The sequence below is a fragment of the Artemia sp. Qi Xiang Cuo genome, chromosome 6 (assembly GCF_049724085.1).
Source record: "Artemia sp. Qi Xiang Cuo chromosome 6, ASM4972408v1, whole genome shotgun sequence".
NCBI classification, from domain to species: Eukaryota; Metazoa; Arthropoda; class Branchiopoda; order Anostraca; family Artemiidae; genus Artemia; species Artemia sp. Qi Xiang Cuo.
In genome coordinates, this window is record NC_142799.1 from 11,440,357 (window position 1) to 11,584,468 (window position 144,112).

Here is a 144,112-nt window from a genome sequence, read left to right on the forward strand (position 1 = left end):
ACATACTAAATATTTCGGTCACACATGCAGTGACCGTCATCAGTAGTAAAATTAAACACAAACAATTAAAAACAATATGTTATATACGAAAGAAAATAAAACTGTATATTGTTTAATACTCTAATTCTTTTCAAAGCAAAAGCGGAAGCCAGCCTCTTTGACCTTCTTGGATCTGGTTCATTAGCGTTCAATGAAATAACATTTGGACACAGGTTAACTACATTGGGTGGATTGAATTTTACTCTATCAGATTTTAATAAAATATCCATTGGCGTAGGCAGCATATTGTCTAGGGGGGGGGCAGTCGATAGTGTGATGGAGGGCCTTTTATCATCTGCTTTGCCAACCATCTGCTTTTTCAGCCATATCTAATGTAAATTTGAAGGTCTAGGGGGGACAGCTGCCCCCCCCCTGCCACCCCCTCCCTACGCCCATGAAATTATCGTAGATAATTTATTATCTACACCAGTTCATGTACCTAGTAATTTCTGTTCGTTTGGGTTTGAGTTTAATAAACGTTTTATTTTTGGTTGATTATAAGTTGATTATTGGTTTAATTTTTATTAAGTCTAATATAAAAACAAAAAAATTTTTAAACAAGAAAAGTCTAATATATTTTTAAGTCTAATAAATTATTTAAGTCTAATATATGTTTATTTTTTTTTTTTTAGTCCATTGTTCATTATAATTTCTGTTAGTTTTATTTACTCTGTTAAAGAGAATGCTTAGCTCTTTACTTTTGTTAAAAAAAACTTGTTTTTTTATTTATTAATTTCACATGAAGGATATTTTTCATTAATAATTTTTAGACACATAGGCTATGATTGTGTAAGTGTCCGCTTAACCAAATGAAACAATCAGATTTCAGTCTCTTGTGGTACTTTAAAAAAGGAAAAAAAAAGGTTTCCCAATGTATGTTGAGTATCTTAAGCTGAGGATTGCCCTGAATTCTAAAATTTTTTTTTAGTATGTTGTGGTTATGAGTGCTTGGTTTGTAGTGAAAATGGTTCAAAACTTTTAAAGGTTTTTCATGAATCTTGAGAACTAAAATTGCATTCAATAATTAACGGAATTATTTTTCAAAGGATGTAATATTTTTCATTCCAATGCTTTTCTTTTAATAATTAAAATGCAATGGAAATATATAGCAGGGTAAAACTTTCAGTCAAGACAGTGAAAAAAATTATTGAAAAAACATCCATAAAAGCTCGAATAATTTGGCTTTTTAGTAAAAAAAAAGTGTTTTGAAAATTCACCGAATCTGTTTTGAAAGCTATTGGATTTGCTACCCTTCTATTGAAGCTCAAATTTTATGAATTGCAAGGTTTTATGTGCAGACAGTTAAACGAGGAAGACGAACATAAAAATTAGAGTTTCTGACTTCACAATTTTATCAGTTTTCACCAGTAACATCTAAGACAACATAATGGCATTGAAAAGGCTGTTGGTAGGAAAACATTGTTTTGCATAACATTTCGGATCAATATACATGTAAGTTTATGTGCGTGTCTTTCATTGACAACATAACTATCTATTAAGTACAGCTTCAGCCTCTTAAATTAAGACAACTGAATTGGGCGTCACCTCCAAAACCAAAATGCAAAGTAAGACTGTTGAACAATAAATATTACACCAGTTTTATGCCATCTTAAATCATCAACGGGAACCAGGTGTGGATACCAAAGCTGAATAAACTGAAAAGGACTGCTCAATTACAGACAATCGGATTATCCAAATTGAATCTTTTCATTTATAGAATCAATCCGTAAATGTCTAGTATATATATCAGAGTAAACAAGAGGATAGGCCTTGGGTCACCTCAGTGATCAGTAAATGAACAAAAGAAGTGGAGAACGTCGCAGTAGGGGTTCCTTATGGTGACGGACATAAACAAACCGAAAACGACACTTTGGAGTGAAGGCAATTTACATTAACTGCTTTAGTTATTTATTAACCTGTAGGTGGAAACTGACCTTTACGGCCACAATGGGCGCTAAATACGTGTTTCCCTCTGTTCAGAATGTGTTTTAGCTCGTAGTATGTCGTAAAACGTGGCTATAATTCCGTGCGGATTTTTATTGCTTCAAAGCAAAAAAGAAAAAAAAAGAAAAGACAGACAAAACCCTTAACCATGATGAGGTCAATAATAAGTTACGAGCTTTAACGAGCCTCATAAAACCTTAAGTGCGTGAAGTGTTAGATTAAATTTTACCCCGAAAATGTCAATTATTAAATGTTCTGTCTCGAAGGCACCAATCCATACAAACATAGGGGGAGGAGTGCAAAGATGTTTTTTGAGTTTTTTAAGGAAGATATAAAAAAAAATTTAATGGAGGAGAGGGAGCAATTTTTCAATAAAAATACCAAAAAAAGTATTTTCAAAATAAATAGGAGGCAAAAATCTTAGTGAGACGATTTCTCCCTCCAAATCTGCCTTTCCCCCGACAATTAGCATCCTTCTTTGTCTTGTCTCAAGCCAAAGCTATAGCTACAAAAGGTTATGGACATTATCTAATTTGGAGGGGGGGGGGTTTGAGTCCAAGAGATTACATAGTTTTTCTTTCTGTGTTTGGGAAAAATTTAGTTTTTTAGCCCTTTTTGGACATCATTTTCGGGTAAAGAAGAATAGAAAAAAAGGCAAACGAAAGCCTTAACCATGAGGAATTCCTTAAGCCTTAGCTTCATTAAGCCTTAAGTCGGTAAAGTGTTAGATTAAACTTTATTTTGAAATTATCAATCATTGAATACTTAGTCTTATCTAAAATCTAGAATTAGAGTCATAATAAAAAACAACTATTTTCATTCAAATGAAAGTAGAGAGGGGAGTCAAAGCATCAAACGAAGAGAAGTATTCCATGGGGGAGCTTCCTCTCCTCCGTCTTCCACTCTTCGCTCCAAAGTTCAAAAACTTCAGAGTAAAGAATAAGGGGTTGAGGAGGAGGAGTCCCATCATTCATGGAATAGTTTCTGTTCATTTTAAGTTGATATAACTCTTTACCTCCCTCCCCCAAGTCCCACTCTCTACTTCAGAGCTTAAGTTTTGCAAAGCAATGGTGCTATAGAAGGAGTTCACTTTGTGCATTACTTTCTCGAAGCAAACTATAATACTAGAAATAAACTATCGCCTCCACAATAGCAGCAAAATTCTTACCCCCTCAGTGCAGATAGTGTAAATTTCAGCCTACATTCATCCACAAGGCCGTACCCAGGACTTTTTTTACGGAGGGGGTTTTACTCAAAAAAATATTTCGGGGGGGGGGTACATAACAAAACTCAAAAAACAGATACAAAATTTGTTTATATCATTTTTTGTTACGTTTTTACGAGTCAGACAACTATTTTGGGACGGGGGTTAAAACCTCCCTAACCCCCCCCCCCCTCTGGGTACGGCTTGTTCATCCTTACATGTATATCTGCTAATGAAGGAAGTTCGGGGGTCGAATCACTAATCTTCTGAATATTCATCCGATCTTCTGAAGATTTATCTAAAGCAACATTGACAGAGACTTCAAAAATATGGGCCCAGAACGCTTTTTTCGGGGCTTATTTACCCGGCCATTTCTCTCAAAAGAACAAGAAGGCCAACTGCCTGTTAGATGGCGTGCAACAACACTATAGATAACCATTAAATGTGTCGTGTAAACGATCCATAATAACGTTTTATTGTCCATGAAAGTAGAGAAGGAGGTACCATTTCTACGACTTTATGTTCCTTCCGGTTTTTCTGGTAGGTAATTCTATTCTACAGGGGCATTACACCCTTTCAAAGAGAGTGAGTATCCTCTCACATAGCCTTATACTTCTATGGCCCCCCCGTACCAAACAGGTTTTTCTGGTAGTCCTATTCTACAGGTCATTACACTCTTTGCCAAGAGATTTACGCAATTAATTAAACCTGTATTATAAAACCAGCGCGTCTTGTTTCGAGTTTTAACGGACAAGTTTTTGAAAAGCAGACAGTTTTTTTTTCTTGTTTAGCATTTGCAAAAAAGGGGTAATTAGTGAGTCGAAAATTTTTTAATGCTTTTACAATAGGAGATGTTTGATTAACCTTTGCAAAAAAAAGGGGTAATGGGATTTGTGAATTGGAGGAGATGACATGATTATGTACTGTATAATACACAAGTGATGTTTTGGAGCGTATTGTCAATTTAACGAGAAATGACTGAAAAGTGTTTTGAGGGAGCTGGGTTGCATGGAGGGTTGATTTGCATGAGAGTGCAGTTAATGGGGTTACTGTGCCACGGTGGTTGCGGTTATACCGGGGTGCAGTTACACGGGGGTTCAGTTGCACGGGGGTTGAGTTAAATGGCGATTGATTTCCACGAGAGTAGTGCTTTGTCGTGGTTTAGCTTGTCTCAGTTTTAAAAGAGCTTTACGGGGATTGAGAGACTCAGTTGCCTAATTCCGTGTGGTTTTTCTTCACTTGGTGGTCATTAAAAAATAAATTTTTTTGTTAAAGTAGTAATTTTTGTATCTTTTAATAGAGCTTTAAGGGGTTTGAGAGACTCAGTTGCCTGTTTCCGTGTGGTTTTTCTTTACTTGGTGGTCATTAAAAACGAAATTTTTGTGTTAAATAAGTAGTTTTTGTATCTTTTAAAAGAGCTTTACGGGGATTGAGAGACTCAGTTGCCGGATTCCGTGTGGTTTTTCTTTACTTGGTGGTCATTACAAATGAACTTTTTGTGTTAAATAAGTAGTTTTTTTATCTTTTAAAAGAGCTTTCAGGGGTTTGAGAGACTCAGTTGCCTGATTCCGTGTTGTTATTCTTTACTTGGTGGTCATTTGTGGTATCTTTTAAATGAGCTTTAAAGGGATTGTGTTACTCAGTAGACTCATTCAATATGGTTTTGCTTTACCTGATTGACATTAAAAAAGAAATTTTTTTTTTAAATTATTATTTTTTTTATATTTTAAAAGAGCTTTATTGGGTTTGAGAGACTCAGTTGCCTGATTCCTTGTAGATTTCCTTGACTTGGTTTTAGTGAGCAATGAAATTTTTGTTTTAAATAAGTAGTTCTTTTATCTTTTTAAATAGCAGTTCGACGATGGATAGAATCAGTTGCCTGATTACTATTGGTGGGTGTTTTCTTTGTTGTACTTAATAATAAAATTTTTGTAGTAGATAATTAGATTTTGTATCTTTCAAAAGAGCTTTATGGGGATTGAGAGACTCTGTTGCCGGATTCCGTTTGGATTTTCTTTACTTGGTTTTAATTAAAAAAGAAATTTTGTGGTTTTATAAGTATTTTTTTTATATTATAAAATATCTTTAATGTGATTGAGAGACTCAGTTGCCTAATTCCGTGTGGTTTTTCTTTAATTGGTGGTCATTAAAAACGGAATTTTTGTGTTAAATAAGTAGTTTTTGTATCTTTTAAAAGAGCTTTAAGGGGATTGAGAGAATCAGTTGCCGGATTCCGTGTGGTTTTTCTTTACTTGGTGGTCATTAAAATAGAAATTTTTGTTTTAAATAAGTAGTTTTTTTATCTTTTAAAAGAGATTTACGGGGAATGAGAGACTCAGTTGCCGGATTCCGTGTGGTTTTTCATTACTTGGTGGTCATTAAAAACGAAATTTTTGTGTTAAATAAGTAGTTTTTCAATCTTTTAAAAGAGCTTTACGGGGATTGAAAGACTCAGTTGCCTGATTCCGCGTGGTTTGTGTTTACTTGGTGTTCATTAAAAACGAAATTTTTTTTTTAAATAAGTAGTTCTTGTATCTTTTAAAACAGCTTTACGGGGATTGAGAGACTCAGTTGCATAATTTCGTGTGGATTTTCTTTACTTGGTAGTCATTAAAAACGAAATTTTTGTGTTAAATAAGTAGTTTTTGTATCTTTTAAAAGAGCTTTACGGGGATTGAGAGACTCAGTTGCCGGATTCCATGTGGTTTTTCTTTAGATGGTGGTAATTAAAAAAGAAATATTTTTGTTAAATAAGTAGTTTTTTTATCTTTTAAAAGAGCTTTAAGGTGTTTGAGAGACTCAGTTGCCTTATTCCGTGTGGTTTTTCTTTACTTGGTGGTCATTAAAAACGAAATTTTTATGTTAAATAAGTAGTTTTTGTATCTTTTAAAAGAGCTTTACGGGGATTGAGAGACTCAGTTGCCGGATTCCGTGTGGTTTTTCTTTACTTGGTGGTCATTAAAAACGAAATTTTTGTTTTAAATAAGTAGTTTTTGTATCTTTTAAAAGAGCTTTAATAAAAATTAAATTGCATTTACTACTTTTCATTTAAACTAATGCAGTTTCTATAAAAAATTTGAAATTATTTCGTTTAAACTTCTATAAAGTTAAGTTAACTTGTTTATCTCCAATCCCCACTCAAGAATTTTGATCTGTAAGATCTGAGAAAAACCGGTTTGTAATTGCATTCAACATATGCGATAGAATTGACTATGGTACGAAAAGAGCTCGTAAAACTGCAGTTTCTATAAAAAAGGCTGAATTACAAAATCAAAATTAAATTGCATTTACTACTTTTCATTTAAATTAATGCAGTTTCTATAAAAAATTTGAAATTATTTCGTTTAAACTTCTATAAAGTTAAGTTAACATGCTACCAAATTCCACATTATTGCACAGAAATATCAAAATCGTAGGTTAGAAAAGCAAAAGCTATTTTGTTATTACATTCAGAATATGCAATAGAATTGATTTTCGACGTATCTAAAAAAACAAACAATTCAAATTGAATAATCTGGTAGATGGATAGAACTAGATCCTAACTAACAATTGTTAGTGGTATTGTTACAATTGTTACCATTTAAAACTACAGAATGATTTAAAACTGTATTAAAAGTTCAGAAACACATCTATACTATTTGCTAACAATAGCAGAAACACATTTACCTTCTTTCAAATTATTTTAATTTAGGTACTTGTTCAATATCTCTAACCCCACTCAAGAATTTTGATCTGTAAGATCTGAGAAAAACAGGTTTGTAATTGCATTCAGCATATGCGATAGAATTGACTATGGTACGAAAAGAGCTCATAAAACTGCAGTTTCTATAAAAAAGGCTGAATTACAAAATCAAAATTAAATTGCATTTACTACTTTTCATTTAAACTAATGCAATTTCTATAAAAAATTTGAAATTATTTCTTTTAAACTTCTATAAAGTTAAGTTAAAATGTTACCAAATTCCAAATTATTGCACAGAAATATCAAAATTGTTAGTGGTATTGTTACAATTGTTACCATGTAGAACTACAGAATGATTTAAAACTGTATTAAAAGTTCAGAAACACATCTATACTATTTGCTAACAATAGCAGAAACACATTTAACTTCTTTCGAATTATTTTAATTTAGATACTTGTTCAATATCTCCAACCCCACTCAAGAATTTTGATCTGTCAGATCTGAGAAAAACCGGTTTTTAATTGCATTCAGCATATGCGATAGAATTGACTATGGTACGAAAAGAGCTCGTAAAACTACAGTTTCTATAAAAAAGGCTGAATTACAAAATCAAAATTAAATTGCATTTACTACTTTTCATTTAAAATAATGCAATTTCTATAAAAAATTTGAAATTATTTCGTTTAAACTTCTATAAAGTTAATTTAAAATGTTAACAAATTCCACATTATTGAACAGAAATATCAAAATTGTTAGTGGTATTGTTACAATTGTTACCATGTAGAACTACAGAATGATTTAAAACTGTATTAAAAGTTCAGAAACACATCTATACTATTTGCTAACAATAGCAGAAACACATTTACCTTCATTCGAATTATTTTAATTTAGATACTTGTTCAATATCTCCAACCCCACTCAAGAATTTTGATCTGTAAGATCTGAGAAAAACCGGTTTGTAATTGCATTCAGCATATGCGATAGAATTGACTATGGTACGAAAAGAGCTCGTAAAACGGCAGTTTCTATAAAAAAGGCTGAATTACAAAATCAAAATTAAATTGCATTTACTACTTTTCATTTAAACTAATGCAGTTTCTATAAAAAATTTGAAATTATTTCGTTTAAACTTCTATAAAGTTAAGTTAACATGTTACCAAATTCCAAATTATTGCACAGAAATATCAAAATTGTTAGTGGTATTGTTACAATTGTTACCATGTAGAACTACAGAATGATTTAAAACTGTATTAAAAGTTCAGAAACATATCTATACTATTTGCTAACAATAGCAGAAACACATTTACCTTCTTTCGAATTATTTTAATGTAGGTACTTGTTCAATATATCCAATCCCCACTCAAGAATTTTGATTTGTAAGATCTGAGAAAAACCGGTTTGTAATTGCATTCAGCATATGCGATAGAATTGACTATGGTACGAAAAGAGCTCGTAAAACTGCAGTTTCTATAAAAAAGGCTGAATTACAAAATCAAAATTAAATTGCATTTAATACTTTTCATTTAAACTAATGCAGTTTCTATAAAAAATTTGAAATTATTTCGTTTAAACTTCTATAAAGTTAAGTTAACATGCTACCAAATTCCTCATTATTGCACAGAAATACCAAAATCGTAGGTTAGAAAAGCACAGGCTATTTTTTTTATTGCATTCAGCATATGCAATAGAATTGATTTTCGACGTATTAAATAAAAACAATTCAAATTGAATAATCTGGTAGATGGATAGAACTAGATCTTAACTAACAATTGTTAGTGGTATTGTTACAATTGTTACCATGTAGAACTACAGAATGATTTAAAACTGTATTAAAAGTTCAGAAACACATCTATACTATTTGCTAACAATAGCAGAAAAACATTTACCTTCTTTCGAATTATTTTTATTTAGGTACTTGTTCAATATCTCCAACCCCACTCAAGAATTTTGATCTGTAAGATCTGAGAAAAACCGGTTTGTAATTGCATTCAGCATATGCGATAGAGTTGACTATGGTACGAAAAGAGCTCGTAAAACTGCAGTTTCTATAAAAAGGCTGAATTACAAAATCAAAATTAAATTGCATTTACTACTTTTCATTTAAACTAATGCAGTTTCTATAAAAAATTTGAAATTATTTCGTTTAAACTTCTATAAAGTTAAGTTAACATGTTACCAAATACCACATTATTGCACCGAAATATCAAAATCGTAGGTTAGAAAAGCACAGGCTATTTTTTTTATTACGTTCAGCATATGCGATAGAATTGACTATGGTATGAAAAGAGCGGAAACTAATTTCTTAAAAAAAAAAAAATTTGCTCACCAAGTTTGGCGAAGTAAATTCTTCTATTCATGTTCCACTTCATGCTTCAAATTGTAAGAAGGAACTGAATATACATCATACTGTTTTTAAGGGGTTTTATACGTATCTTGGATTAAGTCTCTTCTTAACAGTATTCTGCAATAACGCTACATCTTGGGGATTAAAAGAGTCAAATTTCACCTTAAAACGCTAACATATCTGATCAAGTAATTTAAGTCTTAGGATCAGTTTCGTAGGAAACACTCGATACCCTTAAGATGTCTGATTCAAATTATTAAACCTATGGAAATTCTTGATTATGTAATTAAGTCACTTTTACAGAAACTGTACATTTTTTGTTACCAAATTCGGGTCTAGATTTCATTTTTACAGAAACTATACATTTTTCTTACCAAATTCTGGTCTAGATTTACCTTTGATTCGAACTGTAAGTAAGGAGCGACACGGCTCAATAGTAACCGAAACTCTAAAAGCCAATTAATAGCTTACACGCATGCTTTTAAAAAACCCCTGTTTAAAAAAAAAATCACGAAGAAAAAAAGCTGTATTGGATTAAAAAAAAAAAATAACCACGGGTGGGACCCCCACCACCAAGGTTAGGTTACCTAACATTTCTAGGTGGCCCCTGCCCCACCCCCGGGGGCCACGGGGACTGAAAGCCTACCACGGGTGGGACGCCCACCACCAAGGTTAGGTTACCTAACAATTCAAGGTGACCCCCCCCAACCCCGGGGCCACGGGACCGAAAGCCTGACACGGGTAGGACCCTCACCACCAAGGTCAGGTTAGGTTAGATTAGGTTAAGTTACCTAACATTTCTAGGTTAACTTACATCAGGTTAAGTGGCGCGCCACTTAACCTGATGTAAGTTAACCTAGAAATGTTAGGTAACTTAACCTAATCTAACCTAACCTAACCTTGGTGGTGGGGGTCCCACCCGTGGTATGCTTTCGGTTCCCCGTGGCCCCCCGGGGGGGGGGGGGCGCACCTAGAAATGTTAGGTAACCAAACCTGGGTGGTGGGGGTCCCACCCGTGGTAGGGTTTCGGTCTCCATGGCCCCCGGGGGTGGGGGGGGGCCACCTAGAAATGTTAGGTAACCTAACCTTGGTGGTGGGGGTCCCACCCGTGGTTATTTTTTTTATTTAATCCACTACAGCGTTTAGTCTTCGTGATTTTTGTATTAACCAGGAGTTTTGTAACAGCATGCGAGTAAGCTATTAATTGGCTTTTAGAGATTCGGTTACTATTGAGCCGTGTCGCTCCTTACTTACAGTTCGAATCAAAGGTAAATCTAGACAAGAATTTGGTAAGAAAAATGTACAGTTTCTGTAAAAATGAAATCTAGACCCGAATTTGGTAACAAAAAATGTACTGTTTCTGTAAAAGTGACTGAATTACATAATCAAGAATTTCCATAGGTTTAATAATTTGAATCAGACATCTTAAGGGTATCGAGTGTTTCCTACGAAATTGATCCTAAGACTTAAATTACTTGATCAGATATGTTAGCGTTTTAAGGTGAAATTTGACTCTTTTAATCCCCAAGATGTAGCGTTATTGCAGAATAATGTTAAGAAGAGACTTAATCCAAGATACGTAAAAAACCCCTTAAAACAAGTATGATGTATATTCAGTTCCTTCTTACAATTTGAAGCATGAAGTGGAACACGAATAGAAGAATTTACTTCGCCAAACTTGGTGAGCAAATTTTTTTTTTTAAGAGATAGTTTCCGCTCTTTTCGTACCATAGTCAATTCTATCGCATATGCTGAATGCAATAAAAAAATAGCCTGTGCTTTTCTAACCTACGATTTTGATATTTCGGTGCAATAATGTGGAATTTGGTAACATGTTAACTTAACTTTATAGAAGTTTAAACGAAATAATTTCAAATTTCTTATAGAAACTGCATTAGTTTAAATGAAAAGTAGTAAATGCAATTTAATTTTGATTTTTTAATTCAGCCTTTTTTATAGAAACTGCAGTTTTACGAGCTCTTTTCGTACCATAGTCAATTCTATCGCATATGCTGAATGCAATTACAAACCGGTTTTTCTCAGATCTTACAGATCAAAATTCTTGAGTGGGGTTGGAGATATTGAACAAGTATCAAAATAAAAATAATTCGAAAGAAGGTAAATGTGTTTCTGCTATTGTTAGCAAATAGTATAGATGTGTTTCTGAACTTTTAATACAGTTTTAAATCATTCTGTAGTTCTACATGGTAACAATTGTAACAATACCACTAACAATTTTGATATTTCTGTGCAATAATGTGGAATTTGGTAATATGTTAACATAACTTTATAGAATTTTAAACGAAATAATTTCAAATTTTTTATAGAAATTGCATTACTTTAAATGAAAAGCAGTAAAATCAATTTAATTTTGATTTTATAATTCAACCTTTTTTTATAGAAACTGCAGTTTCACGAGCTCTTTTCGTACCATGGTCAATTTTATCGCATATGCTGAATGGAATTACAAACCGGTTTTTCTCAGATCTTACAGATCAAAACTCTTGAGTGGGGTTGGAGATATTGAACAAGTACCTAAATTAAAATAATTTGAAAGAAGGTAAATGTGTTTCTGCTATTGTTAGCAAATAGTATAGATGTGTTTCTGAACTTTTAATAAAGTTTTAAATCATTCTGTAGTTCTACATGGTAACAATTGTAACAATACCACTAACAATGGTTAGTTAAGATCTAGTTCTATCCATCTACCAGATTATTCAATTTGAATTGTTTTTTTTTTTTAAATACGTCGAAAATCAATTCTATTGCATATGCTGAATGCAATAAAAAAATAGCCTGTGCTTTTCTAACCTACAATTTTGATATTTCTGTGCAATAATGTGGAATTTGGTAACATGTTAACTTAACTTTATAGAAGTTTAAAAGAAATAATTTCAAATTTTTTATAGAAACTGAATTATTTTAAATTAAAAGTAGTAAATGCTATTTAATTTTGATTTTGTAATTCAGCCTTTTTTATAGAAACTGCAGTTTTACGAGCCCTTTTCGTACCATAGTCAATTCTATCGCATATGCTGAATGCAATTACAAACCGGTTTTTCTCAGATTTTACAGATCAAAATTCTTGAGTGGGGATTGGAGATAAACATGTTAACTTAACTTTATAGAAGTTTAAACGAAATAATTTCAAATTTTTTATAGAAACTGCATTAGTTTAAATGAAAAGTAGTAAATACAATTTAATTTTGATTAAAGCTCTTTTAAAAGATACAAAAACTACTTATTTAACACAAAAATTTCGTTTTTAATGACCACCAAGTAAAGAAAAACCACACGGAATCCGGCAACTGAGTCTATCAATCCCCGTAAAGCTCTTTTAAGAGATACAAAAACTACTTATTTAAAATAAAAATTTCGTTTTTAATGACCACCAAGTAAAGAAAAACCACACAGAATCAGGCAACTGAGTCTCTCAAACCCCTTAAAGCTCTTTTAAAATATACAAAAACTACTTATTTAACACAAAAATTTTTTTTTTAATGACCATCAATTAAATAAAAACCACACGGAATCCGGCAACTGAGTCTCTCAAACCCCGTAAAGCCATTTAAAAGATACAAGAACTAATTATTTACAACAAAAATTTCTTTTTTAATGAACACCAACTAAAGACAAACCACACGGAATAAGGCAACAGAGTCTCTCAAATCCCGTAAGGCTCTTTTAAAAGATACAAAAACAACTTATTGAACACGAAATTTTCGTATTTAATTTACACTAATTACAGAAAATCCACTCGGAATCAGGTAACTGAGTCTCTCGAACCCCGTAAAGCTCTTTTAAAAGATACAAAAACTACTTATTTAACACAAAAATTTCGTTTTTAATGACCATCAAGTAAAGAAAAACCACATGGAATCCGGCAACTGAGTATCTCAATCCCCTTAAATCTATTTTAAAAGATACAAAAACTACTTATTTAAGACACAAATTTCGTTTTTAATGACCACCAAGTAAAGAAAAACCACACGGAATCAGGCAACTGAGTCTCTCAATCCCCTTCACGATCTTTTAAAAGATAAAAAAACTACTGATTTAACAAAAAAAAGTAATTTTTAATGACCAACAAGTAAAGAAAAAACACACATAGTCAGTCAACTGAGTCTCTCAAACCCTGTAAAGCTCTTTTAAAAGATACAAAAACTCCTAATTTAACACACAAATTTCGTTTTTATTGACCACCAAGTAAAGAAAAACCACATGGAATCAGGCAACTGAGTCTCTCAAACCCCTTAAAGCTCTTTTAAAAGATACAAAAACTAATTATTTAACACAAAAATTTCGTTTTTAATGACCACCAATTAAAGAAAAACCACACGGAATTAGGCAACTGAGTCTCTGAAACCCAGTAAAGCTCTTTTAAAAGATACAACAAATGACCACCAAGTAAAGAAAAACTACACGGAATCAGGCAACTGAGTCTCTCAAACCCCTTAAAGCTCTTTTAAAAGATACAAAAACTACATATTTAACACAAAAATTTCATTTTTAATGACCACCAAGTAAAGAAAAACCACACGGAATCCGGCAACTGAGTCTCTCAATCCCCGTAAAGCTCTTTTAAAAGATACAAAAACTACTTATTTAACACCAAAAATTTCGTTTTAATGACTACCAAGTAAAGAAAAACCACACGGAATCAGGCAACTGAGTCTCTCAAACCCCTTAAAGCTATTTTAAAAGATACAAAAACTACTTATTTAACACAAAAATTTCTTTTTTAATGACCACATAGTAAAGAAAAACAACACGGAATCAGGCAACTGAGTCTCTCAATCCCCGTAAAGCTCTTTTAAAACTGTGACAAGCTAAACAACGACAAAGCACTACTCTCGTGGAACTCAATCCCCATTTAACTCAACCCCCGTGCAACTGAACCCCCTTGTAACTGAACCCCTGTATAAACGAAACCCCCGTGTAACTGTACCCCCTTTAACTGAACTCTCATGCAAATCAACCCACCCTGCACACCATCTCCCTCAAAAAACATTTCAGTAAATTCTCGTTAAATTGACAATACGCTCCAAAACATCACTTGTGTATTATACAGTACATAATCTTGGCATCTCCTACAATTCACAAATCCCATTACCCCTTTTTTTTTCAAAGGTTAATCAAACATCTCCGATTGTAAAAGCATGAAAAAATTTTCCACTCACTAATTACCCCTTTTTTTGCAAATGCTAAACAAGAAAAAAAAAACTGTCTGCTTTTCAAAAACTTGTCCGTTAAAACTCGAAACAAGACGCGCTGGTTTTATAATACAGGTTTAATTAATTGCGTAAATCTCTTGGCAAAGGTGTAATGACCTGTAGAATAGGACTACCAGAAAAACCTGTTTGATACGGAGGGGCCATAGAAGTATAAGGCTATGTGAGAGGATACTCACTCTCTTTGAAAGGGTGTAATGCCCCTGTAGAATAGAATTACCTACCAGAAAAACCGGAAGGAACATAAAGTCGTAGAAATGGTACCTCCTTCTCTACTCATGAACCGCGTGCATATTTAGGAATGAATTATGCACCACACGCCAGTACGGCCTCTTTGACTTGACGGCTGTATTAACGCTCTTTCAATAGTTTTTGCTCGATAACATTTGGTGTTTTGGTCTAAATCGCTGCTGCACTGCCCGAAATACTAGAATTTTCCTGTGGTGTGATCTCTTTTGTCACTTAAAAAGATTATTAAATCTGTAAAGTTTTGACCGGAGGAGCCCTCTTTCAATAATCTATAGAATTCGGTTCGACACGATCACACCTGGGAAAAAAAACACGCATTTGTGACTTTTCTCTGAGAAAACAAAAAAATTCATATTTTGTTAATACTGGCTTTAGAGTTCTAATGTATGTTAAATTTCATATTATATGTTCTATGAAGATCGCACCCGTTTTCAGGGAGTCCTCCGTTTTTTATTTTTATTTTTTATATACAAATAGGGGTTCATGAGGAGTCAAATTTGGAATATTTAATATCAGCATAAATAATATAATTTTGTTGTTGCATGTATTGTATCATTAACTTGGTTTTTAGAGTTTTAGTTTCTATTGATAAGAGTTGCTCTTAATTTACAGTTTTAGCCTACGAACTGTTTGGTCCAATGCTCTCTTAAATGCCAAGGTAGATATTACGCCCTCTTTTAACCTCCAATTATTACGTTTAAGTTTACCACTCGTATAACATTGCATCAAAAATGAAAGCAATCCCTGTTGAAGTGTTCCTTTTCAAATATCTCTTAGAATGGACGGGAAGGATGATAATTCCCGTAGAAGTGCATCTCTTCAAATCATAGTATAAATATTAAACAGTAGGGAAAATTTGGTTCAGAAATGGGACACATCAAAGCGCGCGGAAAGGGAAGATGCCCTTTGCGTCACACCAATAGCTTCAGTTGCTTTCATAGTAGGCTATAAATATTAAAGAAGGCGGAGTCTCGAAGAAAGGTGTGCGACTGATGTGTCCCAAAATCTTTAACGCAGAGTATAGGAATGAAAAAGGTTGGGGGTGACAGCGATTTTGAACCAAGTGCTACCGGCTACGAGACAAATCTGAAATGCAGTTTAATTTGAACTAAGGTTAAAACTGTGGTCTCTTTGAACTTAAAATTTCAAATAGAGACAGCACAACTTGTCTTTCGCAGCCATTCATTTTTTTGCAGAGAGAGATTATCCCTCTCCTACAAGAGGATGAGCTGGACGAGTCATTAATTGTTAAAAGGGGGCAAGATGTTTCAAGTACGATTTTCATTTTCAAAAATATTCTATTAATTTGAAGCTATGAAATGATTCCACTCAGAGAATATATTACAAAGACAAATAATGAAAAATTAAAGAAAGGCAATTTTACAAAAATGTAGCCTACATACATTATATAATGAATATGTTTCGTTGGTTACAAGATAACTAAATTAGCTTTGTTCATTCACGTTCGCCTCATTATCCTGAGATATGATTTTATCATGCCAAAAGTCGTAGAAAATTGAGGTTGAGCTGATCCAAAGGGATATTTTGGAATTTAACTTCCTTTCAGCAGTAACTGAAATCATACTAAAGTAGAGAGCAGTTTTTCGGCACTTTGTGCCGCAAATTGGGAATTCTGGCCTTGAAAAGGCCTGCACTGACATTGAACGAATCTTAGGGTACACTTGGTCAAAGTTAAACATCTAAAAGTTTAAAATATGTATTTTTTTTCCATATGTACTTATATTTCCTACAATATACAATAAGAAAAGAATTCGCAAGTAAAGAAAAATGTAGCACAACCTTAAGGCGACCCAATTCAGTTTATTGAAAAGGAAAAAAGAATTCATATCAATTCAGAGGGAATATATTTCTAGCAAAATATAAAATAAAATAATTCTCCTAAAAAATGTAATACCTTCTCGTTACATAAATAATTTTGCGCTTTTTTAACTAGGGGCTCACATTTTTCTTCCCAACATTACAACGGGGGTCTTTAATTTTTTTAAACAAATACAAACCATTACATATATAAATCACTGGGCTTGGGAAAAAGCTTCATCTCTGCTTGCGCATAGCGATTACCTTAGCATTGCTAGAAACACTCTAAACTAATAAATCAATTAACAAAAAAAAATCACCTTCTCCCATATAGCTCCAGGGCGAGAACCACCATCAAAATACAACTCCAGCCACCCCCATCCCGTCCAACCATTCCTCCCCCCTCAAAAAAGGAACCGAATAATTCCCCATAAAACACCCTTTTAATTTATTTTTAAACTGTGGGAGGTATTCAAGTAAAAGTTTAAGATATCTAAAAATATAATTTTAATTTGGGAAGAAGTAGAAGACTGATGTTTTTTAGTTACTGGCAGAAAAATAATTAAAGGGATGACAATCGACCAATAACGTTCAGCTTATACACCTTCTCTGATGCTACTACGTTGGTGAACAGAAGAACCGAACGTTATTCAAATTGTTCTCTATAAAATGGATTATTAGGTGGAGTGAACTACGTTTTACAAAATTATGCGAAACACCAACATAAATCAGTGAATCTGAAGCATAGAAGAGCCAACCATTGTCACTGTCAGGGGGGAGGGGGGCATTTATAGCCAAATATTGACATTTTACAATACTAGCTTCCATACTTCTTTCCTTAGCTGATTTATTAAAGTCTTAAGATTTTCAATTTTAGTAATTTACCTGCTGTAATTTGTATGCTATCAATGTACTATGATGCAGCCATGTAGTCCCCGCTTCACTTATAAAAAAGAAACAATGCAAAGGACCACTGTGGCGAGACCTGAAAGATTCAGGATCAAATATAAGCTTTTTCGAAATCTGATGGCCTCCCCCTTGAAAATTCTTTCAATTCCAACCCTCCCCTTCATGAAGGTCTAACTAATGTTTAGCAATTTATAATATGTGTTTTTAAAAGAAGGCTTGAATGAAGTTGTAAGATTATAAGATTAGATCAGGCAACTATGCAGTCATTTATTTGGGGGAGGGGATATTACTGATAAAATATCCAAAGTTGAATTATACACAAAATATAGAAAATCACAAAGAAAATTATAGGATTCTGACATTTCACGAAGAATTTAACACCCTTCCCCCAATATGTAGGTGTCTATCTATTTAAGTTGATTGCTATGTATGAGACACGAATCTATATCCAAAATGCATGGCTTCCTTACTTATTCAGAAAAAACTATATTAACTTAGCAAAAAAGTTAAAGAGTAATTAAAACTTAATTAAAGCAAAAATTACAATGCAAGTAAAACCTTCTCAACCTCGACCGTCAGGTTACCTAAGCAAAGCACTTTTTTTTTATAAAAAGCTAAATTATTTGAGATTTTTTGTATGTTTTTTCAATATTTTTTTTTTCACTCTCTTGACTGAAAGTTTTATCCCTGTTATATGTTTCCATTGCATTTTAATTTTTAAAAGAAAATCAGTGGAATAAAAAAAATCATATACTTTGAAAATAATCCAGTTACTTATTGAATGCAATTTTAGTTCTTAAGATTCATAAAAAACATAAGCTATCTAAGCAATGCATATTAAAAAAAAAAACGAAAAGAAGAACGGGCTTGAGTTCAAAAAAAGAATAAAATGACCACATTAATTAATTCCTAGACGGAAATCTACAGAATCCTTTTAGCCTGGTTTTACAAATGTCCAAGATTCTTATTAAGAATGACTGATCTAGAATAATTTTAAAGAACACAACTTATGTTATTGGAAAACGAAGCAACTCGTAGCCCAAAACTTTGAAATTTCATGAATATTTTCCCATAATTCCCTATAATTCCTTCAAAATACATTTTGTTTCGGTTGTTAGGGGTTTTGTGTCGTTGTATTTAACTTTCTGGCAGCGTCCACGGCACAATCATAATTATCATAATAGAAATTAATCAGAGACATTTGTGCATGAAGAGTTGAGAACCCAGACCCTTGAAATCCCAAGATTTTCATGATTAATTTAACCTATATATATATATATATATATATATATATATATATATATATATATATATATATATATATATATATATATATATATATATATATATATATATATATATATATATATATATATATATATATATATATATATATATATATATATATATATATATATATATATATATATATATATATATATATATATATATATATTTATAACGGTTCTCCCCTCTCCCAATTAAATGCTTGTACATGTGACAAAAATTAATCCCTTGAGTTTACTAAGGTTTAAATAAAAAAAAGAAGTTTTTTCAACTGAAAGTAAGGAGAAACAATAAAACTTAAAACGAACAGAAGTTATTACGTATGTGAGGGGAGTAGCCCCGTCGTCAATACCTTACTTTTTACGCTAAAGTTCGAATTTCGTCCCAATTATTTAAGAATTACTCCTGAATTACAAAGGCCGTTTAATTGGAATAAATAGATTTTTTAAAGGGACTAAAAAAAATTAGTGTAAAGAGCGATGTATTTATGAGGGGGCTACCCCCCTCATATACGTTATAATTTGTGTTTGTTTTAAGTTTTAATGCTGCTCCTTACTTTCAGTTGAAAAAAAAACTTGTTTTTTATTTAATTTCTGGTTGATTTTAAACAATGCTGGGAAACCCAGCTCCTCCTCCATGAGAAATTCCCTTCTTTCATGAGAAATTTTTCTATGGAAAGATCCCTCCATGTAACCACCCTCCCCTTCCACCAGAAAAATTCACCCTGAAAACATCTGAATATTTCCCAATAACCAATACTATATGTAAAGAATGGGCAAATTTCATAATTTGCAGCCGTTCGCCTTTCCCCTGGGGTCTGTGGGGGGTTAAGTCGTCAATAAAGACATAACCAATAGAGTTTTCGACTATGCTGAACAAAATGGCTATCTCAAAATTTTTATCGGGTGACTTTCGGGAAAAAATGAGCGTGGAAGGGGGGCTAGCTGCCCTCCAATATTTTTGGTCACTTAAAAAGGGCACTAGAACTTTTGATTTCCGATCAAATGAGCCCTCTTTCGATTTTTTATGATCAATGGTTCGATATGATCATCCCTGGGAAAAAACAAAAAAACATGCATCTGGCAAAAATGCAAAATTCAATAATTTTTAACATAGGAGTTTGAAACCTCTACAGTAGGGTTCTCTGGTATAACGACAAGGATGGAGTGATTTTCATTAATATTACTTGATGGTTTGAGGGTGTTTCCCCTCTTTTTCAAAAATTGGGCAAATTTTCTCAGGTTCGTAACTTTTGATGGGTACCACTAAATTTCATGAATTTTATATGTTTTGAGTAAGCATCAAAATTTGATTCTTTTGATGTATCTATTGTTATTTGGACTCTGTTTCTTAGAGTTTCAGTTACTATTGAGCCGCATCGCTCTTTACTTACACTTCGTTATAGTGAACTATTTGATATCAGTTTCTTTCAGGGGGTTAACCTCAATCTTAATGCTTTCCTATGCTTTTTAGATGATTGCATTATACGAGCGTATATGAAAGCTAAATGAGTGTATTATAGAGTGTATATTATAGTGTATCATTATATGAGTGTATTGTGTGTCCATGCTTGTCTTCTTCTTTTTTTACTCTGTTTATTTGTCTCGATTGTTTTAAACCGGACAGAAAATAAGTTACACATTAATACAAAATGTACCTATTCACATTTAATCATTTGGATTTTTTAACAAGGAAGGATAGGCTACCCACCTCTCCTCCCCCTTCATTCGTGCTGCTACTTCTTCTGCTTATATTTTTCAACGATATAATGTCTTTTTAGTAATTATTTGTTTCTACAATTTTACATTCATGAATAGTACGCAAATACACAAAATTTAGAAAAACAGAAAAATAGAAGTTGTGTTTAATGGTATCCAAGCTATCTTTTGTTCTATAGCATTTTGGTCGATATCTTTTTGTTGATCAAGGAAATAGCCACATTATAAATTCTTGTTCTCTGTCCTCGGCAGTGTTTACCCAGTAAATTGGGCTCTGTAATCCCATTATTCCACCACTGGACAGAATATCCGTGCCCTTTATCACTCCCTGGGGATAAGGGCTATCTCCCATTAGCATAGCAAACACTTTTATGTCTCTGCCAATCAGAAACTAGGATATAAACAGATATTTGGTCTCTAGGGCCACTTTGCCGTAACAGCATTGCTTTAAAAGGACGATTTCCCGGGAATTAGTTTGTATTGAGCCAGAAAAGTGGTAAATTTCCTCGTGACTGTTATAGATGGATAGTCAATACTAAAGTGGTTCATGCATAAGCATGATGGTTCCCATGCGAACATGATAATTCACTTGACTAATGTAACATATCGATAAAATTTGGCGGAATATAGATGAGCACATGCCCCCCCCCCCCCAATTGACGCCAGCGACAAAGGATGAATGAAATAAATGAAACCACACAATAATGAAAGAAAGGCTATTGGCGTTTACTATTTATGTTAATTTTCACAGCTATCATGTTCCAGAGTTACTATACTATTCATCACAAGAGAATTTTAAATTTAAGGCTCTATAGTGTAGTGGTTACAAAGTCTGCTTTACACGGAAAAGGTCTCAGATTCTATCCTGGATGAAACCATGTTTTTATTTGGGAGAAATAACATAATAAAATATTAAGTTCGGTTTGAAATTTTGGTAACTTCTTATTTTTCAGTATTTAGTTATCTATTAGAATCAAACAGTTTGCGGTAAAGATCTGCAGTAACTGAAATTTTGAAAAACAAAATTGTTATAGTGATAAATTTATCAAGAGCATCTCTTTTTTATGATGGTTAATATATGAAATTCTTTAAAGTTTGAATTACCTATAAGAAGTTAAGAGCCTTAGAAAATCTGGGTACTTTAATGGAAAAAAGGGATAACCAGATAAGAGGTGCAATCTTTATAAAATCTAAAAGATAATACGTCACGCGGAAAATGGTCTCGGAAACCTAGAGAAAATATGGGCAGGTGTTTCACTTGGTGGACCGAATTTAAAAGTAGCGACAGCTCATAGCTAAAACCTGCATAAGTGTTTAAAGTCTAAATCTAAATATATTCAAAATTGTAGTTGTGGATCGTTAGATGTTCGAGAGAATCAACAAAGTAGTGTGGATGCCATAATAGTGCCTTCTTGTGTGTAGGGTGTAAGTGATAACATTGCTTGCAGAAACTATTACGCTAAGAAAGCAGAAGTTACTACTAAACAAAATAAAATAGAGGCCACCTCTCCGTTTGTGCACCGCATTTGGACCCGTCCCCAGTCCCTACGAAGAACCAAAAATATCAAGTAATAAGTAATAATTATTTTCAAACAGTTCGTGTAAGTAAGGAGCGATGCGGCTCAATAGTAACCAAAGCTCTAAAACTTTACATATGTCCAAGAAGTTTCTTAAAAGATTAAAATCAGAAAAAAAAATGAGATCAAAATACTACTGCTATGATTGGCTTAAATTAACTACGCAAGAGTTGACAACCCTGCTTACGGAATGTTATAACAACAGACAGAGGTGGATCTAGACGGTGTATTTGGTGGCGCATGCCTCCCTGAAGGTCACAAAATGGCCCTAACTACAGGGTCAGAAAGGCAAAAATACCAATTGGAGAGCCAAATTTTATTGCCCCCTTCTCGCAAGTATTAATTTTGTATTGCCCTTGGCAACAGCTTCGACACTTTTGGGATTGTTATCGGGAGCGTAAGCAGCAATTCTTTTCGGTGGGGGGTTAGAAATATGAAAAGAAACATATGAATAGAATGGAAATATTGTGGGAGCAGGGCATGGTTTTGAAGCCTCCCATGAAACATATGAATAGCATGGTAATGTTCTGGGAATAGGGTATGGTTTTGAATGGAATAGAGCATGCCTTTGAAAATGACTGGTCACCGTCTTTACTTAGACATAGTGGAAAGCTGTTGGCTCTTCTTTACCTCACTAAACACTCGTGAATGAAAACTGATTTTCTGCCAATCTTCCTACTAAGGGCTGCAAAAGGACTTTTCACAAATGTATAACAAGAGTGATCGACCTACAAAACCAATTTGGTTGCACAAAAACTACTGCTTAATGAGTATTTAGCAGATAATTTTTTTTTTTTTTTTTTTTTTTTTTTTTTTTTTTTAACGATCCTTTTCTGCATAAACTTTAGTTCCTTGTTGATTTTTTCCTGAATTTTTAAAAAATACATGATAAGCATGTTTCTTCGGAGTTTTCGCACAAACAGGAATGTCATATCCTCATTACTATCATCCTGTCAGAAGTAAATATTGATCTTCCAACGTTCAATAAAATTCGCGACATTCTTATTCTGTTTCAAATAGCAATACTATCATTGAAAACCCCATTTTCCTAAGATATTTCTTTTGTTACTCAAACATTATGAAGTTCTTAGGTGAGCACCGCACGTACATGTTCGTCTGACATAATTTACTTCTGACTTAGGCTAAGGCCTCATTCAGTGAATCTTTAGGCCAAAATTAGTAAAATTTCGTAAGAGGTCCTGCAGATTATTATCTACCCTAACTTCCAACCATTTAGAGGAATATATCTGGGTTGATAGATTTAATAGTCCAACAACTGGCATCCAAAGAAAGAATGTTATCGTTACTGCTACTCTTAACAAAAAGCACAAAACTTAACCCTTTATAGCCGTGAAAATAACTGTCCTTCCAGGGCTATGAAGCGTCACCGTTGTTATTACAACGTTGTTACAAGCCACTGCATTTTAATTCCTTAGAAGAGAAATATTTTCTATCTCACTTATTATTTAAAACAATGATGTTTTAATATAAACGTTAATCCCTTGCTAATTTTTTTTTGTTGAATTTCCTAAAAATACGCAATAGGCAGGAATTTGCGAAGTTTTAAATCAAACTGGAAAGATATACTATTATAATATAAGAGGTAATATAAGAGGTAAATCATCATTACCTCTTATCATATAAGAGGAAAGAGGTAAATAAGGAATTTTACCGTTCTTTAGAATTGACGACATCTGTATTCCGTCTGGAATGAAACTACTAATGCTTCGCCCCATGTTTTTTTTTCTATTCTAAATCGCAAGTCTACACGCAGGGCATTTGAAAAACACGCTCAATGTTGTAATTATTTTTAATATTTTTGCTACGATTTACTTTTTTTTTCAACACAACCCACGTCAAGGTCGAGGCACTTCTCTGGATGTTGCTTCCATCTTTTACACCATACAAAAAAAAGGAGACCTGTCTATGAGTCATGATTTGCTGCGTGTTTTGCTTCATTACTACTATTTAAATTGACACCAGTTTTTTGGTTTTTAGGGGGGGGGGATCAGCTGGTGCTAGGCCTGAACTATAAGGTGGATTTGGCAACAATTCCCGCTGAAATTCTCCGAAGAAGAATCAGCTGATTTTTTTTTAGATGGAAGAAACATCTGTGATGGAGTTTTCATGGACAATTTATCTAATTCTTCTTTCAATTTCTTCAAAAAATCTACATAATAGGTTCCTGTGATGGATTTGCAACCTTTTGGAAAATCTGCGAGTACAACTGTTATGGAGTCCCATAATTGGATTGATATTGCCTTGTTGACAAAAACTCGGCGTATTTTTTAATTCCCCCCCCCCCAGGATATCAGTGTCCAAAGAAAGACCACTATTTTCACATCTACTCATAACAAATATGTGCAGAGCATCACCCTTCATAGCCATGAAAATAACTACCATTCCAAGACAATGGAGTGTCCCAACTTAATAACACTTTTATTACAGCGTTATTACATGTCACTGCATTGTAATTCCATAGCAGAGAATTGTTTTGCATTTCCATTTTTTTTTTGCCAGCGGTCATTTATTGCTTAAGCATTAGTTACCTGTTAGTTTTATTTTCCAAATCTTTTTTCATATATATCATAGGTATGATTCTTGCAAGTTTGAACTCAATCTAGAAACTTACATCCTTATTACCATCACCCTGTCAGAACTAAATAAGGAATTTCCACCGTTCTTTAGAATTGACGACATCTGTATTCCGTCTCGAATAACAATACTTTTGCTTCGCCCCATGTTTTTTTCTTTTAAATCCCTAGTCCATATATCAGTGTCCAAAGAAAGAACGCCATCCTCACAGCTACTCGTGACAAAAATGTGCAGAACATTACCCTTTATAGCCGTGAAAATAACTATCATTCCATGACTATAAAGTGTCACAACTTAATAACGTTGTCTGCAATAACTTACATACAAAAAGGTTTCTTGTCCTTTTTGTCAGGCTATAGTGGCATAAAATATTCAGACATTCTTCCTTTCTTTTTTGTTATTGAGTGCACAGCGTTTATTTTTTAGGTTGTATATTAGTACATGAGCGAATTTCAGGAATGCGTTTGAACAAATTGAAATCTGTCAAGAGCCTTGTTGAGAGAAAAGATTTGTTGGGAACAAGTGTCACGGTTTCTTAACCCTTTCATCTATGACTCTTTAATTGTTTATTTTCATCCAAGGGCTAGGATTAAAGTAGCAGAATCGGAGGAACACGATTTAAATTAAAGTAAAAAAATTATAAATCAAATAAAACAATATTTATGGTTATTACAGATGCAGGTTATAATCACCGGAATTATATTAAATCATTCCTTTTATCTCTCCCTCCGTATCTCAGAAACCGCCACTCCTTACAATTCATTAGAGTGCCAAGCCATCTTAGCCCAACACAGCTGTGCATGCCTCTCTCCCACATAAATCCATGCAAAGCTTCACAAAATTTCCCTCTGATGAGGTTCCATTTTCCTTTCAGTCCTTTCTTATGATCTCTCCTTGACCCCTTCCTATCCCGTTCGAGTACAACCTGCTTTCCATTTGGCCCCATTTTGGCCCACCACTGTTTTGTCAAAGAAAAGGGATGGATTCCCTGCTTGAAAATTATTCTTGTCAGAGGACTACTTTCTAGTTATTGGAGATGCATGGTGACAGTCAAGGCCATGCCCAAGTTTTTGATGCTGGGAATGGAAAGTTTTAAGTCCTGTTGACAGGTTCGGGACGGTAAATATTATTTTCTGCTGCTTTATAGTGGTTGAATAATTAAAAAGCGCTGTTTTCATGCAATATTTTACATTGAAAGTATGCAGACAAAGAATTGATCAAACCCAGTAACAGAATCTTGGACAATGTCTTGGTGATAATTCCCAAAAATTAGTTCAGTCAATTTTCTTTGAAAATTTGGTCTATTGAAAGCACTTTCCAATTGAAATAAAATAAGACCCGGGAAATTTGTCTTGATAGAGAATCCTTATTTGCTGTTCGGTGATCAATGTCGTGACACGAAAATCAGACTATATTCCTCTTTTGAGGCTTTGGTAGATCTAATATAGCAATGTTACTTGACCCCAGGTTTTTCATAGTGAATACGTTCGATGACTGCTTCGATGATCCCATGCCAAAAGACCCCTGAATTCGGATAAATGTACGTCGATGCTCCTCCATAAGCAGCGTTTCAATTTTCAACATATATCGTCCGTCATATTACGTTGTGCCGCAGAGCACACCTCAGTTCCGAAAAAAGCAACTTTACCATCAAGGAAGAATTTTTTCAGATAAAACTATTCTCAGAATCCAACGTGTAAATAAAAAAAGGTCTACAAAAGCTCACTACAATATTACAAGATGAAATTTATCACACATTCCAAATCTGAGCAATAAGTAATCAAACGATGTTGTCTCAAATGTGTTTGTTCATAAGAAATCCTGAAATTAAAATGCTTTCTCTATAGGTACACCCTTACTTGACTCACAGAATAAGCTACATGAATCTTTCAGTTACTTCTGCGACGTCACAAGTTCAAACTTGTCCAAGTCTTCAAATAAAACTTCTATTTGAGTTTAAAAAAACTTTTATAAGATTTAGTAGTTTTATAAACTCTTATAAAACTTTTATAAAAGTAATATAGGGTTAAGTTCTAAAAAACTGTCAAGGCCATTGATGAGTCATCAATCAATCAATCGATTTATTTAAAGAAAAAACAGAGAAAAAGCCACAGAACCTTAGACCCCCACAAAGGCTCTTTGGCCTGTGAGAGTGGGAGACTAAACATTATATTAAGTAAAAGTACTAATAATAGATAATAGAATACTTGCATTAATTAAATTAAATTACAGCACAAATTAAGCATTTAACTAAGCACTAATTAAATTAAATAATAGCGCACACAAAAGTTGCGAAGAAGAGATAGAGGGGTAAAAGAGAAGGGAGAAAAAACTAACTCTCAAGGCATAGGAGGTGGCCAGTTAGTTCTTTTTTAAAATGTCATAAGAATGGCATGACCGAATTTTAATGGGTAGGGAATTCTTTATGGAGGCACAACATGCAACTGGATTAAAATCTGGTCTTTTCGTTTTAGTTTTAATGAATGGAAATATCCATGTCATTTCTGAGAGAAAAAGACACACGACATTACATTTTCAGTTTAGAATTTAAGATATATAATTATTTGAAGAAGTTAGGGAGGAGTCCAAAGAAATAATAAAAAAGAAAACAAGAGGAAATAAAGCTTCATCGCTTATGAAGCTCAAAACTTTTAAATTACCATCGCTTTGTGTTCCCCCGTCTTTTAATACTACTCTCAGCGGATCCTCTCTGACGGCTGGCCAAACGTAGAAAGTGAAACTGTAGCGTAAAACCCACAATGAAAGTCCCCATGTCCTCCCTCTAAACGATAATCCCTGGAAGTTTCAACTTGTTTTCCAGCCTGAGATAAAACCCGATAAACCCGCCAATACCACAGCTTGGGAAATCCTCGTTCGTGATGAAAGATGATCAAATTCTTTATCCATCTGCACGTGTAAAGATCGAACCCATAAGCTGGGGATTAGTGTTAATTTATGGTGTGTTAAAAGATACAAATAAATCGGTTATCTATAGAGGGTATGCCCTAGATTCACAAATACCAAAGGATTATTATTTTGTTTTTGCCTACGGGCAGGATCAGATGTAATATTATTTTTTAACTTCTTCTAAGAGAACTCCTCGAGCACATTTATTAAAGAGGATTTCAAAAATTATATAACAGGTCAACTTTTCAAGGGTGGGGGATCAACAGACAACAGACAAATATTTTTGGAACAAGATATGTTCTAGCCGAGTGGTTGGCACGCTAGACTTGAAATCATTTTGTCCGAGAAGACGATGGGTTCAGGTCGTGGCATCGCTGGTTGTCTGGTTCGTAACGAGGGTCAGTGGTGTGACTCTACAAGCTCAGCAGAGTCGATCCAGCTTTAAATGGGTAGCTGGAGAAATTTGGGTACGGCAAACAGAAAGGGTGTGCGAAAGTACAGGATCGCTGGCACTCAGGCCCTCCACCCCCAGCACATTCGCTGGCTGAAAGGCCGTGAAGTAGAGATCAACACCACCGGTATGCACTGTGAAGTCCAGTGCCGTATTCTCATATTTTTACATTTCATAATTATTCCAAATTTATTAATCGAAATAGACGGAGCCTATGGGCTAAATCCCTTCTCCAAATTGATCTGAGGCACCTTGTAAGAAAAGTTGGAGATTTTTAGTTACTTTCAAGGATTTCAAAGGTTCCCTCTTGCCACAAAAACGTCCACTGACCTCCCCCCTAATAGTTGGTTAGCAAAATTATTCTTGGCTTGTTATGACATATCCGAAGAAGCAGTTTTCGATCCCGATCGTCTTGATTGGCTCTAAAACAAAAGAACATTGTATCATAGTGACTCCTGTTTCATTTCAAACAAGTCTTCCAACTCCTGAACAATTGCAAATAGATAAATCGTTTTGATAATTGATTAAAGTCTCGAATGGTGCCCGTGGTAGAACATGACATGCCTTCAAACCCACTACATCTCTGTTATCCCTCAAGTGTAACAAATAATAGTTCATTAATGCACATTCGAATACATATGTGTGATTTCCAAACCTGTTACCTGGTTTATACAACTAGGAATGATTATCACATTAGTGTGTCAGAATAATGATGCATTTCGCTAAATAAGAGCCAAGTACTATTTGCTCAACTGATGATTATTCATCGTTTATTATAAGTCATTTAATTCCTGATGTATACCAAAATGGTTGTTTCAAAAAACTATCTAGTTTGGGAACTCCCGCGCTAAGATCTGCTTGACTTTGATAGAATAATATATCTTCGTAGGAATTCTTAGGCTTGCCTCGTATTTTGTGATTTTTTCAATGTTGCAAAATACTATACTTATGGGAGATTTTTTGTCTTTCACGTAAAGTTGAAGGTTAAAAGTATTTTCTTTGCTACTTAATGATAAATTCCAGTGGATATTTCTTCTGTAATATTACTCCATAGTAATTGAAAAGTGTCCATAACACCCCGTCAACTACCGCGCTAATCTCTACAGGGGAAAATGGTTTCTCAAGAGAAATTTTGCAGTCACAATCAGCTAAATTCGAAAGCCCACAAGAGAGTAAACGTTTCTTTTTGCATTTTTTCCTGAAGCATAAAGGCAGGCGAGTACATGTCTTCAAAGAGATTGCATACAGTCAATAAGCTCCATTCGACGGGTGACAAATTTTACGTGTTGAATGGTTAGCAAACACTCTTTAGTTTAACGAATGAGGGATCAAGTTTAAACTTTCAGGAAAGTTTTTTGGGGGGAGTTAGGGTCTTATGTCGTCCAGCTTTAGCTAGTATGTCATATTTCAGGATGGGTTCAATGCTCACACAATAAATATTGGATTAAAAATTGAGCTCAACGTTGAGAAAATGTACGCTAAAGTTTGACTCTGTCTCACAACTTTATTTTTTAAAACAATAAAAAACTTTAGCGTAAAGAGCGTGGCGCTGAGGAGGGGACAGCCTCTTTCATATACGGAATAATTTCTGTTCGTTTTAAGTTTTAATGTCGCTCCTTACTTTCAGTTTAAAAAACTTGTTTTTTTTATTTAATTGTCTAAAAGGATGAGAAGGAATTCTTGTGAATCATTAGAAAAGGGGACTTTTGAGCTGTCTTTTTATAACGTCATCAAAATTATTCAAAATCAAATAAATAAAATCAATAAAGCCAGAAAAGAATATATATATGATTGCTCGGTACAAGCCAAGAAAATATAAAAACAAGTTTTTTTAACTGAAAGTAAGGAACGACATTAAAACTTAAAACGAACAGAAATTATTCCGTATATGAAAGGGGCTGTTCCCTCCTCAACGCCACGCTCTTTACGCTAAAGTTTTTTATTGTTTAAAAAAATTAGAGTTGTGAGAATGACAAACTTTAGCGTAAAGAGCGTGGCGTTGAGGAGGGGACAGCCCCTTTCATATACGGAATAATTTCTGTTCGTTTTAAGTTTTAACGTCGTTCCTTACTTTCAGTTAAAAAAACTTGTTTTTTTTTTATTTAATTTTAGAATGTTTTTGATTTAATACAGGTTTGGATTTTGGCTCACCGTACATAAATAATTAAAACAAAATTTGCATATTAATTTTACTTTTATTTTGTTAAATGGCTTTTTCGAAACTTGTTTGATTTTATTTACGAATCTTTTTATTAGTAATAAATATACGTAACTTACGAATTAACTTACGTAACGAACTTCTATATTCAAATATTTTTAATACGTATATTAGAGGGCTCGTCCCCTAGTCATTACCTCGCTCTTTAAGCTAAAGTTCAAATTTTGTTCCAATTCTTTAAAGATGACCCCTTAATCACAAAGGCCGTTCTTTAGAATAAATAGATCTTATGAAAGTACTAAAAAATCTTTGGCTTAAAGAGCGAGGTATTGACTAGGGGGTGAACCCAATCATACACGGAATATTTTCTGTTCGTTTTAAGTTTTGATGTAACTTCTTATTTTCAGTTGGAAAACTTGTTTTTTTTATTTAATTTCTGATCTTTTTTTAAATAATGCTGGGAAATCCGACGCCCCCTTCATAGCAATGTCCCTTCTCCCGTGAAAACTTCCTTCATGGAAAGATCTTCCCACATAAACCCGACCCACCCACCCCCCTACTACCAGAAAAATTCCCCCTGAAAACGTCTGTATACTTCCTAATAACCAATACTATATGTTAACATTGGGTAAAGTTCATAATTCAAAGCCCTCCCCCCGGGGACTTTGGGGGATTAAGTCATCCTAAAGGACGTAGTTATCATATTTTCATCCATGCTGAACAAAATGGCTATCTCTAAATTTTGATCAGGTGACTTTGGGAAAAAAATGAGCGTGGGAGGGGGCCTAGTTGCCCTCCATTTTTTGGTCACCTAAAAAGAGAACTAAAACTTTTAATTTCCGTTCCAATGAGTCCACCCACGATATTCTAGGACCACTGGGTCGATATGATCACCCCTGGAAAAAAAAAAAAAAAACACGCATCCGTGATCTTTCTTCTGGCAAAAAATGCAAAATTCCACATTTTTGTAGATACGAGCTTGAAAACCTCTACAGTAGGACTCTCTGATACCCTGAATATGATGGTGTGATTTTCATTAAGGTTCAATAATTTTTAGGGGGTGTTTCCCCTCTTTTTTCGAAAATCTGCAAAAATTTTTCAGGCGCGTAGCTTTTGATGGGTAGGACTAAACTTGCTGAAAATTATATATTTGAATTCAGTATTGAAATATGATTCTTTTTATGTACCTATTGGTATCAAAAACCCGTTTTCTAGAGTTTCGGTCACCATTGAGCCGGGTCGCTCCTTACTTACAGTTCGTTATCACCACAGTTCATATAATTATCCAGTATGATAATTCCCTATCTCACCCATTATAAAAACTCGGACCGGGGTGCGAGTGCTCCAGAGAACGTAGAAACATAAGCGGCATCAGACGTTTTCACGGATAGACAAGTCAGACGCGAAACAATCGGAAACAAGTGGAAACCCGCTATTACGAATAATGCACTTTACGCGAAACAATCGGAAACAAGTGAAAACCCGCTATTAATAACTGCACGAAGAAGTGGGAGGAGCTTTTTGTTCGCACCGAGAACGAAGACCAGAAATGATCTGCGATAAGCTTACTGGATAATTATATGAACTGTGGTTACCACGAACTATTTGATTCTCTCCTTTTTATGATTAAATAAAAAAAAAACAAGTTTTTAAACTGAAAATAAGGAGCGACATTAAAACTTAAAACGAACAGAAATTATTCGGTATATGAAAGGGGCTGTCCCCTCCTCAATGCCTGGCTCTTTACGCTAAAGTTTTTTATTGTTTTAAAAAATAAAGTTGTGAGACAGAGTCAAATTTTAGCATAAAGATTACGGCGTTGAGCAGGGAACAGCCCCCTTGATATGCGGAATCATTTCTGTTCATTTTAAGTTTTAATGTCGCTCCTTATTTTCAGTTTAAAAAACTTGTTTTTTTTTATTTAATTTCTGATCGTTTTTTAGTTAATGCAGCTTTTGTTTTGGCTCACCGTCATTGAATAAGTAAACAAAATTTGCATAAAAATTTTACTTTTCTTTTGTTAAATGTCTGTCTCTAAATTTGGTTCTGACGTAATTTACAAATTAACTTACGTAAGAACTTCTATATTCGTAAATTTTTCTTTTGGCCAAAAATACAAAGTTGCAGATTTTTACAGATATGAGCTTGAAACCTGAGTAATAGGGTTTTCTGATACGCTGAATCTGACGGTGTGATTTTCATTAAAATTATTTCACTTGTAGGGGATGCTTCCCCCCTCTTTAAAAAATCAGGTAACTTTTCTCAGGATCGTAGCCTTTGATGAGTAATACTAAATCTAATAAAATTATATATTTAGAATCAGCATTATAAGCCCATTCTTTTGACTCATTTTTTTACATCAAAATTCCGTTTTTAAAAGTTTCGATTACTATTGAGCCGTATCGCTTGTTATTGTTTTTTTAATTACGTATATGTTATTGGGTCTATGATGGAGATCTCCCCTTATTTAATACCACGCTCTTTGCGTGAAAAGTTAAAACAATATTTAATTCACAAACCCCTGAACCACACAGACCTTTTAATTAGAATAGCTAGATCTTTTGAAAGCATTAAAAAAAAAACTGTACCGGTAAGAGCGAGGTATTGACTTGGGGGAGAACCCCCTAATATACGTAATAATACCTGTTCGTTTTAAGGTCTAATGTTGCTTCTTACTTTCAGTTGAAAAAACTTGTTTTTTTTAATTTAATTTCTGATCGTTTTTTAAATAATGCTTGGAAATCCCCCTTGATAATCCCACCCCCTTCATAGAAATGTCCCTTACCCCAAAGAAACATCCTCCACGGAAAGATTCTCCCAAGTAACCTCCTCCTCCAGCCCCTCCCCTCACCAGAAAAACATCCTTCCTGAAAATGTCTGTATACTTCCCAATAACCAATGCAATATGTAAGCAGTGGGCAAAGTTCATAACTTGCAGCCCTTCCCCTGGGAACTGTGGGGTATTAAGTCATCCTAAAAGACATATTTATTAGATTTACATCTATGCTGAACCAATTGGCTATCTCAAAATTTTAATTGGGTGACTTTGAGAAAAAATTAGCGTGGGAGGGGGCCTAGTTGCCCTCCATTTTTCTGTCACTTAAAAAGGTCACTAGAACTTTTAATTTTCGTTCCAATGAGCCCTCCTACGATATTCTAGGACCTCTGGGTCAATACGATTACCCCTGAGAAAAAAAAAAAAAAAAACAAATAAACACGCATCCGTGATCTTTCTTCTGGCAAAAAATGGAAAATTCCACATAGGCCTATTTGTAGATAGGAGCTTGAAACCTCTACAGTAGGGTTCTCCGATACGCTGAATATGATGGTGTGATTTTCATTAAGGTTCTATAACTTTTAGGGGGTCTTTCCCCCTTTTTTCGAAAATCAGCCAAATTTTCACAGGCGCGTAACTTTTGATTGGTAAGATTAAACTTGATGAAACTTATATATTTGAAATCAAAATTAAAAATCTGATTCTTTTGATGTTTCTATTGGTATCAAAATTCTGTTTTTTAGAGTTTCGGTAACCATTGAGCCGGGTCGCTCCTTACTTACAGTTCGTTACCACGAACTTTTCGAAACATACTAGTCTGATAATTACTGGGCTCAGATCCTGGGCTACGTTTGACGACAGGGGGGGGGGGGTGGTACTTGAAAATGAGGAAAGGGTTCCTCATTCTTTAGCTAAAAATGACATGTTTTGCGCTCTTGAAAAATTTATCCCTGATAAAAAAAAATGCACAAAAATTATTGGTTCCGTGGGTGACATAGCCCGGTTGGTCCTGTAAGAAGTTTCTCATTCAAAACAACGCGTAAAGGAACTTGTTAGGAAAAAGGTAGTCTTCCCTCGTCCTCTTCGTCCAAACGGGTATAACGGATATAACGTTTTGTTTAAAAAGCTATCAAAACATGTTTTAAGGAATAATATGAGGGTGTCTAAAAACATGAGAAAAAATTTAAGAGAGAAAACAGGTATAAATTTAGATAAAACAGTGGAACAAAAATTTATTACCAAATTTAGTATTCTTCTACTGTTTTATTTAATATAGGCTATACCTGTTTTTTGTCTCTTAAGTTCTGTAAATGGAAAAGTAGTGTGGTCTAAGAAATTATTTATGAGAAAGAATGCTTATGATTCATTAGAAAAGGGGAACTTTGAGCTGGACATTAATAAAGCCATCAAAATCAATCTTTTTATGATGTATAGCACGAACAAGAAGGCAATAAAATATAATACTTTGTAATTATTTCATAAATTCTTTTCTCGCTGTGAATAAATAATAAAAGATAGGAATATCGTGTTGCTACATAAATTAAACGTTATTTCTATTTTGAAAAAAAGATACTTACATCTGTGGAATACATGTGTGTCTATTCTATTGTGTAAATAAATAACACAAATGTCATCGGACCATCTAATCAACCCAACGAAAAATAATGGCATAAGAAAATAATATGAAAGCCCTATTGAATGGAATTTCTATTTAGCCCAAAATTACTTAGAATAAACAGATTATTTAATAGCAAGTATTTTGGGAAGAATGTAGATTCCAGCAAACACATGACATCTTATAAATGAAAAAAAGAAAATAACTTTAGCTAATGATAAATAAAACAAGGCAGATATTTCGACAGAGACGTTTGCTAGGCAGTGGCATCAATTCATGAAAAGTCGGAGGGGGAGTTAAAACGTATTTTGCATTCATAAGAGGAATAATTTGTCATTTTTTCAATTTCTATAATGTAAATTTTAAAAGAACACATTTTCGGATGGAAATAATCTCCAAAATTGTGTTTCTAAAAATCTAAAAGAGGGGGGACATCAAGAGGGCATAAGTCCAGATAGAAAATATTTTTTTGAGGAGGACACTCCTCCACAACCCTCAGGGCAAGGGCTTTAAGTTATGCCCTGGGGGCATATAAGGTTTTTATTGAAGACGTTGTCGTAGAAACTTCAAAACAGGCTCATTTGACTGGAATATTCGAAAGTGATTGGAGGGCAACTAGCTCCCCCACGCCCATCATTCCCCCAGACACATCCAATCAAAATTTTGAGATAGCCATTTTGTTCAGCGTAATTGATTTCCAAATAAAAAATATGTTTTTGAGGAGGACACTCCCCTACAACCTTCAGGGCAAGGGTTTTAAGTTATGTACTGGGGGCATATAAGGTTTTTATAGAGGGCGTTGTCGTAGAAACTTCAAAACAGGCTCAGTCGATTGGAAATTCAAAGGGCTAGTGCCCTTTTGAATAGTCGAAAGTGATTGGATGGCAACTAGTCCCCCTCCACGCCCATCATTCCCCCAAACACATCCAATCAAAATTTTGAGATAGCCATTTTGTTCAGTGTAGTTGTTTTTCAGATAGAAAATATGTTTTTGAGGAGGAAACTCCCTCACAACCCTCAGGATAAGGGTTTTAAGTTATGGCCTGGGGGCATATAAGGTTTTTATAGAAGGCGTTGTCGTAGAGACTTCAAAACAGGCTCATTCGATTGGAAATTTAAAGGGCTAGTATACTTTTTAATAGTCAAAAGTGATTGTAGTGCAATTAGCCCCCCCCCCACGCCCATCATTCCCCCAAACACAACCAATCAAAATTTTGGGATAGCCATTTTGTTCAGCGTAGTTTTAAGTTCTGGAAATTAGGTCTTTGAGGATGACAACCTCCTCACAGCCCCCAGGACAAGGGTTGTAAGTTATGCTCTGGGGGCATATAAAGTTTTTATAGAACACGTTGTCGTAGAAACTTCAAAAGGGGCTCATTTGATTAGAAATTGAAATGGATTGTGCCCTTTTTAATAGTCGAAAGTAATTGGAAGGCAACTAACACCCCTTCCACGCCCACCATTTCCCCAAACAAATCCAATCAAAACTTTGAGATAGCCATTTAGTTCCACGCAGTTAAAGTTCAGCAAATTATACCTTTGAGCAGGACACTCCCACCACAGTATTCAGAGCAATAATATAAAAGCCCTATTGAATGGAATTTCTATTTAGCCCAAAATTACTTAGAATAAACAGATTATTTAATAGCGAGTATTTTGGGAAGAATGTAGATTCCAGCAAACACATGACATCTTATAAATGAAAAAAAGAAAATAACTTTAGCTAATGATAAATAAAACAAGGCAGATATTTCGACAGAGACGTTTGCTAGGCAGTGGCATCAATTCATGAAAAGTCGGAGGGGGAGTCAAAACGTATTTTGCATTCATAAGAGGGATAATTTGTCATTTTTTCAATTTTTATAATGTAAATTTTAAAAGAACACATTTTCGGATGGAAATAATCTCCAAAATTGCGTTTCTAAAAATCTAAAAGAGGGGGGATATCAAGAGGGCATAAGTTCCCTACCATCGGCTGATTTTAAGATTTATTTTCTTAACTTTCTTTTATCTTCCGTGTTAATCCACTTTCTAAATATTTATCTGTCTTCTACTGAGGATATTTTCTTTCTTCTTATGTTTCTGAGATTCTTTTTTTTTTTTTTATTGAGCCAATTGTTAACAGTATGCTTCGTATACTAGTAATTACAATAGATGCCCTTTACATTCTCTTAATTTGCTTGAAGTGTAATTTATAGTAGCATATCCTAAGCTTGGACCTTTAGTTGCTGCTATATCTAAAAGTTGTTTTTTGAAAACTAAGCTATTTTTTTGATTTTACAGTTTATCTCCTTGTCTTAATTCTGTTGTATATGTTCATCTATCTTCTATGCATTTATCTATGTCTTCCTTATTGTACAATTCTTTCTTTTTATGTCTTTAAGAGGTTTGTCTATCCTTCATAGTACTGAGAGAAGATACCTCGAATATCCTTAGTTTTGCTCAATTGTAATTCAATTCTATTTCCAGTTGCATATCCCAGGTCAGGATCAAATTGTCAATGGTAAACTCATAGGTCGACCGGCTTTTGGAAGCTAAGCTATCCACTGCATTTACATCCTACGATAGGTTAGTTGGCTATGAGTTGTATTTCGAAAACCTTCTAATAACCTGGAATTGTGTAGCATTTAAACTTGGCACAAGCATATCTCTACTTTTCGCCCACTATATATAAATATAATACAGTATGATCATTCTCTATGTCAACTCTTATACAAAGCCAGACCGAGATTCAAGTGCTCCGGAGAACATTTAAAGAAGTAGAAACATAAGCGACATTAGATTTTTTCACGGGTAGACAAGTCAGATTTCTCTTGAACGCGAAACTTGGTTTCACCCTTGTAACACTAACTTTTAAAGAATCTAATTTTAAATTAATTTATTCCAATACATATATAAAAATTAGAAATTAGTAGTGCAATGTTATTATTAGGTGTTGTTAGGAATTACAAGTAGTTTTCCAAGTCTCGAGTTGGTTTCAAAGGCATTTTGAGAAAGTTTTTGCGAAGATACGTGTCCCATGGTAATATACACTGGACCGCTGATGGCAGATTAAATTGGAGTTGTTTTTACGCACCGAGAATGTTATTTATAACTTCATTTCTATAATGTGATCTGATGTCAAATACAAATAATATCGTTACTTTCCCTCCCAAAGCCAGCAAAACTGCCAAAAACATAGCTGTCAAATGAACTGTTTTACAATGCTAAGAGGCACTGGGGAAAGTAACTTTTATCCCGTCCTGTAAATTAATTTTATCCAACTAGTAAAAAAAAAAATTGCAGAGGGTAACATGTCAAATAGGGTTAATATTCAAGCCATCCCCACAAACAATATTGTTATCTTTCCTCCCAAAGCCAATAATATTGACACTAAAAATTCAAGTGTCAAATGCATTTTTTTATGATATGTGAAAATGGGGAAAGCGAATTTTATCTCGCCCTATAAATTAATTGTATGCATCGAGCTTAAAATGTATAGCTTCTCAATTGATCTTTTTTACAGTTCACAAGCTATGCTTAAGTAATTAGTATTGAACCCTTTTTTAAGGGTTTTTTAAGGGTCCTGATTTAGAGTCAAGATCTATTGGTGAGGGAGAAAAAAGGAAGGGTTAGTTGAAAAGTAGGAAGAGAAAACAAATTTGAAACGTAAGAAACCTACATATTTTTTGATTTTATAGCCAGGGTCAATGATTTTCGTTCAGGGTTGGGATACATTTTTGGAGGAGAGGTGGGGTCCAAATGACTTGGAAAACAACATCAAAAATTTGTTTGTATACAGTTTTGATACGTTTTACAAGTCATAAACAAATTTCTGAGTGATTCAAACCCCCTCCCCCTTGGATACGGCCTTGTTTATGGCCTCGCCAATCCTGCATGGAGTTATCCGTTGAATGCAGTTCTTAATGTATGTTATTCAGTGTAAGAGGGGTAGTAATGCCTTATTACTTACGTATGCACGAGAGCAGACCTAGGACTTTAACCAACAAACAGAGGGACTACTGAATTTTACAAGCACCCTCAATGACTCTCGTATTAACGTGTGTGTGTTTTAAATCTAGCAAAACTATAGAGATGTTTCCAATTATAAAGCAGTTAAATTACTGTGAGATAATGCCAAGCGAAATAAAATGACAAACATCAAGAACAAAAAAAAATCAAAACGAATCAAAACAGTAATCAAATAGGAAATGGAATTTTCACCCAGTAATTATTTTGTTTATGAGGTTAGGTTATGAACTAATCGCTTCCAATGTTTTGAGGTACCAGGAGTTTCATTAAGTTGTAAGATCTTTCTTCGTACCATATTCAATGGCCTTGTTGATTCCGATTTTCTTTTATATTACATCGTAACATCAGAAATACAAATGTTAGTGACACTTTTGAAATTTCAGGTCATGGAAAAGATCAGCTTTAATAAAATTAAAATTTCATTAACCATTGAACATCAACGACTTACATTCAGTTACCTTTTATAGCTTCCTCGGAAAGGTGACTTTATTTATTGATATCAGAAAAAAATATCGGTTATCGGCCGATATGTATATATTCTTTTTTTTGCACTTGTCCAGAAGAAGGCACCAGATTTCCTCAGGTAATTTTTGCTTGTCCATTCTTGGAGGAGGGGGAGCCACCAGTTAAGTATGTCCATGGTGGAGAGAGCAGTACATGTGAGTCAAATGAAATCAAAGTATATTTGCTGTCAATACACACCCGGTGCAGCAGTGTTCTAAATGTATGGTGACTTCAAGAACGTGTATTCTCTACCAAAACAACTGAAAAGAATACAATAAACTTTACATTTTTGTTTAATGAATGATCACTTGCGTGGGTGAAAGATTTAATCAATTAAAACCATGATATCCAGTCTGGGGTGCAGTCAAGGGAGAGAGGGGTGTTTTAAAGTGGGGAGGGAGGATTTCCAAGGTGTCGACGCCGCGTGTCAATACCTTAAAAAATTTACCCTGTAAGTTTATCTTCTGTGCCCGCATTTATCGGCATATTTGACGGTTTTGTTGACACATTATTTAAATTCCTCCTCCAAATTTAAGACTCTAACTCCGACTTTGTATCCAGTGTGCCTAGCATCGATTCCTTAGTAAGAGACCATATAATATGGATGTAAAGTAAAGTTTTCACATTAATGTGTGAATGACTAAAACTCAAAGTCCAGTTAATGAAATTTGGGTTTTGAATAATCAATTTCAGTAAATATCTTACGCTTCTTTCAATCAGACTTTCATGTATCTGTGTTTATATAACTAAACCAGCCTCTTTAATTAATTCTACAAATATTTGCCATTTCGTTTGGGTGCTCAGAAGCTGCTGGTCAGACAAGGTAAAGAAAATCAAATAATTTTTGTAAATGGCCTATTTTTTAGAATCCAAAGTGAATTATTGAGGCTGCTCTTTCGTGTGTAATAGACCAGTGAGAAACAAGTGTGAATGAATACGGGAAGAGAAGGGGGGAGAGGGGGTAAACTTTAGGTAAGCTTTTATTCCTGAGTGGAATTTATCGATAAATTATTTCGGTATCGCATTTATACGCTACTGATATATCGGCATCGCTTTTGGACCCTAGAAATCCATATCGGTCGGGCCCTAATATATATATATATATATATATATATATATATATATATATATATATATATATATATATATATATATATATATATATATATATATATATATATATATATATATATATATATATATATATATATATATATATATATATATATATAGGCCTATGTGTGTGTGTGCGTGTATAAAGGTCCGTCAAGTCAAAAGGTCCTTAGCTCGCTTTAACTTCATCATAACTTCAGGTAATTCACACCATCTCGCGAGTTTACAGCTCCTCATTACCAGTTGATGTTTCTAATTGAGAAAAGAGCTAGTAATAATATAATGACAGTCAATATATTTCTCATTCAAAAGCTAAGAGAAGAAACATCTGCGTGCCTAAGCACCATTTTGAAACACGAACCCCAAGCTCGCGCCAATCTTTGCATTCATCATAGCTCGTTTGTACACCCTATTAATTCCAACTTCAATTTGTTAAAGAGATATTGGGACTGATGCAAATGTATATAATAATGAAGGTTCATCTCCAGTCCGTCCCTGTGAAACAGTCCTTTCGACCAATCCAGTGAAAGCGCCGCCCAACATCCACAAAATCCAGTGGCAGTTTTTAATTCATGGATCTTGCTGGAACTCAATCTCAAATCTGGGAAGTGAATGTGTGATATGTTCAGAGTGACATTACCGATATCCTTCTTCAAGTTATATTAGTGGCTTAGTTATTTGAATAATTGTGGTGATTAAGTAAATTGAGTTTATTAAATACTTTTATTACTAAGGATCTATTTTTATCTGGAATTAAAAGAGGTTGGTGACCAGTTATTTGTTTTTACTTTCGCTTATATTTATTGTTGTTAAATGAGCAATAGTCACTTGATTCTGATACGGCTATTCTAAACACGGTATGTTACAAAAGATAGAATTTACAAAACATCATAAAATGGAGAAATAGATTTCTTTTTTTAATGCTATTACTAATCAGTTATCTCTACATTGAAGGTTTTTATATGCATCCAAGATATGACAAAAAAAAACTACACAGAAAGCTCCAGTATACAAATATTTTGCATTCAAGGAGCTTTCCAAAGCAACAGCCCTTTCACCGTTACCCTTTCACCGTTACTGAGAAGGGGTCGTCCAATTTTAGTTTTGTGTTTTTATTTTAAGGTTAGGTTTTTTATATTTTATTAGTTTTATTCTGTACTGAGGACGGTCAAGCGGTGGTCTTGACCGAAATATTTGCATAATTTTTCAATTTTTTCTCTGGCTGTTAATTGTCCTCGTTTTCTTCGCGATTTTATGTTTTATCATGATTAGCCAGTGTGGTCTTAGAAATTATTTAAAGCAACAGCACAAGAAGAATTTTTGAACAACTACAACTACAACAGCTGCAACCACCAGCGGAGTCAATTAGACGGAGGGGACATTAGGCGGCTGGTACTTATGTATTTTAGCGACCCCACTCAAGTTCTTCTTCTCAGTAGAACCAGTTTGTATGTCGGAAACCGTTATAATTAGTTCAGTCTTAATGAGAAAAACTATGCTCTAGGCTTATTTTTATTAAATATTTAATATATAGAGGTGGTTAGGTTAGGTTTCGTATTTAATATAATACGTTCTGGGTGGCCTGCTTTCCATAATTCCTTTTTGTAGTTTCCATAATTTTGTTAATAAAGTATTATATTTTCATTATATTTTGGTATCTCTCATTAGGATTAACCTAGCTTCACTTCTTGAGTGGGGTCGCTATAATACATAAGTATCAGGCGGCTTTCCTCCCGGATTTTGAAAAATACTTTTCTTCAGTATTTTAATTGGAATTCGTTTTTTGGCACTTCTACTGAAAAATTGAAAAAAAGCAACAAATTACCATCTCCCCCCTAGATTTAAAAAAAAAGAAATACAATTTACCTTTTTTTTTAATTTTCGTGTATTGACACTACTGGCAGTTATATTTTTAAAGGCAAAAAAAGACAGAAAACAATCCCATAAAAATGAAAGTGCTATAGCTAAGAAAAGAAGAGTTTGCTTTCCAATTAATGTTTTATTGGGAATTGTTCTTATATTGAAAATAAGAGGTTAGTAACTTGTTTTTATTTCTTAGTAGCTTGTTGTCCATTATCAATTGCCAAATAATTGCCATTCTTCCGGGGTTAAAAATAATATACTGTCACAGCACAGGTACGTTTGCCTAATCTAGGAAAAGAAATCAACCTATTTTCTTATGAGAACTAAAGAATATAGACTTATTCATATTTATTTAAAAATATACAAATAATAACTATACGATTTTTCTGGGAACAAATAGATAACTAAACTTTAGAAACTGATTCATTGATAAATCTGAACAAGAAATAAATCATCATCAGAGCCGTATCCAGGATTTCTTACGGGGGGATTTTTTAGGGGTGGGGGGCAAAATGTACAAAAAATAAAAACGCATCAAAAGTTTGCATTTGTGTTACGCTTTCACGGTCCGGACAGTCACTTTGGAGGGGGGTTCAAATCCCCTAACCCCCTCTTCCCCTGGATAAGGCCATGATAATCATATTCCCCCACAAGGCTCTATAATTAGGAATGCAGAGAAAAAAGAGAAAAAATAAAGAAGCAAAAGTACAGGCAGAATGACAAAGAGCCGCCCACCACAGATTTTTGCCGAAATCCAAGCCAGAGCAAAGTGCTATGCCCAATTAATAATACAAACATACATTTTCAGCTTGGTCCAGAGATATCCACCGCACAGGGGCAAATAACATTTTTATGAATAACAAATAATTATTTACAAAGAAATAAATAAAATTATCGGCAAACCAGTTTTTTTTAAGTTTTTGAAAGCATCTAATGAGCGAGACTTTCCAGCTGACTCGGGCAAAGTATTCCAGGCAGCAGGCAGTTTGGAACAGGCCTTAATATTTTTAATTCACTTTCTTCGTAATTTTCGGGAATGATCAGACTGTGCAGCTCATGACAAAAAAAAAAATACTTGGATCCATTCTTCCAAGATATATCCGAGTTTCGGAGTTTTGCATAAAAAGTAAATTTATAGACATGCATTTTAGTAAAAAAAAGTTTACATTTGGATTTACCTTATAGATTTTATTTAGTAAAATAGCTCAAATTTGGATTTTTTTTTTTTTTTTATCGAAACTTGTATAGAATTTATTAAGAGCGACAAATTCCTGTCTTTTGAAGCTCTTGCTCTTCACCGTTCTCCTTTTAGTAATGTTTCTAGCACTTTCTAGTTTAAATTTGTACTTTTGTAGTGAAAAAGGACTACGAAAGTAAATCCTTTAGACACTCACATGAAACTTTATTCCGTTGTCTACACCTCAAAATTTGACGTAGGCTACAGTTATTGGATGTTCAAAAAAAACTTACGGGAAAACTTGACAAAACTTATGGAAGTGTGATAAAACGTCGTTAGCTAAAAACTACAAAAAATTGAAAATAAAATATGACCAGGGCCATATCCAAGGAGGAGGTTACCTCGTTTGACCCCCCCCCCCCAAAAAAAAAGAAAATGTTTGACTCGTACAAAAACAACAAATAAATGAAAACAAACTTTATTTCGTTGAATATTCTTTCTAGTTCTCTCACCCCCCCCCCCGAAAAAAAAAATAAAGGGTAGCCTACAGCCCTGGGTCTGACTTTTACATAGATAGGTTCTTCAAGAATTTGGGCACCTTTTTACCTTATTTTCGAAAAAAGGGGAAACACTCCCTAGAAGCCAAAGAATCAATGTGAAAATCATACCACCAGATACAGCGTATCAGAGAACCTGTATACAGACGAAGTATACAGAGAAGTATATAGAGAAGTATACAGACGTTTTCAGGCGGGATTTCTTCTGAGGGGATCGAGGAGTGGGGGGTTACATGGGAGGATCTTTTCATGGAGGAATTTGTGATGGGGGAAGGGAATTTTTCATGAAGGGGGCTCCGAATTTCCCAGCATTATTTAAAAAATGAGTAGAAACTAAATAAAAAAGCCAGTTTTTTCAACTGAAAGTAAGGAGCAACATTAAAACTTAAAACAAACAGAAACTATTATGTATATGAGGGAGTTCTCGCCCTCGTCAATTTCTTGTTCTTTACGCTGAAGTTTTTTTTAGTACTTTCAAAGAGATATTTATTCTAATTAAACGGCCTTTGTGATTAAAGGGTCATTCTTAAAGAATTGGAACAAAATTCGAACTTTAGCGTAAGGAGCGAGGCATTGACGAGGTGAAGAATTCTTTCATATACGAAATAATTTCTGTAGTTTTCAGTTTTAATGTTGCTCCTTGCTTTCAGTTGAAAAAACTTGTTTTTTTATTTATTGAATTACCGATCGAATTAAGTCAAACTTGTAGGCATATATTTTTATAAGCTATAAAACTGGACACATTTATAGGAAAAAATTGTTTTATTTGGCAAGAAAAATATCATGTTTAGTAAATATTTAAGATTTTGTGTTTTGAAAATTTCTAGTCTTCTAAGGAGATCAAGGGACTGGGTGCTCATCACCTTTGTTGACACGCCTTTTCCCATAATGTTGTAGGCCTATTAATTCTTATGAATTTCAGCTGCAGTGTAATAATAGTTATGATTCTTTTTAGTTCCAGAAGTTAGATTTTTCACCTAATAAAGCCAAAATGCACTGCCAAAAAAAGGAAGATTAAGGGGGGGGGGATTTTCAAGCAAAACGAAAGACTGGTATAATTTTGACTTTTTTTTAGCTGACTGTGCAAATTTTGGTTCTAACTTTTCCTCATCTTCCCCGACTCAGAAGAATAAAATGCCATAAAAAATGAGATTTAAAATCTTTCACAAGCATGATTTTGAATTGAAAATTTTTGATTTAAAGTCCGTGACTCACTAAAATAAGTTAAACTCAAATTTGTCAGAAGCTTGATATTTAAATTCAAAATCCCTGGCTCAGAAGAATAAAATTTCATAAATGAATTAAACTCAGAATCTTTCAAAAGGCTGATTTTTAATACCCTGAGTATAGTCCATTGAATGACGACTTCGATCACTATATCACCTTCATCACTACATGATGGCTTCAATTTATGAAGACCTCTCTAAAGTTATCTTTATGCAAAATAGTATTTCTATTCCATGAAGTAATCAGAGGGATAATTGTGTTAGGCCTTGGAAATTAGGTCACAGACGTAAACTAGTGAAATTAAATCACACTTTTTCCGTGCGGAATTGTAAGAAAAAATTTCTTTGCTTCTCTGTAGTAATTGTATCTCAAACCCCAAAAATCTACTGAATTCTTGATGAGACAGGGGATTCCTTTAAACTGAATTTCAGTTTCTTCTTCCCAAAATTCTGGCTTCCATAACTTCCCAATAAGTATGATTCAGTTACAAGAAATTAAGAAAAAACCAGGAATTTAGTTTTTATTGAAAAATACCTCTATATGCAGTTATACAGTTCTTGGTTCCAGCGGGCATCGAATTTAAAAAAGAAGAAACATGGGTGAAAAATCTGTAAAAAATATGCTAGAGACACGGGGATTAACTAGCTTAAGAAGATGTAGCTTTTTTTGAAGCTTTAGTTGTCTTTGGAAATCACCAGTCTGTTTACATTCAAATTCTTACAGACCATGAGCGTGGCCAAATTTAACTAACTGGTTTTGTAGATTTATTTTCACGGTTGAACGTGGCAACACTGTCAAAAATGTTGTGTTGCTCTACAAAACTTAATAGTTTTGAAACAGCCAAATGAAAATATCATAGGATATAGTTGTTTTCAGGTATGAATATAGCTAAGAGGGATATGAAGGGGGATGGATCCAGGAGGCAAAAAGGTTTTTATTTTGTTGTCCTTGCTACTTTGAGTATCCCTTATCTGCATAGAATCAAGAGTTTACTAACGACAGTTGCGATATTTCTGTTCTCATAATATTTTAGTTGACAGGAATATATGCAAGAACATTCAAACGATACTTGTCAATATAATTGAAAAAAAGAAATTAATAGAAGAAATATTCCTCAAAATAGTAATTAAATTCCGAAATGGCAAGCCTATATTAATGTGAAATGTTCCGGATCCCTCTATGTTTAAAAAGGTGTTTTTTCTATTTCTAGTTAAGCATCATTTTAATTGAAAATTATCACAAATTTTCCTACTTTAGGCTACATGCGTTTTCAGTCTTTCAACGGGAAATCTAGCCTCTTGTTCTTCCCTTTAAGTGCCACCGGTTTATATCATGAACACGGTTTACATTACACGAGTATATACGCATAGCGCTCCATTATATTCTTCTGCAATCCGACAGACAAAAAAAATTCAGAATCCTTTGACAAATATTCAAATAGAAATTAATTACTTATGCAAAAATATTTTCGAGTATTAACTATATATCCTTGGCTCTAAAACCCTTCAACTAATTTTAAAAGGTATTTAATAACTTAGATTCCCTAAACGAATTGAAGTTCCGTTCAGGCACAAATCAAGACTTCAGAAGAAAAGAAAAACTTCTGATTTCTTCAGAAGTAGAAATAAGATCTTAGCAGTTTCTGTGTCTAATCAAAGCACTTAAATAACCCTACCTCCAACCAGGGGTGTCGTTTGGGAGGGGCAAGGGAGGGCAGTTGCACTTCCCAATAATGTGGAGAAAAAATTATTATGTAGCCCATGCTCCTTGAATATCCGAAAGTAGACCCCTTTTGCCCCCCCCCCCCCCAAAATAAAATGTTTTAGATTCACCCCTGCCTCTACTCAATGCAAAAATTTATTTTTGAAGTAAAATAAGCCACCACCAGCCAGTGGCATAACTTCGGGGAAGGGAATGACAAATATCCATTGGCGCACCTTCCGAAGGGTTGCCAAACTGTGTCTTTTGTTTAGTTGTGATGTGGTAGTGAAAGTGGTGTGAAAATCTACATCGGCCCTGGCATTGAAAATTCCAGCTACACCTCTCACACCAACTGATAAACTCGAACGTTTTATGGACTTCTAAAGCCGGAGAGTATAAAGAAAAAGTGAAATCAACCAACTGGGCATATCCAAAATAATGAAAATATAAACATATATACTGGCAAATATACCCAAACCAAAATTATTTTTATAATTGTTTATTACATTTCTTCAATAACATCGCAAATTTAAACATAAAAAAGCAAACTAAAGTTTTTTTTATAAATATTCTGGAAATCGCAAAAATATCTCAATTTGGGAAATAAAAATATTAAAAAAAATACACCCACTTGATTCTTATACAAAAATCTCTCAATAAAACAAAATTACGGCAAGAAACGGCTGCGCCACAAAGCAACGATTTGTATTCCGTGCGACTAAAAAACTGTGCGTTTCAAAGGCTTAAAATTGTACACATGAGACCACACATGTGATTGGCTTACGAAAATGAGTCAAGGACCCAAACCAGTGAAATTAAATCATACTTTTTACTATAGAATAATAGGGATGTAATCCCTCTGCTTCTCAGTGGTTTGAATTTTAGAAGAATCAGATTTTTTTATGCTGACAAGCATGTCAGCTATTCATTCGTATGCTCTCATTATAAAAAAAATAATCGAAATCAGATCTGGAAGATCCTTCTCATGTCTATAATAGAGAGCTTTGGTAAAACAGAAACATCTGAAGCACAGCGGCTGCAATATTTCAAATATACTATGTGACAATTTTTTAATTTTTTCTGATGGTCGACTCCATTCAACTAAAGACCGAGACACAATGTGATTTTACTAAGACTGATATTCATCCCGTTCCGAATTCCTATACTAACTTATGCCATTGGTCAGATTTTACCATTTGCAAAGGATAATTTAAACACTGAAATGAATAAAAAACAACAAAGAGAAAAATCTAAAAAAACAAAAACAAACAAGACTATGGCCAGTGGAGAGAAAAGAAAAGACAAATGCAAAACAACGCGGATATTTCGCCAGTATCCAAACAAGGCGTCTTCAGCACGAAAGAAACACAAGAATAACAGGATAAAAAAAACAAGATAAAACTAAAAACCAATAAAACCACAAAAAAAAAAAAAAAAAAAATGTACAATTGGCGCAAACTGATCCACGTAGGGAAAAGATGCTATTATAGAGTTACTTCAGTGAGGACACTAGAGTAACTTTATGTTTTTTTTTAGATTTTTCTCTTTGTTGTTTTTTGTCATGGCTGGCCAGTTCGGCTTAAGATCTTTCACTGAAATGAATTTTCAACGTACTTATCCCTTTTTGTCTTTATTGCAGGATGTCTCTGTTACCCTTATCACACAAATGTTCTAAATCTTTAAGGAGCTCCAGTAGCCCCTTCCGATAGTATACTTCCTTTTTATTCCACTTTTCAATTATTATGAATTTTGGGTTTGTATTTTTTTATATTTATAGATAAGGTTCAGGTATTAGCCAGGCTGAAAACTACATAATCTATTTGAAAACTCCATGGTTATCTCGCCCTTAACTAAGTTCAAATCGACTGAGTTTCAGTTTGGGTTTCAGTTGAGTTTCAACTGAGATTCAGTTTCAGATCTAACTCTGGGCGCTAGCTAAATCTGTCTTGTGAACGGGGTGGGTTTCAACTTATTCGAGATATTTGCGCTAGCTAAATTTTAATATTATTAAAATATCATCGCAAATGGGCCTTGAGCAAGATCTCTTACTTGGTTGGTAGCTACCGCAGATACCCGGATCTCAAGGGCGGATCCAGGATTTTTTTTCGGGGGGGGGGGGTTACTAATTTTTGACTTTTTCGGGTGGGGGGTGGTTACTAATTTTTGACTCAGTTTTCGACTAATTATACTGATTTTTACCTAGGTTTTACTAATTTTCGACTTATTTTCGACTCGGTCGAAAATTGGGGGGGGGGGGCAAACCGGGTAACCCCCCCCCTGGATACGGTCTTGCCGGATCTAATGGTTGGCTCGGTAAGTTTCTCCCAGCAGTACCAACTGGGAGTTGGTATTAGCCCCCTCGCTTAGGTATTGAACAATACTTTGTTTTGTATTTTCATTGAAAACTGCCCCTTTTTGGTGTTTTCATTGAGAAATAAAATTTATTCCTCCTATGTTTTGAAAAAAACATTTGGCCCCCCCTTCCCCCACAATTTTCTTGAATTTGTGCCACTGAACTTTCCTGTCTTATAAGACAGGAAAATACAGTGTCACCAATTCAAGAAAAATTACTATCAAAGAATCTATTTCCATGCTACCAATGCTTCCATAGGTAAAAGAAAAAAAAAATAGATATATATCGAATTTTCCAAAAAAAAGGAAACTTTTAGGTATAATGATCTCCAAATATATTTGGGTCTCATTATACCTAAAAGTTTCCTTTTTTTGGAAAATTCGATATATCTCTATTTTGTTTTCTTTTACCTGAGGAGGCACTGGTATATAGCATGGAAATAGATTCTTTGATGGTAATTTTTGGCGCGTCTTAAATGTCTTTGAAAAACCATTCTTTCAACAAACAAACCAGATCTTACTAAAAATCTGTTTTGTCTTATTTTTCTTCTTATTGATGCTGCGTAACATACAAGCCCGTATGTGGAGTGGGGGGGGGAGGATTCCCAGGTTTGAACCCCCTCATGAGCGTAGAAGAATATTATTTAGGGGGGGGGCGGTAAATTCTGGGATGGAGGGGGGGGTTATAAATGTGTCCCGAGGTCCTTTGAATATAGGTCTTTAGAAACTCGTCATTCTATATTTCACTAAAACATGGTCATTAGCATTTTCCATATTCTACTTTTCTGGCAATACTACCATAATCGGCGCAATAGCTCAGCCTAAGTAAAAGGCGATGTGGGCAAGTTTTTTTTTTTTTTTTTTTTTTTTTTTTTTTTTTTTTTTTTTTTTTTAGACCATGGCACTTCGTATAGTAGAAGTTATCGTAGAACTGAAGTTACCGGGTAGTCAAAATCTCTTACGCCCCCCCCCCCATGGATACGGCCTTGTCGCGAAGCCTCTGATATATTTTGTTGCTGAAAGGACTCCAAAGCCTTTCGTGCTGACTAGATTCAGGGTATAGATTGTAAATCTAAAATGGTAGAAAGGGTGCCTGTAAATATCTATTTATAAGGGAGGAAGGGGGCTGCAAAGATTTTCCGAACACTATTTTTATGAACGTAGCATGAACGTATACTATTTTTATGAACGTAGCATGAACGTATACTATTTTTATGAACGTAGCATGAACGTATACTATTTTTATGAACGTAGCATGAACGTATACTATTTTTATGAACGTAGCATGAACGTATACTATTTTTATGAACGTAGCATGAACGTATACTATTTTTATGAACGTAGCATGAACGTATACTATTTTTATGAACGTAGCATGAACGTATACTATTTTTATGAACGTAGCATGAACGTATACTATTTTTATGAACGTAGCATGAACGTATACTTTTTTTATGAACGTAGCATGAACGTATACTATTTTTATGAACGTAGCATGAACGTATACTATTTTTATGAACGTAGCATGAACGTATACTATTTTTATGAACGTAGCATGAACGTATACTATTTTTATGAACGTAGCAATTTATTTCGGTACGGCGGGAGGCAAACATTTGAAACACTTGAAAACTACATTTCATACTTCCCTCCATTATCACGCAACTTTGCATTTATTGTAAAATTTTGATTCTAGAGGGCGGGGACTGAGGAATAAAAAATATTATGTTTATATATTTTTGAATCGCTGCTATTGAAGATTAATAGACTATTTAAAAGCAAAAGTTGATTTGTTCACTTGCCAAATTGACGTCAATTCTTTTTAATGTTTTTTAACAACCTGAGACTGCAGTATAATTTTGTAGTTAAACGAACCGTTTCTTATTGCTGCTATTATAAAATGGGTGTTCCTTCTAGGTGTTGAAAGGCATGACCTATTATTAATGCAAAAAGTTCTTTAAGCTTATTGCTGGACGCTTGTCCATACTAGTTCCAAAAATTCATTGACCGCTGTAAGAAGAATCATTTTAGCCAAATAACTCGTTTAATTAAAAGTTAGAGTGAAATCGATCACGGAACTAATTAGTTTAAAAAATAAAACAAATACATCTGGATAAAACATAATTAAACGCAATCATGCCTGAAGTACTCAAATACCAAAACCAACAAACAGATCCTGATTGGTTGACCTGGAATTGTCTTGTTTTTGTGAATTGTGCCAATCAGTAGGAGAGTGCGTTATGCACGTTAATAAAAAGCCCACAAAATGTTATTCATAAACCAGTTTTTGATGACGGACTGTAAGTAAAGAGTGACGTGTGTGATACTTACTAAAGCTCTAATAAGTGAGACTTTGGAAACTTCAAATGAATAAATATTTAGAATTCATTAAGTTTAAAGCTACCCATCAAATGATATTAGCAGAAAAAAAGTTTGTATAATTTCAGAAAAGTGCAAAAAGATTCTCAAAAAGGGATTCTATATTAATGAAAATTACACTACCAATTTCTAGTAGTCCAAGAACTCCTTATTATAAATTTTCAGATCCTACTAGACAGATAAGGTCAGAATGTGTTGAACCAGTGACCGTAGAATTCTCCGGGACGAGAGCCAAAAGTTAAGAAGAAGACCCAAGATTTAGGAATGACTCATTCCATAAAGACGACACTAGAATTTACAAATAAATCTCCAAAGAAAAAAAGACAATATGAAACTTGGATTTGCGGTTGTTTTGGTCAAGATTATTGGTACTCCTATGTTAAACGGTCTCTTTTATATAGTGCTAGTTTGGTTAATGCTAATGAAATAAAATAAAATAGGATGAATATATAATGGTTTAGAAACAAATTTGGGCTATATATTTGCACATTAGGGGGGTGGGGGGTAAAGCATAGCATATATTATTACGTAACCTAACCTAACCGAACCTGGGTACCTTTGCCCCCCCCCCCTAAACCCCAAAAAACAACAGTTTAAATATCGCATACGCAATGAAAACCACGCAATGTATTGCTTTACTTTATAGCGGTGTCTTGAATTATCCCGTCAAAACGAGTTTTTTCGTGACTGGTTTCCATTGCAGTATATAAAAGAGTCCGTTTAACATAGGAGTACCAGATCATTTTAGGCTTTTCAAAAGACACTTTAGGAAATCAACCCGCATTCATGCAAATGATCGGTTTAAAACGAAACAGTTTATCAATGAATGGCATTGGCAAGGTGAAAACACCTTGTAATACTTTGTTGAAGTTTTTGTCTGAGACAGAAATTTTATTCCAAGTAATTTTAGAATCTAAAATAATTTCTTAGACCACACTGCTTTTCCATTTACAAGAGAGTTTAGGAGAGGAAAGGGGTTTAATTTAAATAAAGCAGTGACAAACGTACTAGAAACGTGCTAAAAACAAAAGCAACAACACGACATTAATTGAACAACAAAACAAGAGAAAAAAAAATAAAAGAAACACACAAATAAAACTCTATATAAAACATAAAAACTAAACTAAAACATCTGAACAAAACTTCCAAAGTACGGCAAAACTGTAATCACAGAAAAGACACCCAAATCACTAGATAATGTTACTCTGTAAGATCGGATTGGCAAAGGGGATCTATAAAAATAAAAATACTATTTTATTTCAAAAGGCCAGTTCACCGCTACTACTACTAATAACTCGCCGTAGCACCAAGCCGCCTGAGGCCAACACACCTAAACACGCTCCTCCTCCATCCTAATCTATCCAAAGCCTCCCTTTTTACACCCTCCCAAGAATTTCCCATTTCTTTTAAATGTTTCTTTATGACGTCCACTCACCCCAGACAAGGACGACCTGCTTTCCGTTTAGCCCAAGAAGGTTGGCCGAAAAGAAAATCTTTGGCAATATGTCATCCTTCATCCGCACAAAGTGCCCTAGCACCCTCAACCTTTCTTTCATTAGAACCCTACAAAGCGGTATTGAACCATATTTTAGTACAACCAACTGTTTAAAATACAATCAGTCATCCAGGTACCCAGAGCAATCCGCAAGCAATTTCTCTGGAAAACATCTAGCAAATGTTCATCCACTTTTCTGAGCGCCCATGCTTCATAGCCATATTTGACCACTGTATCCACTGACTTCTAATATTCTAATCTTGGTTTGCAGATTTATCTTCCTATTCTTCCATACTTTTTTAACTATGAAAAAACACACCGAGCCTTGGCTATACTACTTTTAACATCTTCACTACTCCCACAATCTTTACTAATAATACTACCAAGGTAAGAGAAGCTGCCCACCTGATCCATGTTTTCATTACCCAACGTCACCTTTTCATCTTCACTTATTCCTAGCCTTAGTGACTTAGTCTTCCTAACATTAATTTTCAAACCTGTTCTAGCACCCTGAATTGAAATTTACAGGTTCAAACCCTTGAACTATTTATATCAAACAGTTCGTGGTACCGAACTGTAAGTAAGGAGCGACCCGGCTCAATAGTAACCGAAACTCTAAGAAACGGAATTTTTATACCAATAGATACATCAAAAGAATCACATTTTAATGCTGATTTCAAATATATAAGTTTATAGAACCTTAATGAAAATCACACCATCAGATTCAGCGTATCAGAGAACCCTACTATAGAGGTTTCAAGCTCCTATCTGCAAAAACATGGAATTTTGTATTATTTGCCAGTAGAAAGATCACGGATGCGTGTTTATTTGTTTTTAGTTTTTTTTTTTTTTTTTTTTTTTTTTTTCCAGGGGTGATCGTATCGACCCAGTGGTCCTATAACATCCTGGGAGGGCTCATTCAAACGGACATTGAAAGTTCTATTGTCGTCTATAATTGACAAAAAAATGGAGGGCAACTAGGCCCCCTCTCACGCTCACTTTTTTCCCAAAGTCACCCGATCAAAATTTTGAGAGAGCCAGTTTGTTCAACATCGTCGAAAATATAATAAATATGTCTTTTAGGATGACTTTATCCCCCAAAGCCCCCGGGGGCAGGGCTGAAAGTTCTGAACTTTACCCAATGTTTACACATAGTATTGGTTATTGGGAAGTATACAGACATTTTCAGGGGGGATTTTTTCTGGTAGTGAGGAAGGGGGTCAGGGTTATGTGGGAGGATCTCTCCATAGAGGAAGTTTTCATGGGGGAAGGTACATTGCTATGAAGGTTTCCCAGCATTATTTAAAAAACGATCAGACACTAAATAAAAAACAAAGTTTTTCAACTGAAAGTAAGGAGCAACATCAAAAATTAAAACGAATATAAATTATTACGTATATGATTGGGTTCGCCCCCTAGTCAGTACCTCGCTCTTTAAGCCAAAGATTTTTTAGTAATCTCATTAGATCTGTCTATTATAATTAACGACCTTTGCGAGTAAGGTGTCATTTTTAAAGAATTGGAACAACATTCGAACTTTAGCGTAAAAAGAGCAAGATATTGACTAGAGGTTGAACCCCCTAATATACGTATTAAAAATATATGAGTATAGAAGTACGTTACGTGAGTTAATTCGTAAGTTACGTATATTTATTACTAATAAAAACGTTCGTAAATAAAATTTATAAATTTTCAAAAAAGCCATTTAACCAAATAAAAGTAAAATTAATATGCAAATTTTTTTTTAATTATTCATGTACGGTGAGCCAAAATCAAAACCTCCATTAATTCAAAACGTTCAAAAATTAAATAAAATAAAAACAAGTTTTTTTAACTGAAAGTGAGGAGGAGCATTAAAACTTAAAACGAATCTTTCTTTCTTTAAAACGAATCCTGTTTAAAATACCAATCTTTCGAAACGAATACGGGGAAAAAGTACTTTGCGTTATTTAGTAATTCCTCTGCTTTTTTCAAAATCTTCATTATTTCTTCCCAGACAAAAAGATAAAACTGTTGCACTTTTTGCTACAAATTGTAGCATGGAAGTGCTACTATTTGGTCATTCGATGTAGCACGTGCTACAGTGCTATAATCGATGAAACAGTGCTAAACTAGCACTTTCTTGCTACAAATGGCATAACTGCTTTCAACATTTCCTTAAAGTATCACCCTGATACCCTAAGCCTTTTTAGAGACCCAGGATCATGCATCCCCCCTAAAACCTTATATGTTAATATTACGTTAACTAAGTTATGTTAGCATAATTTTAGTGTTATAATATATGTTAACCAATATAAAACTTTATATATTAACAATGGGCAACTTACATAACTTACAGCCTTTGCTCCAAGAGCTATAGGGGATATTGTCAACTCCTGATACATATTTATTTGATCTTAGAACCATTTTGAACAAAATAGCTATATCAAACATTTTATTGGATACATTTCGGGGGGAAATGTCTCGGGCGGGGGGCTGGTTGTCTTCCAATCACTTTTGACTCTTAGAAAGGGCATCGGAACTTTTGATTTCCAATCGAATGAGCACCCTACAAAGTTTTGGAGACCACCTCTTCCATAGGATAGCGTTTCCTCTGACTAAAGCTAAGGAATTTTTCATCGGCGAAAATGTAACAAAAGTTCAATCTGCAATTGAAATTTTACCATCTAAAAGCAAACAATGCGTGAAAAGATTGAAAAATAAATATTTAATTTCAATATCAAATATATAAGATCGTCAGCTAAGGGTTATATTGGGCCCTTTATTAGTTCTAGTGTGATTAAAACTCTTGGGGCTTGACAGTCAAAATAAAGATGTCATTCCTACAAATGGAGAATCAGGTAAATAAACCTAATTAAAAATATAACCATAAAATTGTCTATGCTCAAAATATTATAGAGGGCAAACAATAGAACGGGAAGAATTCGGCGGGGGGGGAGCGTTGAGGCCTGGAGGGGGCAACTTCCCCTTTCCCAATGCTGTTTATTTCCTGGTAGTCACCAAACTGTCTATCAGGTATAATTAAATTTAAAAATGGTTACATTTTTTAAGTAGCAAAGGCAAACATTATGTTGTCATAGTTTTTCAACATATCAACTTTTAAAATACATATCTACATATCAACATATCAACCTATAATATATCTACATATCAACATTGATATGTTGTCAATATCAAAGGCTATAGTACTGAGTTGTGTGCAACTGTTTTTTCCAATTGTCTTTCTATCGCTTGTCATGTGAATCTGATTAAAAACTCAGGAAATCAGTGTCCAAGCGAAGATATAACTTGTTATTAATTACTTTATATCGTCTTTAAGTTTGCTCTGATTGTACTTAGAATTTGGATGAGCAGAGTGAGCAGCTTTATTTATAACTATATAAAATTACAAAACTGCTGGAGTTACACTCAATCGTGTAAAGTTTTAGTTGATTTAAAGAATTTGTTCAAAAATTAATCTTATTAATTAATTTAATTTATTAAAAAACATTAATTTAATTAATAAAAAACTATGTAAAGAATTCGTTAAAAAATGAACAAGAAATATTTTACAGATCCAATTCATGAACAACAAAATGGATATAGTACGACCACCAGAATCTTCAGTGTGGGATAATTGGCATCGTCAGCTTCTTGAAGAACGAAAGAGACTGCTAGAGCAGCAGAATTCAAGGCTGGGCTGTGAAAAACCAAAACTAGGATTTTCTATTGACTCTATCGTCGGTGAAGTACTGCCACTTATTTCGAAAAAGCCGGACTTAATACCCCATCAAGAAGAGAGTAGAAAACGACAAAGATCCCTCTCTCCGGTGCCATCTAGACCTGAAGTGAATCATTCACCTCCAAAGCAATCCACACCACCACTGCAGCAAAAAATGCAAATTCCACGGTCAGACATTTCACCACCACAGCCACAAGTGTCAAATCCTTATATGGACGCGTTGAATGGTTTAAGGTCGTTTTTTCCTCATGAGATGGTTCAATCTCAAATGCCACTAATGAGACCGCCCATTCCTATGATGCCTGGACCATCTTTGCCACACTTCATGCCGGGAGTTCCTCCCCCTGGCTTCCCCCCACATTTGCCAAGAGAAGCTTTCGCTAATCCTTTATACCCTTGGCTACTAGCACGGCAAAGGTTTCTTCATGTTAGATTTCCAGGTGAGTTCCATTCAAGTCAATATAATAACATAATTAACATTAAAAAGTGTAGTTATTCTGTCCATGATCCACATGTAGAAATTGGACCTTTTCCTTTTCTAATGAATTAATTTATGGTATATTTCAAATTAGGCCTACCATATTTGTTTTATGTTTTCGCATGCAACTGTCGAGGTTTCACTACACCAAACCCTAGTAAGCCTAGATAATTTCTTAGCAATTGCTCCTATTTTCTGGAAAAGGGTTGTTCTATTAAAACTATTTATTGACCGCTTATGCTGCAAGCGCAGGTTCAACCGAAAAGAGAAAGAGAGATTACTTTCCTATAGTTCCTTGGTAAAAATGGTGGTTTGTTTTCATTGGTCAATACTGTAACGTATTGCTTTATCAAATTTTAAGCCAGTAATAGAACATCAAGTTGTTTTGTCATAAGATTCTTTTTCCTTTTTTTATACTTTCTTCTCTTTCTCTCTCGCTCTCTCTCTCTCTCTGTGCTTCAATTGATGCAAAAAATTTACAAGCAGTTAAATTAATGGCATATTGGATTCTAACGATGAGCTTGTCACCTTGATGTATATCAGAGAAAATTATGATCTTTGGGTATCATTCATTGTCGGCTATATAGCATTCCTTTGTTTGTTATATAGTATTCATTGTTTCCAAATTAAGCTTTTATCATAAACCTAATTGCTGTTAAGTGTATTTCAGCAAGCCTCAGTTGAATTTCCAACTTTGAAAGTTCTTGTTAATTTTTAATACTAAAGTCAATATCTTTTCTTTACCGACGTTGACCGATTTAGACACCGTATAATAGTTGCCTCGTAAAAAAAAATTGATGATCTTTTTTTTTTTTTTGGGGGGGGGGGGTAAATATATTTTTCAGCTTCAAAAATTGCACGAATTTGTTGTTATTCATTGAAAATATCAATTGAAAATAACAATAGAAATAGCTATTCCAATGAAAATAACCCCATCATAGTATGTTTCAAAATCTTGTAGGGGGCAAAAGTCCAAAAGGGTAACCCCCCCAACATTTCTTGGTACTGGTGCATAATAAGGACACTTCTATATGCTGCTAAAGAAGTCCAGTTTCGTTAATGCTAATGAAATAAAATAAAATAGGATGAATATATAATAGTTTATAAAAAAGTTTGGGCTATATTTTTGCATATTAGTGGGGGGGGGGGGGTAAATCATAGCATATATTAAATACGTAACGTAACCTAACCTAGGTACCTTTTCCCCCCTTAAACCCCCAAAAACAATCGTTTAAATATTGTAACTCATTGAGAAGCCACGGCTTTGCAGTCATTTACGCACAGTGGTCTCTTGAGAATAGCCAGTTTGACGGGTTTTTCGTGACTGGTTTCCTTGTACAATATATAAATGTGTCCTCATTATGCACTAGTACCAATTTCTTTCCCAATCTGCATTTCTTTTATTTTTTCCTTCTCTCAAGAAAAACTGTCACTTTGTCTAATGCAATAATTGTCATGGAAATAAACTGTGATTTGGCTGTATTATTCCATAGGTTACTTCTCCGGCAAGGGCTTTATCCTAAGCTGTCAAGTTCGTCAACATTACCAATTAAGTCATGGATCATACACACAAGCGGAAGAAGCAATTTCTTCCCACGCATGAAGATGCATAATCTACTGACTCGACAATCATTTCGACAGCCATAAAAGAGCATCTCGTCGTAGAGATCCAATCATTGAGCTATTTGTTCAGAAATATATGCTAATATAAATGATGAAGTTCGGCTGTACAAGAAAGAAAATCAGATAAATTGGCTTATTAATTTTTCCTCTGTAAAAGTCAATCGGGATATTAATTACGTCCTTGCTCTATCTATGTTGAAGTATTAGCTAAATGCTGGTAACCGTAAGATGATATGATCAATAGGCTACATCTTATTATAGCGCGGATATGCCCAGACTACCGCTTTATGCCCAGTAGTCATTGCCTGTGCTCGTAAGTTGCGTAAGATGATATGATCAATACATCTTATTATAGCGCTCGTAAGATGCTCGTAAGTTGCGTAAGATGATATGATCAATACATCTTATTATAGCGCGGATATGCCCAGACTACCGCTTTATGCCCAGTAGTCATTGCCTGTGCTCGTAAGTTGCGCAAATCCTAAACCGCAGTGAGATTTTAGATAAGCACTGCTAATTCTTGGAATTTTCCCTAATAATTTGGGATTTCAGGCCTGAGCTTGGGATTTTAGAAAGAGCAATATTACCCTAAACAACGTCTTATTGCTATGAATCCCTTTTTATTGTTTAAATCTTTAGGTTTTGTTCAATCTTGGAGATTTTTACTGGTGAATTCGGTTAGGATTTTCTTACGCGGGATGTTTTAAATTTCCAGTTGCAGTTCCGGCTGAGATGAAAGAAAATTTGGATAGCATTACAACCATACAATATCCACTCAAAACTAAGGGTGATTGCTATATGTATATGATTATTATTGATTAGTATTATAGCTTTATCTTAGCTACGGATTTTTTAGGCAATGTTGTCTTCAAGTTTTTAATGAAGAAAAACGATTTTCGAGAAAAAAAGTTTTTCAAATAGAAATAAATAGCTAAATTAAAACCTAAGACGAGCCGAAATAAAGTCTTATAATTAATTTTTTGTTTAATTAATTCAATATTAATTGAATAATGATTAATTCAAACTTAAAGCAAACAGAAATTACCATCAACAAATAAATGAATCACGGAACGTTGGTATTCCCTATCATAGATTTTACATTGATTTTTTGGTATTCCCATTGCATAAAAAAACGAAATTGTGCCTTCCTCTCCATTATATTCTGGAAAATATTTTTTCCGTATTTACCTTTAAAAAAAAAGAAGAGGTATATCCTCCCCACTACATGTTCAATAGTTGGTGCCATTACTTTTGGAGCGGACTTGATACCAAGAGTGAGATAAGAAACAGCTAGTGCAAAAGGAAACGGATTTAAATAGATCGTTGTATTTAAGGTTAATTTTAGGACTTAACAAAGGGGAGGTAAACATAAATGATTTTGCAAGATGAAAGCTAACATCCGTGTCCCTCATATACTACTTCTTTTTCCAATTAAATATGTAGGCTAAAGCGAAATTCTGCATGAAAAACTTTCGTATGTAAAAAACATTAATCAAAATAAATAATCAGACCAATCATAAAGAAACTACCACAAGAAGGTTTTTCGTGTGATACTACAAGTCAATACAAAATTATTCCAAATACACTATTTCAACGACTCAGAAAGGCATAATGTTTTTTAATATATACTACTTAACTATGCAGAAATTATAAATTCAATAGGAGTCAGTTGTGCAAAAACATTTTAGGGGAACAGAGACATAAATTATTTACCTCGTTCCCCTCCCCCACAAAAATTTGAAACCCCTTGTCCTATCCTGCCATTCCCTTTCAAAAACAGTGTCTTTAGGTTTTAACTTCAAACCCCTGCCATTGTCAATATATCGTAGATATGCAATTTTGATGATCTGGATACACTTAGTGGGTTTTCATTTACCTTTGTCCAACTTAAGTCAGAATATTAGGTTAATTTACCCCATCCTATGACTCCCTGAAAGTTTCAACTTCATCCCCAAGTGTTGATCAACACCTCCCTAAACATTCCTTATTCAACTTAGTACCCTTAGCCCTTCCTGAGGAATTGCATGTACATCATTTTGACAATCTGTTTGCATGTGATATATTGTAATTTAGTTCAACATCCCTGCTAACATTCCCTGAAACTTCCAACTTAATGCTCTTAGTCTTTTGAGATAGAGCAGATACGCCCATTATAACCTGGATGTATATATGCCTTTTGATTCATTGCAATATCCCTGGTCAAAATTCTCTTTAAGTATCAACTTAATACTCTTAGCCAGTCTTGAGATAATGTAGACGCACCCCTTTGACAACCAGGATGACCAGAGTGTCTTTTGATTTATTCCAAAATCCCCCTAAGCAACCCAAAACTACGAGCTTAATACCCTAGGCCGTTCCTATGATATTGCAGGTACGCAATTTTGACCACCTGAATGCACATAGTGTCTTTTGATTTAGTTCAACACTCCCTGAAAGTTTCAACTGAATACCCATAGCTTGCCGTGAGAATTTGAAGGTACTCTCTTTGAACAACCTGGAGTGCCTTTCGATTTGGTTCAACATTCTGTGATGTTTTCAATTTAATATTCTTAGTTGTTCCTGAGGTATGCAACCCCCCCCCCCTTTCCCGTTATAAAACCTTGCCGCAATACTGTGGGATCAAATCATTCTCTGACGTATATCTGTTCGACTTTACGGCTATTTTGAACAAAATGGCTATCTCAAAATATGGACTGAACGTCTTTGGAACTCCAGGGCAGGGGGATTGAGCAACAAAAAGGGCAAGAGATGAGAGATAGTGGCCCTTCATTTGCTTTAGTTCTTGAAAGGGCATTAGAACTTTCAATTTCCAATTGATTGACCCCCTCTGAAGTTTTTATGACCACCCCTTCCGCATGAATTGGCTGTGGGAAAAAAAGAACAATATGTTGAAGGCATGTGGCTTATTACTATTCGCAATACTAGTGGGTTGCCTCTGATTTCGCCTCTGCCTCTCTGAGTTACCTCTCTGTTGACCAGTTCAAACTAGCCTGATGATGGCCAGTGCAGGACTGGTAGGAACTATTTCTTGATGATAATATTGGTTTAAACATCAATAGCTAAAATTGAGCTATAACGCCACTCTCATCATATATAATAATTAAATAAAAAACAAGTTTTTTAAACTGAAAATAAGGAGCAACATTAAAACTTAAAACGAACAGAAATTATTCCGTATATGAAAGGGGTTGTCCCCTCCTCCACGCCTCGCGCTTTACGCTAAATTTTTTTATTGTTTTAAAAAATAGCGTTGTGAGAAGAGTCTAACTCTAGCGTAAAGAGCGAGGCATTGAGGAAGGGAAAGCCCCTTTCATATACGAAATAACTTGAGTAAATTGATTGATTGATTGATTAAAACATAGGGTAAAGTTTATAACTTTCAACCCTTCCCCCGGGGGCTTTGGGGGATTAAGTCATCCTAAAAGACATATTTATTATATTTTCGACCATGCTGAACAAAATGGATATCTCAAAATTTTGATCGGGTGACTTTTGGGAAAAAATGAGCGTGGGAGGGGGCCTAGGTGCCCTCCATTTTTTTGTCACTTAACTTTTAATTTCTGTTCGAATGAGCCCTACCACGATATTCTAGGACCATTGGGTCGATTCGATCACCCCTGGGAACACAAAAAAACAAAACAAATAAACACGCATCTGTGATCTTTCTTCTGGCAAAAAACACAAAATTCCACATTTTGGCAGATAGGAGCTTGAAACCTCTACAGTAGGGTTCTCTGATGCGCTGAATCTTATGGTGTTATTTTCATTCATGTTCTATAGCTTTTAGGGAGTGCTTCCCCCTTTTTTCGAAAATCAGGCAAATTTTCTCAGGCGCGTAACTTTTTATGGGTAAAACTAAACTTAATGAAACTTATATATTTCAAATCAACATTAAAATTTGATTCTTTTGATGTATCTATTGGTATCAAAAATTCTTTTTTTACGTTTCGGTTACTATTGAGCCGGTCGCTCCTTACAGTTCGTTACCACGAACTGTTTGATAAGACTGGTATAGGCTCGGGTAATAGAGATTGAAAATACTTACGTGATTGCGTTTCAATAAAGGTGCAACCCCTTTGCGTAAAAAAGTCTGTGGGGAGAGAAACTGGGGGTATTGGAGGAATCAAGGGCCAACCTCAGTTCTCCAATCACAGCAATAAAAAATTCGTGTATGATTCCAGTTCAAACGAGGCTAAACGCATCAAAGTTGAAGTGGAGAGGAGCTTACAGTGCGAAAGCGTTTTAGGGGAACAGAGACAAACATTATTTTGAGGAGGCAGGGAGGTTGAATGGCCCAAGGAGCCAAATTTTGCTTCCAAACATAGTGATTCGAAGTCTTTGCATGATTATGGTTCAGGCAGGTTACTGTATGCCTATATTTTAACTAACATGTTTATACTAGAGGCAGAGGAAGGACTCTTAAATGGGCGATCAAACCTTGTTTCTTTCCTCTACTCTTAAAAATCAAAAATATTTAATGATTCTTATTCAAAGAAGATGCAACATGCCAACCTCCCTGCTAAAAATTTGGTCAATGGAGGGTAGGAAGGGCTAGGGCCCAATTTATGCCTTCAATAACATAGATTGAATTATTTTTGCATCAACTTGATTCAAATAAGGTGCAATATGAATAGATTTTTCTTCTCAAGAAATAATGGGGAGAAAATGAGAGGGGGGTGAAGACGCCAATAGCCCATTCTGGTTTTCCAGTCATGCAGATTGGAAATCCTTGCTTGATTCCACCTCAACCAAAGTATAATATGCCTACTTTTTTACAAAAAATAGGGGTAAGATAAGGGAGGGGTTGAAGTGGTCCATGACCTTATTTGGCTCTCCAATAATTAGGATTGAAAATAAGCTCATTATTCTGTAAGAAACATGGTGCAACGCCAATTTCCAAGGAATGGCGATGAAGATATGTAAAAAAAAATAAAAACTTCAAATAAAATTTGTTCTTACTTTCTGTCAACTGCACCATCTACTTTATTTTAATAAAAAATAAAATTTCCAAATTACAAAATGATTATAACCGTTAGATGTTTTTATTTAAAATTTTACAACCCGAAAGTTTCTGCACCCGGAGTAAGTGCCCCTTCTGTCTTCCCCCCTAAAGCCGCCTCTGAAGTATTGTGTAAAAAAATAAAACATTGTAATTAAACGTCAACCTATTATTATTACAAAAGTTCAACTTCTACAGTGTTTGGTTAACGGTGGTCCTTTGATCGGAGTTTGTTGGAGAAATACTCCGGTTTTGGCTCTTTGCTATTGATTAGACGCTGTAGTTTTCAAATCCTCAAAACTTGTAAAATTATATGCATAAGAACCGCTTTTTCTTAAAGAATACTGATGTTATATTCAGTAATGTCAGTCTCAAAATAAGCTGTTCCTTCTATTCTATTGTCCCTGACACCTAATCGGAGCTATTACTTCTAAAAATGCACAATAATGCCTTGTTACTTTTGCCCAGAAACGTATACCAATTATCTGTTTCCGATTTATTTGGTGATAACAATGATTTGTTTCGAGAACAGGATATATTTATCTCAAATGCAGACCAGAATGGATAAAGTTAACTTAAAGAAAATGTCCAACATATCTGCCCTGTTTTCGCACGTGTTACGTGATTCGGGCTTACAAGTCGTACAACACTAAATATTTATTAACTGCAAGCTACCATTAATAGGTATATTATCCACCAGAAATTGGGAGCCCATCATCGGCAAAGATAACCGTGGTTTAACAGCCGATTGTTATCCAGAAACATAAAACCCACACGAACGCTGATACTTTAAAACTAGAGAATGGCGATTAGATGAAAAAGCAAACATTGCAATTTGAAAATTTCCAACATAACAGATCATGTCTGATGCTGTGAGATAGTCTTAAAAATTTAGCGTAATAGTCCAAGTACGAGCAGTTTTCCACTTTGTAGTTGCTACCCCAATGGATATAGTCGAACTTTCTTTTTTATAAACCGTGTCTCTATTTTTTAATGGTAAGCTCCGATCAAGAAAAGTACTATTCAGACAAGGCAAATGTTGCTTTTAGGAAGTAAATATGAATTTACTGGCAACAGCGTCAACCAGGCGTTTCGAGTATATATATTTTTTTTTAATAAGAGTTTTTTTTAATTCGCGGGACTAGGTATAATTAAATATTTGATTTGCCCCCATTGCCTCTTTTATCGAGGTTTGCAGAGGTTTGAAGTCTTTTATCGAGGTTTGCAGACGACTATTGAATCTTTTTTTCCGGAAGAGTCAACAGAGAAACTCTTAGGGATTACTTCCTCAGCAAGGTCATTCCAGATTGAAGTGCAACGCTGGATGAGGCTGTTCTTGAAGTACTCTGTTCTCGGCTTCCCAGCCTCAAGATAATTGGACCAAGTTGTGTGCCTTCGTGTCTGTCTTGTTGGTTTGAGAATTGGGGTCACAATACGAAAAATCTCTACAGATGGAAGTGAATATAGGTACTTGTAGAAAAGAGCCATCGATATTATATCAAACCTCTCACTAACTGACTGAAGAGAGTTTTGGGAAACGACTAAACCTGCCCTATTATCCCTATTTTGGACCCTATGAACTGACGCCAGTAACTTTTTTGGAGCACCAGCATAAAGCGGGCATCCATACTCGCCAATGGGTCTGATGCAAGCATTTTACAGATCTTAAAGAGTGTTGGCGACTTTTCAGCTAGAACAGACCAAGCAAATCAAACTTATAACATATTCTTTAGAAAAAAAAAGTTTGGCTACGAGGTGTAGTTGAAGAGGAAATATGTCCACTTTTGTTCCCCATTCATACCTATTGAAAACACTTACAGGATTCCAGTTCAATTAATTTGCAGGAGAGCAACACTTCTGTTTAAAAACCAAGAGTGAGGTAGAAGGTGTTCAGTGGTGCTACAAGACGATGTGAGTAGAACCCTATCATGAGGTATAGAACGAACACCGTGCTGCCATCTACAATTTAGTTTAATGCTGACGGGGCACCAAATAAGGGCATAGCCTCCCTAGGGAGAATGATTACGTAATGGGGTCAATGACCTAAATTTCACAACAACAACAACGACCTTGACATTCGCTAAGAGCGTGCACTTACAACAACATCGACCATGGAACACCTGTGCTGTCGACCTCAATTCACCTATCGTGAATCATTAATTCCCCTTAGAAACAACAAATTAATTTCCCTTTCTTGACAGATCAATCAATCAATGACATCATCTGTCAGACTTTAAAAATTTTCGCCTAGAAACATTTCTCCAGGACTAGATCCAAGTCATTAATGTCTTTGCCTCGGGAACAACTCTTTTGGTCGAACTCCAAAGGATATTAATAACCAAAGGCCACGGAAACAATTAGGCAAGAGACATCTTAGCGATGAATTGTTTTAGCGCTGGAATCAGGTTTCCTATTAATTTGAAATGCGTTAGCACAGAGATGCCAATAACAATGGAACACGCTGAATTTACGTTTAGGGATAATTTGGGCGAAACCGTTTTAGACAGGTTATGGAACTATTTCGGCGAAACAGATAGAGACATTTTAAAAGAGGATTTTTGAAGAGATTTTAGAAGAGAATTTAAAGGTGAAACTCTGTGGTCGTTATAATACACAAGTTTCATTTGAACAGTGTTGTGAGGTCCTCTAACCCAACCCCAAAGGGTTCCAATCCTCCTACCCCAACCCCGAAGGAAGCCCCCGGTCCTCAAAGCCCCCCAAACTCCTAAAGGCCCTCCACCGGTCCCCCAAAGGCCCACCCAGACCCCCAAAGGCCATCCCCAGGCCCCAAATGTCCCCCAGGCCCCCAACTGCCCCCCCGGACACTCAAAGGTCCCCCAAGCTCCCAAAGGGCCACCGGCGCCCCCAAAGGCCCACCCCAGAACCTCAACGGCCATCCCCGGGCCCCCCAAAGGCCCATCGAGTTCCCAAAAGACCAACAGGGTCCCAAAGGCCCTCCACCGGTCCCCAAATGTCCCCCAGGCTCCCAACTGGCCCCCCGGACCCCCAAAGGCCCTCCCCCGGCCCCCAAAGGTCCACCGGGCTCCCAAAGGACCATGCGGTCCTCAAGTGCCCCCCCGCCCCCCCAAGCGTCTCCCTGTGCCCCCAAGGCCCTCCCCCGGTCCCCACCTGTCCCCCAGTCACCCCACGGCCCGCCCGGCGCCCCAACGGCCCACCCAGACCCACAAATGCTATACCCGGCCCCCCCAAAGGCCCATCGAGTTCCCAAAAGACCAACAGAGTCACAAAGGCCCTCCACCGGTCCCCAAATGTCCCCCAGGCTCCCAACTGGCCCCCGGACCCCCAAAGGCCCTCCCCCGGCCCCCAAAGGTCCACCGGGCTCCCAAAGGACCAATCGGTCCTCAAGTGCCCCCAGACCCCCAAAGGCCCTCCCTTTGCCCCAAAGGCTCTCCACCGGTCCCCAAATATCCCCCAGGCACCCAAAGGCCCTCCCGGCGCCCCCAATGCCCACCCTCACCCCCACAATCCCACTCCCGCCCCCCAAGCCCATCCCAGTAGTGTTTGGTTTTGGTTTTCCGTGCAACAGGTACAATTTCTTGATTTTTCAAAGTTCATTCTGAATTTCTTTCGTTGAAATGCAAGAGTTGGAATATTTCAGTAGAGTTCGGTTGTGGTTTACCTTGTCACAGTTACATTTTCTTGATTTTTCAAAGTTCATTCTGAATTTCTTTCATTGAAATGCAAGAGTTGGAATATTTCAGTAGTGTTTGGTTGTGGATTACCTTGTCACAGTTACATTTTCTTGATTTTTCAAAGTTCATTTTGAATTTCTTTCGTTGAAATACAAGAGTTGGAATATTTCAGTAGTATTTGGTCGTGGTTTACCTTGTCACAGTTACATTTTCTTGATTTTTCAAAGTTCATTTTGAATTTCTTTTGTTGAAATGCAAGAGTTGGAATAATTCAGTAGCGTTCGGTTGTGGTTTACCTTGTCAAAGTTACATTTTCTTGATTTTTCAAAGATCATTTTGAATTTCCTTTGTTGAAATGCAAGAGTTGGAATATTTCAGTTGTGTTTGGTTGTGGTTTACCTTGTCACAGTTACATTTTCTTGATTTTTCAAAGATCATTTTGAATTTCCTTTGTTGAAATGAAAGAGTTGGACTATTTCAGTAGTGTTTGGTTGTGGTTTACCTTGTCACAGTTAAATTTTCTTGATGTTTCAAAGTTCATTTTGAATTTCTTTCGTTGAAATGCAATAGTTGGAATATTTCAGTAGTGTTTGGTTGTGGTTTACTTTGTCACAGTTAATTTTTCTTGATTTTTCAAATTTCATTTGAATTTCTTTCGTTGAAATGCATGAGTTGGACTATTTCAGTAGCGTTCGGTTGTGATTTACCTTGTCAAAGTTACATTTTCCTGAATTTTCAAAATTCATTTGAATTTTCTTTGTTGAAATGCAAGAGTTGGAATATTTCAGTAGTGTTTGGTTGTGGTTTAACTTATCACAGTTACATTTTCATTATTTTTCAATGTTCATTTCAATTTCTTTCATTGAAATGCAAGAGTTTGAATATTTCAGAATTGTTTGGTTGTGGTTTACCTTGTCACAGTTAAATTTTCATGATTTTTCAAAGTTCATTTTGAATTTCTTTAATTGAAATGCAAGAGTTGGAATATTTCAGTAGTGTTTGGTTGTGGTTTACCTTGTCACAGTTACATTTTCTTGATTTTTCACAGTTCATTTTGAATTTCTTTCGTTGAAATGCAAGAGTTGGACTATTTCAGTAGTGTTTGCTTATGGTTTACCTTGTCACAGTTACATTTTCATGATTTTTCAAAGCTCATTTTGAATTTCTTTCGTCTAAATGCAAGAGTTGGACTATTTCAGTAGTGTTTGGTTATGGTTTACCTTGTCATAGTTACATTTTAATGATTATTCACAGTTAAAGTTTAAGTTCTTTCATTGATAAGCAAGATTTGTAATATTTCATCAGAGATTTTACGCGTTTTACAATATCACGGTTAGTTTTTCATTACTATTATAAGTTCATTTTGACTTTAATTCATTTTAAATCCCTATTAGGAATATTTAAAAAGTTGATTATTGTGTTTTACATTTTCACAGTTACATTTTCTTGATTTTTACAAGTTCATTTCGAATTTCTTTCGTTGAAATGCAAGAGTTGGAATATTTCAGTAGTGCTTGGTTATGGTTTACCTTGTCACAGTTACATTTTCTTGATTTTTCAAAGTTCATTTAGAATTTCTTTCGTTGAAATGCAAGAGTTGGAATATTTCAGTGGTGTTTGGTTATGGTTTACCTTGTCACAGTTACATTTTCCTGATTTTTAAAAGTTCATTTTGAATTTATTTCGTTGAAGTGAAAGAGTTGGAATATTTCAGTAGTGTTTGGTTGTGGTTTACCTTGTCACAGTTACATTTTCTTGATTTTTCAAAGTTCATTTTGAATTTCTTTCGTTGAAATGCAAGAGTTGGAATATTTCAGTAGTGTTTGGTTGTGGTTTACCTTGTCACAGTTACATTTTCTTGATTTTTCAAAGTTCATTTTGAATTTCTTTCGTTGAAATGCAATAGTTGGAATATTTCAGTAGTGTTTGGTTGTGGATTACCTTGTCACAGTTACATTGTCTTGATTTTTCAAAGTTCATTTTGAATTTCTTTCGTTGAAATGCAAGAGTTGGAATATTTCAGTAGTGTTTGTTTGTGGTTTACCTTGTCACAGGTACATTTTCTTGATTTTTCAAAGTTAATTTTGAATTTCTTTATTTTAAATGAAAGAGTTGGAATATTTCAGTAGTGTTTGGTCGTGGTTTACCTTGTCACAGTTACATTTTCTTGATTTTTCAAAGTTCATTTTGAATTTCTTTTGTTGAAATGCAAGAGTTGGAATATTTCAGTAGCGTTAGGTTGTGGTTTAACTTGTCACAGTTACATTTTCTTGATTTTTCAAAGTTCATTTTGAATTTCTTTTGTTGAAATGCAAGAGTTGGAATATTTCAGTAGTGTTTGGTTGTGGTTTACCTTGTCACAGTTACATTTTCTTGATTTTTCAAAGTTCATTTTGAATTTCTTTCGTTGAAAAGCAAGAGTTGGAATATTTCAGTAGTGTTTGGCTGTGGATTACCTTGTCACAGTTAAATTTTAATGATTTTTAAAAGTTCATTTTTATTTAATTAGTTTAAATTACATTTATTGAAGAATTAATTATTTTGTTTTTTTTTTTTTAATATTAAAATTTTCAATTTAAATTTTTTTAAAATTTAATTTTTAATTTATTTAGTTTAAATGCAAGAGTTGGAATATTTCAGGAGTGTTTGGTCGTGGTTTACCTTGTCACAGTTACATTTTCTTGATTTTTCAAAGTTCATTTTGAATTTCTTTCGTTGAAATGCAAGAGTTGGACTATTTCAGTAGTGGTTGGTTGTTGATTACCTTGTCTCAGTTACATTTTCATGATTTGTCAAAGATAATTTTGAATTTCTTTAGTTTAAAAGAAAGAGTTGGAATATTTCAGCAGTGTTTGGTTGTGGTTTACCTTGTCACAGTTAAATTTTATTGATTTTTCAAAGTTCATTTTGAATTGCTTTCGTTGAAATGCAAGAGTTGGAATATTTCAGTAGTGTTTGGTTATGGTTTACCTTGTCACAGTTACATTTTCTTGATTTTTCAAAGTTCATTTGGAATTTCTTTCGTTGAAATGCATGAGCTGGAATATTTCAGTAGTGTATGGTCGTGGTTTACCTTGTCACAGTTACAGTTTCTTGATTTTTCAAAGTTCATTTTGAATTTCTTTCATTGAAATGCAAGAGTTGGAATATTTCAGTAGCGTTTGGTTGTGGTTTACCTTGTCACAGTTACATTTTCTTGATTTTTCAAAGTTCATTTTGAATTTCTTTCGTTGAAATGCAAGAGTTGGACTATTTCAGTAGTGTTTGGTTGTGGTTTACCTTGTCAAAGTTACATTTTCTTGATTCTTCAAAGTTCATTTTGAATTTCTTTCGTTGAAATGCAAGAGTTGGAATATTTCACTAGTGTTTGGTTGTGGATTACCTTGTCACATTTACATTTTCTTGATTTTTCAAAGTTCATTTTTGAATTTCTTTTGTTGAAAAGCAAGAGTTGGAATATTTCAGTAGTGTTTGCTTTTGGTTTACCTTGTCACAGTTACATTTTCTTGATTTTTCAAAGTTCATTTGAATTTCTTTCGTTGAAATGCAAGAGTTGGAATATTTCAGCAGTGTTTGGTTGTGGTTTACCTTGTCACAGTTACATTTTCTTGATTTTTCAAAGTTAATTTTTAATTTCTTTCGTTGAAATGCAATAGTTGGAATATTTCAGTAGTGTTTGCTTTTGGTTTACCTTGTCACAGTTACATTTTCTTGATTTTTCAAAGTTCATTTGAATTTCTTTCGTTGAAATGCAAGAGTTGGACTATTTCAGTAGCGTTCGGTTGTGGTTTACCTTGTCACAGTTACATTTTCTTGATTTTTCAAAGTTCATTTTGAATTTCTTTCGTTGAAATGCAAGAGTTGGAATATTTAAGTAGTGTTTTGTTGTGGTTTACCTTGTCACAGTTAAATTTTCTTGATTATTCAAATTTAATTTTTAATTTCTTTCTTTGAAATGAAAAAGTTGTAATATTTCAGTAGTTTTTTCTAGATGTTTAAATTTTAACATTTAAATTTTATTTATTTTTAAAATTTCATTTGAATTTCTTTCATTGAAATTCAAGAGTTGTAATATTTCAGAAGTTTTTGGTTGTGGTTTACCTTGTCACAGTTAAATTTTCATGATTTTTAAAGTTCAATTTGAATTTCTTTCGTTGAAATGCAATAGTTGGAATATTTCAGTAGTGTTTGGTCGTGGTTTACCTTGTCAAAGTTACATTTTCTTGATTTTTCAAAGTTAATTTTGAATTTCTTTCATTGAAATGCAAGAGTTGGACTATTTCAGTAGTGTTTGGTTGGGGTTTACCTCATCACAGTTACATTTTCATGATTTTTCAATGCTCATTTTGAATTTCTTTCATTGAAATGCAAGAGTTGGAATATTTCAGTGGTGTTTGCTTATGGTTTACCTTGTCACAGTTGCATTTTCTTGATTTTTCAAAGTTCATTTTGAATTTCTTTCGTTGAAATGCAAGAGTTGGAATATTTCAGTAGTGTTTGGTTTTGGTTTACCTTGTCACAGCTACATTTTCTTGATTTTTCAAAGTTTATTTATAATTTCTTTTATTGAAATGCAAGAGTTGGACTATTTCAGTGGTGTTTGGTTATGGTTTACCTTATCACAGTTACATTTTCTTGATTTTTCAAAGCTCATTTTGAATTTCTTTCGTTGAAAAGAAAGAGTTGGAATATTTCAGTAGTGTTTGATTATGTTTTAAATTGTCACAGTTGCATTATCTTGATTTTACAAAGTTCATTTGAATTTCTTTCGTTGAAATGCATGAGTTGGAATATTTCAGTAGTGTTTGCGTATGGTTTACCTTGTCACAGTCACATTTTCTTGATTTTTCAAATTTCATTTGAATTTCTTTCTTTTAAATGCGAGAGCTGGAATATTTAAGTAGTATTTGGGTATGTTTTACCGTTTAACAGTTAAAATTTCTTTATTTTTAAAATAAAATTTATAATTTATTTATTTGAAAATACCGTTTTGTAGTCTTTATGTTGTGTTTGGTTATGGTTCACCTTATCACAGTTACATTTTCTTGATTTTCAAATTCAGTTTGAATTTCTTGCATTGAAATGCAAGAGTTGGAATATTTCACTAGTGTTTGGTTCTGGTTTACCTTGCCACATTTACACACATGTATACACATGTACACACATGTGCTTATCATGAGTGCTCATGATAAGTTACCTAACCTTTTCCGGTGAGTATGGTTAGGTTAGACTAGATTAAGTTAGGTTAGATTAGGTTAGGTTAGGTTAGCCTACGTACGCTTCACTTAGGTTAGCTTAGGTTAGGTGAGAGACATGCCCTAAGTTATGTGTATGATTAGGTTAGGTTAGGTTAGATTAAGTTAGGTTAGGTTAAGTTAGGGTAGGCTAGGTTAGCCGTAGGACGCGCGCGATCGGAGGCGAAACTAGCCTAACCGAACTTAACCTAACCTAACTTAATCTAACCTAACCTAACCTAATCATACACCTAACTTAGGGCATGTCTCTCACCTAACCTAAGCTAACCTAAGTGAAGCGTACGTAGGCTAACCTAACCTAACCTAATCTAACCTAACTTAATCTAGTCTAACCTAACCAAACTCACCGGAAAAGGTTAGGTTAACTTATCATGAGCACTCATGATAAGCACATTTGTGTACATGTGTATACCTGTGTGTAAATGTGGCAAGGTAAACCAGAACCAAACACTAGTGAAATATTCCAACTCTTGCATTTCAATGCAAGAAATTCAAAATGAATTTGAAAATCATGAAAATGTAACTGTGATAAGGTGAGCCATAACCAAACACCACTGAAATATTCCAACTCTTGCATTTCAACGAAATAAATTCGAAATGAACTTTGAAAAATCAATAAAATGTAACTTTGACAAGGTAAACCATAACCAAACACTACTGAAATATTCCAACTCTTGCATTTCAACGAAAGAAATTCAAATGAACTTTTAAAAATCAATAAAATGCAACTGTGACAAGGTAAACCATAAGCAAACACTACTGAAATATTCCAACTCTTGCATTTCAACTAAAGAAATTCAAATGAACTTTTAAAAATCATGAAAATGCAACTGTGACAAGGTAAACCATAAGCAAACACTACTGAAATATTCCAACTCTTGCTTTTCAACGAAAGAAATTCAAAATGAGCTTTGAAAAATCAAGAAAATGTAACTGTGATAAGGTTAACCATAACCAAACACCACTGAAATAGTCCAACTCTTGCATTTCAACAAAAGAAATTCGAAATGAACTTTGAAAAATCAAGAAAATGTAACTGTGACAAGGTAAACCATAACAAAACACTACTGAAATATTCAAACTCCTGCATTTCAACTAAATAAATTCAAAATGAACTTTGAAAAATCAAGAAAATGTAACTGTGACTAGGTAAACCACGACCAAACACTACTGAAATATTCCAACTATTGCATTTCAACGAAAGAAATTCAAAATGGACTTTGAAAAATCAAGAAAATTTAACTGTGGCAAGTTAAACCACAACCAAACACTACTGAAATATTCCAACTCTTGCATTTAAATAAAAGAAATTAAAATGAGCTTTGAAAAATAAATAAAATTTAACTGTGACAACGTAAACCACAACCAAACACGACTGAAATATTACAACTATTGAATTTAAAGGAAATAAAATAATAATGAACTATGAAAAATCAAGAAAATTTAACTGTGACAAGGTAAACCACAACCAAACACTACTGAAATATTCCAACTCTTGCATTTCAAAGAAAGAAATTCAAAATGAACTTTGAAAAATCAAGAAAATGTAACTGTGACAAGGTAAACCACAACCGAACAATACTGAAATATTCCAACTCTTGTATTTCAACGAAATAAATTCAAATGAACTTTGAAAAATCATGAAAATGTAACTGTGACAAGGTAAACCACAACCAAACACTACTGAAATATTCCAACTCTTGCATTTCAACGAAAGAAATTCAAAATAAACTTTGAAAAATCAAGAAAATATAACTGTGACAAGGTAAACCACAACCAAACACTACTGAAATATTCCAACTATTGCATTTCAACTAAAGAAATTCAAATTAACTTTGAAAAATCAAGAAAATGTAACTGTGACAATGTAAACCACAAGCAAACATTACTGAAATATTCCAACTCTTGCTTTTCAAAGAAAGAAATTCAAAAATGAACTTTGAAAAATAAAGAAATGTAAATGTGACAAGGTAAACCACAACCAAACACTACTGAAATATTCCAACTCTTGCATTTCAACGAAAGAAATTCAAAATGAACTTTGAAAAATCAAGAAAATGTAACTTTGACAACGTAAACCACAACAAAACACAACTGAAATATTCCAACTCGTTCATTTAGAAGAAATAAATTCAAAATGAACTTGGAAAAATCAAGAAAATGTAACTGTGACAAGTTAAACCACAATCAAACCCTACTGAAATATTCCAACTCTTGCACTTCAAAGAAATAAATTCGAAATGAACTTTGAAAAATCAAGAAAATGTAACTGTGACAAGGTAAACCACGACCATACACTACTGAAATATTCCAGCTCATGCATTTCAACGACAGAAATTCAAAATGAACTTTGAAAAATCAAGAAAATGTAACTGTGACAATGTAAACCATAACCAAACACTACTGAAATATTCCAACTCTTGCATTTCAACGAAATCAATTCAAAATGAACTTTGAAAAATCAAGAAAATGTAACTGTGACAAGGTAAACCACAACCAAACACTACTGAAATATTCCAACTCTTGCTTTTCAACGAAATAAATTCAAAATGAACTTTGAAAAATCATGAAAATGTAACTGTGACAAGGTAAACCACAACCAAACACTACTGAAATATTCCAACTCTAGAATTTCAAATATATAATTTCAAATTAAATTAGAAAATTCATGAATATGTAACTGTGACAATTTAAACCATAACCGAACACCACTGAAATATTCCAACTCTTGCACTTCAACGAAAGAAATTCAAAATGGACTTTGAAAAATCAGGAAAATGTAACTGTGACAAGGTAAACCATAACCAAACACTACTGAAATATTCCAACTCTTGCATTTCAATGAAAGAAATTCAAATGAACTTTGAAAAATAAAGAAAATGTAACTGGGACAAGGTAAACCATAATCAAACAATAATTAAATATTCAAACACGTTCAATTAACATAAATAAATTCTAACTTAGAATTTAAATATCAATATAAGGTATCTGTGACAAGGTAAACCAAAAACGAACCCTACTGAAATACTCCAACTATTGCATTTCAATGAAAGAAATTCAAAATGAACTTTTACATATCAAGAAAATGTAAATGTGACAAGGTAAACCATGATCAAACACTATTGAAATATTCCAACTATTACATTTCAACGAAAGAAATTCAAAATGAAATATTAAAAATCAAGAAAATTTAACTTTGACAAGGTAAACCACAACCAAACACTTCTGAAATATTCCAACTCTTGAATTTCAATGAAAGAAATTCAAATGAACTTTGAAAAATCAAGAAAATGTAACTGTGACAAGGTAAACCACAACCAAACACTGCTGAAATATTCCAACTCTTGCTTTTCAAAGAAAGAAATTCAAAATGAACTTTGAAAAATCAAGAAAATGTAACTGTGACAAGGTAAACCACAACCAAACACTACTGAAATATTCCAACTCTTTCATTTCAACAAAAGAAATTCAAAATGAACTTTGAAAAATCAAGAAAATGTAACTGTGACAAGTTAAACCACAACCGAACTCTACTGAAATATTCCAACTCTTGTATTTCAACAAAAGAAATTCAAAATGAGCTATGAAAAAACAAGAAAAAGTAACTCTGACAAGTTAAACCACGACCAAACCCTACTGAAATATTCCAACTCTTGCATTTCAACTAAAGAAATTCAAAATGAACTTTGAAAAATCAAGAAAATGTACCTGTGACAAGGTAAACCACAACCAAACACTTCTGAAATATTCCAACTCTTGCATTTCCACGAAAGAAATTCAAAATGAACTTTGAAAAATCAAGACAATGTAACTGTGACAAGGTAATCCACAACCAAACACTACTGAAATATTCCAACTCTTGCATTTCAACGAAAGAAATTCAAAATGAACTTTGAAAAATCAAGAAAATGTAACTGTGATAAGGTAAACCACAACCAAACACTACTGAAATATTCCAACTCTTTCATTTCAACGAAAGAAATTCAAAATGAACTTTGAAAAATCATGAAAATGTAACTGTGACAAGGTAAACCATAACCAAACACCACTGAAATATTCCAACTCTTGCATTTCAAGGAAAGAAATTCTAAATGAACTTTGAAAAATCATGAAAATGTAACTGTGACAAGGTAAACCATAACCAAACACTACTGAAATATTCCAACTCTTGCATTTAAACGAAAGAAATTCTAAATGATCTTTGAAAAATCATGAAAATGTAACTGTGACAAGTTAAACCATAAGCAAACACTTCTGAAATATTCCAACTCTTGCATTTCAACGAAAGAAATTCAAAATGAACTTTGAAAAATCATGAAAATGTAACTGTGACAAGGTAAACCACAACCAAACACTATTGAAATAGTCCAACTCTTGCATTTCAACTAAAGAAATTCAAAATGAGCTTTGAAAAATCATTAAAATTTAACTGTGACAAGGTAAACCATAAGCAAACACTACTGAAATATTCCAACTAGTTAATTTCAACGAAATAAATTAAAAATTATAATTTAAAAATAATTTAAAGTTAAATGTGACAAGTTAAAACACGACAATACACTACTTTAATAGAACAACTCTTGCTTTTCAACGAAAAAAATTCAAAATTAACTTTAAAAAATCACGAAAATGTGAGTTTGACAAGGTAAACCATAACCAAACACTACTGAAATATTCCAACTCTTGCTTTTCAATGAAAGAAATTCAAATGAACTTTGTAAAATCAAGTAAATGTAACTGTGACAAGGTAAACCACGACCAAACACTACTGAAATGTTCCAACTCTTGCATTTCAACAAAAGAAATTCAAAATGAACTTTGAAAAATCAAGAAAATGTAACTATGACAAGGTAAACCACAACAGAACTCTACTTAAATATACCAACTCTTGAATTAAAAAAAAAGAAATTAAAAAGAACATTGAAAAATCATTAAAATGTAACTGTGACAAAATAAACCACAACCAAACACTACTGAAATATTCCAAATCTTGCATTTCAATGAAAGAAATTCAAAATGAACTTTGAAAAATCAAGAAAATATAACCGTGACAATGTAAATCACAACCAAACACTACTGATATATTCCAACTCTTGCATTTCAACAAAGGAAATTCAACATGAGTTTTGAAAAATCAAGAAAATGTAACTGTGACAAGGTAAGCCAAAACCAAACACTACTGAAATATTCCAACTCTTGCATTTCAACAAACGAAATTCAAAATGAACTTTGAAAAATCAAGAAAATGTAACTTTGACAAGGTAAACCACAACCGAACGCTACTGAAATATTCCAACTCTTGCACTTCAACAAAAGAAATTCAAAATGAACTTTGAAAAATCAAGAAAATGTAACTGTGACAAGGTAAACCATGACCAAACACTACTTAAACATTCCAAATTTTACATTTCAACTAAATAAATTCAATATTAGCATTTAAAAATAATTAAAATTAAAATTAGACAAGTTAAAAAAACACCAAAAACTAAGGAACTATTCAAACTCTTTAATTTCAACTATAGAAAATCAGAATGAACTTTGAAAAATCATGAAAATGTAACTGTGACAAGGTAAACCACAACCAACCGCTACTGGGATGGGCTTTGGGGTCCGGAGATGGCATTTGGGGGTCTGGGTGGGCCTTTGGGGCTTCGGGTGGGCCTTTGGGTGCGTGGGGGACTTTTGGGGACCGGTGGAGGGCCTTTGGGTCACAGGGAGGCCCTTTGGGGGTCTGGGGGGCACTTGAGGACCGATTGGTTCTTTGGGAGCCCGGTGGACCTTTGGGGGCCGGGGGAGGGCCTTTGGGGGTCCGGGGGCCAGTTGGGAGCCTGGGGGACATTTGGGGACCGGTGGAGGGCCTTTGGGACCCTGTTGGTCTTTTGGGAACTCGATGGGCCTTTGGGGGGCCCGGGGATGGCCGTTGAGGGTCTGGAGTGGGCCTTTGGGGGCGCCGGTGGCCCTTTGGGAGCTTGGGGACCTTTGAGTGTCCGGGGGGGGGGCAGTTGGGGGCCTGGGGGACATTTGGGGCCTGGGGATGGCCTTTGGGGGTCTGGGTGGGCCTTTGGGGGACCGGTGGAGGGCCTTTGGGAGTTTGGGGGGCTTTGAGGACCGGGGGCTTCCTTCGGGGTTGGGGTAGGAGGATTGGAACCCTTTGGGGTTGGGTTAGAGGACCTCACAACACTGTTCAAATGAAACTTGTGTATTATAACGACCACAGAGTTTCACCTTTAAATTCTCTTCTAAAATCTCTTAAAAAATTTTATTTTAAAATGTCTCTATCTGTTTCGCCGAAATAGTTCCATAACCTGTCTAAAACGGTTTCGCCCAAATTATCCCTAAACGAAAATTCAGCGTGTTCCATTGTTATTGGCATCTCTGTGCTAACGCATTTCAAATTAATAGGAAACCTGATTCCAGCGCTAAAACATTTCATCACTAAGATGTTTCTTGCCTAATTGTTTCCGTGGCCTTTGGTTATTAATATCCTTTGGAGTTCGACCAAAAGAGTTGTTTCCGAGGCAAAGACATTAATGACTTGGATCTATTCCTGGAGAAATGTTTCTAGGCGAAAATTTTTAAAGTCTTACAGATGATGTCATTGATTGATTGATCTGTCAAGAAAGGGAAATTAATTTGTTGTTTCTAAGGGGAATTAATGATTCACGATAGGTGAATTGAGGTCGACAGCACAGGTGTTCCAAGGTCGATGTTGTTGTAAGTGCACGCTCTCAGCGAATGTCAAGGTCGTTGTTGTTGTTGTGAAATTTAGGTCATTGACCCCATTACGCAATCTTTCTCCCTAGGGAGGCTATGCCCATATTTGGTGCCCCGTCAGTATTAAACTAAATTGTAGATGGCAGCACGGTGTTCGTTCTGTACCTCATGATAGGGTTCTACTGATGTGCCTCCTCCAAATCATACAGGTTTATAGTCATGGCTGATTTTCTTCAAGCAACATGCTTTTGGCTTTCAAGCTGGTGTTCAGAGAAGTGGGAAGTTTCATGGAGACATACAAAACCATTTTACAATGTTTTCAAGATATTTGTTTCCTGATTCATTGCTTAAGAAACGCCAAAGAGTCAGCTTTTCTTGTTTAAAATTTAATGATCAACAGCTGGCCCTTCTTAGGGCACGCTTGGTGGAGAATTCATGGAGTGTCTTTCAAGCTGAATTGGATTTAGATTCTCTTTTTAATTCGTTTCATCATTCATTGAAAGAATTTATCTTGGATACATGGTTCCTGGATTCCTCATGAGCTGGAAGATGAAAAATAATCTTTAGAAGGCTGCTCTTCAAGCGAATCTTGACTTAAACATCTCACAGCTCATAAAAGTGTTTAAAGTTCGCTATGTCACGAAGCTAAATTAATTTTCTATATCAGAAAATTATCTAAGTGTGGTAAATCCATTAGCAAGACATAATAAGTAATCAATTCTATCGTAAAACCTTCTTCTTTTCCTTCTTTTTTTTCAAATGTTTTGATTGATTGCAAAATCGTAGAGGGTTAACTAAATTTTCAAGATACATTTACTTCTTATTTTACTAATATTGGCAAAACTACGACTACTTTTGTAAATCCTCTTTCTTTTCCACCTGATTTTGGATCTGACCTTAGACCTTAGATCTTAAATTAATAGCTTTAGAACCTGTCTCTGAAGGTCAAATTGACAGAGTTGTAAATGGTTTGTGGCGTTCTTCATTTTCTGGCCCAGACTGTATTTCTACTAAAGTGGTCAAGTTCATTATTCCTGTCATCGTTCCTACCCCAATGACGCTTGTCAATATTTCTTTTGAAAATGGCGTATTCCCAAGTGCTTTAAGTATTCCTTTTAAAGCTGGATCATGAAAACATCGCGGAAATTATTGTCCCATTCCTCTTTTATCAGTATTTAATAAAATTTTCGAAAAAGCTATACATTTTCGTCTTCTAGATTTTCTTAATTCTTAGCTTTTCTGACATGATTTTTTCAATTTAGTTTCAAGACAAAACTGAGCGTGAATGTAGAACTCTCGCCAACTATTTACATTCAGCTTTTGATTCTGATATGAGACCTGCTGCTCTATTTCATGGTGTACGAAAACCCGTTGACTCATTACATATAAGAATCTTCTTCGGAATTTTTTCCAATTTGCTATAAGACATAGTACTTTTTTTTTTTTCAAAATTATCTGATCGAGTCGTCTCGGTTGATCCACTCTTTTGTAACCCTTCTGTAATAGACTTTGGCGTTCCGCAAGGATCTGTCAATGGCCAATACTCTTTATATGTTAATGACCTTATTAATGAGGTTAAAAATTCAAAACCTACGATTTGCTGTCATCTGTGTAAACCATTATTTAGCAATAACTTTGACAAGAGCTAATCCTTTCCGGATGCATTTATTTCTTTTCTTGGTGACAGTGCTCTTGGCACAGCCGGTAGAACTCAGTATAATCTTTGTTCAAAGCCAACAACCCTTTTTGAAATAATTACCTAATGGTTTGATGTAAGTGACATTAAACCTTTGCAAATCATACTTTCTCGTTTTCTCAAGAGTCTAAGCTTGTCATGACTATATTCGATTCTTAGGCGTTGTGCTTGATGGAAATTTTTAAGTCAGTATCATGTTGACTTGACTAAGGTCAAAGTCTCCAGAAGCCTAAAAATCCTAAGAAAGCTAAAAATATACTTATGGGGTCAGATTTTAGAATTCTTTTCTTCAAACCAATTTAGTCATATGTTTCATACTGTCCTGTTATTTGGATGTAAGCCTTTCCCTCTTCAATCAGGCCATTTTCAAAACCTTATGATAAGGAAAAGATTATTATTCATGAAATTATCCGTTCTTCATTTAAAGCCTTGCTTGATTTGAAATCTCTTTATCTTTTTCGTGTGCTTCTTTTACTTTACTAAAATTGCATTCTATAATTTACCTTTCTCTTTTTCTACTTTTATTTTTCTCCAATTTATTTCTCTGTAAACCCTGCCTAGCTTGTTTGGGGACTATTGACGTAAGAGATTTCTTTTTCTTTTCATTGAATGTCTTTGGAGCTAACGGGGGGGGGGGGTCCTTTTTCTTGACTTTAATCCCCTGATAGCTTCTCTTCTTTTTAGATTCTAGAAGGTGTGAAGGTATCGTATTGAAAATGTTTTGTTGGTGAATTTTTTTTTCTTTCCTGGATTTGGAGCCTTATGGGGGAGACTATGTTGAAGTGTTTTTGTTTTATATTTATTATTGAATAAACTCTGTAAATCTGAAAGGAAAGACAGGCGCAAATTGTTGGCCGAGGTGCAGGACAACAATTCTCTCGACAAACCAATGGTTTGCCACGGCGGCAGACTAGGGCGCGGTAGATAAAAGGAGATAAGTAAAAATCTTGATTGATACGCGTGAGATTGACCACTTTCGTGGGTGCTTGCTTATAGTTTCTTGAGTAGGGACGCATCATTTATATATATTGAAAAAATCCAAAAAATCCAGAAAAACGCTTCTATAAAAGTTATGAACGCAGAGCAGTTAAGAATAAAGTGTTTACTATTAAGGGCAACACACATGCATTTCCTAGAAAAATCTCATAAAGAAATCCACATGTTTCTCTTCATAAACTCCAAGTATACAGCAATTTATAGAAGATGCTGTTTAGATATCAGTTACCCCCGTTCCTAAAAGGGGTTGTGTACCCCGAAAAGTCATATCATTGTATTTTTAACACCATATGTTACACCATAGAACATTGAATTTGTATTTTGTAACTCCGCAAAGATGCAAGGATAAATGTCCCATGGACTCTTTTTGTCACAAATTCCTGATTTTTTAAGGCAAAGTTTAGGAGAGATTTACAGTTAAACGTATATCTTATGCCCTATTATAGCAAAAAACTCGTGTTAACCTCATTAGCTTCTTTGCCTAAGATAGAAAAATATTTTTATAAGGTTTATTATCAAATTTTTAAAACCTCTCCTACAAAAATTAATTTAAAAAAACAAGGTTTTTCCGATGACTGTAAAGAACGAAGTTGAAACTTAAAATGAACTGAATTACTGTTCTACGGTTAGGGCAACACATTTTCGAAAAGGTAATACATTTTTGAATATGATATTTCCTTATGTTTGTAGAATTCTGAAAAACTAGCGCAGATGTATTGCCAGCAGATGTATCGCTAAGCAGAGACAAAGCGAGAACCATCATGTTTCCCTTTCTTTTTTTTTGTATTCCCACGAATGCACAAAAATCGACCAGTCAATAGCAAAAACTCAAGACAGGGACCCTAATGATGTAAGATTGTGTACTGAAACACCTTCTTAATTAGCTATGAAGGTATAATTGATGAGGCTAATAGTTGAAGTTTTTGCTCAAAATTTGTGCGAAGGTTTTCCCAAATCACCACTTATAAGAAATAACAATATTCACTATATCACTTTGATGCTAATCTGTGGGACTAGTAATCGAACAGAGCGTCTGTATGTGCTTATTAAGGGAAAAGCTGTTTTCTAGGTGATGAATGAAGATGAATTTGAAAAGCGTAAAATAATAATTAAACGCCAAGTCAAACGGAAATCTAGTAACAAAAGACTGAACAAACAGTATTTTTTGCTGTATGACATACGACAAGAAATGTAATTGACGACTGTAGAATGAAGAATGCTGTTAAGTGTCAAGTATTATGGCATTGGTTAACAACTTATTTCATCAGCTGGACTAGTTTTTTAGCGTTTGAAGAAACAGATTTTGAAAACATTTGACAGTAGATGTGTATATTAAAATTTGGTTTTCTTTCAAAACTGCACTGCATCACGGAAATTGATGTCATATTTTGGACACATTTTCATTTTTATTTCCCACTATAGAGATTTCAAATTACCATCACTTTTACATAAAAGTCACTAGACTGACTGAAGTAGATAAAAAGTAGTTTTTGGAGAATGACTTGAAGATTGAATACTCTGCAATCATTGTCGAGAAAAAATATAAAATAAAGAAAGAAAAGAAAGAAAAAATAAGCGACAGAAAAAGAAAATCCGGGTCTGTATTTATAAGCCTTTTCTGACACTAGGATTTATTTGTTAGCAGCCGAAATGCATCTTAAGTGGAATTAATTTAAAGAACGGAGTTTTTCTGAGGGAAGTAAAGAGCGAAGTTGAAACTTAAAACAACCAGAAATCATTACTTCACAGCCTGTCTATATTATTTTACTTTTATAACTTTAATAAATCAAATAATTTTTAAATTTTGATTACAAAATATCAGTATATGTATATTAAACTGACAATGCACATTCATTTGTATTTTTTCAGTAAAGTGCAAATTTTGTTCAGGCCTTAGAAAGGCATATGGGTTTTGCGCCCAACTTATGTTAATTTCTGCTCGTTTTGAGTTTGACTCGATAATTTATTGTAATTTCTGTTCGTTTTGGGTTTCATTTATTTATCGATGCTGATTTGTGGTAGTTTCGAGCTTGGTAGATTATTTTATTTTATTTTTGCTCATTTTTTGTTTAATGGAGTTCTTTACTTTTCTTTGAAAAACTTATTTTGTGGAAAAAGTTTTTTTTAATTAATTTCTGTTTGTTTTATATTGACATAGTCTTTTCAGGGAAAAAGAAAATAACACTTTAAATCTTTTCGTTTTATACGACGTTATAGTTTGGCCTGTTATTTATATACTGGAGAAAAATTTTCAGCAATTTTTAACAACATACACCCTCTTAAAAATCTGGACACAAATAGTACTGCTTAACTTAGTTTCATACCTCCTCAAGTTGATCTGAAAAGGAAAGCTTGATACCATTTGCAAAAAAATCTGTTTACTTTCTTTCATAGCTTGGATACACTTACACTATTTTGATTTGGTTAAATTTTAAGAGCAGAAGTAGCCTCGAAAGTTTGAACATAATATCCTCAAACGTTCTTGGGATACTGCTGAGATGCTTTATTGGGAATTAGCATTATCACAGAGTATTTTGATTTAATCTTAAGGCAAAATTTAGTTTTTAAATATAATGGGCAAATGGGAGGGTGGGAGTGGAAGGGGGATTAGTTGCCCTCCAACCACTTTCGACTATTAAAAAGGGCATCAGCCCTTTCTATTTTCAATCGAATCGGCCCCTTTCGAAGTTCCCACGACAACTACTTCGATACGAAGTGCCCTGGTCTAAACAACAACAACAACAACAAATATTACTGATAACTTTCGACTATTAAAAAGGGCAATAGCCCTTTGAATTTCAAATCGAATGAGCCCTTTTCTGAAGTTTTTACGACAACGCCTTCTATAAAATCTGCCCCCACTGCATAACTTAAAACCCTTGCCCTTAGGGCTGTGGCAGAGTGTCCTCCTCAAAAGCCTATTTTCTATCTGTAAATCAACTACGCTGAACAAAATGGCTATCTCAAAATTTTTATTGGATGTGTTTGGGGGATTGAGGGGCTACGGGGGGGGGGGCTAGTTGCCCTCCAATCACTTTCGACAATTAAAAAGGGCACTAGCCCTTTGAACTTCAAATCGAATGAGTTTTTTTTTAAGTTTCTGCAACAACGCCTTTCTATAAAAACATTATAGGCCCCCTTGGCATAAATTAAAACCCTTGCCCTGAGGGTTGTGGGGGAGTGTCCTCCGCAAAAACGTACTTTCTATCTGGAAATTAACTCCGCTGAACAAAATGGCTATCTCAAAATTTTTATTGGTTGTGTTTGGGGGAAGGATGGGCGTGGGGGGAGACTAGTTGCCCTCCAATCACTTTCGACTATTAAAAAGGGCAATAACTCTTTGAATTTCCAATTGAATTAGCCTTTTTTGAAGTTTCTACAACAACGCCTTCTATAAAAACCTAATATGACCCCAGGGCATAACTTAAAAGCCTTGCCCTGAGGGTTGGGGGGGAGTGTCCTTCTCAAAAACATATTTTCAATCTGGAAATCAACTAGCCTACGCTACACAAAATGGCTATCTCAAAGTGTTGATTGGATGTGCTTGGGTGAATGATGGACGTGGGGGGGCTAGTTGCCCTCCAATCACTTTTGACTATTAAAAAGAGCACTAGCCCTTTGAATTTCCAATCAAATGAACTCCTTTTGAAGTTTCTATGACAACGCCTTCTATAAAAACTTTATATACCCCAGGACACTAGTTAAAACCCTTGCTCTGAGGGTTGTTGGGGAGTGTCCTCCTCAAAAACATATTTTCTATCTGGAAATCATCTACGCTGAACAAAATGGCTACCTCAAAATCACTTTCGACTATTAAGAAGGGAACTAACCCTTTGAATCTCCAATCGAATGAGCCTGTTTTGAAGTTTATACGACAGCACCTTCTTATAAAAACCTTATATGCCCCCAGGGCATAACTTATAACCCTTGCTCATAGGGTTGTGGGGGAGTGTCCTCCTAAAAAACATATTTTCTATCTGGAAATCAACTAGACTACGCTGAACAAAGTGGCTATTTCAAAATTCTGATTGGATGTGTTTGGGGGAATGATGGGCGTGGGGGGCTAGTTGCCCCCCAATCACTTTTGACTATTAAAAAGGGCACTAGCCCTTTGAATTCCAAATCGAATGAACCTGTTTTGAAGTTTCTACGACAACGCCTTCTGTAGAAACCTTATATGCCCACAGGGCATAACTTAAAACCCTTGCCCTGAGGGTTGTGGGGCAGTGTCCTCCTCAAAAACACATTTTTATCTGGAAATCAGCTACGTTGAACAAAATGGCTATCTCAAAATTTCGATTGGATCTGTTTCGGGGAATGATTGGCGTGAGGGGGGGGGCGCTAGTTGCCCTCCAATCACTTTCAACTATTAAAAAGGGCACTAGAACTCTTGATCTCCAATCGAATGAAACCCTTTTGAAGTCTCTACGACGACCCCTACTATATGAAGTTCCCTGTTTAAAAAAAAAATAAATAAACTGCACATTTTGTCAAAATTGATCTTATATGCCCTCAGGGCATAACTTAAAACCCTTGCCCCGAGGGTTGTGGGGGAGTGTCGTCCTCAAAAACATATTTTCTATCTGGAAATCAACTACCCTGAACAAAATGGCTATCTCGAAATTTTGATTGGATGTGTTTTGGGGAATGATGGACTGGGAGGGGGGACTAGTTGCCCTCCAATCGCTTTCGTCTATTAAAAAGGGCACTAGCCCTTTGAATTTCCAATCAAATGAGCCTGTTTTGAAGTTTCTACGACAACGCCTTCTATAGAAACCTTATATGCCCCCAGGGCATAACTTAAAACCCTTGCCCTGAGGGTTGTGGGGCAGTGTCCTCCTCAAAAACACATTTTCTATCTGGAAATCAACTACGATAAACAAAATGATTATCTAAAAATTTTGATTGGATCTGTTTGGGGGAATGATTGGTGTGAGGGAGGGGGGGCTAGTTGCCCTCCAATCACTTTCGACTATTAAAAAGGGCACTAGAACTCTCGATTTGCAATCGAATGAACCCCTTTTGAAGTTTCTACGACGACCCCTTCTATATGAAGTTCCCTGTTTTAAAGAAAAAAAATAAACTGCACAATGTGTCAACATTGATCTTATATGCCCGCAGGGCATAACTTAAAACCCTTGCCCCGAGGGTTGTGGGGGTGTGTCCTCCTCAAAAAGATATTTTCTATCTGGAAATCAACTATGGCTATCTCAAAATTTGGATTGGATGTGTTTTGGGGAATGATGGGCTGGGGGGGGGCTAGTTGCCTTCAAATCACTTTTGGCTATTAAAAAGGGCACTAGCCACTCTACTTTCCAATCGAATGAGCCCTTTTCGAAGTTTCTACGACAACTCTTTTGATACAAAGTGCCCGGGTATGGAGAAAAAAAATACATTGTGCCCACATCGTTCTTTACTAAGGCAGCGCTAGCGCGCTGCCTATGATATCGATAAAAATAGTGCAAATAAACCAACTGGGGATTTTTCCCTATGTTTGCTGAATTATAGAAAAGTAGCGCTTTACTGAAAACACAAAACAATATAGGAGTTTTGGTAGAGTAAAATCAAACCATTTAAGGACACTTTTAATTGTATAAAAATAAAGTATTTTAGGATTGTTCCTCTATTTTTTTTTTTTTTTTTCGTTTAAGTTGGTATCAGTTCTGCAAAATGATTTCAGTCCAATGATTGAGTGACGTTTTGGATCTGAAAATGACATTTCATGATAATTTTTTAGACAAGTTCAAAGTGAAGCAATCTTGACAATAGTAGGCCTGCAGACTCGCTTTAGAATTTGCATCATAACTGGAAATTTCCCGTTGTACAGAGAGAAATAACCGGATTTCCAGAGTCCATATTACGGTTTATTTCTTCTTTATTTCGAGTAATACTAGGTGAGACCAAGATGACTGAAAGTTACTGATATCGGAGTTCGTGTAAGACTATAAAAATAGTTATAGATTAGTTTGTTGTTGTGAAGCTACGTACTCAGTTTTGACCGTTAAATCAATATTCTTGTTTTTATACTTCGTTTTTGTGTTTTCAGTAAAGTGCTAGTTTTCTATAATCATACAAACATAGGGAAATATCACCAGTTGGTTTCTTTGCACTATTTTTATTTATATATGTTAGGTAGGCTGTGAAGAAATAATTTTGTTCGTTTTAATTTTAAACTTTGCTCTTTACTCCCCTCAGAAAAACTATTTCTTTTTAAATTAATCTTTGCCCATTTTTAATAAAAAATCCTATAGAATCCGCAAAACCATGATTAAAAAAATACCGGATACCGATACATCGGATACCAATACGCACGATACCAATACATCCGATACCGATATATACGATATTGATACGCTTCATACTGATTACAGCCCTTTCCTCAGGGACTAAGGAGGTTCATTTCATCCCCAAAAGCATATTTATTGGACCTTTGAATTTTGTTGAACACACTGGCTATCTCAAATTTTGGTTTTACCACTTTTGGAGAGGGGGTGCAGAGGGAGGGGCGATAGCTGCCCTCCAGTCTTTTTAGTCACTTAAAAATGGCACTAGCAATTTTAGTTTCCGTTGGAATGAGCCATTAAACATCTCTCTATGATGTTCTGGTAATCCTCTAGCGTTGCCAATGTTGCAGTAGCCTGCTGGTAAGTAGATGATTTATGAATCTTATTAAGGGGGCTGGGAGGAGGAGTATGTGGGAGGGGTTCTTGTAAAACTCCGGTGAAGAGTTTTTGGACCATAATTATTACAATGGTACCATTTTATACTTCCAATCTTTTCAATTCAGAAGTGGCACCAAATGTGCCATTTTTAGTGCTATATGGCACTTACGGATGGTAGAATTGGAAAAAAGCATGAAAACAAGAGCAATAACTTTCAAATGAGCGATTAAACATATCTCTAAGAACTTCCGGTCGCCCACTAGCCCCGGATTTTTCACTTGAGACATGACCCCCAAAGTGCCGTTTTTAGTGTCATTTGGCACTTTCAGTTGGTGGAATTTGTAGGAAGAACGTAGATATGAGCAATAGCTTTTATAAGAGCTATTAATCACCTGTCTACAATGTTCTAGTAGCCCGCTAGCCCACCCCTTGAGAAATGGCTAAAACAATGCTATTTTTAGTGCCATATGACACTTACAGATGAAGGAATTTATAACTACTACTACTACTAACAACTCACCGCAGCACCAAGCCACCTGAGGCCAACAGAGCTGCGCACGCTCCTCCTCCACCCCAATCTATTCAAAGCCTCCCTTTTTAGACCCGCCCACGAAGTTAGCATTTCCTTTAAATCTTTCTTTATGACGTCCTCCCGCCCCAGACGGGGACGACCTGCTTTCTGTTTGGCCCTAGATGGTTGGCCGAAAAGAACAATCTTTGGCAATCTGTCATCCTTCATCCGCACAACGCGCCCTAGCCACCTCAACCTTTCTTTCATTATAGCCCTAGCTTTCATTAGTGCTTTCATTAAGCAATTTCTCTGAAAAACATCTAGCAAATCTTCATCCGCTTTTCAGAGCGTCCATTTTTTAGAGCCATATTTGACCACTGCCATCACTGTAGCTTCTAATATTCTAATCTTGGTTTGCAGACTTATCTTCCTATTCTTCTAAACTTTTTTTTAAATATTCTTCCAAACTATTCTTCCAATCTTCACTTATTCCTAGCCTTAGTGACTTAGTCTTCCTAACATTAATTTTCAAACCAATTTTAGCACCCTGAACTCGCAAAGCCTCTAACACTTCTTTCATTTTTCTCATACTTTCAACTAGGATTCTTAAATCATCAGCATAATCCATGTCCAGGAGACTTTTTCCTCCCCATTTGATTCCGTGGTCTCCCATTGCCTTTCCTGTGCTCCTTAAAACAAAGTCCATCAAAATAATCCATATAAAAGGGGATAGAACACAACCCTGCTTAACTCCTGATTTAATACAAAACCAGCTGCTAACCTCATTTCCCACCTTAACCGCAGCAGTGTTATTCTCGCACATAGCACTAATCACTTTAATGTATTAGTCTGATATACCATACAAGGATAAAACCTTTATTAAAGCTCTTCTATCAACAAAATCGAATGCTTGCTCATAATCTATAAAACTGAGGACCAAAGGTGTTTGAAAACTCAGGCACTTCTCAATTATTAGCCTAAGAGTTAAAATTTGGTCGACACATCCTCTACCTTTTCTAAAACCTCACTGTTCTTCTCTTAAAAATTTGTCTACGGCATCTCTCAGTCTAAAAACTATCATATTACTAAGTAATTTACTACCTACAGAGACCAGACTAATGCCTCGATAATTACCCAACTCACTTTTATCACCTTTCTTATAAAGTGGCTTAATTAAGAATTTCTTAAAATAGCTAGGTACTTCCCCTTTTTCAAAAATCATAATAACAATCTTCGGTAACTTATTTCTGACCTCAGAGCCACCATATTTAAGAAACGCATTTACCACACTATCAGCACCTGGAGCCTTATTATTTTTTAATCCTTTTGGTACTGTCGGTAATTCTTCCTCACAAAACAAATCTTCCTTCACATCCAATGTATCACAAAATTTTTCATTTTCCTCTAGATCTTTTCCTGCAACTCTATCTCGGTTAAGCAAATTCTCAAAATGTTCTGCCCATCTCCATTTAGTTTTTTCCTTATCGCTAATTTAACATGCCAGTATAATATTTTACTGTATATTTACTACATTATTTCATTAAAATAAGGAGACACATTAGTGTTGATTCCAATGCTGATTCCAATGGTGCACTTTTTATTTTGATCAGACTCCATTTTCTTGGGGTTCCAGGCTTTTTTAAATTTACCATATATTTCTTTTCACAATAAATTTTATTTTTCAGCTGAATCAAAATAATAGCTACCATTCCATTCAGTGTCATATCGCAATTTTCCCTCACTAGGCGTTTTTTTTTTTTTAAAAAAAAGTTTTTTAACTTTTGTTTACTAAGGGCTGTGGTTCGGTCTTTACTAGACTGCAGCTACAGTAGCAACCATGATTTTGAAACAGCTTATGTTAGTAAACTGTAAAGAAGGGGAAGGGTAATATAGGCAGTTACCTGTAAGCTTAACACGAATGAGTTAATTCATTTGAGGCTTCATAAATTTATGCATTGTGATGCATAGTTGCGCACCCACTTTTGAGTAGATCTTTTTGTTGGTAGGGAGAGGAGATGACTGAAGCCTCAAAAGCGAATTTTTTGACCTAAGTTGTTTGACGTTTGAAGAGAAGTCCTTTATATAAAAATAGAAAGAGAGAGAAAGCGGGAGTTAATTTACCCCTTAGCCTGTCCTCCGTCTGTGTAGTATGCTTGAGCTAACTTGCAAAATGGGTGCTGCGGAGTGCCTAGCTCCCTTCTTGCAGAGTTACTTATGGCATTCAATTTTAACTTCTTTCACTTTGCTGCGTAGAAAGTGGATGGGTTGGGTAACCCCGTATAAGAGATATTTACTTGCAGATAGAGGTCCTTCAAATAAAAGTAGAAAGAGAGAGAAAAAGTGGAGGGTGGGATAATTTACCCTTTAACCTGCCATCCTTCTTTGGAGTAGGCTTGAGCAAAATTGTAAAATGGGTGCTGCGGAGTGCCAGCTCCCTTCTTGCAGAATTACATATGTCATTCAATTTTAACTTCTTTCACTTTGCTGCGTAGAAAGTGGATGGGTTGTGGAACCCCGTATAAGAGATATTAACTTGCAGCTAGAGGTCCTTTAAATAAAAGTAGAAAGAGAGAGAAAAAGTGGAGGGTGGGATAATTTACCCCTTAACCTGCCCTCCTTCTTTGGAGTAGGCTTGAGCTAACTTGTAAAATGGGTGCTGCGGAGTGCCAGCTCCCTTCTTGAAGAATTACTTATGTCATTCAATTTTAACTTCTTTCACTTTGCTGCGTAGAAAGTGGAGGGGTTGGGGGACCCCGTATAAGAGATATTAACTTGCAGCTAGAGGTCCTTTAAATAAAAGTAGAAAGAGAGAGAAAAAGTGGAGGGTGGGATAATTTACCCCTTAACCTGCCCTCCTTCCTTGGAGTAGGCTTGAGCTAACTTGCAAAATGGGTGCTGCGGAGTGCCAGCTCCCTTCTTGCAGACTTACATATGGCATTCAATTTTAAATTCTTTCACTTTGCTGCGTAGAAAGTGGAGGGGTTGGGGAACCCCGTATAAGAGATATTTACTTGCAGCTAGAGGTCCTTTAAATAAAAGTAGAAAGAGAGAGAAAAAGTGGAGGGTGGGATAATTTACCCCTTAACCTGCCCTCCGCCTTTGGAGTAGGCTTGAGCTAACTTGCAAAATGGGTGCTGCGGAGTGCCAGCTCCTTTCTTGCAGAATTACTTATGGCATTCAATTTTAACTTCTTTTACTTTGCTGCGTAGAAAGTGAAGGGGTTGGGGGATCCCGTAAAAGAAATATTCACTTGCAGCTAGAGGTCCTTCAAATAAAAGTAGAAAGAGAGAGAAAAAGTGGAGGGTAGGATAATTTATCCCTTTACCTGCCCTCCTTCTTTGGAGTACGCTTGAGATAACTTGCAATATGGGTACTGCGGGGTGCCAGCTCCCCTCTTGCAGAATAATTTTAAGTATGACCTTTAATTTTACATTCTTAAGCCCTATTGCGCAAAAGCAGGAGGGGTGGAGGGTCTCCTATAAGAAAGATTTGCTCGAAAAACACATCAAAATGGTGATCCCATATCCATTTTTTATATATAAGTGCCCACCTCCACAAAAAATCTATCATAATGAATGAAATTTTTCAGGGACGATCATCATTCTCGAAGTATTGCTATCCAAATGTTAAACTTAAATCTAAGCAATGGGGGATGAGGAGGAGAGGGTCGGAACTCTCCCTCACATTTAAGATAATCTAGGGTGAAACTGTTTTAGCAGCAAAACTGTATGTAAAAAGCAACCTTTCCCTATTAGATTCATTGCCCCCATTTCTCTTTTTTTGAAAATTGTACAGAAAGCGCTTGAAACCACTAAATTTTCAGTAGACTCGAAGAAACAGTATGTTAGAAAAAGAACAACGATGAAACATTTCTCTACATGCGGTCTCAGACTCGTTTTTAGAACCAATAAAGCGTTATTAACGTTATTCTCATCGGATTACTCTCATACGGAGTGCGACATTGTGTCCAATTTTTGGCAAACTCGTGACCCTGTTACAATTAGTACATAAGGTTTTTAATCGAAACTTAACAACATTTATTGAGTCCCAACTTGAACAAACGTAGGACAATTGTAAATCCGACAGTTGTAAATTGTGTATTTGTTACCTGTACACGAGGAAGCAGAATAACTGACCAGACATTTAGTATTTGCATTGTTTATATCCCCTTATGTACCCATGGCTCGTTGACGAAATCTTCACAAGCACATTGCTGCATAAGTGAAATTGCAAATAGAAGTTAAGTTTTTATGTCGCTCTTTATAAAAACTAGTAGTTTTTTTTCTAATTCAACATGGTTCAAAGTCTGTATTTTGGGCTATATCAGCCTGAGCTATTTTTTCTACATCCAAAATAAAATTGATCTGATGTATTTTGAATTTCAAAGTTCAGGGTGCAAAAATAGGCTTGAAAATCAAAGTTAAAGAGAGCCAAGACTGGGAACAATTAAAGGTGTAGAGATAATGTTGGGTAACGAGAATATTGATCAAGTAAATACCTTCACTTACCTAGTCAATAATATAAGATAAGATAACGTATATTTCAAGTCAAAATGTGGCCATGTACACAAATAACATACCAGATTAACGAATTACAGCACTCGTCACAATAATAAACAAAAAAATAAAAATAAAATAGAAACTACTCTCTTCTTTTGGCAAAATACTCATCAAGATATCTTCCCACTAGACAAATAAAGTGTGACGACGTACTTTTCAAGGCATCAGGAAGCAGCACTCCATCATTCCCAAATAAATTTTCCCTTACCCCCAAAATTCCTCGACAACGACTCAGACAATGCTCTAAATTCTCCTCCTCTTCTTCGCAAAGAGGGCAAGCAAACCTGCCGTCCGGGACACTTTTCCTCCTCTCAAAACCTTTCAATCTCGAACGAGTCGGAAGGCAATTAGATCGTAGCTGCATCCAATATGTAAGGTATCTAGACGGTAAATTTAACTTAAAGTAAAATTCCTGACCATAAATTATCTTAACCTCTTTATGATACCTTAAAGTTTCAGAATTCTTAATCTCCTCACCCCATTTCTGCATCGTCTGGTCCTCCAGCACCCGCTTGATTTCTTTGTCCAACTGTAATTGTTGACTAGTTGGTCCAAGGCCATCATTCCATGCGAAAGAAAAACCTGTCTTATCCAGTACTTCTTTAACTTTAAAAGGCCAAGATCTTTTCCTATGTAGCTGAAGTAGCTCATCATATGCAGCCTTCAGTAGCCTATCACTAGGTAACTGTAAAACCCTTAGCCAAAATTTTATCATTTGGACTGTCCTATAACATTTAAGAGACCACAGTCCTAGGTATCCTTTAAGAAACTGGGTATGGGTCATTCTATGCAACCCGTACAATCTCTTAAAATAACCTAGCTGAACGCTTTCTAACTCGGCAGCGTTCTCATGTCCCCAGATTTCTGCCCCGTAGTGGAGAATCGGCATAATCTTAGATAAAAACCCTCTTATGCAAAGACAAATTCTTTATTCCACTAATTTTATTCCTGAAAAGTAAAAATTTTGCAGCTCTTCCCCTATTTAACACTTCTTTAATTTGAGAACTCCATCCACCATTACTTTGGAAGATATAACCAAGATACTTTATTGTTTCAACTACTTCTATTTGTTGTCCTCCAAATACAAATATATTATCTATTTTTCTTTCCTTTTACTGAAAACAACCACTTTAGTTTTCATCACGTTATGCTGTAACTATCTTATCCTAGTCAATATTATTAGCAATGATGGTGGATGCAGTGAATACATTAAAAGTAGAATAGCCAAGGCCCATGGTGTTTTTTTGTAAAGGAAAAAAAAATTGAAGAATATGAAGATAAGGATGTGAACCAAGATTAGAACATTGAAAGCCAAAGTAATGTTTGTGGTCAAATATGGATCTGGAACGGTGGTGCTTTGAAAGCGGGAGGAGGATCTGTTTCAGAGGAATAGTCTAAGGATTTTCGGGTGTCCGTCTGACTGACCGCATTTCAAACAGTAAGCTGAACAAAATGTGGTTTTATCTCGCTTTCTAGGGCTGTAATGAGATAGCGGTTGAGTTGACTGGTACACTTTCTGCGGATGATGAATGACAGACTGTCAAAAACTGTCCTTTCTGACCAACCTTGTAGCGCGGAACGAAAGCAAGGTGTCCCCGAATGGGTTGGGAAGAGGTCTTAAGATCGGATTTTTAGAAAATTACGGCTTCTTGGGAGGGTGTAAAGAGGAAAGCTTTTGACCAGGTTTGAGAAAAAGGAAGAGCGTGCGCAGCTGTGTTGGCATCAGACGTCCTGGTGTACTAGCAGTGTGATTAATCGAAGTTTACTTAGAATTGGCAATGGTCTCAATAACCGGTGTGCATCGATATGACGTGAGGTATGACCATCGATCATAGGATTTTTGTAAAAAATCACGAGATTTCACAGTAGATCAGAAGCTATAAATTGACTATTGCAGAGGACAGTGAATTTATACAGGGAAAGAGAGAGAGAGAGGGGGGTGATACACGTTTAAAAAAGTCAATGTACAAATAAGAGCCCCTTCTCTCGAAGTATTGTTATACAGAAGTTAAACTTTAGCGCAAAGAGGTAGGGGGTGGACAAGCCCAAGCAAAACAGGTCATTCATATGGAAAAAATACTAAAATTAAAATTCAAAAATGAATATAAATTATCCTGTACGCTAGGGATGCCAGCAAACTCTCCCTGGCCTTCCACTTTTTATGCTTAAGCTGCACTTTCTCCCAATACTACAAAAATGAATGGTCCAACAGAAAGATCATGCAATAAAAAGTTTTTTTCCGGATTGCCTGATGAATGGAAGATATTTGTGGTTAGCATTTGCTATGGGCAATAACAATTTCAACTTATACTTTTTGAAAGGCAATGGCTGATCGCAAAATTTGCCATTACTAGCAGTCTATATTCGTTACACCCAGAAAATGCTTGTAGTGATAGTTAGCTAAACATGCCTCCTCCTAATGGATGGATAGTCCTTAGGCTATATCCAAAAGTTCACGTTGTCTCAAATTCGCAGAATTGCCAATTGGCATTAGCCAATTGTTGGTGAGAAATCAGTACAAAAAAAAAACAGTTCGAGCCAATAAAGTAGGCAAAATTGTGGACGCAGCATAAAACTGTACCCACGCCCTAGGGAGGGTGGATGTGGTGCAGAAAAACTGCAAGTGAATTTGAAAATCCAAACGATAGAATATTTTTGAGTGTAGCAACATAGGGATTTTGTTATTTTAATAATGAAATTCAGAAGAGGAGATATACTGAGTTATTACCAATTTGTTTGCTGTATCATTTAAACAACCCACAATTTTTTAAGACTTCTGTCTTAAATTTTAGGGCCTGAAATGGCTGGATTTCTGCTTGCTCCATTTCGAAAGCCAAAGAGAGTCCGTACAGCTTTCAGTCCTAGTCAGTTGTTAAAACTAGAAGCAGCATTTGACAAAAATCACTACGTTGTGGGTGCGGAAAGGAAACAGCTTGCACAGACATTAAACCTAACGGAAACTCAGGTAACTATATTTATCATTTAAAATTTTAATTATTCATATAACTAAAAATTGAAAAAGCCAAGACCGCTTCTGAGCCTCTTTACACATCATATTTTAAAAATCATAAATATCTGAACTGTTAGGACGTAGCCCAATTTCGAAACAAAAAGCGCCTACCGTTACTCGTAAACTCAACTCCACAAAAATTAATGGTAAATAAACTAAGCAGTACGTTCATGCACATTTTAAGATACACCCCGCCAGAAAAAAGTATGCATATTTCCCAACAACTAAAACTATACTTAAAGAATAGGCAAAAATCATAACTTGAAAACTCTTCCCCAGGGGCTTGGGGGGGGGGGGGGGTCATGTTATCTCTAAAGGCCTAGTTATTAAATCTTTCAACTATGCTGAATAAAATGGCTACTTAAAAATGTTGATCCAAATACTTTGATGAAAAAAGGAGCGTGGGGAACTTAGCTGCCCTCGAATCTTTTTGGTCACTTAAAAGGGGCACTAGAAAATTTTTGTTTCTTTTGTGAATGTTTTTAATCAGTATAATAGGATGGTTTTTATTAGTATATCATTTATATCAAAATGCTGTCTTGAGTTACCATTGAGCAGCGTCGCTCCTTACTTACAGTTCGTTACCACGTATTGTTTGAAAACGGGTTACAACTAGATTCATGGTGTTTGGGAAATGTGAGGTGTTACGAAAACCTTTGGTTTGCTGATAAAAGTATTTTAGGAACATCGTCCTGATCTTGTTTCTTCCTCATTAATTAAACAAAGTAGTTATTGGCACCCTCAACACTTTTAAAGTAATGTGTTCTTGGAAGATTTTTTTCTTAGAAAATAATGACGCCAAAATATAATCACAAAATACGCTGCTTTTTCCATAAATCTTTATTCTCTATTTCCTGATATTATATCAGTGCTGCAACTTTTGAGTTCCGCCAGATACATAAGCTAATGCTAAATTATTTTGACCCAAAATACAACAGAACCCAATCTTTGTTCTTATTTCAAAAAATGCGGTATGTGCAATCCAAGTCTGTGTTTCTTTGTTTCAAGAACATAGCATCTATTGTTTATTTCCTATCTGTTTGATGGTAGGACCAATTAGATTGCGTCTGTGACTTGGCGATTGCCACATAAGCGCTTTAATAGTAATTGTGAAACTACATCATTGTGCTTTACCATTATCTACATTACTTGCAGAGCCACTTTTTCTAAGTTACAATTTTTCCATCATTAAACCTATAAAAAAAAAATTATACGATGTAGAACAATTACCGCACAAAACCCTTTACCTCTGAAAAGGAGTTCCAAGTTCATCTTGCTCACAAATATTGTTGCTTACATATGTTTCTTCTCGGATTCTTGTAAGATGATTTTTGTTCTATAGAATTTTTTGTTACAAGTGACTCCCCGAAATAGTGGAGAAAACCCGAATAATGGAATTGAAAACTTTGACTGTAGAGGTCCAACGGTACTTTTAGTTTTTAGGGTTCTTAGTCGTAAATACCTGCGTATTAACATTCAGGTGAATCTGCATATTTTAATACAGAAGTAGAAGAAAATCTGTTCCCTCTGTCACCTTGTCTTTAATTACTTGTACCATTAAATTTTAGGCGGAGCTGAGCACTTTCGTGCAAAAATCAGAAAAGGGTGCAGTATGTCTCTAAAAATCATCATTGTGATGTTCCTTTAGCCCAACAGACTTGACCCATCTTTCAAGTCGATTGGTGAAACATAATATGACAAACTTTTAGCTGAAAAGTTGGTGTTGGAGCGGTGGAGCTGGAGAGGCTGAGGCCTCTTTTTGTGCCTCTTTCATTATTCTGCTTCGGGGGGAAGGGGGGGGGGGTTCCTGAAGGGATCTAGAGCTACTTCTCTGCCAATAAGTGGGAGACGGTGAAAAAGGGGGTTGGGGGTTTTGGAAAGATTTACGGCCCGCATTGATCTTTTATTAGTGGAAATTAAAAATATTGGCATCATTACATCAGCAATATGTATCTATGAGCTAAAAAGTTGATTGAAGGCTAATGACTACTTGGCCTCTCTAATTATACCGAGCAAAATTCCTTCGGCGATTCTAGTTCAAACAAACCACAACTTGCCTGATAAGATTAAGGGTGAGGGGATGTTGGATGGACCATTGGCTCACTTGACTTTGTCCTCTAAATATTAAGAAAACATCTGTGGAATAATGATAGTAGGAGATTGGCTAGAGGGACCACTAGTCAATGCTGTACTTTTGATAGTACTGAATGAAATTCTTTGTGTGACCCTGGTCCAAGCAAGATGACAAATATATTTAATTTGTGCTACAAATTTAGTGATAGGACGGAGGAAATTGAAAGGCATTGCTCTTATTTTGGTTCTCAAGTCATAAAAATTGAAAATCTCTTACAATTCCAACTCAAACAAGGTGCAACATGCTTCTGTTTTTGCGTACTAGTTGAAAGTGGAAGGGCATGGGGATGGAACGGAGAAACAACTGGCCAACTTCTGTTCTGTAATCATGCAGACGGAAAATGCGTGATTTCTATTCAAAGAACATGCAACATTTCGCCTTTCTGTGAAAAGCTGGATGCAGGAGATCTGTGGGAGGAGGTATCGGATTTACCAGAGGTCCCTTAGTGTCAGCTTGTTTTGTTATATTGATACGCTGAATCTGATGGTGACTTTTGACTTTTGAATTTTGACTTTTAAGAAGTTTTTCCTCCTTCTTTTTAAATTAGGCAAATATTCTCAAACTATATATTACTAGATATAATGTTTTGGTTTTGGTTTTTGGTTTTTGGAGTTTCTGTTACTATTGGGCCCCATTGCTTCTTACTTAAAGTTTGTTACCCCGAACTGTTTGATAATTCGATTGATAAATAAACACTTGCAAATACCCATTAACTAATTTTATTGTACTCGCAGATGTTTTCAGCATGGACTAGGAACTCAGTGTTTTATTTTGTTTCTCTTTTTACAAACTTTTCTATAAAGGCAAACAAAGTAAGACCATAGATGCAATAGATGTCATGACCTGACTGATTAATATGGAAAACGCTATATGACAACAGTGCATAAATTAATAAGTTCTTAGGGACAGGAAGGGGGTGGAAAGCCTATCACCTTACTGCCTTAGATCCATATTTAAGGGCAAAAGTTTAATTCCTTCCTCCATATTTGTCTGCTGGAACTTTCTTGGAAAGCTTGAATTTGAAAATGCGTTTTTTTTCGGCTAAAAAGACGATCTCCCAATAAACAGGTCAAGTGAACATACCCCTTATGACAGAAGTAATAATATTCCCCATAAAAATAGACTAAATAAAGGGAATTTGGGGCTAAAACACACTTTATTGAAGAGTTAAATCCTCTCCCCTTGGATAAATACCCAAAGCTGTAATGGTGTGGGATGTGGGCACCTGGATCAAAACCTGTTTTGGCAGATATTCTAAACTCGTGCTAAATCGGAAGTTTGTTTCTCTCATTGCTCGAATTAGAAAATATACCATTATAATCTTCTATGGTGGTCGAAATTGCAACTGTTTCTTTAATAGACTGGTAATTGCGGATTTGTGGTCACGGGTGTGGTAAGACAACTAATCATTATTTGTAATTAGTATCAGACAAGTTCCTGTTCGCCAGACTTCAGAGAATGCTCTGTGTATTGAACAAGGTGTTGGCTAGCCAAAAGTTAGTCTTTTGTGACAAAAAACGTTCCTAATTTTCAAATGTGGAAGAACCAAATGACGATTGCGTTAAAACTAAATAAACAACTACCGGTTTGTAGGATAGAGTTCTTAGAAATTCTTTTCTTAAATTATTTCCCTCTAATTATCATTTCCATGACAATCCTTCTAGAAGAGACGTTACCTGGAACCCCAACTCCATTTATGTGGACCTGAAACTAACTGCAGGATGCACAATATTTGGAAGATTATTTTTCGCTTCTCATAAATGTTGGGTGAGACACGATGTCTTTCCATCAATTGTAACACCATGAATCTGAAGCCTTGAGCATGCTCGTATGTAAACTACAGCACAACTAGTAGGTAGTAAGACACAATCTAGTAGGTAGTAAGACACAATTTTTGAGATTTTTAAAAAAAATTAGTTCCATCTAAATATGATTTGCCATTACAATTCATCCGGGCGAGGAGTGTAGCTCCAACATTTTTATTTGGTGGGCAAAAGAGGTCTCCGTTCGGAGAGTCAAGGGGCATGGGCAATATAATTATTTTTTCTCCAAATTATTGGGGGGGGGGGGCAACTGCCCGTCTTTACCCACCCCTCCGAAATGACGCCACAGATTCGAGAGATATGTACCCTAGGACCTCAAACGCATTTATATGGACCTGGGACTAGTTGCGGGCTGCCAAATACTCAGTGTTCAAAGAAAACTCGTGTCAGTTATTTGTTTTACCGACTTGAAAGAAGTGATTTTCCAGCCAACCATTCAGATAATCTAAATTTTTTACTAATCCTTTTGTATCTTTTTTGTGAACACCCTTGTAACTGTTTTTGTAATAAACATCTAACATTTATGCTTACACAAAAAACAACTGTTATAATCGTGTGAAATAACCACGAGCAAACAGTCATACTAGACTTCGGTTAAATTTTTGTGGCTTTTTTTCACTTTTTTTTTAGTGATACTAACGTAACACTTTTTTTGTTACATTTGGGGAGAGCACCGAATTTATCACGGCAACATTAACCAAAGTTCATCAAATAAGAATTACATCCCGTCCGTGAGTTATAATGGTAAAAAAGAACTTACAAAGATATTCTGATCCTAGCCTTGATCTGACTCTTCTGTCAAAGACGGTAAGCCACTGCATTGTCAGCTACTATTTGTAATAATTGTAGTGATGGTACATTAGATCTCAATCTTTGAAGTCATCTGATTGACTAGTAAGTTTGAGGCCACTAATTAGAAACCTGCCTTTCAATGAGTAGCATTGATCAAAACCATGAGAGGCACAGTGGCACTGGTCAAACCCATTTAATTCAAAATCTTTTTCCCTCCTCCCCAAACTCCCTTTAACTTTCCCTCATTGTTTTACTGAGTTTATGCTAAAAAAAAGAAAATTTTGTCAATTATAGCATAAAAAGAGAGGAGAAGGGAATGAGGGGTTTTTAATCAATTTGAATCGAAAGCCCAATCGAACGTAGCAGAGACTTATGACTTTTTGAAATATTAAAGATTTTTAGCTGCGGTGAAGAAGATAAAAGCCATTGTTACGCCGAAGCTAGCGCCTAAGCCAAAGATACGATTTTTTTTCCGTTTCTTGGATTCTTTGACATGCTCATTGTCATTATAATTGATTTAGATTCAATTATAATAATAGTAGCTGAGGCTCTTAAGTTCTAATGAATTGCTAAGAGCTAGAAAGGAGCGCTCTAAGGAAAAACAAATGATAGAAGGAACTAAAACTGTTCAATTACAAAATTTTTTAAATTATACTGTATTTTTAGGTGATCGAAATCATTCAGTTTTTATATTCTCAAAAAGTTAGCTCTAATATCTTCAAGATCCAGATTCAGGATTTTCATATATCAATATGTTCTTTTTTGTGGTAGTTGAAGAGCCGTTATATTATGGCAATTTGAAAGGATCCCATCTCCTTTAAGGAAAGTCACAAATTCAGCCATCTTCCGCTTCCTAGAAAAGAAAAAAAAACTATAGACTTTTGGGTACTTGCGTATTATGTGGTACACACTCGAGAATTTGGATATACAGATCAGACAATAACCGGTTTATACCTGTCAGTATCCGAAGAAAATTTGGTTAGGCTCAGTTAAAATCTACGTTTTAGGTAAATTTTTATCAGATATTTAATATATAGAGATGGTATTTTGGTTGGGTTAGGTTATGTTAGGTTAGGTATTTAATATAATGAGTTCTGTACACCCCCCCCCCCCTCCCGAACTATAGTTCTTTGTTGTAGTTTTCATAATTTTGTTACTAAAGTATTGTATTTTCATCATATTTTGGTATATCAAACAGTTCGTGGTAACGAAATGTAAGTAAGGAGCGACCCGGCACAATAGCAATAGTTATATCAAAAGAATTGGCCTATTGTGATGATTTCAAATATATAAGTTTCATTACGTTTAATTTTACCTATTAAAGGCTAAGAGCCTGAGAAAAATAACCTGATTTTCGAAAAAAGGGGTAAACATCCCCTAAAAGTCAAATAATCTTAATGAAAATTACACAATCAGATTCAGCGTATCAGAAAACCTTACTGTAGATGTTTCAAGCTACTATGTACAAAATTCTGGTATTTTGTATTTTTTGCCAAAAGAAAGAGCAAGGATGCGTGATTGTTATTATTATTTTTCCCCAGGGGTGATCGTATCGATCCAGTGGTCCTAGAATATCGCAAAAGGGCTCATTTGAAGAGAAATTAAAAGTTTTAGTCCCCTTTTTAGGTGACCAGAAAGATTGGAGTGCAAATAGGCCCCCTTCCCCGCCCTTTTTTCCCAAAATCGTCCGACCAAAATTTTCAGACAGCCATTTTGTTCGTCGTAGTTGAAAGTCCCAATAACTATGCATTTGGATATGACATGACTCCCCCACAGCCCCAGAGGAAAGGTCTTTAAGTTATAAAATGTGCCCATTATTTAGCCGTAGTATTTGTTATTGGGAAGTATGTATACATTTTGGGGCGGAGGAGGGGGGGCGAATTTTCTGCTGCAGTTTTTTCCACGGGGGAATTTTCGATGGGGAGGGTAGTTTCCAGGGGTAAGCTTTTCAGGGGAAACTATACACTGGGGAGAGTTGCCAAAATCCCTATACAAAATTCTTCTTATATGTCTTGCTTTTTCTTTTCCGTCTCAATTTTTTCTCGTGGAATTGTTAAGGATAATTCTACGGGTTAAATTTTCACCGGTACTGAATTATCTAAAGAATATTTCCATGGGGAGGGGATTTTCCGTGGAGGTGGGGCCAGATTTCCTGGCATTATTTAAAAAAGACCTGGAATTAAATAAAAAAACAGGTTACTTCAACTGAACATAAGGAGCACCATTAAGACTTAGAACGAACAGAAATTATTACGTATATGAAGAGGATTGCCCTCTCCTCAACTCCTCACTTTTTATACTAAAGTTTGAATTTTGTCCCAATTCTTTCAGAACGACTCCGGAAACACAAGAGTCGTTTAATTAGAACAAAAAGAAGCTTTCTTAAAAGTTCTAAAAACCTTTAGTGTAAAGAGCGAGGAGTTGAGAAGGGGGCAATCCCCTTCATATACATAATACATAATTTTTTCTATTTAATTTCATTAGGATAAACATATCTTGACTTCTCGAGTGTGTACCATATAATGCACAAGTACGACTTTTGTAATATACGGTAGGATATAACGTGATTCCAAAAAATAGTGACATATAACGTGATTCTGAATAAAACATGATTCTGAAAAATAGTGATTTTTTTTTCAAATTTTACTTTTACCCCACTTTGAGATTTTCCAGACTTGCCAACCTTGAGTTGACACAATCTCTTTGGACACCATAATACTAAACTAAAAAATTTTGGGGCTCAATTGGTTGTATATTTATCAAGTATCGAGTATTTGAGTATCGAAGTATCGAAGATGTTTTTTGTAATCAATATGTTTTTGAATATTGAAGTTGGCCATCAAGATAACAAAGACTCTATGTGTCCAAATGTGTAACAACCCATTTTTTACCCGTAAAAATAGTTCAAAAACTAAGCTCTTGATATGAAAATCAGGCTCTACATAATATAAATGATAACAATTTACTATAAAATCAATTTCAAATCACTGATGTATTTGGGAAACAACAACATTACAGCATAAGGATATCTCTTTTTTAGATTTCAAATAGATCTTTAGTGACCTAGCGAGACTTGGCTAATTATTGACCCAATGAGCGAAAACTATTTTCTTTTGTTGTCCATTGATGTATGTGCAGTCATTGAAATCTATAGTTACTTGGTGAAGCAAGAGAAAGATTTTGTGAAATGGATTTAGGTCGCAATGCCGATCCCGCGTAACTACACTAAACATTTATATCAGACTATTTTGGCTTGCATTTCGATCATCCAAGTTTGTAAAAGGGGAATTCAAGTTTTCTTCTAATCCACATTTTCTGTTTTAAGCAGTGGGGCCGTTAGGGAGGGGGCAAGGAGGCAGTTACCCCCAATAATTTGGAGAAAAACATTATATAGCCTGTGCCCATGGACTCTCCAGATACAGAACCTACCCCCCCCCCCGCAATAAAATGCTGTAGCTACGCCCCTGGTTTGAAGCTATTGTTTCAGTTATTTGCTTAATAACAAATTTAAACTATTTATTTAGAATATCAATCTAAATATTTATTTGAACTATTCGTCTTGAATTATTTTTATAACGCTCATTAATTATACAAAAATAATATGCGTCTTTACTAATTATACCCCTAGTTCCTTTTTTCCCGTTTCCGTTCTTTTTCTGCTTAGTTGTGTACCAGCCCCAATTACAGCAGCTGCAAAACATATAAATAAATTCATCCCTTCACCAAAAATTTGTCTATCCATACTTTATCCACGATTCCATGCTTAACGACCATATAAGGAAAACTTATAGCTTTGAATAGGTCTCTTATTCGAGAGTTTCCAGAGGGATTCCCAAGGCTAAAGCCATTAGCCTCATCCCCATACGTCACACTTGAGCTGGTACAATAGCTAGGCGTTGTTACGTTGAACGTAGCAATAAGAAATTCCTATTAAAAGCCGTCTCCCATTGGTCGGATCAGGAAATGAGCGTAACATAAAAATAATCGACAAAATTACGATTATGTCTCTGAACAAACTGAATAGGCTTATCAGGAAGTGGGGGAAGTTAAGAGGAATTTGGTAAATTAACTGGAATAATATACTGTTTTTGGCCATAAGACAAATCCTCATGTTTCATGTCTTGGTGTTTATACTTCGTGAAAGAAATATCGGAATAGCCGAAGGCGAGGGAGTATCAGCTTTCGACTACCTTGTGTCATCTCGGAGTGCAACTTGTTCAGCTGTCTGGAGCACATATTCGCAAAGCTAATTACAAAGGGTTGCTTGCTCCTTGCCACCTGGTGCAAAACTAGGAACGTCGCATGTGCCACACAGTTCCACCACGCTATGCGCACTCCCCAAAACACTTGCACAGTTCCATCGCGCTTGACACACTCCACATGGTGTACATGATATCTGAGAGAGAGCCACCCCTCGGCTACTACTTTTTGCGCAAATAATGGTAGACTTTGCGCCACGCAGAGCCCGTGGAAAGTGGTCATTCCCTCAACAGAAAGCCAATAAAGTCAACTAGTATTCAGAAATATAGCCAGGCGAAGAAAAAAGAGAACAATTAAGTTGGTTCATTTTCATTTTTATGGGGGAAATCCACAAAGGAATGAATGTAACAATCGTTTTATATGTTTTCTTTGCATAACGTTGGAACAATTGAAAGCAGTTAAAAACTAAAGTGATGTACTTAAACATGCATATAATATATGACAACCTTCTTAAGGACTTGAGACAGATTGAGGACCAGATGACTTTTGTAGAAGATTAAAGCTTCTTGTGCAATAAGGCTATTTGAGAATCGTGGTATCTAATCCTAGAAAACCATCCAACATTACGTTCATAGTACGTCTCTATCTTTTTTTTTGTATAGGCAGATACCATGCAAATAATTTTTTGTGTGTGTGTGATCAATGCGGTTCGAGACGACCATCCATTGGGGAAAAAAAAGAAAAAAAAAACATAAACATATATCCATGACTATTTACCTCAGGATAAATAGGAAACCTCATATTTTCGTAGCAAGAAGGCTGAAACTTCCGCTTCAGCTCTGTCGTCCGTCTAGTTTCCCTTGCTATGCAAGTAAGAATATGAATGTATGGGATCTAACACTGAGTAATCCCGATTCTAAGAAGATGTAACAAGTCTCTATAGACGAAGTTGGAGTCGAAGGAGGCCTTTAGCCTCATTTTAGAGAAGTTTGAGGAGGAAGACAGTCCCCAGCTTTTTCGCGATACGTTGTGCTCATTTTTAGTCTAATTCTTCAATATTGATTTTTTTTTTTTCATTAGTTACAATTTATATTCCTTTTTAGGTTTGATATCTACCTTCATACTAATTAACATTCGTTGCAAGTTTTGTTTGTTATTTGACCCTATGTCTCCCTATTTTAAGTTTATATAAAACAAAGTTTAGATGATTGAATTATTTGGTTTGCAGATTAGATATTTTTCGATTTGTAGTTTGTTTTTATTATTGGGATCTTCTTGCTTTGCGTGAATTTTTTGTTGTTGTAAATATGGCTCTTAGGCTATTGAAATACATTGATCAATCTGTCTATCCATCTATATTTAATTTCGCTTAAACTTCTGTGAAGCTTAATAGCATTAAATAACATTTGGAGAAAGTCTCACAATCGGTTTGCTGAACGGATAGGAGTCTTCTGCGATCGTCAGTATTACTCTATATCACATACTTTGTTTGAAAATGTGTAAGTACAATCAGAGCCGTTCCTAGGGTTGGTGATGCTCCGGGAAAAATTAATTAAAGTGCCCTCCTCCCAACTCAAATATAAGCAAAAAGGCCAAATCAAAGTGAAAATTTGATCAAAGCGTGCAACCTTCACCTGCGGCAGTCCCCCGCCCCTACCCAGCCACAGAGTCCAGGACTGCTTGCCCCCCCCCCTCTTTTGAATGGCTCTGATTGGAATGCACTGTTGGTTCTGCTCTAACCGTTCTTATTTCCCATATGGACTTGTAACCTAGAAAAATTTGATTTATAAGTCTGCTTTCCCTTGGAATAGTTCAGAAGAAGTATTTGGTACCGCCTAAGACTAAAGGACAACATTTTTAGCTATTCGCGGAAATAGTTTTTTGTTCTAGATTTTGAATATAAAAATTACAAATAATAAAAATATTCATAATGAATTATAAAAATATGTAATAAAGTTATATAGTATAAAAAATCAATAATAATTTTATTATTGCATTAACTCTAATTTATAATGGTTATTGATTATAGTATTATAAAATTACATAAATATATAAAATTGCAAAAATAACTTACAAAATTATAACAAATATATAATAGAATTAAAAAAAAATTATATATAAATATTAACTATAATATGCAGCTGGACAATGTGGCTTCATTAAGACTAACCCCAATAACTACAATTTAACGTAATCTGAAACTCAAAATTGTTCCAGGTTAAGGTTTGGTTCCAAAATCGTCGAACAAAGCACAAACGAGTTCAAACTGACGATGAAGAGCCTCTGCACACATCAAAAGAGGGCGATAAGACTGATCCCGGTTTGCCACGAGAACCATCCACCTCAAATCAAATTAAACAAGAAGAAAGCGAATCTGAAATAGACCTGGAGGAAAGTGAAGATGATGAAGACCAAAACAATGATTTTTTTTCTAATCCTTATTTAAGTCATCAGCTTTTTCAGCTTCAACAGCAGCAGCAACAGTTCTTGTCCCATCAACAAAAGCCCCCAGAGTCATAAATCTTATATTTACGACTGAATTGTAAAGAATGAATTATCTACTTCTATCTGCACAAAAAGAAATGAAAGTAACAACAATTTTCGGACTACCTAACCTCGAGGTGGCTACAATTATGCTCGCCTTTTAGTCCCAAGCTGTTACAGAGTGATATTTTACAGTTTTAATTATATTAATTCAGGGACGTATGCAGGGGGAAGGACCTTGAGACTCCTTAAAATCATAATTTTTTCTGAATTTTTGGGCACTTCTTATTCAAATTATCAATTTACAACCCCCCCCCCCCGAAAACACCTACGAGCGTGCCTGCTCTAAGCTATGGCGGTTATTACCAACAATTCTATATTTTGGGGAAGCTCTGCTTCCAGACTCTGTTTTTGTGTTCGACCATGTTAAGACTAAACCTTTTGCCATAACGATTAACGAAGCACGTTACCAAAACGCACTCTGTGATAATAAAAGCTGCAAAACCGAGAAAACCTTAGACTTGCAAGATTTTAATCAAGCTTCAATACAGATCTTTACAGTCACACCCTTCTATGTATAGAAGTTTGCTCTTGATATCTTATAATCTTAATACATTCAATTAGAATTCTAATTTAATATAAAATGTTGTGTTCCAGCGGCAATCTGAATTGAAAAATAATAGTCTCGTTTGTGAAAAATTGACATTTTACTAATTCTCTAGCTCATTGTTTCTCAAACTGAGGGGTCGTCACCCCATGGGTGGGGAAGAATCATGATCACATTGAACAGGGGTTACAACAGTTAAAGCAATTAAATTCTAATGCACGAAGAACCTTTTATTTATTTACAAAACTATTTCAATCAAATGTACATGCAAATGCAAACATAGAAACATTAGCAATATTGTATTAACCAAAAACTACCTGAAGATTAGGCTACACAGAGAAAATAAATAAATAAGTTCAAATCATTGGCTAATATAAATTTGTTATTAGGTAACTGACTTTTTATTAACCTTTTTAGTTTGGGGGCCATAACGCTAAATGTTTGCGAAACGATAACGATAGTCAAGCTTACGGATTACTATCGCAGTGGCAAACGAATTTAGACTTTTAACTTTCCCAAAAATACTTTCGACATATTTGCTCTACGGCAGTATTATAGCATTAGGAATACAATTCTTATCTCCAAACTCACGAATTTTTTGTTCCAGATCTTTTTCTTTAATGTTTTTTTTTCTCTCTTTTAGTGTCCTAAGCTCCCCCAGTGTGTTGAGAATACAACCAGTGACCTCATAACCCTTTTATAATAAAACAGGGTGGTTTGACATGAAATATCCTTTCCTGAATCAGTGGGGTCATTTGGTGGGGGTATTCCCCCGCGATTTTTGCCCCCCCCCCTGAATTTTGGAATTACCTTTTTAGTATTAACATGAAAATGCTTTTATTTAGTAATTTCATTAAAAAAAAAACTGAAAAAAACATTAAATCCCCCCCCCATATGTTTTGAAAAAGTTAATTTTTGCCCCTCCCTCTACTTTTCCGTGAATTGACTCCATTGTTCTGAATTAGCTAAATGACAGCACAGCTTTCCCCTTATTTTGGTCAGCCTAACTTCATTAAAGATTCTTTTATTTAAATTAAGTTTTAGTTGTTTCTGGCTAAATACTTTAGAATTTTTAAACTCTTTCATCTCCTTTTCCGATATGGTCCGCCATTTTCGTTTAGATGGAGAGAATATAAAATATCACAAATAACGTACGCATAATTATTTGTATTTTTAGCCTTTTTTTTCACTAGCTTTTAATTATAGCACAATATTTATTTGTTTGTATTTCTTTTTGGGGGAAGGGGGGAATTTGTATGCACATTTGTGTATACAACTAATTAGTCTATTAACGCATAAACAAAAGGTTCTTTGTATATAAACGTAAATTTTTCTGTGGAACTGCCACCCCTAGATTGAAAAATTATGATTTAGGATCTATGCCTCACGATGCATCGAAATTTTGTTCTTTTTATAGGCTAAAAATTTCACACAGAGGAACCAATCAGGTTTTTAATTGGTTTACTGTTTCATAATTTGACATAGCAACAACGAGTAAAAGAGGCTGGAACACTTGGTTTCCATTTCCGATATACGCTTAAGGAATAAACTAATTGGTTTATGAAAACACTTTGCGGGAAAATAACCAATAGAATTAAAGCATATTTTTAAACATGGAAGCATAGGACAGTAATCTCTATTTTGCTTCTCGATCTTATTCTGTAATATTCAAATTAGTGTTCATGCAAGTTCTGCCAGGTATGCCACAAAATTTGTGTGTCCTCCAGGGTGTACTGCTAGTAATTATAAGATTAAGTGTCATAGAACTAGGTAGTCGCTGGAATAAAATCTTAAGTAAAATTTGAATGCAACATTGCCATCTTTAAAATACTATTTAGAACTTTCCTTGCGAAAACAGGGAAGTAATAAAATTATACTCAAACAAACATAAGACAAAAAACGAAGACTCATTTATTTAGTAATACAATGAAGCCAATGAAGCTGTCTACATAAATACTTATGCAAATTAGTGACGTGATAATATTCATTAGAAAAACTCACATCTTCTCCTTCCTCTTTTTTCAACCCCCAGCTACATCATTACTGTTGCCCTCTTAGACCGTTGGGGAAACAGATATTGTACTCCTTTTTAAGCGTTAAGTTTTAAATTTCGTAGAAAACGTTTTTAGCCGTTAAGGTTTGTGTCCCATGTAAAACATGCGATTTTGCGATAAGCCAACAACTGTAAAATGCACTGAAGCAGACAAGCTGATTATACATTTGGATTCATTAGTTTCAAAACCCGCCATTCGCAATGCCAGAATTATTATATTACTTTTACTTTTTCTTAGAGAATGATCTAAAAGTTCATTGAAGTAGGAGAATTTACCTATTTTTTCATGTTTTTTAACTTGAAAGTTTAATTTAAAAGTTAGGTAAAGCTGAATCTCGGCTATCCAATGACATCAAAATTTTTGTTCTGTGTGGAAAAGTTAAAGCCTTCAGAAAAATAAACAAAATTTGGAAAAGGGGTGTCTAAGTATCTTAACGTCTAGGTTCCCTTTGAAACATGTAAACTTGGTACAAGAATACAGTTGTAACTTGCACGAAAGAACGTCGTAATCACAACGTTGAATTCATTTACTTTCAGATCTTTCTATTTACCGAGCCAGAATTATGATATCTCTTTGACTTTGTCTAAGAGAACTACTTAAGCCTGGTTACAAAACTGGCAAAAATTTCTAATTATGCTTGTTTTTATTGTCTTTTAAATATGTTTTCCTGTGTACCAAAAAAATGAAAACGAAAATTTTAGAACATAATTTGATATATGCATTACACTGGATCCCAGCTATCAAATGAGAGCAAACTTCGCTAAAATATCAAAACCCCAGGACTGCAGGACCCTACCAAAATCTTGCACAGGGAACAATAACCTTAAATGCTTGAAATTTGATTTCGGACAACTTTCCATGTTTAAAAAAAGATTTAAGTCTATGGAAGTGAATTTAAGTACAGTAAATGTGAAAAATATCCGAACCCCACTTTTCGGTCCTACCACGGTCCTACCTTTCGAAGAAAATGAAAAGAAGATGAATGATTCGTTTTCCTTGTTGACTCTACCCATTGTACTAAAGAAGCGAACAATTTTGATGGCAATAAATGTTTTGAAAATATTCTCTTGAAATCTGGCTCTGAAAATATTGTGCTGCTAATTATTTCCTAAATATTCCCACTAATAGTACCTCTTTGCATTTCTTATCGAATTTTTGTCTGTAGATGAAACTTCGTGTTTTAATTTTAAATCTTTCTGAATTAAAAAAAAAGAAAGAAAAACCTACCCCGCAAACTTTATTCCGATTGGTCAATCTTAGTAATTTGTAACTTTAGTAATACTGTTTTTATCGCAAGTGTGATTGTAGTATCGCTCAAGCATAAGACTCGATATTTCTTTTTAAACTAAGAACAGGTTATCAGCTATATAGATGGACCGTCCCTGCATCGTAGAGCAGAAGGTTTCTCATGTAGACATCTTATCTGTACTGAAATCCGAACTGATACTCAAAGTACTGTGTTAAACTATTTAGTAATTTTATTCGGAATTATTTGTGCCATATTTCTTAAATAAAGTGAATTTACGTTTTTCTAATCTGAAATTAATTTTTGTACTAACGCTTAAGGTTTTGAAAAAAAAAGTGCATTTGCGCAAAGTTCCTTCTGAGATAACTCTCTGTTGTATCAATATTTCAAGTAGCTGTAATTGGTAATAAAAGCTTCACTATCGTAAAACAGCTGGAGTGGGCTGGGTGATAAAAACCTTAGTAGCTTATAAATAATAACTTCAAAATAATGGTCGACTATACAGAACATTTTGTCGTTCATTTTTACTGTTGCTTCAACATTGAGGTAGATACAATTCCCATTTTCCCTCGATAATAGTGCCCATTATTGAAAGTAGATAAGATAATCCTCATTGGTGGATTAGTTTGGATTAGATCTCCTCCTTAATAGCTCGCAATCATCAGAAACTACAAAGTGTTTTTGCGTAGGATTTTGCAAATCATGGCAAAACTTGAAAAAATTCTCAAACCTTCCACCGTGACTAACAGGAAATCGAAGCAACACTTGCCAGTAGTTGCTACCTACCCAAATTTATTGGCACAAATATATATAGCCTCCCTTTTTACACCCTCCCAGGAAGTTCCCATTTTCTATAAATCTTTCTTTATGGCGTCCTGCCAACCCAGACGAGGACGATCTACTTTCCGTTTAGCCCTAGACGGCTGGCCGAAAAGGACAATCTTCGACAATCTGTCATCCTTCATCTGCACAACGAGTCCTAGCCACCTCAACCTTTCTTTTATTATAGCCCTAGAAAGCGGTAATGAATCCCATTTTTCGTACAGCCTACTTCTGGGTACCCCTGATGGTACCCAGAACAATCCATAAGCAATTTCTCTGGAAAACATTTAGCAAATCTTCATCCGCTTTACGGTGCACCCATGCTTCAGAGCCATATTTGACCAATGCCAGTAATGTAACCACCAACATCCTAGTCTTGGTTTGCAGACTAGTCTTCCTACTCTTCCAAACTTTTTTTATCTGTTAAAAAAGACCATGAGGCTTGCCAATTTTACTTTTTACATCTTCGTTGCTCCCACCGTCTTTACTAATAATACTACCAAGGTAAGTGAAGCTGCCCACCAGGTCAGTCTTTTCGTTACCCAACGTCACCTTTTCATCTTCACTTATTCCTAGCCTTAAAGACTTAATCTTCTTAACATTAATTTTCCAACCTATTCTAGCATCCTGAACTCGCAACACCTCTAAAAGTTCATTCATTTTGCTCACACTTCATCTTAAATCATCAGCATAATCTAAGGCCAGGAGACTTTTCCCTCCCTACGTGATTCCGTTGTCTCCCATTGCCTTTCCTGTGCTCCTTAAGACCAAGTCCATCATAATAACCCATATAAAGGGGGATAGAACACAAACTTGCTTAGGTCCTGATTTAATACAAAACCAGTTGCTAACCTCATTTCCTACCTTAACCGCAGCAGTGTTATTCTCGCACATAGCACGAATCACTAATGTATTTATTTGGTATAGCATACAAGGATAAAAACTTTGCTAAAACTCTTCTATCAACAGAATCGAACGCTTGCTCATAATCTATAAAACTGAGGACCCAAGGTGTTTGACAACTGAGGCACTTTTCAATTATTAACCTAAGAGTAAAAATTTGGTCGACACATAATCTACCTTTTCTAAAACCACACTGTTCTTCTCTTAAGACTTTATCTACAGCATCTCTAAGTCTAAAAAGTATCATATTACTAAGTATCATATTGTATCATAGTATCATGACTATCATATAAGAGTATCATACCTCAATAATTACCACACTCACTCTTATCACCTTACTTATATAGTTAGGTACTTCCCTTTTTCAAAAATGATATTCATAATCTTCAGTAACTTATTTTTAACCTCAGAGCCACCATATTTAAGAAACTCATTTACCACACTATCAACAACTGGAGCCTTATTATTTTTTTTAATCCTTTTAGTACTGTCGCTAATTCTTCTTCACAAATCAAATCTTCTTTCACAACCAAGGTATCACAAACTTTTTCAAATTCCTGTATATCTTTTCCTGCAACTCTATCTCGGCTTAGCAAATTCTCAAAATGTTCTGCCCATCTCTCTTTAACTCTTACCATATCACTAATTGTTGCTCCATTCCTATCTATAACTGGGACAAGTCCGGATTGACTATTCCCTCCCAATTTATTAACATGCCAGTACAATATTTTACTATTATGCCGTCTAGCTGCATCTTCCAGATCCTCGGCAATTTTATCCATGCCCTCCATTTCACACCTCCTTAGTTCATATCTTAATACTTTCACCAGTTTCTTTACATTCCTTTTGTTTTCATATGATATATCACTCGGATAATTCTTGTACAAACCCTTTCTCCTTTTTATTGAACATAAGTTTGAGAATTCACCACCCAAGGTGAATCTCCTCAATTTGGAATTTTTATTAAGTAAAAGGGAGCCTGCTGAGAGAAATTAAAAGTATGTAGAAATTTAAAATAAGGTGATCTAGCTCAACTACATATATATATATATATATATATATATATATATATATATATATATATATATATATATATATATATATATATATATATATATATATACCAAACGGTAAATGTAGTTAACCAAACTTTGAAAGAGCAGTGAATTTTTTTTTCAGAATTGCATAAAATGATTCATTTTACTTGTAGATAGATAGTTTATCATCCTTTCATCCTAGGGTAGAACTAACGTAAATAGTAATATTTGAGGATGGGGGCATTTGCGGGTGAGGCATTCGCAATTGAGTCAAAGTCTAAATCTGTGATATAGATTTGATACATTAATAAACAAATATTGTTGTCAGATATTAAGTAATTGTCCATTTGTTTATATTTGAATCTCTTAACCATAATGGCTGCTGACCACTGCGTTAGAAGAATGCTGTGAACTTGAGTGTCTCTTCTCTTCTGAATGAGATGACATATGGTTTCAGTCTGCATTTGATTACTCAGATTCTGCAACAGGAAAGGTGTCCTTTTTCAGGGAAATTGCAGACTCGTGTAAATATTGGGCTGTACCTGTATCGGTGATTAAATAAAAAGAAACAAGGTTTTTCAACTGAAGGTAAGGAGCAACATTAAAACTTAAAACGAACAGAAATTATCATAACAGCGCAATCGCTTTGCCTAAGTAAAGAACGATGTTTGCATAATGTATTATTCATTTTTTTTTCCTTTAGACCAGGGCACTTCGTATCGGGAGTTATCGTAGAAACTTGAAAAAAGGCTCATTCGATTGGAAATTGGAATGGCTAATGCCCTTTTTAATAGTGGAAAGTGATTGGAGGGCAACTAATCCCCCTCCCACGCCCACCTCTCATTTGCCCATTATGTTTAAAAACTAACTTTTGCCTTAAGATTAAATTAAAATGAACTGTGTTAGTGCTAATTCCCAATCTTTTACTTCTGATCAAAATAATTATAATCTTCGTAATATGACAAATCATGTTCAAGTTCCATTTACTCCTTGCATAAGGTCAGATTTTAATCCTCTAATTTCGTGTCATATTGTTTGGAATAAGTTGCCAGAATCAGATCGAACGTGCCACTCATTCGGTTTGTTTAAAAAAATTGTTAAAAATTCTTTGGCTTCGTAGAAGTTATTTTTATTTATTTATTTTTTTTTTAGTCTATTTAACCTAATTAATTTAGTTTATTTATTCTTTTTTTTCTCTAGTTTGCATTTTATCTATATTTTCTTTTCTTCTCCTTCGCATGTGAGTAAGTGATCATTTAAAATTTTCTTTTGTTTTTCATCTCTGAGTAAGCAATTCATATGCTTTACCCCTTTGTACAGGCCAATGAGCCTTTGGGGGAATAATAACATGTAATATAGTATGCGTATCCAATGAAGAATAAAACTTATCTTATCTTATCAACAAGTCACCTCAGCAGTATCCCAAGAACGACTGAGGGTATTATGTTCAAACTTTCGGGGCTACTTCTGCTCTTAAAATTTAACCAAATCTAAGTAGCGTAAATACATACAAGCTATCAAAGAAAGTAAACAAATTTTTTTGCGAATAGTGTCAAGTTTTCTAATTCAGGTCAACTAGAGGAGGTATGAAACTAAATTAAACACTACTATTTGTGTCCAGACTTTTAAAAAGGGTCTACGTTGTTAAAAATTGCTGAAAATTTTTCTCCGGCATTCAAATAGCAGGCCAAACTATAAAGTCTTAAAAAAACAAAAGATTTAAACTATTATTTTCTTTTTCCCTGAAAAGACTATTTCAATATAAAACGAACAGAAATTATTAAAAAAAAACTTTCCACAAAATACGTTTTTCAAAGAAAAGTAAAGAACTCCATTAAACAAAAAATGAGCAAAAATAAAATCAAATAATCTACCATGTGTGAAGCTAACACAAATCAGCATCAATAAATAAATGAAACCCAAAACGAACAGAAATTACAATAAATAACCGAGTCAAACTCAAACCAAGCAGAAATTAACATTAGTAGGGCTCAAAACCCCTATGCCTTCCCAAGGTTAGAACATAATTTCGACTTTACTGAAAAAAAAATACAAATGAATGTGCATTGTCAGTTTAATATACATATACTGACATTTAGTAATCAAAAATATTATTTGATTTATTAAAGTTATAAAAGTAAAAATATTTATATTTTCTCAGTAAAGTGCAATTTATGTTCTGGCCTTGGGAACGCATAGGGGTTTTTAGCCCTATTCATGTTAATTTCTGCTCGTTTTGAGTTTGAAAAAGTTTGCCAAGTTTATAAATGGCTGAAAAACAACGACTTTTGTTGGCCTATAGTAAAATGTTTCTGTTGTAATATATGTTACTACAAACAATTTCTTCAAGTACTGTCAGGAATAATGTACTGTATTAGAAGAAAAAGAAAACAAAAGAATGGAGAAAGAAAGTGAATGAAAATGTCTAATACAAAATTTTCATAGATAGTACTTTACGTCACCGGCGATCCTTGTGTTACGCGAAGCGTAACACGCGGATCGCCGGTGACGTAAAGTACTATCCAAACACATCCAATCAAAATTTTGAGATAGCCATTTTGTTCAGCGTAGTTTATTTCCACATAGAAAATATGTTTTTTGAGGAGGACACTCCTCCACAACCCTCAGGGCAAGGGTTTTAAGTTCTGCCCTGGGGTATATAATGTTTTTATAGAAAGCGTTGTAGTAGAAACTTCAAAAGAGGCTCATTCGATTGGAAATTCAAAGGGCTAGTACCCTTTTTAACAGTCCAAAGTGATTGGAGGGCAACTAGCCCCCCCCCCGTCCACCATTCCCCCACATACATCCAATCAAAATTTTGAGATAGCCATTTTATTAAACATAGTTGATTTCCAAATAGAAAATTTATTTTTGAGGTGGACACTACCCCACAGCCCTCATGGCAGGGGGCTTAATTTATGCACTGAGTGCTTATAAGGTTTTTATAGAAGCTTTTGTCGTAGAAACTTCAAAAAGGGCTTATTCGATTGGAAATTCAAAGGGCTAGTACCCTTTTTAATAGTCAAAAGTGACTGGAGGGCATCTAGCCCCCCCCCCAACGCCCATCATTCCCCCAGGCGCATATAATACAAATTTTGAGATAGCCATTTTGTTCAGCGTAGCTGTTTTCCAGATAAAAATATATTTTTGAGGAGGACACTCCCTCAAAACCCTCAGGGCAAGGGTTTTAAGTTATGGCCTGGGGGCATATAAGGTTTTTTATAGAAGTCGTTGTCGTAGAAACTTTAAAACAGGCTCATTCGATTGGAAATTCAAAGGAAATTGATTGGAGGGCAACTAGCCCCCCCCACGCCCATCATTCTCCCAAACACATCCAATCAAAATTTTTAGATAGCCATTTTGTTCAGTGTACTTGATTTCCAGATAGAAAATATATTTTTAAGGAGTACACTCCCCCACAACCATCAGGGCAAGGGTTTTAAGTTATGCCCTGGGGGCATATAAGGTTTTTATAGAAGGCGTTGTCATACAAACTTAAAAATAGGCTCATTCGATTGGAAGTTCAAAGCGCTAGTAACCTTTTTAATAGTCGAACGTGATTGGAAGGCAACTAGCCCCCCCCCCCACCCCCTTCATTCCCCCAAACGCATATAACAAAAATTTTGAGATAGCCATTTTGTTCAGCGTAGTTGATTTCCAGATAGAAAATATGTTTTTGAGGAGGACACTCCCCCACATCCCTCAGGGCAAGGGTTTTAAGTTATGCCCTGGGGGTATATAAGGTTTTTAAAGAAGGCGTTGTCGTAAAAACTTCAGTAAAAGCTCTTTCGACTGGAAATTCAAAGGGCTAGTGATCTATTTAATATTAGAAAGTGCTTGGAGGGCAATTAGCCCCCCCCCCCACACCCATCATTCCCCCAAACACAACCAAAACAAATTTTGAGAGAGCTAATTTGTTGAGTATAGTTTACTTCCATATAGAAAATATATTTTTGAGGAGGACACTCCCACACAACCCTCAGGGCTAGGATTATAAGTTATGCCCTGGGGGCATATAAGTTTTTTTTTTAAACTTTTGATCTAGAAACTTGAAAAAGGGCTCATTCGATTTGAAATTCAAAAGACTAGTACCCTTTTTAACAGTAGAAAGTGATTTGAGGGCAACTAACCCCCCTCTCACGCCCACCATTTCCCCAAAAACATCCAATCAAAATTTTTAGATAGCCATTTTATTCACCATAGTTGGAAGTTTTGGAAATTAGATCTTTAACGATGATAAACCCTCTCATCACAGCCCTCAGGGCAAGGGTTGTAAGTTATGTCCTGGGGGCATATAAGGTTTTTATTTAAATCTTAGTCGTAGAAACTTCAAAAGGGCTTATTCAATTGGAAATTGCAAGGGAAAGTGCCTTTTTTAATAGTTGAAAGTGATTGATAGTGACTAACGCCCCTCTCACGCCCACCATTTTCCCAAACACATCGAATTGAAATTTTGGGATATCCATTCTGTTCAACGTAGTTGAGAGCTCTGGATTTTTTTTTCTATTAGGATGATAACCCCCTCAAAGCCCTCAGTGCAAGGGTTGTAAGTTATTTCCTGGGGGCATATAAAGTTTTTATTGAAAGCGTTGTCGTAGAAACTTCAAAAGGGCTCATTCGATTGGAAATTCAAAGGGCTAGTACCCTTTTTAATAGTCGAAAGTGATTGGAGGGCAACTAGCCCCCTCCCCCCAGCCCCTCAATCCCCCAAACACATGCAATCAAAATTTTGAGATAGCCATTTTGTTCAGCGTAGCTGATTTCCCGATAGAAAATATGTTGTTGAGGAGGACACTCCCCCACAACCCTCAGAGCAAGGGTTTTAAGTTATGCCCTGAGGGAATATAAGGTTTTTATAGAAGGCGTTGTCGTAGAAACTTCGAAAAGGGCTCATTCGTTTGGAATGAACTTCGAAAAGGGCTCATTCGATTGAAAATAGAAAGAGCTGATACCCTTTTTAATAGTCAAGAGTGATTTGAGGGCAACTAATCTCCCTTCCACTTCCACCCTCCCCTGCCCATCCTCCCACCCCAACCCTCCCATTTCTGCTATTTAAAATTTAACCAAATCAAAATAGCGTAAGGATATCCAAACTATCAAAGAAAGTAAACAGATTGCGAATGGTATCAAGTTTTCCATTTCAGGTCAACTAGAGGAGGTATGAAACTAAATTGAACAGTATTATCTGTGTCCAGATTTTTAAAAAGGTGTATATTGTTAAAAATTGCCGAAAATTTTCAGCATACAAATAGCAGGCCAAACTATAAAGTCTTAAAAAACGAATAGATTTAAAGAATTATTTTCTTTTTCCCTGAAAAGACTATGTCAATATAAAAAGAACAGAAGTTAATTTAAAAAACTTTTTCCACAAAATAAGTGTTTCAAAGAAAAGCAAAGAATTCCATTAAACAAAAAATGAGCAAAAATAGAATCGAATATTCTACCAAGCCTGAAACTACCAAAAATCACCATCAATAAATAAATGAAGCCCAAAACGAACACAAGTCAATATAAACAGCAGAGTTGAACTCAAAACGAGCAAATATTAGTATACGTAGGGTTCTAAATGTCTATGCCTTCCTAAGGCTAAGACAAAATTTGCACTTCACTGACAAAAATATAAATTTTTTTACTTTTATAACTTTAATAAATCAAATAATTTTAACATTTTGATAACTAAATATCAGTAGTAATAAATCAAATAATATTAAGATTTTGATTACTAAATATTAGTAAATGTATATTAAACTGACAATGCACATTCATTTGTATTTTTTTCAGTAAAGTGCAAATTTTGTTCTAGCCTTAGGAAGGCATAGGCGTTTTGCGCCCAGCTCATGTTAATTTCTGCTCGTTTTGAGTTTGACTCGGTTATTTATTGTAATTTCTGTTCGTTTTCGGTTTCATTTATTTATCGATGCTGATTTGTGGTAGTTTCACGTATGGTAGATTGTTTGATTTTATTTTTGCTCATTTTTTGTGTAATTGAGTTCTTTACTTTTCTTTGAAAAACTTATTTTGTGGAAAAAGTTTTTTAAATTAACATGTTAACAGCAGACAGCTTGTATAACTTATAGTCCTCGCCCCGTGGGCTTTAGGAGGGGGTCTTGTCAAATTTGAAAGCATAATTGTTCGACCTTTGGAGTATTTTGGACCAAATGCTTATTTTAAAATTTTGATTGTATAAATTTGTGGGAAAATGGCATGGGTGAGGGCTAGTTGCCCTCCGATAACTTTTGACTCCTATAAAGGGCTCTTGAACTTCTGATTTTCAATAGAAAGAGCTCTTCCAAAGTTTATACGACCACCCCTTCCATAATATCCATAGGCTATATATTAACAATGAGAAACTCGCATAACTTACAGCCCTTGCCCCAGAGGCTGGAGGTGGAGGTTTTCAAACCTGAAACCATAGTTATTTGACCTTCGGACTATTTAAAAAAAAAGTTGCTATCTCAAAATTTGATCGGAATTATTTGAGGTAAAAAGGGCGTTGGGGGAGGGGGGCTGGTTGCCCTCCAATCACTTTTGACTGTTAAAAAGGGATCTATAGCTTTCAATTTCAAATTGAATGAGCCTCCTCTAAAGTTTATGCGACCACCCTTGCATAAAAGCCTTATGTGTTAACAATAGGTAACTTGCATAATTTACAGCCCTTACCCCGGGGGCTGTGGAGGGTTTTGTCAATCCCAATTAATTATTTAATTATTCGATCTTTGGAGGGTTTTGGACAAAATGCCTTGTCCGGCATTTTGTCGGACACCAAAGAAAAAATTCTATTGTATGAATTTGGGGAAAGGGCTAGTTGCCCTCCACGGGGGAGGGCTGGTTGCCCTCTAATCACTTTTGAATCCTATAAAGGGCCCTTCAACTTCTTATTTTCAATAGAAAGAGCCCCTCCAAAGTCTATTCGACCACCCCTTCCATAATAACCTTAAATGTTAACAATGAGCAACTCGCATAACTTGCAGCCCTTGTCCCAGGGGCTGGGGCGGGGTTTTCCAATCTGGAACAATAGTTATTTGACCTTCGAACTCTTTCGAACAAAATGGCCATTTAAAAATTTTGATTGGAGGTATTTGGGGAAAAAAGGGCGTGGAGGGGGTTGGTTGCCCTCCGATCACTTTTGACTATTAAAAAGGGAACTATAACTTTCAATTTCAAATTGAATGAGCCTCCTCCAAAGTTTATGTGACCAACCTTCCATAAAAGCCTTATATGTTAACAATGGGCAACTTGCAAAACCTACAGCCCTTGCCATGGGTGCTGTAGAAGGTTTTCGTCAATCCCAGAGGCATAGTTATTTGATTTTTCGACTATTTTTAATAAAATGGCTATCTCAAATTTTTGATCGGATGTATTTGGGGAAAAGAGGACGTGGGAGGAGTGGCTAATTGCCCTCTGATCACTTTTGACTCTTAAAAAGTGGAATAAATCTTCTGATTTCAAATCAACTGAGCTCCCTCCAGAGTTTATGCCACCACCCCTTCCATATGAAATGCCTCTGGGGAAAAAAATGATAATAATAAAACAATGAAGACATATGGCTCTCGTGATTTTAAAAGTGGTTTCAAAGAAGCTAAGTATACGCAATGTATTGTAACTTTTCAAATTACTTCTTCGTACTTCTTGTATATTTTTTATGATTTTAAGTTCAATATTCAACATATTTTATTTGGTAGCATTAGAGATTCTTTCTTCTTCTCAGCTATACATAATAATAGCAAAATTCTGAACCAAACACAACGATTAAAAATGTATTCTATTTTTGTTCTAAATTTACTCTCCATCAAAATTTTCGTTCTATTTAATTTTTTTTTTTTACATTGTCCCCCCCTCCCGTCAATGGTATTACTTATTATTTATGTGGTTATTTACTACAATTATGTTATTATATAATCACTCTTAAAACAATTAGAATAGTTTTAAAATGCAATTAAGCGGCGTATATGGAAGAACACAAAAAAGCTAATAAAACATTCATAAGCTCCTCGCTGTTTTCGCGCAACACCCCAATTCATAATTTTCACTTCAGGTATACAACGAATCACAGGGATATTACATTCTAAAAAGGTCTATCCAATGAGGGAAAACCTATATTTTGTACCAATTTGAATATTTAATAAGACACTATCTAATCTTCCTAAAACCTGACAAATTACTGATAGCCAGCATTCTTTTCACAGGAGGGGATCCATGTTTGATGGAATTTAGTCCTTTTTAGACTAAACACTATCTAGGGTCACTATGTAGACAAAATTAGCCTGCATATGCTGGGGGTATACAAAAGACAATATTAATTTTCCCAAACTACTAGCTTGAAACTAGTTAGGCTGTCTTTATCGGGTCAAATAATCATTCCATTATCAGGTAGCTACATATAGGGGACGACTTACAACCTTGGGCTTCTCTAAAACCTCTTGAATTTTATTCCAAATTACATACCCATAACAATAATAGTATATTGAAAAACAAAGTAAATGCCTATACAAAACAAAACATGAAACCACCCTTCTAAATTCCTCTTCCGTATTCATTTCGATACAGTGTCTTCCGATTTTAGATACTGTTCAGTTTATTTTGAAGGGCTGCGATTGTTTTTGATTTTCTCCTCTGGGGGAAATTCTTAGTGGGATCTAATTGTCTGGGGAATTTTTCTGAAGGGAGGGGGGGGTCTTGAAAGAGATTCTCCATGGGGGAATTTTGCACGTTAAAAATTTTCCCCGGGGGAGTTTTCCGCGGGAGAAAAATTTACCATGGGGTAGTTTTCTGCAGAAAAATGTCTCCATGGGGAAGTTTTCTGCGGGATAAGTTTTCCATTTGGGAGGGATATTTACGGCATGATTTGAAAAACGATCAGAAATCAAATAAAAAAAGTTGTTATTCAAATGGAAGTAGGCTAAGGAAAATTTTCTAGGTGGAATGGTCAGTAGGAAATTTTCTGGGGTGAATTTTCAGTGAGGATGGAATTGTCCAGAAAGGACTTCCTGAGGGATCCTACTCGGCAGTAACCTTACAAGAAAGAACTTTTCTTAGAGCGAGGGAATTTAACATGGAGGGTGAGGCAGATTTCCTGGAATAATTTGAAAAACGATCAGAAAGTCAGGAACAACATAACAAACCTAAACAAAAAAAAGATTATTATTTTTCTGGGAAGACTGCTCCCTCCTCAATACCTCGCTCTTTAAGCTAAGTTTGACTGTTTTTCCAAATCTTTAAATATGAATCCTGAAACACAAGTGCCGTTTAATTAGAATAAGAATATTTTTTTTATAGTATAAAACTTCAGCGTGAAAAGCAAAGGACTGGGGAGGGGCAGCCTTCTCACATACGGAATAATTTCTGTTGGTTTTAAATGTTAATGCTGCTCCTTACTTTCAATGGAAAAACTTCGTTTTTGTTCAATTTCAAATTAGGTTATCCCTGACGTTAAATTCCGTTTTATTTGGGGCAGCGGGTTGTCTTATTTGGTGAGTAATGGTAATAAGGATGGTTAATTTTTCGGCTTTAATGTGGATAAAGTGAATAACACTAATAGGCTACTAATAATATAAAACATGTTTTTTTCTTCTTTTTAATCCATTGTGTCATTGACGCAATGCCCAGTAATAAGTTCGGCATGACCATACGTTTCGAAGGGACGAAAGTATGCAGTGTCTTATATTCATTCTATAGACGAACTTAGGCATAGTGAAATCCACTCCACGTAGATTGTGTATAAGCTTCTTAAGGTATATAATCCTTATGACCGTTATTACATCAACTAAAAAGAGACTTACCATTTGTTTTAGTACTCTTTCTTTAAATTTTCCTCAAAACTAAAAGTCTCCACCAGGGGTGAAGCTAAAGGTACTACGCTTTAAATAGTCTGATGTACAGTTGCGAACAGTGTATCATAACTAATAGAAGTAAAGAGCGAACCGTTGCAAATCGTAACCAAAATTCCAAAAGGGGGAATTTGTGAAACTGAAAACGCAAAAATACAAAAATAGTTCCAAATACCAAATATTCCTTAACTATGAAGCTACACACCAAAAGTTATTAGCTGAGGAATATTTGCATAATTTTTAGGAAAAGGACCCCCCCCCCCAAAAAAAAAAAAAAATCCTGTCTTCGGTAAAAATTGCACCGTGAATTTCTGGATGTCCAATGCTCTTCTGGCAAAATTCCAAGCTCCTAACTGAGACAACGCGGTCCCAGAATTTGGCGGAAGCTCTTGGAAATCGTGAGTTTAAATGCCCTTTTAAAGAGCCGAAGGGATATAATAGTAACTAGGCCCCGTCCCGTGTATTTTTTCTCTTCCTAGTACCCTCGCGCAAACATTGCATCAAGTAAATATTTAACAGTAGCTAGTTAATCAGAAGGGTTGAAATATAAAGGAAAATGTTCCAAAAGTACTGCGACCCAAATAGCCCCTTTGGAAAGGGCCCAAAATTATGAAGAAAAGCCTATGTCATGCAGAAGAATTTGTAAATAAATCGTCAGGTTTTCGTACAAGCTGCTTGAACTTGATATGGATACTTTGGTCAAGAGTATCTTATGTTTCTTAGGCGAGATTAAATAGGCCCATTTCTTAGGCGATTATATAATCGCCAAAGAGTATCTTAAGCGATTAAATAGTTGCGTGGGCTGATTTACAAATTTTAACTGAAAGATACAGTTTGGCTCAGTAATATTCTGAGCCAAACATTGGAAAAGATGAAGTGTTGAATGACTTGATGCTCTCTTCCCCCTTAGCCCCCCCCGAAAAGTATGATCACAAGAGCTTACTGGATCGAAACGATGCGGTGATCATACAATGTTGCAACATAAATTTTTTTCAAGAAAAATTACAAGTCGCAGCGAGCTTTTAATGAGCTGGGGGTAATAATATTTTATTGATTGGAGGTCTGGGAGTAGTAATACCCCTTTCTTGTTTGGTTGGCAAGATACGAAGTGGCAAACATGAAGTGAGATTGAGTCAGAGTATTCATTCCAATTAGGAAAATTGAAATACACTAATATCTTTTTCTGGAGACGAACTTCCTAAATATTTTAAATATCGCAATAAAAACCAGCAGAAATGAAATTTATCAAGCAGGCTTTTATAAATGAAAGTAAAGTGCAACATCAAATTTTAATAAAATGTAGTCTCAACCTAGCATGTTTCATTCCGCAAAACAAGAATGCAAAAGGACCCCAAAGCAGTTCTTACAATCTGCGAGAGTAAACTACTAAGGATGAAGGTGTATACACCAGACTAGGGGAAGCGAGGACCATATACATGGAACAAGGTCCAAGTGAGTCTCGAGCTAGCAGATCTCAATGCGTAAAAAAAGAATGCAAAAGGACCCCAAAACAGTACTCACAATCTGCGAGAGTCAAGGGTGAAGGTGTATACACTAGACTAGGCGAAGCGAGGACCATATACATGGAACAAGGTCCAAGTGATTCTCGAGCTAGCAGATCTCAATGCGTAAAAAAAAGAATGCAAAAGGACCCCAAAACAGTACTCACAATCTGCGAGAGTCAAGGGTGAAGGTGCATACACTAGACTAGGCGAAGCGAGGACCATATACATGAAACAAGGTCCAAGTGATTCTCGAGCTAGCAGATTTTAATGCGTAAAAAAAGAATGCAAAAGGACCCTAAAACAGTTCTCACAATCTGCGAGAGTCAACTACTAGGGCTGAACGTGGAAACATCAGACTAGGTGAAGCGAGGACCATATACATGGAGCAAGGTCCAAGTGAGACTCGAGCTAGCAGATTTTATTACGTAAAAAAAGAATGCAAAAGGACCCCAGAACAGTTCTCACAATCTGCTAGAGTCGAATACTAGGGCAGAATGTGTAATTACCAGACTAGGCGAAGTGAGGACCATATACATGGAACAAGGTCCAAGTGAGTCTCGAGCTAAAATAACTCAATGCGTAAAAAAAAAAGAATGCAAAAGGGCCCCAAAACAGTTCTCACAATCTGCGATGAGTCAACTACTAAGGCTGAATGTGTAAACACCAGACTAGGCTAAGCGAGGACCATATACATGGAACAAGGTCCAAGTGAGTCTCGAGCTAGCAGATTTTAATGTCTAAAAAAAAAATGCAAAAGGACCCCAAAACAGTTCTCACAATATGCGAGAGTCAACTACTAGGGCTGAATGTGTAAACACCAGACTAGGCGAAGCGAGGACCATATGCAGGGAAGAAGGTCCAAATAAGTGAAGGGAAAAGCCGGCGAAGTTGTATTTGAGGAGTCAAAGTCGGAAGCCAAAGTCCCTGAAGCGAGCCTTTCTGAGTAGTACTAGCAGAGTTTTAATAATTATTATTTGTAATTTGAGATAAAAAGGGAAGTGTCAATAAGAACGGATATTTTGAAACAAAATATTTTGTCAAACAGTCAAAGGGTAATAAAACAATTCGTTATAAACCTTGGATATGGTTAAGTTAAAACATAGTTGATTATTTTTCACGGTCTTCCAAACTCCCTCAAGTCAAAGTTCGATTGCAAACATGCCAAATCAGTAATTGATGCAGAATATTTGAAACTCCTTATAGGTGCAACTACCTATGTTGAGGATAATTGACTTAAATGATAGATCATAGTTGATAAACAAGCATACAAAAGGCCATGGGCCTCAATCAGGTCTAAAGGCATAAGATTTTTCATTGCCTCGATGTAATATGTCACTGTCTTAGATTACTTGTCTGATTTAAGCAAAATCTTCGATAATTCTAATAATTGGTTGAGTTAGGGACGTAATTGGCTTATTGACTTTCTTTGTTCGACTGGTTTGGGAATTCCGATCGTGTGTAGGCTTTAATTTATTTTTTTTTTTCGTCGGTGCAGGATTTTCACAAGGATTAGCTAGGAACAAGACTGTGTCCAGGGGGTGGTTAGGGCGTTTGACCCCCTTCCCGAAATGTTAGTCCGACTCGTAAAAACATAACAAAAATGAATATGGGCCAAAAAAAAAAAATCATGCGTTTCTAAATTTTTTTACCCCCCCCCCCACACTTTCGAAAAAAAATTTGTAAGCCCTAACCCCCTGAAAACAAATCCTGGATAAGGCCCTGGCAAGGAATAGCAATTGTAAGACAGTAGGAGGGCAAGAATAAGAGATAAAAAAAGGGACGTCATAGCATTTACCATACAGCTAAATTTGGAAAGTGTCCAAATTCTACTTCGGCAGCCAGAATTTGCATTGCCAGATGAAAAATAAATGTGCAGGTAGAAGTTGGTTTGTGCAGGTCGGTTTTTTAACATGGGCAGTGCAATCGCGCTGCCTAAGTAAAGAACGATGTTGGCACAATGTATTATTACTTTTTTGTTTTCCATACTAGGGCACTTCGTATCAAAGGAGTTGTCGTAGAAACTTCGAAATGTGATCATTCGATTGAAAATTGAAATGGCTAGTACCCTTTTTAATAGTCGAAAGCGATTGGAAGGCAACTAACACCCCTTCTACGCCCACAATTTCCAACAACACATCCAATCAAAATTTTAAGATAGCCATTTTGTTCAGCGTAGTTGATTTCCAGATAGAAAATACGTTTTGAGGAGGACACTCTCCCAAAACCCTCAGGATAAGGGTTTTAAGTTATGCCCTGGGGGCATATAAGAACGATGTTGGCACAATATATTATTTATTATTTTTTACTTTTGACCAGGGAACTTCGTATCGAAAAAGTTGTCGTAGAAACTTCGAAAAGAGCTCATTCACGCGCAACCAACACCCCTTCCACGCCCACCATTTTCCAAAACACATCCAATCAAAATTTCTTGATAGCCATATTGTTCAGCGTAGTTGATTTCCAAATAGAAATTATGTTTTTGTGGAGGACACTCCCCCACAGCCCTCAGGGTACGGGTTTTAGGTTATCCCCTGGGGAAATATAAGGTTTTTTATAGAAAATGTTGTTGTAGAAACTTCAAAAAAGGCTCATTCGATTGCAGATTCAAAGGGCTAGTGCCCTTTTTAATAGTCGAAAGTGATTAGAGGGCTACTAACCCCCCCCCCCCCTCTCACGTCCACCTTTCCCCAAGCATATCCGATCAAAATTTTTAGACAGCCATTTTGTTCAGCGTAGTTTATTTCCAAATATAAATTATGTTTTCGAGGAGGACACTCCCCCACAGCCCTAAGGGCAAGGGTTGTAAGTTATGCCTTGGGGGTATATAAGCTTTTATAGAAAGCGTCGTCGTAGAAACTTCAAAAAAGGCTCATTGGATTGGAAATTCAAAGAGCTAGTGCCCTTTTTAATAGTCGAGAGTGATTGGAGGGCAACTAACCCCCCTCTCACGCACACCTTTTCCCAAACACATCCAATCATAATTTAAAGATAGCCATTTTGTTCAACGTAGTTTAAAGTTCTGGGAATTAGGTCTTTGAGAATGACACCCCCCCCCCTCCCCGGCCCTCAGGGCAAGGGTTGTAAATCCTTTCTATAAAGGTTTTTATAGAACACGTTGTCGTAGAAACTTCAAAAAGGGCTCATTTGATTGGAAATTGAAATGGCTAGTGCCCTTTTTGATAGCCGAAACTGTAAAGTTCAAGAAACTATACCTTTGAGCAGGACACTCCCCCCCCCACAGTCTTCAGGACAAGGGTTATAAGTTATGGCCTGGGGGCATAAAAGGCTTTTATTGAAGTCTTTGTCGTATAAAATTGAAAAAGGGCTCATTCGATTGGAAATTCAAAGGGCTAGTGCCCTTTTGATTAGTTAAAAGTGATTAGAGGGCAACTAACCCCACTCTCACACCCAGCTTTTCCCCAAACACATCCAATCCAAATTTTTAGATTGCCATTTTATTCAACGTAGTTGAAAGTTTTGGAAATTAGGTCTTTAAGGATGACAACCCCTCCGCCCCCCCCCGACAGCCTGTATATGCCCTGGGGCTATATAAGGTTTTTTATACAAAGTGATGTTGTAGAAACTTCAAAAAGGCTCATTCAATTGGAAATTGAAAGGGCTAGTGCCCATTTTAATAGTCGAAAGTGATTGAAGGGCAACTAGTCCCCCTCTCACGCCCACCAATTTTCCTAAGCACATCCAATCAAAGTTTTGAGATATCCATTTTGTTCAACGTAGATGAAAGTTCTGGAAATTAGGTCTTCTAGGGTGATAACCCCCCTCGGAGCCCTCAGTGCAAGGGTGGTGAGTTATGCCCTGGGGGCATATAAGGTTTGTATTGAGAGTTGTTGTAGAAATTTCAAAAAGGTCTTATTTGATTGGAAATTGAAATTGTCCTTTTTAATAGTCGAAAGTGAGTGGAGAGTAATAAACCCCCCTCTCACGCCAACCATTTTCCCATAAACGTTCAATCAAAGTTTAGAGATGGCCATTTTGTTCAACGTAGTTGAAAGTTCTGGAAATTATGTATTTAAGGATGACAAGACCCCCAGAACCCCCAGGGCAAAGGTTGTAAGTTATACCCTGGGGGCATATAAGGTTTTTATAGATAGAGTTGTCGTAAAAACTTCAAAAGGGCCTCATTCAATTGGAAATTGAGAGGGCATATAAGGTGTTTATAGAAAGCGTTGTCATAGAAACTCAAAAGGGGATCATTCGATTGGAAATCGAAAGGCCTAGTGCCCTTTTTAATAGTCAAAAGGGATTGGAAGGCTTGACATTTTTATAGTAAAGATTGATGTGGGTATAATGTATTATTTTTGTTGTTGTTTAGACCAGGGCACTTCGTATAAAAGGAATTGTCGTAGGAACTTCCATAAGGGCTCATTCGATTGAAAATAGAAAGGGCTGATGCCCTTTTTAATAGTCGAAAGTGATTGGATGGAAACTAGTCACCCTCCAACGCCCACCCTCCCATTTGCCTATTATGTTTAAAAAGTAAATGTTGCCTTAAGATTAAATCAAAATGCACTGTGTTAATGCTAATTCCCAATAGGGCATTTCAGCAGTATCCCAAGAGTGACTGAGGGTATTATGTTCAAACTTTCAGGGCCACTTCTGCTCTTAAAATTTGACCAACTCAAAATAGCGTAAGTGTATCCAAGCTATCAAAGTAAGTAAACAGATTTTTTTGCGAATGGTATCAAATTTTCCATTTCAGGTCAACTAGAGTTGGTACGAAACTAAATTAAACACTCCTATTTGTGTCCAAATTTTTAAAAGAGTGTATGTTGTTATAAATTCCTGAAAATTTTTCTCCTGCATACAAATAGTAGGCCAAACTATAAAGTCTTAAAAAAAACAAAAAGATTTAAAGTAATATTTTCTTTTTCCCTGAAAAGACTATGTAAATATAAAACAAACAGAAATTAATTAAAAATCTTTTTTCACAAAATAAGTTTTTCAAAGAAAAGTAAAGAACTCCATTCAACAAAAAATTAGCAAAAATAAAATCAAGCCTGAAACTACCCCAAATCAGAATCGATAAATAAATGAAGCCCAACATAAGTTGGTTTAACATAAGTTGGACTCAAAATCCTTATGCCTTTCCAGGGCCACAACGTAATTTACACTTTACTGAAAAAAATACAAATGAATGTGAATTGTCAGTTTAATATATATATATTGATATTTAGTAATCAAAATGTTAATATTATTTGATTTATTAAAGTTATAAAAGTAAAAACATTTATATTTATATATATACAGTAATATATCGAGAACGACTGGCGGTATCAGGTTGAAGCTTTCGGGGCTACTACTATTACTACTTCGCCTCTTACAGTTTAATTAAGTAAATAGAGTGTAAGTGTATCCAGGTTGTCAAAGAGCATATATAGAATCTTTTGGGATTGATATATAGTTTTATTTCTTCGGGTCAACTTGAGGAGGTATATAGTTAAATTAAAAAATACTATTTGAGTCAGGATTAAGAATTGTTAAAAAAGTTTCTCCCAACATACGAATAGCAAGCCAAACTATAGATTCTTATAGAAAAGAAACCGGCAAGATATAAACCGGCAAGATGTCAGTAAAAAACCGTAAAAAACGAACAGAAATTAATAAAAAAAAAAATTCCACAAAGCAAGTTTTTCAAAGAAAAGTAAAGAGCTCCATTAAGCCAAAAATGGGTCGAAGTATAAGTCAAGTAATCGTAGAAGCGTAAAACTACCACAAATCACTATCAATGAATAAATGAAACTAAAAAAAAAAAAAGAAATTGGAATAAATAGCCCAGTAAAACTCGGAACGAGCAAAAATTAACATTTGTAGAGCTGATAACCCCCATGCCTTCTCAAAACCAGAACATAATTTGCGCTTTACTGATATCCAAATATGTTTAAATGTTTTAACTTTTTTTACTTATATAAATGTAAAAAAATTAAGAGTTTAAGGAATAAATATCAGTATAGGTATATTAAACTGAAAATCCATAGTCATTTGTTTTTTTTTGTTTTTTCGGTAAAGCCTAAATTATGTTCTGGTCTTAAGAAGGCAGTCCTAGTAATGCTAATTTTTGCTTGTTTCGAGTTTGACTCGGCTATTTATTCTAATTTCTGTTTGTTTTGAGTTTCATTTATTTGTTGATAGTAATTTGTGCTAGTTTTACGCTTGGAAGATTATTTGACTTTATTCCTGCCCATTTTTGGCTTAATGGAGCTCTTTACTTTTCTTTGAAAAACTGATTTTGTGGAAAAAGTTTTTTTAAATTAACACAAATATAAGGCAGCATCATTAAATCAGGGGAGGTGGGCTGGAACCCCCCGCCCTCCTTTCCTTATGGGCGTCCATGCAACATAGTAATGATCATTTCGCAAGATTTTTGAGGGTATTTGAGTTCCGTTTGGGCAGCCGGGTTTTATACCTTGCATTGAAAAAAATTTAGGGTGGGAGAATGTATATGGGAGGTAGGAAAGGTATAGGATGTAATTTTTTTCGTAAATGGATATTTCTTATAAGGATAATCTAGGGCGGGTAACTGTAAGGCAATGGAAGAGTCATAGAAATGGAATAAACGGAACATCATAGTATTCATCGTTTCGGTAGATTCTGATAGTATTTGAGATCTGATTTGACCACCAAATTTTATACCACCCAACAAAAAGATGCACAGGTTGGAAAATATATGTAGGAAGTAGGCGGGATATGGGCCGTGGTTTCTTTTTTTCGTAAGCGTAGATTTCTTCTAAGGAAAATCCAGGGAAGATAACTTTAAGACAATAGGATGGTCTAAAGAAGCGGAACATTTAAACATTAGCCATAAAGCTATGTTCTGGTACGAGTCGAATTTTCTTCTGATGTATGGTTTCCAGGCTAACATATGAGAAACAAATGTACATGTGAGTACTGTTCGTTTTAGACTGAGGTTGAAAAGTCCTTAATATAACGTAGAATTGTAATTTCTCTTTTTTTTATTATTATTTTTCAGATAAGTTGTCAGAAAAGTAATGTTTTATACTAAACCGAAAAGATATGTGTTCTACAAAAATAAAGTCAGAATTCAAAACTTAAAAAATAGGCCTATATTAGCTTCTTGAGATCAAACAGTTCGTGGTAACGAACTGTAAGTAAGGAGCGACCCGGTTCAATAGTGACCGAAACTCTAAAAAAAGGAAATATTTATATCAATAGATACATTAAAAGAATTGGCTTTTAATGCTGATTTCAAATACATAAATTCCATTAAGTTCAGTTTTACCCATCAAAGGTTACGAGCCTGAGAAAATTTGTCTGATTTTCGAAATTAGGGGCAAACACACACTAAAAGACAAGTGATCTCAGTGAACATCCCACCATCAGATTCAGCGCATTAGAAAACCCTACTGCAAAAGTCTCAAGCTCCTATCTGCAAAAGTGTTGAATTTTTTTTTTTTTTTTTTTTTTTTTTTTTTTTTTTTTTTTTTTTTTGCCAAAAGAAAGATCACGGATGCTTGTTTATTCGTTGGTTCTTTTTTCCCAGGGATGATAGTATCGACCCAGTGGTCCAAGAATATCGGGAGAGGGCTCATTGGCACTGAAATTTAAAGTTCTAGCACCCTTTTAATGTGACCCGAAAAATTGGAGGGCAAGTGGGCCCCCTACCCCACCTCTTTTTCCCAAAATTGTCTGATCAAAATTTTGAGATAGCCATTTTGTTCATCATACTTGAAAGGTCCAATAACTCCGCCTTTGGGCATAATATGAACCCCCATAGCCCCAGGGGGATGTTTTTTAAGTTATAAAATTTGCCCATTGGTTGCGCATAGTATTTGTTATTGGGATGGAGGCATACATTTTTGGTTGGGGGGGGGCAAATTTTCTGCTTGGGGTTTTTGCACGGGGGATTTTCCATGGGGGAGGGGGAAGTTTCCAGGGAGTGAACTTGTCAGGGGAAATTATACACTGGGGGGAATTTGCCAGAATTCTTATACAAAATGCTTTTTATATGTCTTGCTTTTTCTTTTCCGTCTCAATTTTACGCACAGAATGGTTAAGAGTAATTATCCGGGATATATTTTCACAAGGATTGAATTGTCTAGAGGATTTTTCCGTGGGGAGGGGGTTTCTCCGTGAGTTTGGGGCCAGATTTCCTGGCATTACTTAAACAACGATCAGAAACTAAATAAAAAAAAACAAGTTTTTTCAACTGAAAGTAAGGAGTAAAATTTAAACTTAAAACAGACAGAAATTATTACGTATATAAAGGGGTCCCCCCTCCTCAACACCTCGCTCTTTACGCTAAAGTTTGAATTTTGTCTAAATTCTTTAATAATGACTCCTGAAACACCAGGGCCGTTAATTAGAACAATAAGACACTTTTTCAAAAGTACTAAAAAACTTTAGCGTAAATAGCAAGGGACTGAGTTTTAAAAAAGCGTAACATTTACCTCCTCTGCCCTTGCCCTTGTAGCTGCATGGACTATGTCTACCCTGGAGGAATATTTTACAAAGTGTGTCCAGTTTGTTATTTAGAGATGTTTATTTTAAAATTCGATATGGTACCGTGGTAAAAACGGAGACACCAGAGTCAAAAATGGCACATAGAGGACGAAGGATGCCGTCTGATCCGTTAATCACTAAAATTATGCACTAGATCTTAAAGTATGTGATAGAATGAGCTTTCCCCCTACTTCTTAGGATTATCCGTCTTGGGGTAGAAAAAAGAACACCGGACACACATGGCTCTTTAGTATGTCCTTCAAATCCTAAAGTACCGCCTCTGAAGAAAATTCCACACAATATGCAAGTATGAGATCGTTGTGTATTGGATTCTGACTTTCATATTATAAAATTAGCCTCATATTTATGATCAATAATCTTAGAAATTGTTCGACACAAACTGTACTAGAAATGGAAGGTATTTGTAAAACATGTAAGCTCAATAGTTAAAAAAAAACTTTTTTTGCCTCTTTTAGGGCCCCGGGCTCAGAAGAATCAATATTTATTATTTTTTATGAATTGGGGTCTCCTTGACCCACGAAAATTCAGAAATAAGTTTCAAGTTGATTAGAAAAAAGTTTTTTGGCCCTTTTGGTACAAGTTTTTTGGCCCTTTTTCAACCTATTTTTTGTACATGAGGGCTCCTCTTGGCCCAAGAACTTATGAATGTTCTATAATATTCATTAATAGTATGGTATCAATAGTATCATCAATTTGATGTTCATCAATAGTAGCCTGTGTTCTTTTCATTGCGCTAAAATTGTCTCTTCACCCTCATAATTGTTATTTGTGACTTCAAAAATCCAAATAAGTCAAACCCTACACGAACAGAAATTACAATAAATAGCCAAGTAAAATTAAAACAAACAGAAACCACCACAAAGAGGAGTAGGGCTAACACCCTCCGTGCCTTCTAAGGACCAGAACATATTCTGCACTTTACTGAAAACTATCCTAAGTTCCAGCTTTTATTTATTTAAAGCATCTTTCATTTATTTAATATTAGTCTTTTTATTTATCTTAACATTTAAAATAAAGAAAAAAAAAATCAATATCATCACCGATATTACTGAAAAATAATAATTGTGAGGTGACAGTTTAATGTTAATACTGGTACTGATATTCATTCCTGAAAATCTTAATAATTATGGATTAATTTTGGATATGCCCTTTTGATAACCTGCTTCTCCACAGTGTGTTTTGATTTAATTTAAATTCCCCCTCATTCTCCTCCATAATCTTCACCTTCATGCAATTAGTCTTAGTAGTTTTAATACTCTAAGGTGTTACTTTTATTCTCTTTTGACCACCTGAATGCACATAGTGCGGTTTGATTTAATTCAACATCCCCGTCAACATACCCTGAAAGTTTCAGCTTAATGCTCAAAGCAGTTACTGAGATATTGGTGATACATCTTTTTGACAACCTACATGCACATGGTGTGTTTTGAATTAGTTCAGCACCCCCCTAAACATTCCCTAAAGCTTTACCTTAATACTCTTAGCCTCAGTAGTAGCAATAGTTGCAGTAGTATTAGTAGTAGAAGCTTTAGTAACAGTTTGCACATACCCCCTTTTGTTTTTAACACCCTTTATACCCTTAATTTAAATAGTAAATAAACCCTTATTTTGTTTAGTTGTGGTACGGGGGCATTTAAGGCTTTTATGGAAGGGATGGTTGTTTAACTTTAGAAGAAGCTCGTTTGGCTGAAAATTGGAAGTTCTTATTTAAGCGTCAAAAGTGATAGAAGGCATTTAGACCCCTGTCCTCCCCGATCACCCCTCTTTTCACCAAACGCATCTGATTGATATTATGAGACGATTTGTTCAAAATAGTCCAAAGAACATATAATAACGTCTCTAGGCTTGACACAATCCCCCTGCGCCCAAGGGATAGGGTTGTAAAGTATGCCATGAGGGTATATAAGGTTCTTATGGAATGGGCTGTCGTATAAACTTTAGATGGAGCTCATTTGATTTAAAATTGAAGTTATGGTGCCCTATTTAAGATTCAAAGTGATTTGAAAACAACCAGCCCCTCCCCTCCATGCTCATTATATCCGTTAAAACCTCCAATCAAAATTTGGAGGAGATAGTAATTATGTCCATTGTAGTTGAAGGGTCCAGAAATTATATCTGCAAGAAAGCCCCCGCCCCTACAGCTCTCAGGGCAGGGGCTGTAAGTTATACCCTGGGGACATATAAAGTTCTTATAGAAAGGGTGGTTGATATGCTTTGGAGTGTCCTGGGGGCATATAAGGTTTTTATGGAATGAGTGGGCGTATTAAATTCAGATGGGTAGTGTATAGACCAGAACATAATTTGCACTTTACTGAAAACAAAATACGTCTAAAATGTTTTCACTTTGTTTTACCTGTTTAAAATGTTATTACTAGATATATGAAAGGGGACAAATGAATTTAAATTGTCAATTTAATTTACGTGTGCTGATGTTTATTCCTTAAAATCTTAACAATTTTTTATTTATTAAACTTATAATGAAACCCAAAATGAACAGAACTTACAATAAATAACCGACTCAAACTTTAAACAAATAGAAATTAACATGAGTAGGGCTAAAAACCCCTATGCCTTCCCAAAGCCAGAACATAATTTCATTTTACTGAAAAAAATACAAATGAATGTGCATTGTCAGTTTAACGTACATATGCTGATATTTACTCCTTAAAATATTAATAATATTTTATACATTAAAGTTATAAAAGTAAAAACATTTATTTTCTTTTTCCCTGAAAAAGACTAGGTTTATAAAAAACAAACAGAAATTAATTTAAAAAACTTTTTCCAAGAAATAAGTTTCTTAAAGAAAAATAAAGAACTTCATTAAACCAAAAATAAAGCAAAATAGAATCAAGTAATCTACTATGTGTAAAACTACCACAAATCAGCATCGATAAATAAATGAAACACAAAACAAACAGAAATTACAATAAATAATCGAGTCAAACTCAAAACGAGCAGAAATTAACATGAGTAGGGCTCAAAACCCCTATTTCTTTCCAAGGCCAGAAGATAATTTGCACTTTACTGAAAAAAGTATAAATAAATATTCATCAAACAGTACGTGGTAACGAACTGTAAGTAAGGAGCGACCCGGCTCAATGGTAACCAAAACTCTAGGAAACGAGTTTTTGATACCAATAGATACATCAAAAGAATCAGATTACAATGCTGAATTCAAATATATAACTTTCATCAAGTTTAGTCCTACTCATCAAAAGTTAAGCGCCTGAGAAAATTACGCCGATTTTCGAAAAAAGGGGGAAAGACCCCCTAAAAGTTATAGAACCTTAATGAAAATCACACCATCATTTTCAGCGTATCAGAGAACCCTACTGTAGAAGTTTCAAGCTCATATCTACAAAAATGTAGATGAAAGATCACGGATGCGTGTTTATTTGTTTTTTTGTTTGTTTTTTTTTCCCAGGGGTGATCGTATCGACCCTTTGGTCCAAGAATACCGTGGGAGGACTCATTGGAACAGAAATTAAAAGTTCTAGCGCCCTTTTTAAATGACAAAAAAATGGAGGGCAACTAGGCCCCCTCCCACACTCATTTTTTCCCAAAGTCACCAGATCAAAATTTTGAGATAGCCATTTTGTTCAGCATGGTTGAAAATATGATAAGTATGTCCTTTAGGATGACTTAATCCCCCGAAGTCCCCGGGGGGAGGGCTGAAAGTTATTAACTTTACCCAATGTTAACATATAGTATTGGTTATTAGGAAATATACAGACGTTTTCAGGGGGGATTTTTTCTGGTAGTAGGGTGTGGGTGGGTCGGGGGTTATTTGGGAAGATCTTTCCATGAAGGAAGTTTTCATAGGGGAAGGGACATTTCTATGAAGGGGGGTGGGTGGGTCTTTCGGATTTCCCAGCATTATTTAAAAAAAAAGATCAGAAAGTAAATATAAAAAAAAATAACTGAAAATAAGGAGTAACATTAAAACTTAAAACGAACAGAAAATATTACGTGTATGACTGGGTTCACCCTCTAGTCAATACCTCGCTCTTAAAGCCAAAGATTTTTTAGTACTTTCATAAGATCTATTTATTCTAAATAACGGCCTATGTAATTAAGGGGTCATTTTTTAAGAATTGGAACGAAATTCGAACTTTAGCTTAAAGAGCGTGGTATTGACTAGAGGGAGAGCCCCCTAATATACGTATTAAAAATATATGAATATAGAAGATCGCTACGTAAGTTACGTATATTTATTACTAATAAAAACGTTCGTAAATAAAATTAAACAAGTTTCGAAAAATCCATTTAAACAAAAAAAGAATACTAATATTCAAATTTGGGTTTAATTATTCATGTACGGTGAGCCAAAATCAAAACCTGCATTAATTCAAAAACGTTCAAAAATTAAATAAAAAAAACAAGTTTTTTAACTGAAAGTAAGGAACGACGTTAAAACTTACGACGAACAGAAATTATTCCGTATATGAAAGGGGCTGTCCCCTCCTCAACGCCTCGCTCTTTACGCTAAAGTTTGACTTTCTCACAACTCTTATTTTTTTTAACCAATAAAAAACTTTAGCGTAAAGAGCGAGGCGTTGAGGAGGGAACAGTCCCTTTCATATTCGGAATAATTTCTAGTCGTTTTAAGTTTTAACGTCGTTCCTTACTTTCAGTTAAAAAAAACTTGTTTTTTTTATTTAATTATCAGTTAAGAACGAGTAAAGAACAATGTTGGCACAATGTATAATTTATCTTTTTTGTGTCCCTAACAGGGTATTTCGTATCGAAGGAGTTACCGTAGAAACTTCGAAAACCGCTCATTTGATTTGAAATTGGAGTGGCTAGTGCCTTTTTAATAGTCGAAAGTCATTGGAGGGCAACTAGCCACCCTCCCCCTAAAACACATACAATCAAAATATTGAGATAGCTAATCTGTTCAGCGTAGTTGATTTCCGGATAGAAAATATTTTTTTGAGGAGGACACTCCCCCACAACCCTCAGGGCAAGGGTTTTAAGTTATGCCCTGAGGGGCATATAAGAACGATGTTGGCAGAATGTATTATTTATTTTTTTTTCCTATAGAGCAGGGCACTTTGTATCGAAGAGGTTGTCGTAGAAACTTCGAAAACGGCTCATTCAATTGGAAATTAGAGTGGCTTGTGCCTTTTTTAATAGTCGAAAGTGATTGGAAGGCAACTAAAACCCCTTCCACGCCCAATATTTCCCGAAACACTTCCAATAAAAATTTTGAGATAGCCATTTTGTTCAGTGTAGTTGATTTCCACATAGAAATTATGTTTTTGAGAAGGACAATCCCCCGCAGCCTTCAGGGCAAGGGCTGTAAGTTATGCCCTGGGGGCATATAAGGTTCTTATAGAAGCTGTTGTCATAGAAACTTCAAAAAAGGCTCATTCGATTGGAAATTCAAAGGGCTAGTGGTCTTTTTAACAGTCGAAGTGATTGGAGGGCGACTAACCCCCCTCTCACGCCCACTTTTTCCCCAAACACATCCAATCAAAATTTTGAGATAGCCATTTTATTCAACGTAGTTATAAGTTCTGGAAATTAGGTCTTGGAGGATGACAACCCCCCCCCCCCCCCCACATCCCTCAGTGAAAGGGTTATAATTTACGCCCAGGGGTTATAAAAGGTTTTATAGAAAGCGTTGTCGTAGAAACTTCAAAAAGGGCTTATTCCATTAGAAATTGAAATGGCTAGTGCCCATTTTAATAGTCGAAAGTGATTGGAAGGCAACTAACACTCGTTCCACGCCCACCATTTCCCCAAAAACATCCAATCAAAATTTTGAGATAGCCATTTTGTTCCACACGGTTTAAAGTTCAGTATATTATACATTTGAGCAGGACACTCCCCCACAGTCTTCAGGGCAAGGGCTATAAATTATACCCTGGAGGCAAATAAGTTTTTATTGAAATCTTTGTTGCAGAAACTTGAAAAAGGGTTCATTCGATTATATATTTAAAGGTCTAGTGCCCTTTTTAATAGTCGAAAGTGGTTTGAGGGCAACTAAACCCCCCTACCTTTTCCTCAAACACATCCAATAAACATTTTAGATAGTCATTTTGTTCAGCGTAGTTGATTTCTAGAGAGAAATTATGTTTTTGAGGAGGATACTCCACCACAGCCCTCAGGGAAAGGGTTGTAAGTTATGCCCTGGGGGCATATAAGGTTTTTATAGAAAGTGTTGTCACAGAAAATTCAAAAAGGGCTCATTCGATTGGAAATTGAAATGGCTTGTGCCCTTTTTATTAGTCAAAAATGATTGGAAGGCGACTAACTCCCCTTCCACGCCCATCATTTCCCCAAATACATCCAATCAAAATTTTGAGATAGCCATTTTGTTCCACACAGTTTAAAGTTCAGGAACTTATACCTTTGAGCAGGACACTCCCCCACAGTCTTCGGGGCAAGGCTTATAAGTAATGCCCTGGGGGCATATAAGGTTTCTATTGAAATCTTTGTCATAGAAACTTGAAAAAGCGTCATTCGATTGGAAATTTAAAGGGCTAGTGCCCTTTTTAATAGTCGAAAGTGATTTTAGGGCAACTAACCCCCCTCTCACGCCGACCATTTCCCCGAACACATTCAATTAAAGTTTAGAGATATCCATTTTGTTCAACGTAGTTGAAAGTTCTGGAAATTATGTATTTAAGGATGACAAACCCCCCATATCCCCCAGGGCGAAGTCTGAAAGTCATACTCTAGAGAAATATAACAAGCGTATAGTTTGAGTTGTCGTAAAAACTTCAAAAGGGGCTCATTTAGTAGGAAATTGAGAGGGCTAGTGCCCTTTTAATAGTCGAAAGTGATTGCAGGATAACTAGCCACCCTCTCACGCTCACCATTCCCCCAAGCACATCCAATCAAAATTTTCAGATAGCCATTTTGTTCCAAACAGTTTAAAGTTCAGTATACTATACATTTGAGCAGGACACTCCCCCACAGTCTTCAGGGCAAGGGTTATAAATTATACCCTGGGGGCAAGTAAGTTTTTATTGAAATCTTTGTTGTAGAAACTTGAAAAAGGGTTCATTCGATTATATATTTAAAGGTCTAGTGCCCTTTTTAATAGTCGAAAGTGGTTTGAGGGCAACTAAACCCCCCTACCTTTTCCCCAAACACATCCAATAAACATTTTAGATAGCCAGCCAGATAGCAAGGGTTGTAAGTTATGCCCTGGGGGCATATAAGGTTTTTATAGAACGCGTTGTCATAGAAACTTCAAAAAAGGCTCATTCGATTGGAAATTGAAATGGCTTGTGCCCTTTTTAATAGTCGAAAGTGATTGGACGGCAACTAACACCCCTTCCACGCCAACCATTTTCCAAAACACATCCAATCAAAATTTTGAGATAGCCATTTTGTTCCACACAGTTTAAAGTTCAGGAACTTATACCCCCCAGATGACAAACCCTCCAGAGCCCCCAGGGCAAAGGTTGTAAGTTATGCCCTGGGGGCATATAAGGTTTTTATAGATAGAGTTGTCGTAAAAACTTCAAAAGGGGCTCATTTAGTAGGAAATTGAGAGGGCTAGTGCCCTTGTAATAGTCGAAAGTGATTGTAGGATAACTAGCCATCCTCTCACGCGCACCCTTCCCCCAAACACATTCAATCAAAATATTCAGATAGCTATTTTGTTCAAAGTAGTAGAAAGTTCTGGAAATTAGGTTTTTGAGGATGACAACCCCCCCCCCCAGCACTCAGGGCAAGGGTTGTCAGTTATGCCCTGGGGGCATACGCGGTTTTTATAGAAAGCGTTGTCCTAGAATCTTCAAAAGGGCTCATTTGGTTGGAAATTGAAAGGGCTAGTACCATTTTTAATGGTTGAAAGTGATGGGAGAGCGACTAACGCCCCTTTCACGCCTAGCATATCCTCAAACATATCCAACCAAAATTTTGAGATAGCTATTTTGTTTAACGAGGTTGAAAGTTCTGGAAATTATGCCTTAGAGGATGACAACCAACCTAACTGCAATTTGGGTAAGGGTTGTAATTTATGCCCTGGGGGCATATAAGGTGTTTATAGAAAGTGTTGTCGTAGAAACTCAAAAATGGCCTATTCGACTGGAAATCGAAAGGCCTAGTGCCCTTTTTAATATTCGGAATTGATTGGAAGGCTCGAAATTTTTATAGTAAAGATCGATGTGGGTATAATGTATGATTTTTTTTTATTTTTTTTTTTTGCTGTTTAGACCAGGGCACTTCGTATCGAAGGAGATGTCGTATGAACTTCGATAAGGGCTCATTCGATTGAAAATAGAAAGCGCTGATGCCCTTTTTAATAGTCAAAAGTGATTGGAGGACATCTAATCCTCCTACCACGCCCACCCTTTCATTTGCCTTTATGTTTAAAAATTAAATGTTGCCTTAAAATTATATAAAATGTACTGTGTTAATGCTAGTTCCCAATAAGGCATCTCAGCAGTATCCCAAGAACAACTGAGGGTATTATGTTCAAACTTTTGGGGCTACTTCTGCTCTTAAAATTTAACCAAGTCAAAATAGCGTAAGTGTATCCAACCTATCAAAGAAAGTAAGCAGATTTTCTTGCGAATGGTATCAAGTTTTCCATTTCAGGTCAACTAGAGGAGGTATGAAACGAAATTAAACACTACTATTTGTGTCCAGATTCTTAAGAGGGTTTATGTTGTTAAAAATTTTTCTCCAGCATACAAATAGAAGGCCAAACTATAAAGTCTTAAAAAACGAAAAGATTTAAAGTATTATTTTCTTTTTCCCTGAAAAGACTATGTCAATAAAAAACGAATATAAATTAATTTAAAAAACTTTTTCCAGAAAATTAAGTTTTTCAAAGACAAGTAAAGAACTCCATTAAACAAAAAATTAGCAAAAATAAAATATAATAATCTACCAAGCGTGAAACTACCGCAAATCAGCATCGATAAATAAATAAAACCCAAAACGAACAGAAATTACAATAAATAACCGAGTCAAACTCAAAACAAGCAGAAATTAACATAATTTGGGCTCAAAACCCCTATGCTTTCCCAATGCCAGAACATAATTTACATTTTACTGAAAAAAATACAAATGATTGTGCATTGTCAGTTTAATATACATATGCTGATATTTAGTAATCAAAATGTTAATATGATTTGATTTATTAAAGTTATAGAAGTAAGAACATTTATATGTTCAAATTATGTTCTCGCCTTGGGAAGGCATAGGGAGTTTTGAGCCCTACTCATCTTGGTTTCCACTGGTTTTGAATTTGATTCGGTTATTTATTTTAATTTCTGTTCCTTTTGCTTTTCATCTATTTTTCGATTCTATTTTTGTTCATTTTTGGTTTAAAGGAGTTCTTTAATTTTCTTTGAGAAACTTATTTTTGGAAAACGTCTTTTTAAATAATTTGTATTAGTAATAAAAATAGTGATAACAGTGAACCTGAGTAGCAGCAGCAGTATTAGTAA

The 144,112-nt window shown here is 35.2% G+C and overlaps 1 protein-coding gene across 1 annotated transcript; it reads left to right on the forward strand.

The window, feature by feature from the left end:
• Positions 1-40,727: 40,727 nt before the first annotated feature.
• LOC148950865 (uncharacterized) lies at positions 40,728-112,380 on the forward strand. Its single transcript, XM_089090484.1, has 4 exons — positions 40,728-40,894; positions 56,438-57,044; positions 96,543-96,715; positions 107,927-112,380. Exons 2-4 carry the CDS (start codon positions 56,447-56,449, stop codon positions 108,227-108,229), a joined length of 1,074 nt encoding a protein of 357 aa, XP_088946610.1. The 5' UTR covers positions 40,728-40,894; positions 56,438-56,446; the 3' UTR covers positions 108,230-112,380.
• Positions 112,381-144,112: the final 31,732 nt, after the last annotated feature.

Excerpts from the sequence above, each read along its gene's own strand:
- LOC148950865 (XM_089090484.1), top strand. The coding sequence starts at position 56,447 with ATGAACAACAAAATGGATATAGTACGACCACCAGAATCTTCAGTGTGG. Across the intron at positions 57,045-96,542 it reads TCTTCATGTTAGATTTCCAG|GGCCTGAAATGGCTGGATTT; the intron begins GTGAGTTCCATT and ends CTTAAATTTTAG. Across the intron at positions 96,716-107,926 it reads TAAACCTAACGGAAACTCAG|GTTAAGGTTTGGTTCCAAAA; the intron begins GTAACTATATTT and ends AAATTGTTCCAG.